Genomic DNA, 144,179 nt, shown 5'->3' with positions numbered 1-144,179 from the left:
ATCTGTGCATTTGTCCTGGTTTGAGGTAAAACAGAACCAATTTTGTTCAGTAACTTCACTTCTTAGCTGGGCCTCTTCTAACTGCATATTGTGCAGACAATGTTCACTCTCTCAGAGTGATAACACCAATTGTTTATAGCTGATGCCCAGGCATGGGATGCAGAGAGGCTCTTGCTTGTACTTATTGCTATAACCCCCAAGGCCGACCAACTTTGTTATTTGCCCCGTTGGAGGGTCGGAAGTGGAAAAGCATAGTGGGGTCCCACCTGCAGGGAGGAGCAGACAGGACAGGTGACCCAAAACTGACCAACAGGGTATTCCATCCCATCTGCCTCATGCTCAGTATAAAAGCTGAGGGATCAAAGGGTCAGCTCTCTTCCTTCAATGGCCGACGTCTGAGGAAGACTCTGTTCGTCTGCCTGTGAGCCCGATCCGGAATCCAGATCCGGAATCCAGTTCCTGTCCATCACTGAGTCCAGCCTGGGACTGCCCCAGTGCCAGTCGGTGACGTGATTGTCATCTCGGGAGCTTGATACGGTTTTGTATATTTTTCATTATTTCTTTTTATTTTATTATTAATATTTCATTAAAGTAGTTCAGTTCCTTCTAAACTCATAAGTCTCTCTTTCCTCCTCTGCCTCTCTCTTTGAAGAGGGGTAGAGGGGAGCATCTGTTGGTCCCATCTGGGGTCCCTCAGGTCCCCAGTAGTGGATTTTGGCCTAAACCACGACAGCATTACAACATCATTTTTCTTTCTTGACTACGCACAGTGACAGTATTGCTGCGCTGAAGGTGAGTGTGCTGAGATGGTCATCGGTGCGATGGTATAACTGAGCCGCAGTAGCACTAGGGTAATGTTTGGAGACACCTCTGGCAAGAGCCTCCTCAATTTAGGATGTCTTTGCACTTTAGGGTTTGTGGCTTTGTCAAGAAACGTACTTGGGCTTAATTCTCATGCCAAACTGTGTGTGCTGCTTGTCTGTCTGCAGATCACGGATGAAGCTGCAGGTGACCCACTCTCCATCTGCAGTCCTACCAAAGGCATCGGTGCACAGAGGGACTGCTTCTCAGAAGATCAAATGAAAAGAAAAGTTGCCCATATCTAAACGTGGCACTTACCTGAGTCCAGAAGCCATTGTGGCCACAGTCCTGAAGTTAGCCGATAATAAATATAAACAGGCAGATGGACAAATGTATCTGTAAGAGCCACAAATGGCTTTAACGGACAACTCCTTCATAAAACTTTGAAAGGTATCAGGCAGATCCTTGCTGAAAAACTGGGCCAACCTCCTTGTACTCCTCACCGACATGTCTCTCCCCACCCCACGGAGGGTGAAATGATGTATTAGCTCTGCACTTGGATGTCTCAAATGTGTTGAACTCTGCAGTTACTCAGCCCGAGCTCAAGCCAGAAGTCACAGCAGGCAGAGAAGGAGACTGAAAATGTGAAACGGGAGGACGTTACATCATGGGCAGAAATTGTGCCAAGAATTCTGCCTCTGAAATGTTCTTTGTCCCTACGTCTGAGCTAAGGATGGTGAATTTCAAAGGGAAAAGCATGGCTACTATGAAATCAAATCAGAGTAAACTCCAAAGAAAGGAAATATGAGACCCGCGCTGATCCATTATAGACATATCTATTTTATTTCTCTGATGGAAAGCTGTATTCCCTGAATGAATAAAGTATTTTTTTAACTCTCTTACAGACAACTGATTTGGATTATACAGAGATCTCATGGGTATATGTATTGTTTTTCTTCTTTATTTTTGATGTTTATATCCTTATTTTCATCTGTGATATAGGAACTAATGTTCTGAGAAGCCAGATTTGCCACCGAGGGTCTATATATTTACTAGCTATATCCTAAGAAACCAGCATATATTCCCCCAGTCTCATATTTAAGAGTGATTGAGTACGTGTTGTAATTCATTGGTCCATTTTGATTTTTTCTTCTTTGCCTATTTTTATGACATTGTTTTGTTAAAAGAAAAAAAAAAAGGATACTACACTCTTCCAGCAGTAAATCATCTGTTACCATTTACGTATACATAGTATAGCTGCAAATATGTCTACCATTCCCTTCTGGGTTTCAGATGTTATCTTCATATAACATCTGTACGTTCTGAATTCAAGATACAACAGGAACTTCATTTTCTTAGTCTGCTGTGACCTCTGGGATAGAACCAATAGCCTTTATTTCATGAAAGCAAATTCTGATGTTAATTGAGCTGGATACAGCAATTGGCCGACTCATAAGTGAAGCAAAAAGACGTGGCTCTCAGTCAGGCTCATTTTATGAGTTTACAAAAGAAAAAAGCTATGGAAAAAAATTACACGTCATCTACTACTGCACTCAAGCAAATGAACACAATTAACAGATTGGATCCCAGGTTTAGGAAATGTCCAGATCCAGATCCACCAGACATGACAGTCTATCTGGAAGCTCTCACCACTGCCCCATGAAAAAAAATGACAGATGTTCATCAAAATCATTACAAAATTTTCTGGCTAATCCCTAACAATTTCAAAACAGATGCTAAAGTCCCTTCTTTAACTCACTCTGAATTCAACAACTGAGGACATAATAAAACTGGATCAGGTGGGTATTTTAAATTATAAATCATAAAATGGGATGTCAAAGTACTGTTTACCTAGTGATAAGAGAGTAGGAAAATATAATAGAGGATAAATGGGCTGTGCGGGAAGAAGATACGATGCATTGTAACCAGCTCCCCATAGATGTTAAAAATGAAGGGCATCAAATTTAAAGGAGAGGCAGCAGAATATACATCTTAGAGGATATAAATGGCACAGTCCAGAGACCATTTCATTAGCGGTTTTGAATTACCCACAGTTCCTTTTGCCAAAGTTTATGACTAAAAAAAAATCAAAATCATTTATGAAACCATTATTGAAACATTTCAGCTCCTGAAAACTGCTTTTCCAGGGTATCTTTTTTATTTTATTTTATTAGACCATAAATATGTCAATACAATTTCATTAAAAGCATAATGAAAGACATTACCAGCAACGGTGGGAAATGGGTTCATCTGACAATTTGCCAAATGAGAACTGTCAGTATTCCTCTAGCTTTTCCTGACGCCACTTCAGGCTTGGGACTACTTCCCCAGGGGAAAAAGCAGATAAAATGGATAAACGGCATGCCCCCAGTGACGTGAGAAGTCTATTAAACGGCTCCGTGACTGTGTGCTTTCTAGGAACGGGCGTTTGGCACAGAAGAAGGTGCCGACCTCTTCTGAAGGTATTCAGGCCAAAAAAGGGGCTCAGTTCCTGCCTCCTCCCTCGGTGCTGCCCTTCAAGGGAGAAGGATGGCAGCGCGTTTCCAAAGGCAGGAAAAGCTCCCGGGCAGAGGAAAGGGGGGTCGGTGAGGGACAGCAGACCCAAAGGGCAGGTCTGCGCTGGCAGAGGAGAGATGCTCCCCCTGCGCAGGCAGAGCCCCCCGGGAGCCAGACACCGGGAGCTGGGCGCTGGCAAGATTCTGTCGGGACTTACCCGGTTTCTCTCCCCAAGGACCCGCTGCCAGCCGTGAGCAGAGACAGGATATTTGGCGCTCTTTTTTTCTTACAGGAGCGTGGCTCGGGAAGGCAGACCGTATTTTTTCTGCCTCGGAATCCAGAAACCATAGGGTGCAGCAAAAAGCAGCGCAGAATTCCTAGACAACGTATTCGAAACCATCTCTATTGAATCTATTGCATTTCAGGGGTCTTGTTTTGATCCAAACTCTCTCTAATTCTTGATAAACTATCTCCTTTTCTAAACATACTCCTTCTCCCCACTTCCGCTATGTCCCGAGGGGGGAACCAGTCTAGGATATTAAACCACACAGACTGAAGCTACGGTATGGATATACATTTTACTACCATCAGAAGGAAATGAGAGGAACACATATTAATTCACAGTTCCCTTAGGAGAAACAGCTCCAGCCCCAGCCTCCCCCATATATACTGTTACTTCAAGGGTTGTCTTCATTAAAGAATATTCCCAGTCTAAACAAGGAAGTCTATATTTCCTCTGAACTGAAAAAACACATTTTGGCTTTGGTTTGGGTGAATTCTTCTGCCTGCTTCTAACCTAAGGAAAATCAAGCAAGAAAACAGCAAACAAACAACCAAATCATCCTTCTGCCACCTTTTACACTACACATTTTAAACTTTCGATCACCAAACTTTTGAAACCTGCCACATCATTAAACACTGCAAAAAGCCATGCAGAACAAAAATATTGTATCACTAGAGATACATGAAGAGCTGAAGCACAGGCTCACGGAGGAAAATGTTTTTACAGTGTTTCCTGAAAAAAATCCACATAACTGGATAGCCCTCTGCAGCGGGGCCGCCTCTTTCCCTGCTGGGACTGAACAAACCTCTTCCAGCAAGGAATTACTTAGTGCTTGGCAGCGGGACTAGCAATAGTCTCTCTCTGTGTCATTATGACTGAGATTGGACGCGGCACTCATGTTGACACACCTCGGGTTTGAACTCCCGCAGACCACAGGCAGGCAGTTTTGGTGTTCGAATTCATTCACGGAAAGCACAGTTTGGGATGGTTTAGGGTTTTCTTTATGAAAGTTTTCTATTACCACTTACTATGAAATACATAGGAGTTGCCTCAGTGCTGGTCAGATCGTTAAAGAATTGACTGTTCTTTCTCCATGACCTTAAAAGTGGACCTATTTTCGAGAGCTTTTCTGGTCACGTGCAGGCTGGATATTAAATGGAATTGGAGAGCCTATCTGAAGTGCCAGCAAAGAGGGAACGTGAGCACTTAGATTGTAGGAATTCTTGAGAGGGGCTTCAGAATTGTTTGAACGTGCTGTCAAAATAAAGATTAGTCAAAAAATACCACCCTCTGCAGCCTGAAATGTGCCAGTCAGTGCATCTCAAGCTTTTGCTTAATCCAAGACAGCCCTCTGAGATCAGTCGTCCTGACTGCTGGCACAGCTGCCCCAGGCTGGAGCTGCTGGAAGCTGTGTGGTCCCTCAGCTGGAGCCGCCGGTCTGCTGGTGGATCCCCCCCAGAGTCCCATTTGGTGGCAGGCGCCGGCAGCTGCTCGGGGAAATTGGCATCGCTGCCCGTTCGTGCTGGAGATGGCAGTAAAAGTGACAAGAACATCAGTCTCACTGAGCTGAAATGCCCTGTCCTGGGAGCTTGTCAGCTGGCAGAAATTTCGAAATCAGAAAAATGCTTCTGCCCCAAATAACACCGAGATCAAACCCAGAGAGGGAGGGAGAGGGAGGTTATTTCACATTATGGAAGCTTCTCTCTTAGGCTAGCTCTTCTTGAGGGTAACAAATAACTCCACAGTACCTGTGGTTCGACAACATATCCTTTGCCTCGCCCCAAAACTGCCACACCATCTTTCAGTTCCACCTTGCTTCCCTCCTCCGAGGACTCGGGAGTTTTCTAATATGTCATAAAGTCAGTCTTGGCTCTTCCTAATTAGTTTGGACACAATGCATTTCAATTAAACCAGGCTTCCAACGATGTATTTCAAACACTTCTGATTGAACACTACAATGAGTAAAAACGGTTGGGAGGAGTGACCGAGATCTATGTGGGGAATTTCCCCTGCAAAGGAAATAAATAGAAGGCTCTTAGATACTTCTGCACTGCATAATCAGTTTGCACTGTGAGCATCCCCAGACAGTGGCACGTGTACAGAGGGTGCTGCAGTTGGGATCATTACTCCTCGCCAGCAACAGCTGCAGCAGCATCTTTCTGACACCAGTTTCCCGCAAGAGACCCAGAGGAAAAAACAGCGGTAGATTATAAAATCGCTGTGAGCATAAAGTTACTGTCCTCTCCCCGGAGTCTGACCTCCGCAAGCAAAAGCTCCCTCCCCAGGCCCTGATGGTGCAGTTAATATACTTCAAGCCTCTGTCCCGCCAGTGAGAGCACTCTCCTGGGGATGAGGACTTGGATCCTACCCCAAATCTAAGGACCATCTGCAGATTTTACATGAAACAGTCATTGGGTAAAACACGGAAACAGCCGGTGGGCAGAACGAAGAGGTGCTGCCAGCAGTGAATCCCCAGCGGTCCTCTCCTCCTCACGCTACTCCCTCCTGCCCCGCAGAGCAACAGGGATGTCCCTGCTGCTCCCTCCCTATTTCAGTACCAGCTTTGAGCTTCCTCCTCCCTGGGGCCCTCTCCTGTGCCCTCCCTGGGGAGGCCCCTCCTGCTATGGTACCGGGCTCCTCCGGGAGCAGAAGGAGGCTCCCACGATGAACATGTGCATCCTGAGTCTGCAGGAGAAGTATCCATATGCTGCAGCACAGCCTGAGATTTCAGAGCAGAAGCTCTTTCTGCATCAGAGTTGAAGCACAGCTTCGGAGGCTTTTTAAGGTGCAAGATCCCCCACTAACTGGGAAGCGCAGAATGGGCAGGAGGCCAAGTCTTTCACCAACATGCAGCAAAACAAAACCTCCGCAAAAAATATTCCAGACCTATGATGTCGTTTACCTGCTCTTGAAAAGTACTCCCACTTCATGGCATTTGAACCACGTCTGTCTTCATAATAGAGACTTCCCATCTTCCACATCAATACATTTAGTTCTTTAGTGTTCTGGTGTCAGCAAGCACATTGTTTAAAACTGTTATGAAACACGTCAGTAAAACATATGCCCATTACGTAAACTTATATGAATGCAGTGGAACTAAAAGCTGTGCCGTTATGTTAATACTACTGAAAACACATATCTATATGTATAGATGTGTGTGAGTGAGTAGCTATATTGGTACAGTAAGTGCACGTGTGAAATCCAGCTCACCGCTCTCAGTAGCAAAACTCTCTGTGGATCCAAAATTATATAGAACTCCATCTTATATATAATAAACAGACTTACAGGTATTCCAGATGAGATTTTGAAGACTACCGGGAGGATTTGGCATCCAAATTCCATATGCAACTTCAGAAGTCTTTGACTTGCTTTGAAAATTTGTATCTGTGTAGTCAACTGCATTAATTGGTTGCCATGTACAACTGCAGGTTGCTATCAAATTATTGTTTATTAGCTGCAAATAATTGCACGTGCACATTTGTATGAACTTTATTTATGAACATGTTTTCCCAAGAAGCACACCTGTGGGTGCAAATGTACATATCCCATCCTGACAATTCAGTCCTTATCTTGTACCTGCTATTTACTCCCTAAAAAACCCCCAAACAAACATAAAAGAATTAAAAAGCTTCTCCACAGACTCACCCTGGAGCAATATCCAAAATATACTGTTGGTTTTATCCCCGCTGCAATCTTGAAATAAAACAAGCGAACCCCTCAGATGAACTCCCCCAGCCTGAGTGGATTTAGTTTAATTTGCCACAGTCCTTTGTGGAGCTGCTGTTCCAGGGAAAGCAGCAGGTCTTGATCTTGGGCTCTAACAGATGGCCCCAACAATATGACAGTAATAGCATCTGACATGTGTTGTTTCAATGATCTCTCTAACTCTCGGAGAAGTATGCAAGCGTTACATACCGTGTGCTGCTTCAGATTGTTATTTTTGGCATGCTTCTGCCGGCATATGTTACGATGAACCATTCACAACATCTTCCATTTCCACCATAAAATAAAGGGGAGCTCCGAGAGTAGGTCCGTAAGTCTATCATTTAACCTTGTTCCCAAGGTAACATTTCCTTCGCCTATGGGTCAGCTCCGCAGAAACCAAAACCCAAACAGCATTTTGAGGGATTAGCTGTATTGCGGGAAGCGGAGTCCTGGGGACGGTAGAGAGACAAGTTGATGGAAATATTTATGGCCTGGCTCTCAGAGTGTTTCGCAGTGACACGTAATCAGAGTTTTCTACAATATGCATTAAACGGCGGCAATCTACAATCTGAATGGCACCTGGCGATTAGGGAGCTGTGAGGAGGGGAATCAGAAGGGACCGAGTGCCCCATCAAGGTGGAGTTTTTCCTACTAATTGCAGGGGTAATGAACACGTCCTCTTTCAAGCCCAGAGGATTTTCTTAAGGAACTTGTGATTTTACTCACTGCCAGGTTTAACAAAATAGGATCTCAGGCAGTGAAATGCTTTCAACTGCAAGCAGCGAAATCTAGCTAAAGCAGAAACATCAACGATTTTCACTGAGTGCAAGTCATTGAAATGTCTTAGCATCATAAACTACTCTTGATTGCTTTTTTCACAAACGAGCTGCTGCCAAATAGAGGACAGACGGCAACAGGGAAACCCATCTCAGCTGCTTTCCTCCTCAATTTGCAGTTACACCCCCTACCATTTTTCCTCTTAAAAGCTTATCTAGCTCCTCATAAAATTATTTATTGTTATCGCTATGTGGGTTGTTTCTTCAGTTGATGAAGGACAGGCTCGGCAGCCCTCCCTCCCCTATCCCTGCAGGCCCTTACCTCCCCTTGACTTCAGCCGATACTGCCTTTTCCTCTGGCTTGGCTCAGCCTCGCTCAGCTCAGCTCCTGCAGCCCCATCTCCCCTTCACAGCCCCGTGACGTTTAACCACGTCTTCTCCAAAGCTGCAAGGACTCCTTTTAAGTGCATCTGAAGGGGCTCTTAAGCAGAGAGGTAGGAAATAGTGACAGCACAGACAGAGGTGAAAAAAAACATCATGGGGTTTGGTTGTCGGGTTTAAAAGAAGAAAGTCAAACATTTTGCAGCATAGCCTCGAATTTCCTTCTATATGAAGAGGAACATTACATGCATTTGTTACAAAGGTACCAAAGCTTGAGCACACAAAACTACAGTATTTGCACCAGAAGCATTAGAGAAGAGACGTTTCAGGAGTCATAGACCCCAAAAGTGGCCACTTCTCTCTCATTCTGGCTACAGACCGTAAGAGAGGCTTAGAAAAAATGGAAACTAAAAATGGAGAGTCCCATCCAAGTGACATGGAGAAGTGCGTCTGACTGCAGCATATTGAAAACTCAGTGGGACAAGGCAAGGGGAAAAGCAGGGAAGAGCGGGGAAGAGGAGCTCTTCTGCGAAAGCATCTGAGCAGGAAAGGAGCTACTGTGATGGAGATGAGGCCAAACACAGACTAGTGCTCTTTGGATACAGGGCAGACAGAAGATGACTTGAGCCTCCACGGAGCCTCTGGGGTTTCAGTGCCAATGCAGACATCTCCAGTTAAGTGCGCTCAGGATATTTACTCGCACCGGTCTCCATGAGGGTTTGGATTACTACCACAGAAAGAGTGGGACAAGGCAGAAGGACCAGAGGCAACCAGCCTGCTTTGCAGGAGGGACAATTTCAGCTGGCTTTGGGGACAGATTTCCACCTTTAGCAGCAGTGCAACACATGAAGAGGCTGCCTTCAGGGGAGGTTGCGATGGGTGAGCTGGTCAGAGCTCCAGCTCCCGATTGCTCTGCAGTCACCAGAGGGGCTCAGTCCATCACCCACGTGCAGCGGACAGCTGATGCCTTCTTCTTCCTTTCTGTACCATTCTTTCCTGTGCTTTCCCCTCCCCACGTGTCCCAGCATGCCCCTTCCAAACCTTCAGATAAAACACTCAGCAATAAAGCAAGTGGCACTGACGTTGAGTGAAACCAAGGAGTGTGAAGCTGGCACTTCACGGAGGTGCATGGGGTGGAAAGGTTCACGCTTTTCTGTTCAGGCTGTCTGCAGACTCAGACAGACAACATTATGTTAATTAGACTGTGGGAAGATTTTCTTGGCAAACAAAATGGTTAGAAATTCACTTGTCTTAGCAGAAGCTTAGATTTGGTGCTCTATGACGCAGTCACGGCAGCCTTGTTAACTCATCAAATAGCTGAGTCTTGGACACAAGGAAGTTATTTTACATGCAATTACAGAGAAGAAAACTGTAATTTCTCCCTAAACAAAAAGAACTTTTCCAGACAGCTCCAATCCGTGCTCTTGTCTTTACAGTTCAGTACTCATTTAAGAGCAGTTCTAGCCTGAGGATTATCTTTGCAGAAAATAGCACAGTCAGGCTCCATATTTACAATTTTTTCCAGAGACTTCCAGATCAACTCACCTTGTTAAAAGTAGAAAGAACATTCTTTCTTTTTCCTGGACTACTCGTCCTCCAAATTCAGCCTGGAACCTAAAATTCAAAACAGGCTATTGTAGCTTTGGTTTTCCACTATCCCAGGATTCATCAATAATAAGGACCAAAAACTTAGTCAGGAGTTTTAACCATCTTAGTCATTGCTGTGGTGCCACCAGGGTATACGGGAAGACTACAGCCAGCCTGTAGGTCCTTTCTGTACGGATGCAAGGGCACACGCGTGGTCCCACTGTTGCTGCGCCTGTCTGCTGCCCCTTGACTGTGAGCGCACATGGAGCCCGCCGGATTGACAGCCATGCTGGTTTTCCCTGATCCTCAAAATAAAAGGTTACCCTTTCCTCCTTCATTCCTGGCTCACAGGTGGTCTGTGACTTGGTGGTCTGACCACCTGGTCACAAGGTGGGCTCACTGGGATACCAAACTGCCAACATCTCCATGAAAAAGCATACAGAATTCACATATTTATTTACTTTTTTTTTTAATCAGGGTAATTCATGCTAATCAGTTTTCATGATAATTCAAATTCCCACTGTACCTCTGGGAGGAATACTCGCTCTAAGCAGTCGTAAATAAGCTAAAGAAAAAGAAGTAAAACCCAAGTAACTATGTCCCAACACCAGGCTTCATCGTGCCCCCTCCAGTTCTTGATGCACAGAGCCAGACTTCTTGGCAGAGAAGGACCATGCATCGGTGGCTGGGATGTCCAGCCCAGATGAGAGGTGCTGGGCTCTCTTCTTTTAGGCAGAAGACCTCTTAACGCCTTTGGTCAGTTCTGCTTCCAGTTGGCTAGTGTATTTTGACGGAGGATGGAGGGGACTTTCCCTGCCTGAGTTTTAAAAGGGAAAGATCACACAGTCCTAATTTTGTGAAATTGGTCCTCCTGGTTCCAATCAACTTGTTCATGACTTTTGGGAGACTTGCTCAGGGAAATGCCTGATTGGAAATCACAGTCGGACTCAGGCAGTTGTCTAGTTCTGACAATGGCACTTCTGGGTCTCTCCAGAGATTTTGGCACCGGGAAATGCCAGAGTCAAGCCTTGTGGCACTTAAGGAATTCAAGTACCTCTAGCGTGCAAGCGGGAAAGGAGTCGGCATTTTCCATGCTTTGTGACTTAGGTGTCTACGCTTTGCCCAAACTACACTTTCACACCGTCTATTTTGGCACTGACACCTCAATTCAGGAAAAGACTTGTTGAAGGCATGGATATTTTCCTACCAGCTGGCTACCACTTTAATCAACTCCTATATGAACAGAAAATTAACAGCCTGATGTCATACCTGATGTCAGTGCTGGTGACAGGAAGGTTGACATTAAGTGCGTCTCCACTCCGTAATGAGACCGATACTTTATTCAGTGCCTGGTGAAAGCTAGAGGACAGGCAAAATTAGGCTGGTGAAAGACAAAAGTGTTACCAAGAGAAGCAATCAAGGAACATTATGAACAACCTTTGTATAGAAGGAGCATTACTTTGGTTTGCAACTGAAAGGCCTGGTTAGATGCCCACCTGACAACCGTGTAGCAGCATTAGCTGGCATGTGGTCTCTCAACTCCAGCTGGTCAGGAGCTTGCAAAACTACTGTCCGTTACATTTATTACCTCCTGATTATTCTATTTACAACATGCTCTCCCCAGGCAGTCCCCCGGAGCCCCCCGGACAAGCTGCCGCAGACTCCCCGACTGCAGCAGTCATACTGTGGAGGCTCCTACCGTAAGCACACGCTCTGGGCACTCAAGAATCTGCACCGGCAAGCTGTTAGTTTTCACCTATAATTACGAAAATGGCTTGGGATCTGCCTGTCTGCGAGACACTTCTCTCCCCAGGTGATCAGACCGTCACAGTGGCACTCAGCGGATGCGCTCAAGCTGTCGCCTTGCCAATTTAAGAAAAAGCAGGACCTGCTTGCAATGATTTTGTGGAAGTGGGCTTCAAGCTTTGAGATATTTCCCCTCAGCTCGAACAGAAAGGTAAAATTCCCAGGAATCTCTTGACTTTTACAAATACCCCATAAAATCTAACAAAGCTTTGCAGTGATGACAGCAGTGGTAAAGAGGGGCGTGCAATCAGTATTTGTGAGATGAACAGATTATTGTTTATCTACGTTTCATTACTCAGCACTTAGTCTGTCAATAAAAAGGACACCACTGGCTTATACATCCAAATCGGCAAGAATGAAGGACTGTATCATTTTGGAAAACTTTAAGAAGAGTGGGGGAGGAAAGGAATGCAGGTCACTGACAGAAATAAATCAAATTACCAGTAAGATTTGCACTGGAAAAGAGCTTTTACACTTCAGAGTGAGAGACGAGAGCCCTCCGCATTTTCATTAACAAAAGATCTCACGACTTACTATTTCCAAACAATCCACCCACAGTGTTCAGATCGAACAACCAAACTATCAACACTGTGAGAACAAAAGATGTAGCTTGAGCTTAATTTGGCTCATTTTTTTCCTTTGTAAAGCACCACACATCTTAGCCCGACACTCATTTTGCCTACAACTCTCTACCTGATTTACATTCACATGCCAACATACTTGCTATCAAATTTGCTCACACCATTTCCTTGTAGACCACAGGAGCTGAGCATAGAAAGTTAATGTTGGTAGTTTAATGCCTTGAGAGGGAGAATTAAAAGCTGTTCTCCTGGCATCAAATTAACCCCAGCTTGTTTGAATATAAAGCATATAGCAAAGGGTGAGTCCCTTGATCCTTATCAGAGGGGTGAAATATGCCCACATGTACAGAGGTTGAGATTAGTATGAATTTACATAAAACAATACGGACCTATTTGGCAGAGTGGGCTGTAGGAGGGAATACAAGCACCCACACACTGCCCATGGGCAATCACTATTCAGCAGGAATGGTCACGTTTGTTCCTTGGGATGGATGAACAGCAGTTTAACTGACTGTGTTTTGACACTTATTTTGGAACAGATCCTTGAAATTAGCTGAAGTCTAGATAATGGGGTCAAAGAGATTGAGGATATGAACTTACTGACACCAGATAATAATTTTCTCAGTTTTTTCCCTATTCATAAAGCCGTATCATTGGTGTATGTCCTACTTCACCACCTCCAGCAGTTCAGGAGAATGAGGTCCCATCTGTGGCTTTCTGGAATCTCCCCCAACCCAAGAGATTTCCAACACCCTCAGAGCAGAACAAGGTGACCTGGCCTTTGGACTTTGGACTTTAACACCCAAAGCGCTAGGAAAATTCTTCTGATCTTAGTCCACAGTGGGAGGATCTTCGCAGGATTTCTTTGCTGAGCTGTAGGGGCTGTTAGACTCTTAAAGCTGCAGCTCACTCTCAGGAATGAGCCAGCATCAGGCTTACAAACTCAATGACCTACAAGTTGCTGCTGCCTTTTGCAAAATTTAATTCCTCCACACAAAAGTTTGGTTTACTTCACATACTTAAGTTTGCTTTAGCCCACCTATGGGAGATCAGAAGAGGCCTTACTCTGTCAGGAACAGAGCTTACTGGTTAATAATCAGTGATTAATGTCTCAGGCAAAAGCATGGAAGATAGTCATGGAAGATGAAATGTCCTGGTCACAGTGTCTCAGCTTGGCTGAGGCTGGAAGGGGTGCCTGGAGGTTGTCTAGTCCCACCTCCAGCCCAGAGCGGGATCAATCAGAGCAAGTTGCCAGGTTTTTAGTGCCTCTAAGGACACAGACCCCACAGCCTCTCAGGACAACCTGTGCAAGTGTTTGACCACCCTCACAGTAAAAATGTTTTTCTTCTGCTCAAGTTCCATTTCCTGGCCGGCAGCTTGTGCCCATTCTTGTCACTGGGCACCCCTGAGAGGAATCTGCTCCTTCTTCTTCATCCCCATCTCCCACCAGGCATGCATGCCTGTCAATAAATTCCCCCAGAGCCTTCTCTTCTTGAGCTCTCTCCACCTCTCCTCAGCCAACAGGTACTCCAGCCCATCACTGTGTACTGATCCCACAGCAGTGTCACCTCTGTGAACACGCACAGGACCATTTGGCAATGCCAGTGTCTCCGTTTATGTTACACTCGCCCTGCCTCCCCCTTTGCTCCGCTGTGTGCAGCTTCGGCCGGTCCATCCCTCAGTGCCCCGCTGTGCCCCTGCCCCGTGCGGGACCTCCCTGCTCCCCGAGATGGGATTCCTTCTGCCTTCTCCCTCTGGGACCGCACAGCTGCCAGCCAGCAAAGCAGGGCTGTCACCTCGACATGGTCGGTGAGTGCTTGGAGACACCCTGTGCTGGAGTACGAGGGCGTCCACATGAGAGGGAGGAGAGGAGAAGGAAGCCCTGGTGCCATGCTGTGGTGTGGCACCCACCATGGGTGCAAACCCTTCCCCCTACTGTCTGACCAGACCAGACCAGACCAGACCAGGTGGAGGAGCAGGAACTAAACCACCACCGATCCTCTGCATGGGCACGGCTGTATTTGATGGTTTCATGATACCAAAATACAGCCCGTGGCTCTGCCTCCTCAGGCTCCCACACACGCTTCAGCCTTGAGATGTCACTTGGGGAAATATTCTCCTGGCCCTGCCCCGGGCTGGCGACTGACCTCCAGGGACTCCCACCAGGAGCGCCCCCTGTGCGCAGCCCTAGGGCTAATTACCTGCCTCTAACATAGCAGCTGTAATTTTTTCAGGATTATATAAACAATGCCTGTCTCGTTATCTATTGAAGTTCCAATCCAGCTCCTCCTCATCATACTTTCTGGGCTGTAATTATAACATTATTAATGGTTATCCATCCTCTGTGAAGTAAAGTAATCTTGACTACACCAGTTAATCAATACTTGGACAAATGAACTGTGCTTTTCCCTGGGCTAGGACAAGTAATTGTAATTATGAGATGTGATCAGCTGGTGAAGTACGGTTACTAACACATGCATCTGGCAGAGAAGCGAAGTTTTAAATATCTACCAAAAGGCTCTGGTTTCACAGAGACAGTATTTCTTTAAGTCTAGTTAAGCACTTGTCAGAAACCATTAGCTTTAGCTAATCAGTTATCAGCCTTCTGAGGAATGACAAGCGAGAGTCTAGTGGACTGACTATTGAGATCCCTTGCTGGCACCATTGTCCATCTGTCCGTGCAAGCACTGAGCAGAAGGCATCGCATTCGCAGCAAGGTCACGGGGCATCAAAGGGAAAAGCATCAGAAGGCAGAGTGGGTACAGACCAAAGAAAACAGTAAATTACTGCAAGTCTTGAACACTTTGAGGCATCTGGTAGTCAATATGGGTTAGTTACGTTATGTTTGCTCTGCTTTCTGCCTGAGAACCGCACGAGCAACTTCGCAGAACCCTGGGCAGCAATTACGACATAGGAGACCATGGAAAAATCTGCTCGGAAAATAATCTGGCCTCTTTTTAATTTACACATACATACGTACACACACTGAAAAATAAAATTTCAACTGTATTGCCTAACTGAGGAGCCACACACAAGATTAATTAGGGCAAATGGTAAAACACAGAAGGGAAGGAGGGCAATAAAATATCAGTTTGCTTGTTTGCTTTACTCTTCTAAAAAGACTAGAATAGGTTAGGTTTTGGCTTGTGTTTTACAGATCCCAGTACTGGGAAATGTCCGACAGCGAAGGGCGTGTGCAGGCCGCAAGCACTTAGGTAAATGTGTGAAAGAAGATGTACTGTCTGTCATCTTACCACAAAACATATTTCAGCGTTCTGCAAGAAATAAAGGTCCTTTCTGCAGCAGCAAAGATGAAGCCATCTTCTGAAAGGGAAACATGAGTCACTTTTCACCATGCTGTAGCGCTCCAGGCAACTGAAAATAAGGTTGCAAGAGGGAATCACAGGGAACAAATGCTGTCTACAGCTTCTAGGGTGAGAGTGCCAGGGAGGCTGGAAGTGGTCACTCTCTTGAACTTGGTGATGCCGGACAGGGAAGGTTTCTGTTTGTACCACTTGCTTACCAACAGAGAGAAAACTTTTTTTTTTTTCCAGTTTGTGATTTCTTTCCTTTATGCTATGCCCAGTAGGAAGCAGAAACTCAGGAATCTAAGGGAATCCAGAGAAATGTGCCGTAGCCCCTTAGTCACAGCAATGGCTTTGTTCAAATTCTGCCTAGACTTAGATTAAGACAGCCCTGAGGCCACCATGATCTATGCTTCTTAGGTCAAAGCGTTACCTAACTGCCAAGGACAATCACAGCATGGTGACTCTTCAGGTAGATTCCTCCTGCTCCCCCAGATCTGTGATTTATTCCAGAGCCAAACAAAATGGCAGATTTCACTTAAATTCAGACCACTGCCAAGGTTTGCCTGGAACTTGCTAAGGTCAAAGTACAGGGTGAGAGCCATCCAGCTGAATGGAGACACCTACTGCTACCTTTGCAGTAACTACCCAAGGCTAACTTTACAGAGAAAAGCACTCACAGGTGACATTTCATTTCATCCTGAAGTAAACACCTCATAGAACAAATGTGCCCCTGTTGCCCCGTATTCACTCCTGCAATTCAAAGGGAATCATGGAATCATAGAATGGTTTAGGTTGAAAGGGACCTTGAAGATCATTGAGTTCCAACCCCCCGGGCCATGGGCAGGGACACCTCCCACTAGACCAGGTTGCTCAAAGCCCCATCCAGCCTGGCCTTGAACACCTCCAGGGATGGGGCCTCCACAACTTCCCTGGGCAACCTGTGCCAGTGCCTCACCACCCTCAGAGTGAAAATTTTCTTCCTGATATCTAATCTGAACCTGCCCTCTTCCAGTTTGAAGCCATTCCCTCTCATCCTACCACTACATGCCCCAGTAAAAAGTCCTTCCCCAGCTCTCCTGTAGGTCCCCTTTAGGTGCTGGAACGCAGCAATAAGGTCTCCCTGGAGCCTTCTCTTTTCCAGGCTGAACAACTCCAACTCTCTCAGCCTGCTTTTCTCCGTTTTACAGGGAGTGGATTAATTGTACCACTGCAAATCCCAGCCATGAAGCCAGTACTGCTGGCTTGCCCAGCAGACCCATACCCAGTGAACTGCTGCTAAAAAGGGCAGCAGTAAAATCACCCAGAGACTTGGCAGACATTTAACTGGGCATCTCTATCCCAGCATCATTGAGGGAGGTAGCCCTGGAACTAAGGATTCTCCTCCTGTGCATGGACAGAGGTCCTGATAGCTCAGGATTTGTAAGAAACTAACAAAAAAGGGCATTTTTTTTTCCTTAATATGATAAGATTAGGTAACCCCAACTCTTTTGCTATTGATAATCTTAGATCTCTCTCCCCAAACAATGTCATGCAGGCTGGTTTTTTTCTAACCTTCTGTCCCTTTTCCATTGTATCCGTAGGAAAAAAGCAGATGCTTTCCCTCTGCTGTGCAGAGCTCCCCCTTGGCTCTCCAGGAACAATGTGCAAAATAGGTGCTACGAAATTCACGCTCTTCAGTTGCTCAGAAGACACCACCGGGTGCCATTCCCAACAAGGCAGGTCCCCTCCACTGCCCACCCTACCTCCCCAGCGAGACCCTAGGTTCCAGCACCCACATTGACTGCCGCTGCTGTCATCAACTGAAGCGGCTCTCGGACTAAAAACATTTTTAGTATCGACTTTATACTCATCGCTTATGGTGAGCACAAGGGGTAGTCTCAGATTCTCCCCTGAAGTGACAGTCTCATCACCATTTAGCAGAAGGGGTTGCAACAAGTAATTGTTGCTACTGACTTCTAATTTTTTTGTATTTTAGCTGTGTAATTTGAAATAAGGCTCCTACATCCTCAACTATGCAGGCTGTTACCCTTATTAATAGCTTTCATAGCCATCTTTATAGCCATCGCCTTCTTCCACCCAACCCGTTGACACTCACTGGATTTTAAAAGCTCTACTGAATTCATACTTTGGGACAGGGATTGCCCTTTTACAATGTATGTGTCCAGAATCTCCTTCCAAATAGCCCTGATAAGTACTAATGTATAATAAATAATAGTCAATATTAACAAGTGACTAATTACACTCTTCTGGAAGGCTGTTCCTAGCTTTTCCCTCATTCAAACACTCTGATCCCACAAGCAAGAAATGTACGCAGTTGGGGCCGGCTCACAAACATTTCCAGATTAAAAACTGAAACTCCTTATAGTCTAAATGATTTCTATTCTCAATAAAACTGGGGTTAAAGGCAGAAAAATGTCATCCTGTCTTGTAAAGCAGCTTAGCACATTTACCAAACGCCTCTGGGAGAAGCATCCCTTTTCACCAGAGCTTTCCGTGGCCAATTCAGCCGTAACAGTTCTGGCTACCTTACTATTGACAATTTGACAAGTGGCCTCAAACAGGAAATGTTTTGTGATTTCCTTTCACAAACCTGGATGGGGAAAACATTAAATAGAAATTGAAAACCAAGTTCCATTGGCATTTTTCTTTTGGACAAACCTGGATGGGGAAAACATTAAATAGAAATTGAAAGCCAAGCTCCACTGGCATTTTTCTTTTGGGCCTATTTTCCCAGGGAATTTAACTTCATTTTTAGAGGAGTGTTCCAACAGACCGCTGGAAAGATAACACTTGCTTCATTTCCCTTCCCTCCAGCCTTAAACAACCAGGATTTATACAGTTATTTTTATTCTTTTCAGATACTGCAGCCTTGCCTGTTGATAAAATGTAAGAGGTAGACAGATAATTGTACTATTTCACTAGTAAACAGGGAGCTGAATGTGAAACTGAGCTCAGAATTGGAAACCTTGTCAGAGTGTTGGTGAATCATTGTATGAAACAAATTGTTCACTTTCTGTTCAGTCCATTAGCTGCAAGGATGGAAAGAATTACTCTCACAATGCATAATGCTGCAATTTCCTATATTCACTTAGCACTTCCCCTTTCCCTTCTGCAAATCAGAGGCATTACAGTTGAGATTTAATTCGCTCCCTCTAACCACGTTTTCATTCCCAACTCTGACAAACCAAGCTATCGCTCGGTGAAAGTGCAACGGCTTTTACATAGCATTCATGAATACAGCGCTCTTCCTCTCTTTTGGAAATAAGATAATGGCAGGAAAATGCTGAGAATTATATAGAGGGCCCTGTGCCTACCCAGCTGCAAACAGCCCCGCGTTTGATTCTCCTGAGATTTTTGAGAGATGCCGTATCAAAACTGAATTCCTATGAACCCCATGTCGTTTGAACGCCAGATTTTGTGCTGACGTTGTGATGAGAAGATGAATACTTGCCCACAGGTGCCACACGGTTGCCCACGCCCTTTCCTTGTAAGTCTGGGGGAGCTGCTGATATTTACAACAGTCCCCAAATGCTAGGCTTCCTAAGCAGGCTATTTGAAGCAATGCCGCCTCTGAAATGGGGCAAGGAAGATTGTATTGGTACAACTGAGAGCCCTGACTATCCTGGAGGGCTTCACTCCAGCAGCGAGGCCGGGCTCACCATCCCAGGCAGAACTCTCTGCTGCCACACTGTACTCAACCTCAGACCTGCACTCAGCTGCACACCTCTGTATGGCAATGTCCATGCAGAAAGAAAAGAAATTATTTGAAAGAAGAGCTATGAAACAAAATTCTGGGCACTTTTCAGCCTGTCTTGACAACCTTTCCTGCCCATATGACAGCATACGCTCATTGATCCCGTTACACAGACACCCCCAAAGCCTGAGGAGCTGCTTTGTAAAAGCAGGTCACCGAAGACAAACAGTGATCGTCTGAGGCCACAGGAACAAGTAGGAGTAGGAGCTCTTCTGGGACTTGGGTGGCTTTGTAACTCCTGCCCCTGTCAATTAGCACAGGCCAAGAGTCTTCCCTTGGATGCATTAACTGTGCTGACCATCATTGGGAGGAAGCAATGAGATCTTGGAAAAGATCAACCTCGTTGCCTCTGCATCTTCTGCGCACTGCATTTTTATTCTGGAGATAACACTGCAAAAGAGGCTTTTAAAAAATGCCTGCAAATGAGATAAGGAACGGGCCTCGCTCGCCTGAGTTACGGCTCTAGCTCCTGCTCCAGCAGACACAGACCTATCTCAGAAAACTGGGGCTGGATTGAGACCTGAAAGTAAAATGTAGCCTTTCAGTCCAGCAACTGTGAAATCTATTTTGAGCTACTTCTAATCGAACCGACTGGTACTGGCACTAAAATGCCTCTTGGAACATGTGCTGTGGTTTTGCAGGAGTTGAGATTTTGACTCCCTGGTTCCCATCTGATGTGAGACACTTGCTTTTTCATAACTTTACCTGCAAGTGATCTATCAGGAATCATCATTAAAAGGGAATTCAAGCAAATTGACCCTCCAGATAAATTCTGCTAGAGTGGCAAATCCACTGTGTGCATAACCTTAAACTCTTTTACCATTAACTGGCCATATTATCATCTCTGAGGTTAGCAATTCACTACCAGGAGGGATGGTGAGGGAGGGTATCATTTCAGGTGTACCCATCAGTTGTCATGCTCTGGGAAATGACAGCATCACATCTTCAGCATTACTCTACTTCCATGTAAAGCAGCAAGACTGGGTAGGGAGCTTGCTGGCAACAAGAAAAGCTAAGAAAGTGCTAAGAACATCAACCATTCCATAATTAACATCTCTCTTTATAATCCTTACGGAAAAATAAAATAGTAATGCATTTCAAAAGGTGTTTTGTTTTTTTTTTTTTTCCCAAAAGAGAAAACCAAGCTGATTTAATAGGAAACAAAAGTTATTTTATTTGTGCTGTGCAAGTCTCAAATCACCCACTTTTGTCTCCTGTGGGGAAGCGGGGCTGTTTGGCTCTGGAGTGCTTTATTGCTGCTCTGTTATCAGAACTGCATTCACGCTGGAGCTCACGCAGAAGACAGCGATGTAGGTGTATTTGGGTTGTGTTTGAGGTCAAGTGCCAGTTAAACGTGGACTGAAATCCACCTCCTGCTGCTTTGCAAACTCAACTCTTCTCCAAAGGTGGAGTGTGGCAACAGCAGCCTCTTCTCCGTTATTTTTCCTGTACATCTGAAATTTCTGACTACATTAAAAAAATGTCCACCTGAATATCCATCACCCACTTGCATTTTAAAGCACATGACTATGTAACCCATTTCACACTTATTCCACCTGAATAGTCCACTCCAGGCCAAATTCCAAGACGATGACAATACTTATTTTTAGTCTTAACGTCTTAGCTGTTGGCAAAGACATATGAATTCTTACTCTAAGGTGTTGGAGGGCCTTTTTAAACTAAATGCAGTTGTTCCAAAACGTTTTGTACAGACATCACTGAATTCTGATTATTTTGTGTTTACTTACCCTTTCTCTAGGATCAGATCCACAATGAAACAATAGAGGTTTCATGCAGTATTTCAACTGAGGAGGACATTATTTAGCCTCCAAGCTCAATTAAGTTAAGGAAATTGCCAATAAGGATGCCAAGGACATCTCTACAGCCTTCACTATATCAACTAGAGGGCCTCATTACTAATAAATATTTGCTAGTATAACCAGAATCTCTCTCTTAGCTCAATATCTCGAATATACTTCAAAGCCCAAAGATGGATCTGTCACTGTTGTCCTATACTTCACTGAGAAGGCAAGAATTTGTCTGTGAAACATCTCCAGAGTTGGAGTGATTGACACCACAGAGCATAGCCATGATATAGCAATACCAGAACTACTCCCTTTGCAAATTATTTGGAAATATGATAATAGTTCCTACTGAGAGAGAAGGGAAGCTGTCCCATTTCTAAACAGGAATAGACTGTCCAGCTGAAGCAAGAAGAGAAGTTTCCAGGTTGGGGTAGAAAGCTGATTTCCTGGATGGAAGAGTATTGCGTTGTTCCTTACCCGGCCCTTAATGTGGCACTGGGCTGAGCAGCAGTTGTGGTCCCCAAGTTCCTTGGCCAGCTACATCAAAGGCCTGAATGAAAGCTCCTTTCTGGACTACACCAGGGGGTTTCTTTTGCTTGGAAACCAGGAGAGTTAGCGGGAATGGGCTGCTCTCTGCCCAGATTTCACCGAGACACAAGGTTGATGGAGCAATCAGGCTCAGGAGTTTGGACGAGCTCCAGGTTCTGCAGATCATTCAAGGGAGCACAGCCTTCCTGACAGCCCAAATGCAGGCACAGATAGGATGAAATATGCATTTCTATTTTGTTTATGAAGTTGAGCAGCTTTAAACCTTGTTTACAAAAAGGACAAACACTGTTTGCTCGCTATCAGTCTCCTGCCTCGCCTCTGGGTAGCTGTAACTAGCGGGTAACTTGCACACAGAGCTCTCTCCAATGGCCCATGAACTTGAAACAGAGCACTATGGTCAGCATTTAAGGCTACATTCTGACTATGGATCCTACTCATTCCCTAAGGGAAGACAGAAAGATCCACTCTTTAGGGTTGGTGAAAGACTGAAGGAGGAGGCAGAGGTGCAGGTGACGTACAAATGTTCCGCAGTGATGGCTGTTGACTATTACTGCTTTTGTGAGCCGACCGGAGCTCTTTCATGAGCAGGCTGGAGCCTCTTCCAGGCCGTCACCATATGGGACTTCAAGACGTCGTGTAGCCTCTCCCCTGGTCTCAAGACGGGACCAACTGCGCTAACATCATTCCCGAGACATAGCAGCCTGACCTGTTCTCTTTAAAAATGACGGAGGCTCTGCTGTCTCCCTAGGCAATCTGTCCCCCATGTTTCTCTGATACATAACTTAGTGCTCCTTTCCTGCAAGTTAAGCCCATTAGTCATCGAGGCTGGAGAACAGTTTGCCCCTTCTGTTTTGCAGCTATTTCTACGTGTTTGAAAAAGGTTATCACATCTCCCCCCAGTCTCCTCTGTTGCAAACCAAGCAATCCCAGCTTCCCAGTTCATCACACAGCAGCCAGGCCACTGCTGACTGGTGATAGCTTTCAGGATCTGCTGACTGGGCTGGATTTGTACCAGCAGCCTGTAGGTGAAAGCCTTCAGCAGCTTTAGCTTTCTGAGCCAGGCTGCCCTTTCAAAGACGTGAAACTTTCTTCTGTAATCCATTACAGAGCATCAGTAAATATACATTATGGTACAGTAAATTTCTGGAATTTTCCCCATCACATTAGGATATCATAACAAGAAGAAAGGAAAAGGCACCTTATTTCGTTACAGTGTACTGAAGGGCTAAGGTTAAAACAGGCTTCTAAACAGGTCTCAGAGTAGAGAGGGAAAATACAATATATTGCGTTAACACCTTCCCCACTCCATCCTCTCTACCGAACAAATGAAATGAAACGCATGAACCATGTCTTGGTTTGCAAATGAAACCTGGTATTTGTATTTGCTGCAATGTCTCGGTGTTGTTTTTCATTTTAGACTTTGCATGGTAGTAAACACTGCAATGCTTTACATTCATTAAGCTCGGGCCCATTTACTCCGTGCAGGCAAAGCAAGTACATATATCTCAGACCCATAAAGCATCAGTTCCGAATTACACAGGAAATAAATGAGCCTAAGCCAGAAGTCCAATTTCCAGAGTCCAGCTCACTAAAGCTAAACAACCACCTTAGATAAATACGGCCTATTTTAAATGAAACGTTAGTGTAATTTGATAACTGTCAATAATTCCCTCATTATGCCTAAATGAGCTTGTCATCCAAGGAGATTGCTGCATGGCTGATCTTAATTTGCTAATAAAAACCGCACACAAGAATTTCAGCTAAGCTGGAACTATTTGATTCATAAAAGTGCAATAGTGCACTTTTTAAAGCGTTCCTTCCCAGTCCTGGCTCCTCACTGGCTGAAGCCTAAAGCCAGTTTGCTCCGCAGCCTGTAAGAAGGCAGCTTTGCTATGCGAGAACAATGAGCAATAGTGTCTCTAAATCACTATTATTCCTTAGCCCATTATATTTAATTTATTTTTAATCATGTTGTATAATAGAAATAAAATCATTGGATTAAGCATATATCTAGCAGCAGGAGCCCATTATCCTTTGACAATGTTCTGTTTCATTGACACTATATCTTCATTGTAGACAGTTTCCTTGCCATCATTAGTCCTAAAATGACTATTGGATTTCAAGGGTTTCTCCCTAATCCATAATAAGATTTACTTGCTAACAGCACAAAACAAAACAAAGATATGCTTCTATTGTTTTACTACCGTGGAATTCTTATTTTAAGCTATTCAGAAAAGTCAAGAATAAATCCAGATATTGTAAGTATTTAAAGTTTTCCTGCCTAATTCTGATTCAAGGGAAAGCCTCAGTAACTTTGTAAGCTTTGGATCTTTGTTACTCATTGTGGCTTCATTTTACTTAAGCAAGCAGCAATATTTTGTCAGTTCTTGAACTAAGATCTACTATTCCTTGTGCAATGATTTTTTCAGACCAGTTAAAGCAAATCTCACTACAGTCCATTTTCACCAGCAAGGGCTATGAGAGGTTCATCAAATTCCACGGGAAGAAAGAGGGAGAAATTTCCATGCTGAGGTTGCCAGCAAGTCTTCTGTCATAAGTGCTAGCTAACAGAGTCAGGAAGTCAAAAAACTGATCCAGCATGCTGATCCCCATGGGATAATTCAACAGCAGTCACAGTTGAATCTAAAACTAAATTTTTCCACACCCTCTTAACAGCCAGATTAGAAGGCAGCAGGGACCATCCAAAGAAAAGAGCGTTTTCTGTTATCTCATAGTTATCTTTGAGGAGGTGGCAGATTTCCCTGTGAAAATTATCCTCATAGATTGCCACTTATTTAAAGATATGCTGGTACTATCAAGTGGTGCTCTTTTTATGCTGAAATTGCTAGCAACACTTAAGAGTATCTGCATGACTCTTTCAGCTGGGAGAGCAGCTTCAATAGATACCTATTTTCCATACGTGTAGACAAGCTATGACACTTTCACCCATACTGACATGATCCGCATAAGCCATGTGGTTTCCATTAAGAAAGGTCCATACAATATAGTCAACTCTCCATTATCTTGGCTAATAGGAGAATAGAATAATCCAGATAAAGGAAAGACATGCATAATTATTGCTTCCAGATAAGAGCCGGCTCAAATATTTCTGTACTGTGCTCCCCAGACAGAGCTTGCACTTCTGTCAGAGCTTTCTGACTTAGAGTTTATTAACTCAGGCATTACCTGCATCCATCTGGTACAAGCTAGGCAGCTTGGGTGTCTCTATGATTTAATCACCCCACAAGTAATTTACTAACTGATAATCGTCTTGGCTATAATTGAATAACAGCTTCCATATTCACCCTTTTGTAAGCGCTGATACTGATACAGCGTAGACCCATTCATGCATGGCCATGTCAAGGTTGAATGTGGCATAATGAGGAAAGGCAAATTATGCATGAAACGCAAGAGGAGTACATTCAAAAGACAAGGGAATGAGGAAGGCACACAATGATGTAGAAGGGCTTTATATTCACATCTAACAACCCAGAATTAACACAAACATTTCCTCTCTTATTCCCAGATAGCCCTCGCAGAGGAAGGATGGTCAGGACTGTCGCAGGTAACACATGCATGAACCAGAACTACCCTTCTGCATGAATTGTCAGAGGTGGTTTGCTTTTTTTTATTGTGTTGTAATTAGTCAGCCACATTGAACATTTGTCAGTTGTGAGTTCTCATAATCTGTAATCTCCACAGACCTTTTAGTACTGATACACAGCCTTCCTGATCTCAGCACTGGTATATAAATTGTATTGTTCAGTCACAAGAGACACTCGGTTCCATTACAGATACATGGGCAAAACATTGTCTTCACCACCAGAGAAAGAAATACAGATTCTCTTACAAAGAAAATGAAAATGTTGCAAATAACTTTTTCTGGATTCTTATGGGAGGAAAGGCATTATAAAGAAATAGACTCAAACTTAATGAAATCAGCAACACCATTTCTTATACATTGAACTGAATCATCTTATGGAAAACAAACCATTACTAGGCAAGTTTTTAATGGTGTACTTGTACATGACATCATGCTGAGGAATTGATGATTATATTCTGCCACATTCCACATTGTGTTTACAAATTAGCATTGCCTTGGTTTGTCTGCACATTACAATTAGAGCTACACAATGATGCAAGCCACAGGTCAAGCCGCAAAGGGAAAACTGATGGGTTTGAGAAGTTAGCCATATCATGTGATGTTACTACACTGGCTACAGAAAAAGCAGCTGACAGCAAATCACAGTGCCACACATATCAAATCCCTAAATATCTGTTCATTTTGCTTAAAGCATCGCATACAGTGTTTAGATCGCTGCGGAGGTCTTGGACGACATTTTCTATACTCCTGGTATCCTTCAGAATCTCAATGCTTTGCGTATATGGATTGAAATACACAGAGAAGGGACGATTGATCGATTTGGCAAAGTCCCTGAAAGAAAAAAAGAAAATTAACACCTCTTTTTTTTCAACCACTAAAGAAGAGAAAATTAGATTTTTGAGTCAAGGGAAATAATTTACCTCATCTTTTCTTTAGCTTCTTCAAAACTCTCTGAAACAAAGTAAGCTTCCTGGAAGGTAGTGATAAGGCATTCTTGCAAACAGGTTGTCTTTGGATCGAATGTTTTCACATTGGCCTTGTCAGATAGAGCATGCTGCAAAATACACCACGGGATCTGTTAAACCATACTTTGATACTGCTGTCTGTCTATGCAACTGTTCACATATACACCTTTTATATCACTGTGCTGTATGTTTTCCATTAGTTGGTAGCCTCTCTTGTTTTACATACGGTGGATTTTCAGTTTGAACAGAATAAATCATTTATTACTTATAAAAGCTCTTTTTATGAGAATAACTTTTTCCAAAAAAAATAATTTTTAAAATAATAACGAGGAGATTAGAAATACACCTGCCACGTAGGCATGCAGAGTTAAATCTTCAGCTGGAAATGGGAAAGTCATCTGACCAAACCATTCGTATAATCTGTGCTTTACATTTTCAGGCCAAAATCATATACTATTTTCTTGACACTGAGTTCAAGAGTGAAACTACAGATCTGAAAACCCTTTAATAATGCCCATGCGTGCTGATGAAATGCATTAACATGTACACCTGAACAATAATGTTCCATATAGTACTGCAAGCAAAAAATAACTAAACAAACAGGCATAGATAAGTACAGAGCAGACAATGGGCAGATGAGGCATCAAACGCTGCTACCCAGAGATTTCTGACTAAACTTTCTCTTTATGTGACTGGCACCAGCCACTAGAAAGGACACAGAGGTTTCAAAACTGAAAACTGGGTACTGAGACATGTTCTGACACAATCTTTTTCTAGCTCCTCTTTCCACTTGAATACTTGTGTTACCCTTTTGGATCTACCCAAACTTTTACAGCACCCGTTATTTTCATTCTCAGTGCTCTACACAGAAGTACAAGGTAAGGAAGGAGAGCATTTTTAGGTCAACTTTCAACCTCCTTTAGTTCCCTAATATCTATCCATAGTGAAGACGTGCATGAAAAGCACAGAGAAATGACAGGGAGGGAACAGATCCCTGAGGTCTGAAGGTGTCTCATTTCTATACTTTCTTTCTGCAGGGACATTTTTTATAGCAGAGTAAGGTATTAACCTTAAGGTATTCACCACACCTTTTATCCGAGCTCTTGCTTACGCTTATTCCTAAATCCCTGTGAAAGGCTCTGAAAATACCACACTAGCTCTCAACCTGCAGTCTCCAAATAACAGGACATAAAACTAGAACAAGAACCTCTTCCTCCCACCTTCTCTCTCTCCAAAAATAAATACATGAAAAATTAATGCATGGAATCTTAAAATGTCAGGGAATTAACTTTCTTTAGTACATATATTTTTTCCTTCTCACAAGGTTTGCTGTTTCTAGCCAGCCATCAGTTAAACAGCTTTGAAAACAAAAATAAAAAATGGTCTGTCTTAACCAGCATCCTCTTCTAAATGGATTGCAGGAACAGGCTCACCTTATTTGGCCCCTGTCTATATCCCTGTTGTCACTTTCTCCTCGCAGAGCATGATGTGGTTGAGTGCCTGTGAATTTAGGCCTTTACTTCCTTCTATTGAAATGAATTTGTTTTTCTTGACTGGGAATTGTAATAGGCTCCCTGGGAGGTTAACTATAGATAAAAACATCTCCTCTTAAGGTGCCTTTGTACTTCCAGGTGAGACTCGATGCCTCAAAGATCTAAAGCACAAAATTTTAAAACTCTGAATGGACTGAGTGAAGCCCCATGCAGGGAATCAAAAGAGTGACACAGGCCACATTTACTTAGGATCTGAATCAGTAGGTGACCACTTCTGGCTCACTGATTCTTTCCTGTACTGTTACAGCTTCAACAGAAAGGGTGACAGTGTTGTCCTCTCCTCTTCTCCTCCACTCACTAATGACCTCTGCTGGGCAAGGCCTACTCCTTGTGATCAAAGCCATCAGAGACAAGAAGAGATTCAGCCCATGGCTTCTACATCATGAACAACTGCTCTAATCGCTGAGCCTTAATTTCATAAAAGGGGCAAGTTTAAATAGAAGCAAAAGCTAATTCTTTATCACAGTGGATGTCCTCTGAGAAAGCCTTTCTGGTTACTCTCCTCAGATTATCTATACAAAATGACTCCTACTTTCTGGATTCCAGTTTAGTTTATCATGAGCAGAGCTTCTGCTGCTGCTTCACAAAGCAACTCAGCAGAGACTGGAACATGCAGATACCAAGAAACACACAACCTGGAAACAGACGGTAAAGAATTCAGACATGCCTTCAAAGTTAGGTGACAGCTGATCAGTTATTCTTAGGATTGCAGTTTGAGAATTAAGTACCTAAATTCTAATGAATTTCCATCCAAGATATCTATCTCCCTTCTAGGATATGGTCTTTTGGCTCTTGGATCAAGTAGGCATTGTCACGGGAAACATCTCTGCAAATCTGGATGGCATTTTCAAATTCTGTAGCCTGGCATCTGTAACGTCTGCTATTGGGTTGATATGCTGACACCAGCAATGCCAGAGTTCAGCAACTGAATTGAGCCTGTAGACAAATTTTCAGACAGATCATAAACTGTCTAGTGTGAACTAGGATGGTCAGGACACTGACTCAAAGCCGAACTAGTTTTTTTCAGAAACATTACAGTGCTCTCAAATGTTGGTCCTTGGCACTCTCAACATTATAAAGTACAGAATCTCAATGAAAAACTTCATCTGGTAAGTCCAAAAGCTTTCAAGCTCAGGCCTGGTTTTTTTTGTTTGTTTTGTTTTTTTTTTTTTAATGAATGCTATTCACTTATGTTTTGGCTGGACATTTAGTTCTTCAGTGAAGTCAAATGAGTAAGTATCCAATACGGATTTCTCCATCAGAAACCTCTTCAGTTATCCACCTCCAATGAGATGTCAAAGCTAACAATCAGATGGAAAATTGCTCTTGGTCAAATAGAGCATCTTACCATCTTGTGGATTTGTGATAACTCTCTAATGCGCATTCATACAAATTGCACTGCTTACGCTCATACAGCTATTGGTGATACTCCTTCAGTTCAAGCAATAAGAGTCTGGAGTGAAACTTCCAAATGAATCATCACTGACTCCCAGGAAAATCAGCAGTATCAGACAGCTGGACAGCTTAAGAATTAGGCAACTACCCATACTGGAAATAAACATAACACTAAAGAAATGCTTCCACTCCCTGCTAGATCATAGGTTAAGAGAGTGATTGAGCTACCTAACCACAGGTCTCTAGGGCCTAGGATGTCTGATGCATATGTACAGGGATGGAAGATATAGCACAGGGCCTAAAGATGACTTACACCTTTCTGGAGTGGCAACTGGGGAGTTGGTCAGATATACTAGGGCATAGAATCATGGAACCATAGAACAGTTTGGATTGGAAGGGACCTTTAAAGGTCACCTAGTCCAACCCCCCTTCAATAAGCAGGGACATCTTCAACTAGATCAGGTTGCTCAGAGCCCCGTCCAACCTGACGTTGAGTGTTTCCAGGGATGGGGCATCTACCACCCCCCTGGGCAACCTGTTCCAGTGTTTCACTACCCTCATTGTAAAAAAATTCTTCCTTATATCTAGTCTAAATCTACCTTCTTTTAGTATAAGACCATTACCCTTTTGTCCTATCACAACAGGCCCTGCTAAAAAGTTTGTCCACATCTATCTGATAAGCACCTTTTAAGTACTGAAAGGCCACAATAAGGTCTCCCTGGAGCCTCCTCTTCTCCAGGCTGAATAACTCTCTCAGCCTTTCTTCACAAGAGAGGCACACCATCCCTCTGATCATTTTTGCGGCCCTCATCTAGACCCGCTGCAACAGGTCCATGTCTTTGCTGTGCTGAGGGCCCCAGAGCTGGATGCAGTACTCCAGGTGGGGTCTCAGCAGAGCAGAGTAGAGGGGCAGAATCACCTCCGTTGACCTTCTGGCCATGCTTTTCTTGATGTAGACCAGGGTACAGTTGGCCTTCTGGGCTGCAAGAGCACATTGTCGGCTCATGTTGAGCTTTTCATCCACCAGTACCCCCAAGCCCTTCTCGGCAGGGCTGCTCTCAATCCCTTTGTCCCCCAGCCTGAATTGATTACCATGGGTTGCCCTGACCCAGGTGCAGGACCCTGCACTTGGCCTCGTTGAACCTGATCAGGTTCACACAGGCCCGCTTCTTGAGCTTGTCCAAGTCCCTCTGGATGGCACCTCGTCTGTCAGGCACATTAACCCCACCACTCAGCTTGGTGTCTTCTGCAAACTTGCTGAGCATGCATCTCAAATGGCACCAGGCATTTACACTGAGCAACCATGAATCATTTCTTAAGTGACCACTATCACTGACACATGAAAAAAGAGCTTGGTCTTGTAATTTCTCCCTCGAGTATAAAAAATGGAGTGTAATAATACAACTTGGAACTTTTCAGTTTCACAAAAAAAAAAAACCAAACAACCCAAAAAAACAAACCAAAAAGCAAAATCTTCAGCAAGCAAGGGGAAAACTTGAGATGAGTTATAAATATTGCACTGTCTGAGGAGTATGGGACAGCAGAATAAGAACAGAGGTGAGAAGTTGCCTGTGTGCTGGTACTTATTTTATAGCCTTGTTATTCTGTGAGAGAACACAAAGTCTTGGAAAACCTGTTCTTAAACGTTTTTCTGCTTATCTATAACATATGACACTTTCAGATTTGTGACCTGATTTTACCATAAATTTTTGATGTTATCAGTATAATTTTCTATATTGGAAAAGCCACTCTATTTAAAAAAGGCATTAAAATGAGCATCTGGGATCTAGGAGTTGTTTTCTCCATCATCTTCATCCTCTTCAAAAAACAGAACCAAAAACTGTATTTGAATCTTTTGGTTATAAAGGCTAGTGTTGCCTCTTCTATACATAAACTATCATTAAAAAAACACATGACTGGATATTGTATTTGACTTAAAAAAATCTATACAGAAAGATTTGAAGTCTACCTCTGTTAAATATAGAAGCATATAACAAAGATATAAGACTTGATCTACAGCCAACTGAAGTTGATACGAAACTCCTTTAATGAAAGAGTTCAAGAGAGCATGATACAAAGTAAATGGATTAAAGTTTCCAGAGACATTTGGACTGCCTTTTAGAAATAGTTTTAATAATTGAAATGTACATTATTTCTGCCTTATCTCTAAGCCCCAAATATATACTGTGTAATAGCGTTAGCTAGAGTTAACCTGACTATATTAGGCAGAACATTTTATAACTACTTACTGTATTATTCGCTTCCCCCCAGGCTTCATTTTTAATCTTCTCTTTCTCCTTATTTGTTGTGCTTTTAATTTTTTTTTTTGCTTGATGCTTTCATAGCATGCACATCAGGAGTTTCATTTTTCAGTATCCAAAATTCAAATTCTAAATACTGAATGGGGGAAAAAAAAAACTTGAAGGGAATCCTATGTTGATAGGCTGATGCCCAATTTCTCTAGCTTTTATAGTTCTTTTTTTGCTAAAGCTGTTGACCAGATTTGCAGAGTGGAGCACTGTAATATAGAAATAGGGATGACAGAACAAGCCATTCACTCATCTGAAAGGCCCAAATACTGCTGTCCACTTCTACCCTGCAAATAGTACGACTCACTTATTTCTAGAAATTTCTAGAAATTATACATAAAATTGGCCATCGTTTTGTTTTCTGTGAATACAGTTGCATTGAAAAGAGAGCTGACAAGGAGGGCAACTGCAGAAAGACTTTTCTTCTTGCTGACAAAAGCATATTAATATCAAATGCCTGAAAAGTCAAGGTAGAAAAAACAACATTGAAACAAGATCTACTTTCCTAGTGATAAGGATAAATAACTATTTGAACTTCTTCACAGAAGGGCCTACGGGCCCACAATAGCTGCTGTCTTAAGAACAGCAGTAGTTATTTCTGAAAGGACTTCTTCACTCTGACTCCTATGAGAAGTATGGGGGTTGCACACATGAGGGTCAGACTTCATGGCCATGCAATCTGAGTCTCCTATTCATCCCCACTCACCACAGAAATAGCCAGTATTGTTCTCAGAATTTTCAGAGAAATTGCTGCCATCCATTAGGATTTCAGTTACAATCAGGATATTGATATCATCCAGATCTCAACTACAATCTATTATATTAGCTTTATCTTTCAGACACCTTCAGGTCAAGGAAGAAATTTTCCCTCCCAATAGGTGCTAGGAGATAAGGGTGGAGGTAAGGCAGGCTGCTTTCCCAGGAAACATCAGAGACTGGCAATGGCTTGATGCAAGGAACCAATGCCATGGGTGCCCAGACATCCTCCTTCCTAAGCACCTGCCTGATGTATCCTGTTGACAAGAGGCACACTCACTGCCATGTTTCTGGTCTAGAAAGAGCTTCTCCCATGGTCACATTATCAGAAAACTTAGCAGGTTTTTTTTTCCTTAATTTTACTTTCTTTTCTACCCTGGAGCACAGTCCCACAAAGACTTTCCGGACATTTTTCACCTAATCAGTTCCTTCATGGAGACTATGGCTATTAGTGGTATGGTGCTGTTCTGTGCCTGCAGCACACAAGTGCTTAGTCTCTCAATAACTGAAATGTCTAACTATGCTTGGTATATGCAAGATCTGGTGAAATTTAATAGCTTGTGATACACAAGAGGTCAAACCAGACGATCTAATAGTCCCTTCTGGCTTCACATCTATGAAATATATATGTAGTGTAATAGAAAAGTGTATAATATTATTGATTTATGGCAAAATTATTATGATATATGGCCATACCTTTGAAGCAGATCAATATAGTCCATTAATGTGCACATTATTTAATTTTTACTGTTGCTTTTCAAAAGGACTATTCTTTGCATTTATACTCTGAGATTACTGTTGAGTGAAGAACACAGACTTAGGATCACAAACGTGTGGTAACAAAATATGCACACTTGACAAGAATAATGTGTTTGTTTATGACAATGATGGCAGAAGATTTATTATGTTCTTGACTATTCATTTCCCTGCTTTTATGCCCTTAGATTTTGTAAATTATGTGATAGGTATTTTCAGGGTCATCACCTAATGACCGTAACTGTTAGTTTAAATAAAAGGCCTGACTCTCTGCGGAACCCTGCACAGAGTTTAGGGCTCAGCACTGCATGTTGTTGAGCCAGAGGAAAACAAGTGGGACAGGTTCATCTCTTTGCGTTCAACCACTTTTTGAACTGTGGGTATAAAACATTGCCAGGCTGATACAGGATGCTTCTGTGGCTGAAGTATACACTGAACTTAGAGCATCGGTAATGCAGTCAAAGAAAACATATTGGAGAAAGTAATTTTCTTCGACCTTTCTTTCTATTAATGAAAGAATAGCAATTTGACTAACGAGATGCACCATGAACACTCTCAGTTACAGGTGAAACAAACTACAAAAAAGAGACTGAGATGCTTCTATTAAACTGCCAGGTAGCTCACTGAAAGCCAGCCCAGGAGGGTGGGAAGATGTTTAAACAAAATAAACAGCAGATATATTGCAAAACAGTTTGTAAATACTATTCTGTATACGCTTTCTAAAACCAAATGTTTACCTGAAAAGCCAGAAAGAGTTCATTTGGGTCCCAGAACATAGTACTCCTCGCTCTCCTTCCCCTTCCCTCCCATCTTCCCAACAGAGAAAAGTATTATGTCCCAAAATACTACACTTGTAACAAAATAATACCTTTTGCTTGTTCCTGTTTTCATTACAGGCGTTCCTGTTTACATTACAGGCGTAAAAAGAGGCAATAAATGATCTGCTACAGCTACTCACATCGTGCAAGGTTAAACACTTACACCTTTACAAGAATAGGGCTCTGTGTACTGTCACATAGGCATGTACTTCAAGTCTAGCATTCAAACAGAAAAAACTTTTGTCGTTTATAGTTGCTTTGGTACTTCAATCCTTACAAATCCATTTCATGCTTCAAGTGCCAGCTGATATGTCAAACAAAGCTTTTAGGTCAATATCACATTTTTAAAGTAAGCTTTGTATCTTGTGAACTTTAACTGTTATTTGAAAGTCAACATATTTACATACAACTATTATTTTGTTAAGATTAAAAGAAAGTTGATTCTGCTTTAAGGGTACATACCTTTAATTCGCCAATAGAAGACAGAAGTCCTGCTCCATAAGCACGTAGTTGTCCTTCTTGCTTGCAAAGGCCAAATTCAATCGTAAAAAAATAGCACTGTAAAAATATACAGATACATATAGTGCAGTTGCAAACAGGCACTTCAGCCATGACAGTTGGTAGCATATCCACTTGATTGCCCCTCTTCTTCAGAATTTCATGTCTTTAATATAAATTCAGATAAAGTATGTTAGTACTTCTAAGTACTTTAAATGTCATGTTCTGCAGTAAGGGAGCTTTGCACAAAAATGTGAGATTCTGCTTTTTTTCTGGGCACCGAAGCAGTTCACAGGAATGGCCAGTTAGGAACAGAGAAGCAAGTTCATTTAGATATCAAAGGACCCGATAGTAATTTGCAGAGATTTTTGAAACTTTCTGAAATGAATGAGGTGCCTTAAAATAAAATCCTACAAGGTAGTTGGTCTGCCTGTCTAGGAACCTCTGAAGATCTCTGAGATCTAGTTCAGAGCACTCAGCTGTAAACTCAAGCTCATGCCACTTTAAAGTCTGACACGTATTTAAGTGCTGTCTTGAGTTAGAATTAACTTACTTTTATGTATGTGCTTAAGAGCCTTCTTGACCCAAGGCCCTAGTCTTCACTAGATCTTACTCTGTCACACATGAAGAACCAATATGTCACTTGGCTTCTTAAATTACAGAAAGAAAATTACAGTCAACTGAGTTCACTTGACCAATCCATTACAATTGTTCTTTAGGCCAGGTAACATATCTGAGCTGTAAAACCGATGAGAAGCTGTGAAATAGATGTGCTAAATCAGCATAATAGCATAACTATATCTAACTTTGCTGTATCCACCCAACAAAGTTGTACATTAGGAAGCACAGATAGCCAGCCCACTGTCCACTAAATGCAAAATACGACAGTCACTTCTGCTCCTATGGTACTGTGTTTTAGTTTGGTTTTGTTATGACACATCAAGATTGCTTTTTGATGTTAGATCAAACAGATGAGATTAAGCTAATAACTATGTCTAATAGTTATTATAACTACATATATATAACTGTCTAATAATTATGAAGTTTTTAAGAAGTTGATTTCTAACTTATACAAAAATACTGCGTACGTATATATACACACACATACCTATATATGTGTGTTTATTACATTATCTGCCAATTTCAGGTTTTGTGCAAAAGGACACAACTCCACTGAACCTGCCTATGATTTACATGTTTTTGCAGGAAATAGGAATTTAGAATAAGAAACAACTCCATATTTAGTACTAAACCTTAAGTTTTTCTGAGTGACTTGAGAATGGATCCTAACACAATGGGTTTTTTTGTCCATTTCCTCCTTAAAATCCTGACTCTTCCAGGTTGAGTACCATACTAAATGCACAAAAGCAGAAATTAACAGCTCTTTTAAGTTCAACAAATGTTTAGAAATTGAGAAATGACTCATTTCTCTGCCTCTCATAAAAGTTCCTTGTAGAGCTAGTGATTCATGCAGCATGGCACTATGTAGAAGGGTGTAATAAAAAAGAATAAAAACATGAGCCCTGTGTCTGATCCAAACCTGCTAAGTCAGCTGGGAAGAAGGAAAGGTTGTAGTGACTTCAAACGTCTTCAGTCAGATTCCATCACAGCAGTGAAAGGCACAGATATCCACAAGAGGAGGTAAAAGCACAACATAGTCAAACAAACAAACAAAAAATTCGAAGTTCCACCTCTGGCTTTGCTATTGACTTGGATAAACCAAGCTGGCATACAATTTTTCATTAGATGCAATGAGCTGATGTCACCACTTAGAGGAAGGCCAAGACAACTGCTTTCCAAAAGAGACATCTCAGGAACAAACAGTCAAATACACAAAATGACAAAGGCATCACTGTAGGAACAATGAGTGAAGCTGAGACCTACCACCAAGAAGAGTACAAACTCAGCTTCCCTGCCTAAATATTTTGCTAGAAAAACCTTCAGGAGGCTACAGTCCTGGTTCTGTCCCTGCTGCCACTGTCAGCAATGAACCACTCAGCTTCACACTTAAATACCACCAACATCTTTGAATTTGCCCCCTCAACTCTCTTAAGACAATCCATATGTTAGTAGTTCTTATGCTCTTGAACATGAACATCCCAACAGATACACAGCAGGACTGGGCTCCCGAAAAAACACAGCTATCACAATAATTTTCACTCTTAAAACCAACAACAGCTAAAATGGGGGGTCTGGTGTTTGCTTGTTACAGATCTGTAACAGCAGCCATGACTCTGTCCCCATATGTGGGACACCTTTACTATAGACCTTCTGCAGGCTGAGGAAGACCAAACCAATGTCATGCTGCTCCCAGGAGAATGCCCACCCAGCAATCTATAAGGCCAGTGGAGGGAAGGAAGAGAAACGCTCTCCACTTCCTTGAGGATGTGCACCCACAGCGAAGGAAGGGGCAGAAGGCAGAGAGCTAACACTGGCATGGGAGAGAGCAATCCCTGCTGCCCAGCAGGTACGGATTTCAGAAGACAGAGGGAGACCTCGATTTCACTTCCTCCTTGGTGGACAGACAACGCACAAAGAGGGAGCTCTTTTACTTAAGTTGAAAAATAATAATAATTATTATTATTATTGTTGTTGTTGTTTTGTTGTTGTTGTTGTTGTTGTTGTTGTTATTATTATTATAATAAAAGGGAGCCATGTTGACGAGCCAACACTTGCTGGTGAAAGCCTGTCTTCAGTGTTGATAAGACTTACACTCTCAGTGTAACTAACTCAAATAAAATGCATACCAAAATGACCAGATGATAAAATATGTCTGCCTACTACTAACTTGTGGCATTAAGCTATCACATTAAGAAAAGCCCTTCAAATGAAAAGCTGATTTTTTGATAAATTTGCCAGATGCAACAACTACAACTTCTGCATTTAAGAGAGCTCTGCCTAGCTAAGAAAATGAGATAGCTCACCCAATGCTGCCATCTTCAGATCATTATTCAGCAATACGCGACTCCCCGCACCCTCCCACTCAGACAGACACGCAGAGGCAGCTCCATGCATTACCAGACTCCCCAGGCTTTGGCAAGCTGTGCTCTCAAGTCTACAAGCAGGGAGGCATACAGATAAGGAGGTTAAATATTAACTATACAGAGACACTTTTTATAGACCAGACACATAAATACACACTATACGCCTCTCTTTGTAACCTGCACTGACTGTGGTACTCTATATTATCCAGCATAATTGCACTGGAGTGGGAATGACTGAACAAAGAGATAGCTGTTGAGATGAATAAATTTTTTAAACTCTCACGTGAAGGCAAACAGCTGATTATTACATTGTTGTTACATGTAGGCTGGTGAATGCAAGCACAAATGGGGTCACACAGGCTCTCGCGTTCTGATTTCACATCTTGGACCTGTCCCTGGCATACTCCCCAGCCTGCGGCCCCAGACACTTGCAATTGTTACTTCCAGTTCCACCTCATCTTTGGGGTGAAGTGTGGCTTTGCTACAACCTATAGGTAGGCTCTTGAAGTAGGCAAGGTCCCTTTCCACGTTGTATAAATTTTGTAGTTCTTGGAAGAGTCTCCACTAAAATGACACTCCATTAGCCAAATTAGCAAAATAAAATGAAGAATCAAAGGGCCAAATGAAGGATTAAAAATAATTTTTAAACCAAGAGACATCAATGTAATAATCAAGACTGTGCCAGGAACACAAGACAGTGTACAATATGATTTTAACTTATCTCTCCTATTTAACCAAAGTATATGAAAGACACTTTACAGTCACACTAATGAAACACCGTCTACATGGGTTTGAAATTACTAATAGATCCATGGAAGAAAATCCTATTAAGGGCTATTAAATACTAATATATCAGATCTCTTCCTTCAGAGTCCCTGAATCAAAAGTCAATGGCAACTAAAGCAGTATATCAGGAAAATGTCACCACCATATGGCTTTAGACCTACACTGTTCTTCAGATGTCTGCAATTTGCTAGGGTCAGAGACATATACTGGCCTGGCTCAGTATATGTGTGACTGTAAGACTCAGATCAGTTGTCCTACTATTGACAGGAAAGATCAAGCCCTGGCAAACTCCAAGCCTAGTTTCCAAGGTAAACGCAACATCTATTCTTCATGTTCAGGTACTGTACTGCCTTATAAACTGGACTACCAAAAAAAAAAAAGAAAAAAATCAGTGACAACTATGACAGCTAATAATAAAAAAAAAAACAAACAAAACAAAACAAAACAAAAAACTGTTAGTCAAGGGTGTTTAAAAATTTGCAAAGGCAGGAAAAAAGGTCTGATAAGCTCAACTCTCCTGATCTGGCTGGTTTCTAAGGCTTTGAAAATCACTCTTCAAATCACATCATTTTGCATTTGGGAATCTCCCTCCCGGGACCTGTGTCGGGTGCTAACGTCACAGAGTCAGTACTTCAAAACCTGACTTGTTCATAAAAAGGCCTTTCAAGCCATTCCACTTCACTTAGTTTTCTTATGGTATAGCTTAGAGACCGATATTTGTGTTCACTTGGCAATTTTGAGCATGATGTAGAACCTCAGATTTTATCAGTTCTCTAAAAGTACCTTGTAAAGATGTCAGGATGAGCCCTGAGAACACCAACCGTGTCACTTGCACTCCCTGTTGCAAGGGGGAAGAAGGAAGGATAGAGCAACTGCATGACTGCAACCCTAGCACATGGACAGGAATATACAGGTATTGCTAATGGGATGGGGCTACAGCCCCAGGCTGACACACAGTAGCACAAACAATTACTTCATATACATATATAAAATTAGTTGCAATGAAGACAATAGAACTACTAATGTGTGTACATACTTGCAAGACTAGTGACAAATAAATAACCTTAAGAAAACATCCTGACAACCTTTGAACTGGATTTATTATTTCAAAGGATATTTGAATGGACCACTCATAATTATGATGTCTGTGATATGTTCACAATATGCAAAGATTAATTCCTTTTTCTTTAGAAGAGAAGGAAACCTTTGATATTTTAACTCTAAAATAATTCACCTAGAGATTAAATCTCTCATATAGTTTTAATTACCTTGTAAGAAGATAGTTATATACAACTGTAAGACTTTCAAAAATCCCATTGTTTGAAATTAATCCTAAGAATTAATGAAGTAAAGGTGTGGCTTTACCCCCTGTAAAAAGTTGCTCAAATTGCAAGCAAATATTGATTCAGGGATATCAGTGACTCCGTTTGTGCTTTCTTTCTTCATTCTGAACTGGTGCAAACAAATTTGTGAATAGTTGCTTATTTTTCAGTCTCAGAGATATCAATAGTCACCAAAAAAAAAAAAAAACAGCTGGCATTTCACATTTGACTGAATTATTCAAAATTCACAGTCTGTTGAGTAGTATCAAGAATGCTCCACTACAAGAAACAGACAGATATAACACAGGTAACCCAGGCAACTAGCCAGTACAGCCCAATGCTGGAGTCCAAACATCAAGCAATCCCAGCTATTTGACAGCTATTCATGTGAGAACATTATTGAGTAGAAATGCAGGGAGATTTCTGAACAATAAATAAATCTCATGATGAGCTTAGGAATAGATCAAAAGCAGAAAAGATGTAAAATTCAATGGCTAAGTCTTTCATTATAGATGATTCACCTACCTCCAACAAAAGTAGTGACCCTATTCACAGCCAACAGCATTTCTAAATAAGAAAACAAATTTTAATTTTTCAGAGTTACCTTCCTGAAGTATTTTGTTTAGTCTGCCACTTTGAAATATATTTAGGCTCACTGAAATGAGGTTCCCTTCGGGGATTTCAAAGTGTATATATTCAACAATACTCTCCTTTTTCCCCCCTCTGACTGCTTTGCATTCAGACTTTTCACTAAGGGTGAAAGCTTGGAACAATCTCTTTATAAGCAGAAGTTTGAGTAGATGTGGTGCCGCTCATTAGAGCACTCGGGGATAGACGAACACCAGCCTTTGCATTTCTGTTGACAGTCGTTAGCACACAGTATCACTACATGCAAATTCCTCTAATGAAGAGGCTTGGCATGCTCGGAGGAAGCACGCACTATAGTGAGCACAGTGGGGCTTAACCCCTTGTGAATACTTTGAAATTATATGTTTCTTTTTCAGGAGTTTCTGGAGAAAAACCTCATAATGGTAGCCAAAACAAAATTATCATCCTGAGTTTGTGAGGAAGCAGAAAATGTAGCTCAAGCAATGCAACGCTACAGTGGTATCAGCAAGGAGGTAATTCTGTAACTCCAACACTGGGGAGCCCAGCCCAGTCAAGACAACATGTATGGCAGTTGCCTAACTTGCAGATACAATCCATTTTCTGGAATAAGATCTGGAGGACAGTCCTACTAACACCTTTGTGACTCTTGAGAGGATGTGTCATTCTCATATGAAGGAGGCCCTCTTGCTACTCTAAAGAGCGGGCAGACAGAATAGATGACGAAACAATTCTGGGATCTTTTTGCTGCTGCCACTCCAAAAGAAGTTATTTCCCACAGAGTTGGAACCACTGGATATCCCACTCCATGTCTGAATTACTCTTAAATAATCTGAATCTAGGCTTGTTCTGCACAAAGATGATGTCTGTCCACCTCTCTCATTTTATCTCAAGTCCTTGGAGACCCTTGGAGCTGCAGAATCAGGAACCTCAACACTTAAGCAGAAAGCCTTTCTGTGTAAAAGGCCGGTGTTTCTTGGCAAGGCAGCAATTCCTCTCCACCAAAGCTAGTGGTCATGGAGACGATGAGAAAAATCAGTCCCACAAAAGCACGCTTGCCTCAACTTGCTCAACACTGTCAGGGAAACAACTCCTAGTTTTTTCAACATAATTAACTAATAGTGATGAAGCTTAATATGCAGCTAAGGAGATGAGACCATTGAAACTACGAACTGCTGCTTAGATCATTTGTTAAACATAAGGCACTGAAGCCCCAATGCTTTACCCTTCCTATTTCCCCTTCCCTATCATTTGACTCTTATCTTGAACAACTTCTAAAACCAGGGGTTTTAAGGTTTATTAATTTCATATGGAGTTATTAAGAACAAATGATGTGCAATAATGAGCCATTCCCTTTCCACTTTACTTTACAACATGTAATGTGAATTCATGTTCAGCGGTCCCTGTGGTAGCTGAAATGAGTATTTGCTCATTTCTTTTGCAAGCTGTTGCTTCAAATTTAAGCCACCTAGAGACTTCACACAGTTAACAGAAGAGGCAAAGTCCAGTCTTTCGACATGTTAGCTGGGACTCTGAGAGTCCTCTGACAGTCAAACTAAAAAGAAAAAAAAAAAGCTGACTAAACATACATCACTGCTGTCCAACCACAGTCTTCAATCTATGCTGCTTCATGTGACACACTTGATCCACCACGATCCTTCACAATTCACAGGCTGCAAGCAGGGACTGTCTTTAGGGCTCTGGCATTCCTGTTTCCCAGATCTTTGTCCTGCTATTCTTTCAAATGAGGACTTTGTGTTAAAAAAAAAACTATCAAAGCAAGAAGAGTCCTGATGTTACACATTACACAGGCAAGGCCTGGCACCCCAGAAGTGCTCCCTCAGCACTGTGGCTTATGCTACAGCTTGGAGGGTATGACTCCTCTAGCAAAGGGCCAGGGACTTGAACATTGACAGGTTGGCATGACCCAAGCAAGAGCAGAATTTGGAACAAATACACATTCAAGAGATCGTTTAGCTGTGCTTCACCTGACAGCATTCCTGTTTCATGGGTAGTCATCGATGCTAGGACTGTTGCTTCAACTGTGAACTGCATTGCGTAGAAGAATACCCAGAGAACAGACAAGAACAATCATCTCAGACACCTTTTTTCCCCTGGCATTCAGAGCTGGCATCTCTACAAAAGCCTAGCCCAGCCCTCAGGACTCATTTCCCACAGTTGCCTGTAGATCTCAGCACTGGTCCAACATAGTTTCCCCTTCTCTAAAAAGACCAACTTCCACTTCTCAGCAAGCATGCTAAGAAGGAGAGTCAGAAGAGAAGGCATAAAGTTGCAATGCTCCCTGAAATACCAAGAAAACCTCTTCAGGCTGGGGAGGTGGAGTCTGTCCTTTTTAACGTGCTACAATGTTCTAAAGAAACTGCATAAGGGGAAAACTGGCACCTGAGCCTCTTCCACTTATCCGGGAGAAGCTTCTGACAGACTAGTAAATTCACAGATTAACAAGAAGCAAAGGTGCAGCAACAAATCACAGCGCAGGCAATCCTCATTTTCTAAGCAGAGTTTAGTGAATCACCACCCTATGCCAGTCCACTGTCAGAATTAATTACTATGGGCTACAAGGCCCCTTTAATAACTATCCTTGGCCAGCCCAGAGACAGACCCCAAAATGTTCTGCCTGACAGGCATTCCCTGGGGAAGGCACCAGGCACATGTGGTGCTTCTCATGATGCCATTTCCTGGAGATGGCTGTGTCCCACCTAATTGCCAGGTCAATTACTGCATATGGCAATTGCACTGCAGGGAGGGATGCAGAAGAGTCACTGAGCCTCCCATGACATTTTAGCCGAGGAAGGGTATGAGGTTGTTGTGTACATGATCAGCAGCGAAGGTTCTAATGTATCTGCTAATGAGGGCAAGTCATATCTTAAGGAATGGGAGCAGCCTCCTGGGGCTCGAAGGATCTTGGAACTTTTGCAAGCCCTGAAATTGGAGAGGAAGAAACACACTAAAGAGGAAGCGACAACTGGCCAGCTAAGTTTCTATGTTCTCATTTCAAGGAACAAATGCACTATTTCTTCACAGTCGTATCGACTTCAAATTTATTTTTGAGAGCAAAAAAGGGTAGGACTTAATTCCAAAAATAACAGCATCCACAGTAATTTTCTAAACATTTAAAAAAGAAAATTAACTTCTTGCATCTATTTACTGAAAACTGATTTAACAGCTAAGACTTGTTTTCAAACATCACAGTTTCCAACAGCAACACTGCACTTAAACTCAATGTTCTTTTAATCACATAAATGCAAAGGGACTCCCAGAAGCTTCTGTGGCTGTTAATGCATTTGCTTAACCTGCCTTGCAAAAAAACCCAATAGTAGGCATCAGCACAAAAATGTAAGTTCTATTCATGTCAAGCTGACAGACAGATCAAAGAAGAAAAGTAGCTCAGGGAATTTTAAATATCTATTAATTTTGCTACTAAAAATATATCCAAATGGAAGATGTTTTTCACAGCCCCAAACAAAATCTTTTTCAAGTACAGTTGAGCATCTCCTTGTGTAGCTCCCTGCTTTTCAGCAGTGAGGGCATGTAAAATGAATCTATCGTAACCACAGAGTAGTCAACTGAGTCGTCAATGAGTTACCTGCCAGAAGTCTGTAAACACAAAGCAAATCACATGAACATGGATTCAGCAAGGTGGAAAAAAGTTATACTGAGCGAGCACCTGTGAGCAGGGAGATCACAGTTCTTCACTGTACTTAAATCCAAGGAATTTACAGTGGCTGTAGTCTAGGAGTGACTTACCAAACGTGAAGATCACTCTGAAATGGTCACTAGTGATCAGGCTCCCACTGATATGCAAGATTTCTGTGCACGTACAGGTCCTAAATTCATTGCAGATGTATAATATGGATCTGTTCATAAGATAATATGTTTATTTGAAGTTGAAAAATTAATCCTATAAAGGTGTTTACATTCCAGAAATTTAAAATGTCTTGTTGAACTATAATTTTAGCCACTTTTATATAGTCACACTATATAATTATAACAAGCACAGCCTACTGATTCAAGGGAGCGAAGAAAAACCTTTAGAAAAAGAATAATATGTTTTATGGGCAAAAAAGGATAATCTGGGAGAATCCACTCTTTCCAGTGTGTCTTGAAAAAGCTCTGAGTTCAAACTGTTTTATCTAGCACTATTAGTAGACACTGTCTTTATCAATGCCACAATGATGATCTATAGAAAGTTCTCTATAAGGTACAGAAAACACCAATCTTACAGTCGCTAACCGAAACAAGGTTATCTTGTCAAAACTAATCCTTTGTCTGTTGCAAAAACAAAATCCCAAACCAAGCTTGAATCTAACAAACAGATTGAGGGAGTGGAGGAGTTGTTCAAAGCATCCCTGAAACAGCACCATGATGTTCTATTGACCTTGCACTGCAACAGCTTCAGCCACAGCTAAAATCAGACCAAAACAACCAAAATTAACAGACACAAGGCCCTTCTCTGCAAACTTTTCTTTGGCTTCAACAATGCTCTAAGCTTTAGATTATTTGCTTTAACTTTCCAAAATCAACAACAAATAAAAAAACCCTTTATACAATAACATCAGGTGGACTGCCAGCTCTAAGAAGTAGCTAACAGAATTTGTTGCATGCTGTACCATGTGAGCTTGCTTTGGACAGGGAAAGAGACGCAACTGCAAAATCACGTGTCTTCTGGAGTTGATTCTTTCCCTGAAGAATCCCATATTCCTAAACAACAGGTTTTGGCAAGTGAATGATTAACAATTTTACAGCAACAAATCCTACTTTCATTTGCATGCGTACAACTCCATTGACTTTTAGGATACTGTATACATGGAAATGAAGGTAGTATTTAGCCCACAGACCTAAACTTATTGAAAGCAATGGCAAACCTCCCCTTGGTCTTCTGTGGTGTCAGAGCTGGACCTATAAATATACAATTAAGCTATACTTACAAAATCATTATGGTAGATCACCCAAAAATATCTCATTTAAAAATGTATGGGACTATATTCCATCCAGCACTTTGATGCCATTTGATAGAAAGATGATGACAGGCACAAGAACCACTTCCAAAGCTGCAGCATTAAGTAATTAAGCCGTAGGCATAGTTAGCTCTTTATGGATACCAGCCATATTTTGTCTTACTTCCATACTTTTATCTGTGCATGCAAAGAAAATACCCAGCAACACGATGGGTGAGAGAATTAGACTGAACACATGTGGTACGCTTAGTTCTTGAGCCAGTATTTAAAACAATTCAGATTAGTGCATAGTTGTGAATATTAAATTAGGATCTTTGCAGCTCTGTACAGATATGAATTTTAAGACTCTTTCCATAAGATGGTATTTGGGTTATGCATAGTAGCCACATGTACGAATGTCCCTTCTGGAAGCAAAATTATTCACTGAAATATTCCAGACAATAAAAAGATAAGTGCATGGTTTGAGGACTTTCTTCAATACTCAGTTTGGTTTCCACCTGAAAACAAAATCTCATGGCTTTCTTCTCCAGATTGGCCCACCAATCCCCAAAAGGAGGGCTGGGTGTGCAGGGTTGCAGCGGTGGGTGCACTGCCCAGTGCAGGAGGGTGCACAGGTCCCTGAGTGAGGGCAACCTGGAGCTGGCCCAACCCAACAGCACCGCAGGTCCCAGCCAGATAACTGGGCAGCTGCATTCAGGGAGCTGCTCCCAAGAGAACCCCACCTGTAGTCACAAAAACTTTTTTTGCACAGCACTCCTCAGCTGCTCTGGCTCCATGGAAAGCATGGATAAAGCCAGCTCCTCCACCTGTGCACCCACAGCACAGACATTCCCTCCATCCAAGTGAGACCTAGACATGGCTGAAATGAGTTGCCACCTGCTGAACTCCTTCACTTCCCCATATACCCCTGCGCTGCTGCTGGAGGATCTCCATGTCTCATACAAATGACTCAAATAGTTACCACTCTATGTTACAGAATCTTACAGATTTAAGTATGTAAACAAACACAACAGAAAAAGCAAGGAGCATTATAAAATTTACTTTGTTAGTTTCCTTTGACACCTATATATTCCTCTGAGAATACTTCTTAGCACAGTATGGGACGTACAGTGGTACAGAAATAAAGCTTTAGCAGCATGAGACCCTCACAGTTCTGGACTGTATATGAATGCATTTTACAAGCGAGTTTCACATGTATGTGCTACAACCAAAGAAAAATAAGTGTAGATGTGTCAGTATGAATGATATCTACACAGAGCCTAGGATTATCTCTTTCCTTCAACATATCAGTGAAAGCACAGGGGCAGTCAGGAACAGCAGTAGCAATATATTCCAAACCTTTCCTCTACTGTTTTTTTCCCCCATTTTCTTTATTTAAGCCTTTATTCCTGTAACTTATGTGCTCTGTTTGTGGTTGTTACCCAAAATGCTTGTGCTATTGCTCACTAGAAGCTTATGCTGGGTCCTTTCTTTTATCCCAGTTACATATGTTCTGAAAAAGACACTTTATGCCTTTTTGCTAATACATTTCCTACTCTAGGTCAAAAGAGAAAACAAATATGCCAAAAAAAACTATAAAAATCCACAGACTCCTTCCATCTATTCCTCAACCTACCTCAACTGGATCCGACACCGAAATGGTAGATGCTTGCCACTTGCGTGCACTCCTAAATTCCACAAATTCTTTCCAAGAAGCTCTTTTTTTGAGGCTCACTTCCATTACTGTTGTAGCAGAGCACATGCTCAGAGTGTGAGCTATTGAACTACCAGCAAGGATTACTATTGCAGAATCTGCAACTTCTTAATGAAAATGAAGTTTCTTCTGAAAATAAACAAACGTAATTAGCAAGCCAGTGCTGTGTGAAATTTGCACTGTTCTCTTGTTAACCTATATGTCAAAATGTATTACTTGTGTGCATGTAAATTTGCGTTTGCAGTTCAGTAACCTCACAGATTATGATCTAACCACTTCCGGAAACATAATGCTACAAGAACTAAAAACAAATCCAGTGTCTGGCTGCAATTTGTTACTTTATTAGAGGCTTTTGCTTTAGCACTTCTAACTGCTTAGGGCTTGATCTTCACAAACTGCATCCTGTCTAAAAGGAGCTATATTATTTCTACAGCAAAATTTCTACCTCCTTCCCTGCTCCAAATTAAACGGAATTAGTTCTCTCTTGCATCTAGCTTCCTCATTACAGGGTTGGGCCGAAGCATACAGACATACAAGCATGTTATAGAACAACACTATTCCTAGTTACTTGTGACTGCAAAATCTTGTCTGTTAGGACAACTTGAGATCCTCTCACAAAGGTCACTGACCTGACCAACTGGGCATCCTCATAGCAACAGGTGAACCCTCCTTCAGGTTCTTACGTTTGAATGATACAGTATAAAGCACAAAACGTTTAATTTCCTGATGTAACACACTCTACTTAGCCCAGAAACTAGTTAAAGCAGGAGATCTGTATTTTAAAATGTTTTGCAAACAAGTATTTTACACTACCCTCTACAAATAAAGAAAAAAACAAACACAATTCCAATATCTGTAGTCCCGCTCCCCACCTTCACTGCAGTAACTGACACGGTTTCTACACCATCTAAATTACTTCTTCCGTCCCCTCACAACAGCAGAATCACCCCTTTGTACATTCTGCTGATCAGAAACTTCAGGGACTCGTATCCTTGGATTGCAATGCTGGTTGATAAACATGGATCTGCTGAATCCTACTTCCCTCCTGCATGCAGCCCATTTCTCCCGCCCCTAAGCACCAAACCATGTCAGCTGTACATCAGGTCCACTCTTCCTGCCATACAAAAGGCTCCCACTTCTATAGCAAGCACATCCCAAACCAGCTTAACTCCACAGTGCTGCTCTTAACCAAAACTCAGATTAGGGTTCAAACTGCTCATTTACCCCACTCCCCAGCCTGGTGATTGAGAAATCCTCTCTTTCCTTTCCAGTTCTAGCTGGAAAGGTGGGAAGGAATAACATGCTCAAAGTTACAGAGCATCTTCCACATGATGAATAACTAAACAAACAATTGCTTTTCAATCCAGAAAAGGTGACAACTAAGGGAGAAAATTAAACAGTTCTGTAAAGTCATGATGGCACAGAGACATCATACAGGGATGATTTGACCGTTCTCTCTTCAAATAAAAAAAAGCTAGTAGGAATCAGGTTAAAAAATCAGAGGGAGACAGTTCACTGGACAGTGAATAGTTAAACCATAGAACTCTTTGCCCAAGTTACTGCAGGTACTAAAAATATACATCTTCAAAGATAAACAGCTGTCCCTGGACAGAAATCCATTCAGGATAATTAAATACACAGAAACCACATTTGGCTCAAGAGTTCCCCAAGTTTCTGAGTGGTCAGAAACTTGGAAAACATTTGAAAAGAATCAAAGGTGCTCATCCTGTTGTTACATCCCTTCTAAGCAGCTATTTATGCACTTGCGCATAAGGCACCAGCCACGTGGCCTGACCAGCATAGCAGTTCTTACAGCTCCAAACCTGTAAAGAGACTCTCTCCAAATCCAGAACAAAGGCCTCAACTAACTGTCACAATTCCTGCAGAAAACATTGAACATTTGCTCCCATTTTAGCAAGAGAACTCTTCAAATTCTCCCTGCAGTAACTTCTCTGGAGTGCCAGCTTATTTTTATGTAGTACAGAGCCATTTGGTTTTGAGCTACAGAGCTAGTTAGGTACCACTGCTGAGATTTTGTTCTTGTACCATGAATCTCTGACGTGATGACCGTGAAAATGCACTGCAGGGGAACACTGCAGTATTCTAAAATATTAAATATTGATCCCTGGAATCTACAAGTTTTTTTCCCCCTTAGCCCTGTTCTGTGATATATGTACTATCTTTTCCACTTACCTATTTGATTACGCATACTGTAGGAAGGACTTGACATCAGTGCTTCATCTACTTTACCAAAAAGCATTGCTGAATGAAATCCTTAAAAAATTGAGACCATTACCTGTTATTAATTCCTTTAGAACATTACGCAGAGCAAACCCACAAATTAGGGCATGCTTTTAGAGTAGCAGCCAGCATGCCCAGCAACACCTCAACATTCAACAGAAAGTAATCCATCAGTAAGTCATCCTTCTCTCACGATTCAAACAGACCGGTATGATTAAGAAAGCCACAAGGTTTCATCAGCTTTCTCTTCTGCTTCTGGTATCTGTTTCAGGTTTTGCACTTGGGCAATTTCCAAATACATATGCATATGGGTGTTTTTGCTTGGTCCAAGTCAGAAACAGAAACATAGCCCAGGCCATCTACTGATGAACAATATGGATCACAGTATTTCCAGTCTCATGCTGTTTGGCAGGACAACGTCTGGCTATAGTGATACATCATATCTGATTTCAGCTTTATAGTCCTAGCTTTTACCCTGGGAATTGATTCATCTTCCGTAAGTTACACACATCCCAAATCAGAGTCATTTCATATGTCTCCCATCAGTTCATCAAAATCTACTCAAGCAGTTTTTAAATCCTATTCACTCCCAGCTCTTCATACTGCAGCTCCTTTATTCATGAGCTACAGGTGTAGCTGGAAGACACTCCTTTGCAAGAAACTCCATTATGTCATCACTGGACTTAGGGCACTCACCATGCTTGCTCTTGGCATTTGTCACACAATCATGGCATGCGACTGGGATACAGGAAAAAGACCAAGCAGAGATTTGAATGTTCAACTTCAATATGCTCATGGAATGCCATAGCTCTTGTGCTATAACACCAGGTTTCAGTTGGCCGATACATAATTATTTTTATATGGCAGAATAGCTTCAGCAGGGGAGCTGATCACAAACTTACTACAGTGCTTAGTTCACTGTCTATCATTTTGCAACTATAAATGAAAACCATTCAAGCAGTGATTTTTCAGAGGCACAGTGGCAATGTTCAAAATCTCAAATATTTTCATAGTTTTCTTCTCAGCTGCATTTGTTCATTCATGGAGGAAAACGGTAATCCAGTTCACAAGCTGTACTTACAGCCTAGCACTATCAATAGCCCCTCTGGGAAACCTAATCTGTTGTTTGTGAAGATGAGAGACTGCAAGAGTCTGCTCTGTATAGTGAGACCATGAAGGCTGCGTCTACCTGAAGTTACCAAATGCAACTCAGTCTTTATCTGCAATGCTCCTGTTTCTTCAATTCTGGTTATCTCCTCATCAAACATAACGTGTAATTGTTCTGAACTATGTGACAGTTGTTTAACATGGGAGAAGAACTAGAATGAAGCCAACAAGACCAGATCATGTAGATCCTGAGAGACCACAAGCAAGTAAGCTCGTTTGAATTACCACTGTCTTCTCTCAGAGAAGCGGTTCTGAAGGTTATTTTTATCCCAGCGTATGTATCTAAAATATTTTGTTTGTGATACATATACAGATAAATTCAAATCAGCTTTAGAAATAAACCATTGGCCTCAGTCATCACCCAGGCAAGGTAAAACATTTAGATTCATAACAAGCCTGAAATGCATTTACAAGACCACATCACACACAATTCCTTCAAATCCAGAAGCAACTCACTACTGTGGTTTTCTGCATAAAGGCTAGCAAAAACAAGAGAAATTTCTTGATTTCTACTGTCCCACACTGTTAAAATACCAGAACAAATATCAAGAAAGCTTAAAAGGTGACAATTTCACAGTTCTAAGGAACTGAAGCTTTAAACGTAATTTCCAGTAAGCAACCACAGGAAAAAAAAACAATGTGAGTAATTACTCCCTAACGGCCAAATTCTTGAGTGGAAAGATTTGATGATAAACTACGTACAAACCATAGATACTCTGATAAATTCCTCTTTTCTGAACCACCAGCAGTTAACGCACCCCCTGAATTTTATATATACAAACACATCCTATACGTACTATATCAGGAAAGGGCAACCTGAGCTGCACTGAAACAACTCATCAGGAGCTGGGAGTCATTTCTGCCATTAGCAAGAGAGACAGGATCCTGCTTACAAGTATCCTTCAGCTTTACAAAGACAGCTGCTCTCTGGCTCCCAGGTCCACAAATTACAAGGTAATACTGAAATGTAAACCAACGTATATTTTTTTGTACAATTTTCCTGACAAAACCTTACGTTATGTGCTGTTAAATGTGTTGTAAATGATATATTATATAAATTAGTTGAAACACCTCATGTCAAATTGTCCTTATGGTTTGATAGGTAAGCAGAAAAGACAGCCTTTGTTTATTTTTGTACTATGTGAAAGCAGAAAGACCAGGCATGCTTGAAAAATCAACTCAAAAGCATTTTTAGAAAGTCACACAGAGTAGCACAAGACAGTGATGATGATGATAATAATTAGCACCCAGACATGCATGGGCAATATTTTATTTCCTCAACTAGTAACCACATTATACCACACTACAAGAAAAAATGTGGATTGTGCAAATATTTTATTTTGTTTCAGTAACGTATCTCTCGGTGACTTGTTTTTTATGTCTTCCCTCATTCTCAGTCTCTTAAAGACATTGTAAAGGAAACTGCACCTCTCAAAAAAACACTGCAAAGACAGTTGCTTTGTTCCTTCAATATTCCACTTCTCAAGGTAAGAATGCTTAAGTTTAAAAAGGAGCAGAAGCCATTCCTTGCTCCTTGCCCCAATCTGACTACCAGACTCAAACAAGAGGATGAGGGGAGCTCACAACCTTCCTTTTCAACCCTCTTACCCTGCAGCTGTCCTTCCCCCTCCAACTGGCCAGCACCAGGGACTCTGCAATGCTCCCCTATTTAATCCCTGCCCTCAATGGGGCTGCACAGCTGTGACTAATCACAATTTAGCAAACACTTCTAGTCTTCCCAGGGACCAGGCTCCAGCTTGCTCTACATCCACTGTGTCAGCTCTGCAGGGACAAAAACATCACCACATTTCCTTTGCAGCTCAGGACTGATGTGGTGCAAAGAGCAGATTTATCAAGGCTGATACATGGTGGCTTTTGAAAGCAGAATGGAGCAAAAGATGACGAAATCACCTGTAATAATTCTTCCATTTCTGATCTGAATTCCTAAGAGGACTTTTCCTCTCTCCCAAAAGCCATTGTCCTCCCTGTAATGGCTCAGCTGTTAATGTCACTATCTTTTGAAACAGGTCATGCTAATGGCAAGCTTGCTTTGGGCATAGTGCTTCAAGCTTATTAATATGCATGTTCTCTCTCCGTTCATTTGTTTCTCCATTTACTTTGAAGTTGCCTTGCTGGAACCTGCACTGCTTTTCTGTGTTAAGACTCTTGGCTGGCATTTCTCAGCTCACTGCAGTCTCTGGTTGTTATCTAGGATGGAAATGGGACCGAATGTTGCTAAAGTCAGCTAATAGCACCTCAGGTGACATTTGGTACTTAGTTGAATGAATTTCTTGGCCTCCTCACCCTCACTGCTGAGAGACGTTCTTTCTACTTTCTCTTGACTGTTTACATTGCAAATTTTAGGGCAAGTAAAAACTCTGTATTTGCCAAGCACCTGCTCTGGGGGAGTACAGCCCCTCATTGTGCTTCTACAAAAAATAACACCACCTGGGTTACCTTAAGTCTCTCTCTAAATGCCTCTTCTACCTGAAAGAGCTATTTCCAGCCTGGGAGGAGAAATCAACTTTGACTCAGATATCAGCTTCTCAGTGTGATAAGGGAAAGTGATTCAGCTGTCTTCTTTTATTTTTGGCTTTGTGATTCAGGAGCAGCTCATTGTTTGGATGACACAGTCAGTCATAACTGGGAACTTGCGTGAAGGGGGGGAGTAAAAGCATTTATGTAATATTCAGAGGTCACTTTATATTAATATCTCTCCCCAAACAGATCAGCCCAAACATTGTCCTCTGCAACCAGCCCATGTCATCCAAGTTTATTTTGGGGTGAAAGACTTGGACATGCTCTTTTCCTCAAGATGCCTACAGGGACAGCCAGTTAGCCAGTTTCTCTTGAAGCTGCAGGTTGTGACAAGGTAGGTCTGCTTCCTACTAAGTCCCTTCCTCGCAAATGTGCAAACAGATACACAACTGTCATGACTCTTCCATACAAACAACAGTTCCTTCCCAGTAGACATCCATTAGAAAACCAAGGAACACACTCTGAAGCACGTGAGAGGAACTGGCCATGAGGAAGACATCAAGCCTGTCTAACTAAGGAGTGAGGCCCATTTGATTAAATAAATTTGGTGGCAGCTTCTGGAGGGCTCCAGGAGAAAAGGCTAACAAATGGGTACAGACTCCTTGTTCACTAGATGGGACTCCAAGCCACTACTAAGCCAGTGCATCAAAATTATTGCAGTTTAATTGAACCTGGTTTTAATCTGCCTTCAACACTGTGTCCAAATTATTTCCAACCCTTTAAATCCCCACTGCACTTCTCGTTTAGAAAATCAGTAGTATGCTGGATAAGATTTGAAGCAACCAATTCTTTTGCTTGTCACAGAGTTTTTCATGAGATAAAATATTTAAATATGGAGCTGTTTTTTAATACAATATAGTTCATTAAATTATCTCCAGCGTTAGTTTTAACAGGATCCACAAAAGGAAGCATACAGTAAGTTAAAACAACTAAACAGAGCAAGTGGTATAGACCAGGGGTCACCAACCTATGTCATGATCCATAAGAGTCATTTGGAAACAGCAATACAGCAGAGCTGACAGGTGGACAGGAGCTTAGTCCTGGCAACTGGACAGGGCCCTTCAGTGCAACCTGAGGGTCCCTCACACAAGGGCCAAGAAGGCTCCAGTTGGGTGGTCAGTAGCATCTAACATGTAGCCCCTTCCAGTTCACACTGTCTACTGGCATGTGCCTCATTTGATGGAACATAAAATTCATCTCACAGCCACTGACTGAGGCACTTGACCTAGGTCTCGATCTACTGCTGCACAGCCTTGGCTTAGTAACTACATATTCTAAGACAGGAGCAGCAGCAAGGATGCAACATCATCTCAAAATCCATCACAGACTACAATACAGTGAACAGCTGCAAAACAGAACAGTGAATACAGAAATAGCAGTGGTAAGAGCCAAAGTGGCCACCTGTGGAGGAGCTAATAGTGTAGAGCTGAGAGCACACACCAAAATGTTGGGGGTTTGCATTCTGGTGTTTTGTTTTTTTTTTTTTTTCAAAATTACCTTGCTTACTTGTTTTAGCACCTTAAAGCAGCCAAAATGCATCTTAGCTAGGCCTAAAAATTGGCAGTTATTGCACATAAAAAGTAAAACTGACTACCTGAAGACAAGCGTGTTCAGCTTTGCTCTTATTAAAAACAATGGAAAAAACACCTAAAGCCCTGTCAATGTCACATCATAGTCATCTGCAAGCTGAAAATGCAGTCAGCTCTAATAAGACAATGCACGTCACTTCATCAACCAAAGAGGAGGACAGATGAGAGAGCATGCCACAAAAAGATTTTGACTCACAGTGGCTAATTTCTGAACATCTTCATCAGATGCTCCCAGTGAAGCAAGTCCTATCTCTTGTGAAAACTGTGCAAACTTAGGATCAGCAAGCAGAGGCACGTGTCCCAAGAGTTCATGGCACGTATCCCTAAGGGAATGGAAATGAAAAGAGAGTCATTACAGAAATTAATTCCATAATCATTCCATAATTAATTTCACAGAAGCTATTTTACATGGGTCTGACCTCTACTTTAAAAGTCTTACCATGAAACTTTTTTTTTTACAGAACAGCTGTTCTTCCCTGCATATGGTTCTGTAGAAACATACAGGTTTGCTTCTATTCAATGGGTTACATGTCATTTAACCCTGTTTGTTCTGTGATTTCTCCATTATTCCCAGATTGAGTAGGAGGGCCTGATCACTCCTGTCTTCCAGGCTTAGTACCATGAAGACTGAACTGCCCAAAGGAAAGCCAGATGTCTTGCAAGTACAGTTTTCAGCATTTGTCTCCACATGAATCAAGTTCAAAATCCAACACATTCCCTCTTCCTCCTCTCCATTCCCCTTTCTGCATCTGGGTACAGCTCCACAACCAAACATTTGCCACTTGCCACTAGACATTCAGAACAATATTTACAGACATTTCTGTGTGCTTAATTCCTCATTTAGTCCTGACTTCCTACTGCAATTACTGAGTGCTTTTGTTACACGGTCCACTTTTCACCAAACAGATTACAGAAAAAGCAGGGAACCCGAATCATTTTAGAAAGAACTACTGTCCACACCTGTAAGTGCATTATTAGTCACAACAAAGTGCAGATATAAGTGTACAAAAAACTACTAACCAAACTAACGAAAGTGCACATGCATCATCTACAAAAGCTCTCAAACAATTCTGAAAGTTTTGGAGCATTTACTCACAGAAAATAACGGACTTGGTAGTAAAGCTCACTTTAAAAAATCAGATCTGACATTTCCTTTGCTTTTGTCTCTTCAAAGACATTTCTCTCTTTTTTTTTTCTAAGCTGTAAACAAATGTTTTAAAGGCAGGGAGAAAACATCAAGTTTTCTGCCTTCTATCCAAAATCATCCAATTTGTCTTTTATAAACTATTTTTGTTTGAAAAGACACAGAACCTGACACTTCAGATAAATCATGAAAAGAAAAACAACCCTCTATATAATTTAAAGTCTCCTTACTCAGTACTCTTCACCAAGAAGTCTGTGCCAACTGTGCCTAGGTAAATAGGAGTAGTTTCTAAATGCATGCAAATGAAGATTAGCACTTTTGGCATTCCTAGTTTGCCTCACCAAAAGCTTACCAAATATCATTCCAGTATTGGAGGGTTACATACAAGTCTCTCTTCTCAGCCCAGATGGCTTCACTGACAGACGCTTACCAACATGTGCTCATGTTATATTCACATTTTTTGGTGAGACGAACACTGCTCTAAAGTTGGGCATAAAAAGTTTGAGCCAACCTCATATATGAGTAATTCACTCAACAGTACAGAGGAATTACCAAATCTCATTTCTCTTCCTTCCTAGACACACATATTTCCCAGAGAAGCAAGGGAGGTAAACAGATACTCTTGTGCCTGACATGATAAAATGAACATGGTCCAAGGACATTGACTGGAGATTCAGTTGTAGCAATACAGGCTGAGTGCTCAAATTTAGTATGCACCAATATTTTTAGTCAACACCCATGAAACATGTTTGATATGTACAGCTGGCTAGGAACAGTATCAGACATCGTACTTACATAAGCAAAATGGTTTGCATTTGTTTCCCACTGCCTGGTAAAGCTTGTCCTTCCTCCTGAAAGTCAGATCTTTCCTCCCTTGTTTCTACATCATTGCATGCCCTTTCAGAGCTTGGGAAATTCCCAATTTCTTCAAAAGCAGATGGTAAGAAGGCTTTTCTTTTATGATCTCCACACCCCTTTGGCGATGCTCTGTGTCCTGCAAGATGATCAAAGTTCCCTACCACAAGATCCATAGCTTAGATGCTACTCCGTTCCTCACTGGAGCTCAGACTTGAAAAATTGGCTGGCTCTGCATGGTATCCATCTCTTTGTTCAGGCGATGGTTTGAATCACTTAAGTGGTAATCATAAAGGTTAACAACCCTTCTTTATTTATTCAGCTCCAGTGACAACAATTTCTTCTCTCATCTCCTGAAAAGTTTAGCTTGCTAACAATAGGAAGGGCAGCAGAGAAATGGAGTTTGCAGTCCGATAGATACACCCAGAGAATTCCCAGTACCAAACAACTCACTGGAGGAACCTGGCTCCTCCAAACATCATCACCTTCCAACAACAGAAATGGGCCGCAAAGCCCATTCTCTGGCAGTCCAGAGCTCTAACTCCACTTTCCATCTTCACTAGTGAAATCAACATTGATTGCTGAGCACTTCACCTATGCTGCGCTGCATCAGTCCCCGTATGTTTCAGGTAACTTCATATCAGTACTTCAAATAACGAGAGCAAAGAAGATATAGTGGGACTGGCTTCAAGTTCCTGGCTTCAGGTACACACGCTTGTCTCCAGGAGGGCTTCTACAGCAGCATCACCACTACTAGTAGCTGAGTGTCTACATCTCTGTTTTCCTGTGCTGAGGTAACAACTCCCAGAACCAAATAAGTAAAGATGTGTTATTTGTAGTTCTGCATTGGGGCACAGGCTCTTTGTGTCACTTCCATCCTTGCAGACAAAATAAGCACAGGCAAAGCCTACGCCCATTAACTTGTCCCTCCTGGCAAGGGGAAGAGGATGAGGAGGCAGAAGATATTTCTCTCAAGCCTTTAGCTTGTAGATTCTTCCACTAAAACTATGCAAAGTAGTATTTTGAATGTGGAATTATAAAGAGGGGAGCTTGAAACAAAAACATATGAACCAAAAAACCAAAAGTCAAATCTTCCAAGCAGAACCATGATCCAGCATTTGGGATTGTCATTGGAGTCTCTCAGATTTCCCTGCCAGTCTGGCCCTTTATAGATAGTCTAAACAATATAATTCTTCGCTTAACTACCAAGGCTTGATTCTTTTTTGTTTTGTTTTATTCAGAAAATAATTAAGTTCCTTTAATTTATTCACACACATTGCTCAGAGAAAATAAGATTTTCGTAATGCACTTTTCACAGCAAAAGATTTTTCTTGGAGTAAATTAGTTAGCAGAGCAGAGGAAATCTATATAGCTCTGTGAATGTAGTAGAAACATAATGAAACTCAAGAAGAAATGTTTTAAAATGCATATAGTAGTGATACAGATCAAACCAAATGAACTCTCTAATTTGTATCTGGCTCTATAGCCTGGGTGTTAAATCTGATGGAAAGCCCACTGAAGTCAAAGGGAGTCTTTTTACCAGGTTTATATCATTGAAATGCAACATTCAGCAAGGCAGGGACCCGCAGCAAACCTCATTATGGCACCATATATCAACCAGCAGATCTCAGGGCATTGCAGCTACTGTGGAAGATGAAGAGCTGTCCCCACTCAAGTCAGCTTAGTTTTACTGCTGATTACAAAAAAGCCAGGATTTCGTGCTACATTTCTGATAGAGCATATCATACGTGTTAGCGTATAAAAAAATTTAAACACATTTTAAAAGGGATTTTCAAAATTTTCGTATGGAGTTCCTAATAGTACAGATTAAATAATTTCTGTGGTTACTGAATAAGTAGGCCTGCAGGAAGAGAGTAACATCATTAGAAAATGACAACTTAATTCCTCTGTTAGTCATATTTAGAGCTGTTAAGACCATAACCTGGATTTTTAAGTTCAGCCCAAATAAGGGATCAAAATCTTCATTCTAATTGAACTAGTATTAGTACATAGTGACTTTCCAGACACAATGGCAGGGAAGGTTACAAAAAAGTAGTTGCCATTACTACTAAAGATTAGCTATTATATACTCCATAATTCTGAATGTAAGCAGCATCCTGAAAACTACAGGGGTCTCAAACGTACAAATCAACGAACCAAAGTACATCAGAAAAAACCTAGGCTCAATTGTTTCCTGGAAGATGTTCCTTCCTATGATCCTGTTGGAGTTATGTATCTAAATCCCCTATCAATAGATGAAAATGTTCTCCTAGTTTGTATAAGTTAATAAATGTCATTATTCTTTTGCTGAGCATTGGCAGGTGCTGCAGTCTGAGACACTGGATTCCCACAGAAGACAAAATCATTGGTGCAAACCCTGGTACTTCCTAAGTATAATTTCTTTTGAAATATCTACAGATATTTTCAGATAGACCAGAAGAGGTCCAGCATCATATATTGAAGCCCTTCTTCCAGGATTTTACATTGTAGTAATTTGCCTACAAATTTAAGAGATTAAAGTTCTAATTAAAGAGGTTACAGAAGCGAGTGAATCGCTTCAGGGATTACTACCTCTTACCCAATAAAAACATGCACACAAAACTAGCCTCAGCATTTTAGCAAATATGTTGCTCTGTTCACATGCAGAGGAAAAGAGTAAGTAGATATGTGTATAACAGCACCACCTGGTGACTCCTTGAGAATAATGTTAGAGCATTTTTAGAGACCGCTTACTATGCCGTTCCATTAATCCTATTATATCCAAAAATATTATTCCATGGTTTTAGCAGTCTATTCATGAAATCAAAGTTAGGCATGGGGCCAAGTGTTTACACGACTGGAGCTGAATATATATATATGTGAACCCTTTGTGTAAATTTTAGCAAAAATAAAACACACCAAAATAGTACAAGCTGAACAAACAACAGTTACAATTTCATGCTAACCATCTGATGACTGATACACTGCAAAAATGTCATTCCTGTGGTTACAAGATCAGTGGATGCCTTTTGTGAAACTACCTCCATATTATCTAACTGACATGTATTGTGCTGTTATTACTGCACAGAGCACACCATATATAATACAAGACAAGAACTACAATCAATCGCTTAGATCTTTCTTTTCCCCACTTTTCATCAAGAGACCAAATGCCAAAATATTTCATCCAAACTCACAATATTCTGTTTTGGAAAAGCTGCAATGCTGTCCCATGGAAGTCATAATTAAAGTGTCTCTTATTTCTATCATGTTCCCTGTAACAGACTTCATATCTAGTATCTTCACTGGGTAAGAGAAGAGTGCCTCATGACTGGCTTGCACTGTGTTATAGGAGACAAATGAAGTTCAGCTGTGGAGTCTGGCCAAAGAAAACATAAATGAGCACACAAGATGACCAATTTATAATTGTAAAATCAATTTCAAGAGATTCAGGGCTTTTTTTCCAAGTCCTTTCTTTAGTTGCCCTCAAGAAAATAAAATTTTAGATACTTTTTCAAAATGTTTAGTTGAAAACTCCATTCTCCACTGAAAAATAATCTCAATAGATAGACTTTTTTGACCCACCATATAAATTGCCTAGTTATTTAAGGAAAGTAAAAGGCCCAAAAGAAGCCTTTGAATTAAATTCTAGCTCACCAATGTGAAGGGTTTTGTCATCAACAGTGTAACTAGATTTTTATCTTTGTGGGAAGGTTCCTCTTGGCAAATTCAATTAGGTCTTTTAAGAATCCAACAATCGTATTTCTTCAGCACTAAAGCAAATGTAGCAACTTACGGTTCTGGTGTGTAGAGAGGATCTGAGCCATGTCGTATGTACTGAGTACAGTGAAAAACTCTATATGCTAAGCCAGCTAAAAAATCTCGGGGAGATAGGTATCCAGCAACTGGTCTCACTGTGAAGCCAGACCTTTCTGAAAGTGAAGGAGATGATAAAAAAAAACATATTTTATATCCCTATATCCATTTCTGAGGGCAGGTAATGATCTGTAATTAATTATTCTACCATAAGCATGACACACAGAATATCTTGGCTGAAGATCACCACACATCATTTTTACCTATTATGTACAAGAACTCTTTTTGCATTACTAGCATATGTTTAATGAAAACAGTTTGAGGTATTTCAAAGGTTTTTTTAATACCTTTCTCTAGGAAGGGTAGTAAAGTACTATAAGTGATATTGTTAAATCACTAAGTATCTGGTTTTCATGTCTAGTACCAAACAGGAGAAAAGTTTCCAAAACAGAAGATGATTTCTGTAAAATATATTAAAAACTAACAGAACAGAATAGGATTAAATCAAATCTTTCCTTATTTTTACAGATAAAATACTATTTGTGACAGTACAATACCGACCTTTCACAGCTGAGGTCCTCATTTATTTAACAAAGTATTTGTTTGTCAGAGTAGCCCCAGTGGGGAATTATTTCAGACTCAGTTACTTTGAAAAGGACATTTCTCTCCCAAATTCATTCTTTACTTTTTCCAAGTGTTTACAAGAGAATGTTCCAAGTTTTTCTTCAACAGACACTACTGTTGTTGTATTTAGTCTGAAAACATATTTCTGGAAGAAGCACGAGGTTTTGAGTTCCTAGTTAGGGAGAAAGAACCTGTACACTTTGGCAGCATTCCTTAGAGACCATAACACAATAGATGAGAGACCCAGAAGGACACAATCAAATTCAGAGAGTGACGAGTCAGTAAATGCAGGTGTTTCACAAACAAGAGTTACAGATGAAGCGGGGACTGGGGAAAGTAAGCCTTTCATTACAAATTTTTTATTTCTCTTAGTTAATAATTTTCAATGTTCACTTGGGACAAAACACTTTGCTATTTTTTCTCATAACACTTAACATAACATTTTTTCCCAAACAGCTGTCTTTATAATGTTTTAGTTCCTGAGTTCCAGAAGCTCCTGAGCAAGAGGATTAAGGAAAAAGTATCTGTATCTGAAGGGACCTCTGAGGAGAAGAGAAAATCTTAACTGAACTCTTTGGCAGCTTTTCCTCTACAGTTAAAAACTGCAGGTTCACGTTTGCCACTTCTCCCTCCATATGGGATACACTTCCATTACAGATGAAAAAGAAGGGTATTTTCAAACTTAAATATGTAATATCCTGACCCCATAAAAATAACATGAAATAACACGACTAGCTTCATGAGGTCCTGGGCATTCAGGAAAGCCTCATACTCATCAGGCTGTACAACAATGTACCAAACCTACAGTCCTCTTTAAATTCAGTTATCTTGGCATTTTATTCCCTCTTTTACCTGCCTGGATATTTGGGGGATACCCACTGCAGTTACCAGAACACCCACCCTGTAGCAATGAGAAGGACTTTTCTCCCTGTGCAAAATAACATCATGTGATAGGTGTTCAGATATTTAATTCCTCTCAGCTTCATGCCTGCAGGTACATATATACAGCTGTGTTGACTCAACAAACTCTCTGCCATGGGGAATGTCAAAAACAGAATGATACTTCAGACTAAACCAAAATCCACTGACAAAGCTGGGAGTATTTCGAACTAACAGAAAAAAGTGTTTTCATGAAACTGTATCTACTGACAAACCAAATATGAATCTTACCTTTAAGAAAAACAGAAACATCTTCCAACTGAGGCACATTATCCTCTCTGTATCCACAGTACTTGGTCAGCAGAGGAAAGTTTTTTAAATATTCACGACAAGCATGGGTGGGATACAGTTTACTGAGTTCCCTAAATACCACCCCCCATGTTTTAATTTCTTCAGCTGTGTACTCCACTCTGGGAATGGGTTGACCACTGTAAAAAATAAGGTAATACAAAATACATTTGAATACAATCAGATTCTAGACAGACTGTGGATGATAAAGTTTCTGTGAAAAGTATTATTTAAATAAATAAAGGCATAAAGAGACTACTACATCTATTAAAAACTATTTTTAAATGACAGCTAGATGCTTTTTTCTTAGAATTACTTCTTGATGTTATGTTGTAAATATTGCATTCATTTCTTAAGATCTGTATTTCTTCTTAAGCAATGAGATTATTTCTTAATCTTTGTACATATCGTAGTAGAAAGATGGATTTCTTATACGCCATATTCCTATACCAGAGTAATATTTCTCCGTTTACTGCCACTGATGCCCTTGCAAGTGGTTAGCTGAAGAGCCTGATTCAGTCTTAACTTGTAGATTCAGCAAGACCATCATCAGACTCCATGCTCTACGCATTCTTTAAAATACATAATGTTCACGCAGTATCATTACCTAGCATTTTAGGAGGTGAAGCTTAGGCTATTACATAGATGTTTAGAAAAGTGTGGATCCAATTAAAATATATACATATATATACATTGTTTAGACTGTTGCTTCCATGTGAAGGTATGTTTGGAACCCCGAATAAAGGCAGGACTACATGATGAGGAAGCTCACCTCAGAGCTCACAGCTCAGCCTAGATAAAACTAAGCCTCTAAATACATCTCTCTCCTTTTATTTTCTCGTCTGTCCTGTTCCCCTGCCTCCTCCCCCTTACACATATGTACAGAAATTCCAAAGCAGGAGCCTCCCAGGGTACCTGGTAATCTGTCTCCAACATCCAAGACTTGCCTTGAGTCATTACAGCTAATTCAAAACTGACTGACCGTCTGAAGAGTAGGAAGGGCTCCTTCCAATTTGCACTGCCTTGTATTTAGCTGTAAGGAATTGCCCATGCCATGATCACAGGCCACCATCTCAGGTTATGAATTCCCCCTAGAAAGTTTATAATCTTTCTCTGGATTCAATGTTCACAATCTATAGTATGTAGTCTGTGCAATCTGCCTTCTCCTCAGGCTTCCTCTGCCCGCGCTGTAACGAAGTACAGATTGACAAAGGGTACAGGACCCCCTTCCACCCCATCAGCCCAAATCTCCCACACCCCTGCTACAGTGCTGGCAAAATGGGCACTCCCAGCCCAGTGCTGCAGCTTCCCTAGTGCCGCAGACAGCAGCTGAACAGGCGTATCAAGCACAGGGAATCCCACTGCAGCAGGAGAATTGCAGCACTGGGATTTTGCTGGGGGTTGGTCTCCATCTCGACTCTCGCAGGGTTCATAATCCTGCCTCCACCATACGAGGTAACAAGGAACGAGCCCTCATGTCACATGCAATTGCTGCTATGCAGTTCCTACATGCACAAGAGCATCCACCCTTCATGCATTGTGGTCGTCCTCTCAACTTTACTGAAAACTCGCTATTTCATCCCCTTGCCTTTCACTATATCAAAGTATTTTGATCCACGGCAGTTATCTGTCAGTCAAAGGCCACTTTGTATAAGGTACTCATAGTTGTTTAAGGACTCACTGAACATCCAATACATGTGCTATTTCCCCTTCAGCCACTCTTTTGCAGACATGACAAGAATTGCAACACAGTGAAGTATTTCTCATCAACACAAGCTGCACTGGGTTCGTGGCCATTCTGCAGCAGGAGTCAGTCCTTCAGGCCTAGTATCTGTCTCCACCTTTACGCTTTATCAGCCTTAAGCTGCCTGCCAGCTCATGGAAAGCATAACACAGCTATTCTAAATGGTACCATACACGACAGATACAAGCAGGTTGCTACTCCATCCCCCTAGGGCTGCCAGAATACTGTGCAGTAGCCTCCTGCTTCTGTCCGTAGACCTGACCTCTACTACGGGTACTGCCGGTACGGGTCAGCACTGGCCCAGCAAAGCTGAAGAAATCTATGCACCAGTGGAAAAACTCAGGTTTCTGTTTCGCCTGTCACTAGAGAGGTATAAACACAATCGGATCTGAAGCTTGTTCACTGCTCACTAAAAGGTTTATAACTTAGTTATTGTTTCAATTAATTCATTAGTACTGAAGTAAGGTTCAGTGAACATTAATTCCTTAATAGGATTTATGCGTAAGAGAGCTGATCTTATTTCCAGCTGATCACGATACTGCTTGCTTTATCAAGAGGATCAAGGCAGCCAGACTTGAGGGAGGACCTAAGCCTATCTCACTCAGCTCTGCAAATCACATTTTTCTCATCCTCTTATTTCAACACGCAGGACCCACCCTGGCTAAAACTTTTCCACAGATCACGGGAATGGGCAGCCTGCCTAGCCAATTTTCTTGTGGCTGAGTAAGAAGGCTCTACAAGCTAACCTGTCCTGAATTTTTATTTCCCCTTATTAAAATAGGATCTTTCCATTTTGCCATGGTCATGAGCTATCAACTCATATTATGAATTCCCTCTTAAACCTCATATTTTTCCTCCAGATTTAATTTTCTTGACATATTATGAATTTCCTCTTAAACCTTGTATTTTTCCTCCAGATTTAATTTTCTCAAGACTTTTGCAATCCCTTATCAGTCTCGAAGGACTAATTAGCAAGATTAACACATTTTCACTATCTTTAGGATAGAAGCTAAGTGAAGGAGGGAGGAATGTTTTTTTTTTGGTCCATTTATTTCATACAGCTGATTTTCACTGCTGTGCTCTATTAACATCTTTAACATTCAGCACCAGCAAATGTCTTCTCCTCCAAGTTCACTTCTTAGTGGTTTTCTCTCTCTCTCTCACCACTGCAGAGGCCTCTTTATGTTCAAGCAAAGTAGAACACCTACCACTATAGAACAGCAGCACTTCATAACGAAAATGCTGATCCAGGATTTTCAACTCAACGATTTTTCTACAGAGTCAATTCCTTGCAGCCAATTCTTTGCAGCCAAATTTCTTAGTTATTTTTTTAAGGAAACAAGTATGGTTTGTTTTGTTTTGTTTTTTTTTACACTGGAAAATGAAAAGTAGAAATGCATCAAGCCTCAGTAAATGATTAAGAAGGTCATTTGCCTGGAAGGCACTGAGAGGTTCAAGACAACGGTCTGAATTTATCCCTGAGGGGAGTGGTCCATACACCAGAGTGTTCTTTTTGTATAAATAAGTAAAAAGTTATTAGACCACAGAACAGGGTGTGACGAGACTGCAATGTAGTGACAAGACACCTATATTAACTGTGAGCTCCCCAGCATGGGTAGCAGAAACAGCTTAGTGTAGCAGCACAGAGTTCTCCCTGAGCTGATTTGCCTTTCCTAAGCGTGGCTTAGGCTGAGCTGCAGGATGCTGAGAGTAAATGTCTGCCTGGGTTGTCTCTGCAGGCATAACTGGAGACAGACTGACTGTACAGCCCAGTAGATACAGCACATCCCTGGGGTTAAGAGAACCACTGCAGGAGACCTGAGGAGGATGAACAAGATTTTACCACATCTTAGGTAACTGCCCTAATCACTGGCTTCCCAGCCATTTTGTGGTCCCTAGCTAAAAACAGGCGAAGCATCTTGTTTTCCCTCTGCTGATAATAATAGGAAGAGTTTGAAATCTTTTAAAGGTTTGAAAAGATCAGTGGGATGGAACAGTACTTCTGAGCAGTTTGCTGAAGTTCAAGATCTGGCCCCCAAATAACCTCCGGGTTGTTTGATTTTTGTAATGTGCCTGCAGAAATGGTTCTTGAGCCTTCAAAATCTAGAGAAAGAAAAGATTTTTCCTTTCTTTTATCTGTTTTTCTGGGAATATGCAGGATTACTCTATTTGATTTTTGTGAAAAGACATTTCTCACTACTTTCAGCGACCAAAAAAAAACCTTTGTAGCAGAAGACCAACCACTGCTTAGTGAGCCAGCTGCGTGATCTTTCTAGCACTTAGGCAGCTGAGAGGGAGAAGGGAGGAAGGTATTTCCAGCAACTTAGCAGCTGTGAAATGCATGGCACTACTGCTAACATCATGGGTAAATGAAAAACTATCCCACTTACTGAAAGACCTCTAGGAGTACACACAGCCTGCCCTCATCCCCGGGTACCTGCTTGACATTTCACACTGCAATATCTGCTAGGCAAGAAGCACTCACTCTACTGCAAGCATTAGACTGGAAAAAAAGGTAATAAATCAATCAGCTGTAAAAAAAAACAAACAAAAAAACCTGTCTCAATTTACATTTGAAAGCTGGCTAAATTCGGGACTTACCTGGTCAACCTAGGAAGCTTCTCTACCGACCAGCACCCTGCCCCCAGCAGGCAGCAGCTCAGTGTGCTGGATGAACATCAAGAGCACCCAGCTAAACAAATACCATCATGGGTAGAAAAAAGGGGAACCAACACTACCACTTACACGTTTATTAGATGGTAATAGCTTAATGACAGGAATGGGACAAAAGTGAAGAAATATAATCATACATTATATGGTCACAAAGCAGAGTTAATCCTCCTGACTCCCCAGCCTTCTGCAGCCAGTATACTAGCCTTATATTAAAAACAACAACAACAACAACAAAAAAGAACAGAAAAACCTTTAAAAAATCCAGTTTTGAATTGCTTCCTGACAGGATGTACCTTCTACAAAGGGAGAAAAAATTGTTGTGTTTTATATTCTTTCAACAATGTAGGTAGAAATCTCAAAGGAGAAAAATGAAAAACCTGAAGCAGCGTGGTAAAATGGAAAAGAACATGAAATTAGTATGTTCTTTCTCTTGAGAATGAGGGTTTAGGCCTGTTGCAAATAAAACCTAGAGTATGATTACAATTAGTTGTTTCTGTGACAAGAAAATTGCAACACAGTAGGTATTTGTAGGTTGCACAGAAAGTTTCTTAACTTCCAGTGATGGTAGCAAAGTGTAAATACTGAATTGACATGAGGAAAAAAAAATCAAAAATGAGAAAACACATGCAGTGTACTTCTGCAGAGGCACCAGCTCCACCAACTATAGAGAAATCTACTGACTGAATTCTGAGAAATTTAGAGCTGTGTTGGCAAGATTGATAAATGGCATTTTGCAGCATCCAGTACAGTAAGCGCATGAAAAGAAAATAATAATTTCAGGTTTTAGTAAGCTTGTCCAACTTTGTACGGATGCTAGATATGTGCGATTCAGTATTGCATCAATTTGTCATGAAGACATGCAAGCATTTGTAAAAGAGTTTCTTAAGTTTAAGCAACCATGAATAAAATGCTGAAGAGAGAATGCTTACCTTTCAAATCCTTTACTTGCCTGTATCTGTACCAAAAATGTAATGCGATTTCAAGCATCAGGTTTGTCATTTATAGCCTACACTAAACTAGTCAAAGTTTAATGGACGACTTTGTCTACTGTTAAACTTCATCCTACAGAATTAAGTAGAGCATGAATTCTAACTAGTCAGCAGCATGGGGAAGAATTATGCCAGTACTTACTATTTATAGCTCATGGCAACATCCACAAAGTACTTTCTTCTCTGTCGATAGACATTGTCTTTAAATCCCTTAAGCAAGGAAGAAGAGAGTAATTTACAATAAGGACAGAAAATTAGCTGCAAGAATTATAAAATACATCATTAAAGTGTTTATTTAGTACCTAATTATATTGTATTTTGATTAACGCTATCTACTGGACTGCAAGAGAAGATAAGGATTTCTTAATTTTTTTCCCCACCAAAGTTCCACAGGAGTTTGTTCAAGACAAGTTTGTGCATAGGTATAGTGACTCATCCAAGATGCTGGAAAAGGGAAACTTTTACCTTGTCATTGTCTCACTTAGGTTTTCCTTAATCTGAATGGAGATCTACACACAGACACAAAGTGCAGTAATTTACCTATCCTTAACACATCTTTCTTCACAAGAAGAATCAAGTGTTCATAAGCAACTCATTTTGAAGACGTTACTTCAGCAGTTGCCATCTTAACCAACACATTAGGGAATGAACCATCAGCCTCCAGCAGCAAATATGCATATTGCTCCAATTTGACTTACAGAGGAAGGGCTCTACCTTGTAGGCTACAGTAGGCTCATACCTTTTCCATAGTAAGCACACAAGAGCTGTGTAACACATACACACCAACCAGTTACAGCCCTCTGAGCTATTCAAAACTAAAACAAGATCTCTTCTATGCCTATAAAAGATGTAGACACTTCAGCTTTTGGACTACAAAAAGTGTTATCTATTTTCAAGGCAGAACTGCAAACCTCTTGAAGATGAAAAAGGGTAAAGAGTTATCTAAGTTCCCCAGTTAGCAGCACAGAAAGCATTCAAGTTTCAAGAGCTGAAAAGCAAAAAGCATTTTTTCCTTACTGCTCACATACACAAATCACTGAAGGGAAGGAAGAGATAATGTCGTTTGATTTGAAATATTTGTATGAACTTCCAGAAAACTCAGAAGGCATTTTACTGCCCCATAACCAAACCTGTGCTGCTGGGGCAGAGTAAGGGAGGATGTCAGAGGACTACCAAAAAACCTTCAAGCCTACCCTCCAACAAAGAGCAGCTTTTTGACTGGCAAAAAGTTGCTGTAATTTGGGGGAGCCTCCTTGTCTGCTTAATATCTTTTGACATAGGTGTTGAGTTACTCAGCTGCAGACTGTTCACAAGCTGAAAAGTGATGGAAGACAGCACAGGGGATTTAAAAGCCTGTCACATGTAGTGAAACTGAGACTTACACCATTAGCCAATATGGAGTGTGTTAGGGCTATGCTGCTGAAGTGGTGCTATACTGGTTCTGTAATAGGGTAATTCTCTTTGGTCCTCTGGCACCTACGTGTCACTGCTAAGGAATAGGGCAGGCACCAGAAGTGGCCTTTGAAAGGCCAGTCGCAGATTTTATATTTCCCTCCCCCCATCTCTAATACCTAGCATGCTGCATAGGCTAACAAATGGTGTGTAAATTATGTTTATAAGAGTTCCCCCAAGTGTGAAATATATATTCATATAATGTAAATGTCTTTTTTCATTGTCTGTAAAACTGAAGGCAGATTTTCAGCAGAGCACTCAAGTATTTAATGAAGGCACCAGATCAGAACATAAAACAGTATCAAATGGCCCATCACAGTCATTGACTCAAGGCTAGAATGAGCTGCCACTACAGCCTCTGTTTGAACCAAATTATTGTTAATGGTTGAAGGTAATCAACAGGCTCTCCATTCTAAGAAAATGTGAGGTAAATCCTAGTGTGTCATCAAGAAGTACATGGCAGAAACCAGGATCAAGGAACATGCTCCCCAGCTCCGGGCCCACAGTGTGGGAAGGGCTCACACATGTTAGAGAAGGCTGGGAACCAAGCGAGGCAATGATGATTATCGTGGCTGATACGCAGGCAGGTGACACCAGAGATAGGGAAGTGGTGCTGCCATGGGACAGCGTGATGACGTCCGTTTGCATGTGTGCACAGGCTGAGGGTCTGTGCCTGAGCCCCCACCACAGTACAGCCACTGCAGGAGCTGCAGAGCAGACAGGACAGAAAGCAGCAGTCCGAGTGCCATTTCTGCAGTAATGTAGAGCCCCAAACCCAAGGCCACCAGGAGTACCTGCCCCTCCTCAGCCAAGGCAGTCACCAGGGAGGACTCCACACAGGCACTGTAGTACCACGGTATACAGATGCATCACTAGAAAGTCCCCTACACCAAACTGATCTTTCTGCGGTCACTTACAAACTCTTTGGGGCCATTTTTCACCATCTTGGAAAACACCAACAAAAATGTGTGTGACAAAACACAAAGACGACTATCGCCTACAGCTAGGGTTTAATCTGATGCTATTACAAGACAGTCATATGGTCAGATATCTTAGTTCATTACCTACTTCCTTTCAGCTGGAAGTTTCCTAAATACCCATTTAATTCAGCCTATTTTAGGAATGAATACAACTAGCTACCACCAGCATCTTTCAGCCAAATGGTCCAAAGGTAGAAACCTGGGATTTATAACAAGTGAAAATGTAGTAAGACAAATGCTTGCAATCATCTGCCATCTAAAGACTCAGAGGTTAAGCATTTATGGACATCAGCCAAAAGAAATAAAACAATAAAAAACCCCTATTTTTCTGCCTTTTGCATTGAGCATTTGGCACTACTGCAGATACAGCTTGTGTGAAATGCAGGCTTGCCTCCTGTCACGAAAGTCAGGAAACAATGTGAGACACCTTCCCATCTGCTACATTCATGCAGAAACAGGAACACGTTGCTCTGTTTTATTTTGCAGTTATCTCTTGAGTGCCCAAGGAAGTCTTCATCATAATTCTTTCTTCTCTGACATGTAGGTTAATATCAATTCTTACATAAGAGCTGTGACAGAACTGAAGGTCTCGTTATCTAAACTTTCCAGAGCCTGAAAGCTTCTATCAACTAGTTAAATAAATAAATAAAAGCAGTACAAAAGGGGACATAGTTGTTCTAGAGTGAATAAGTTTTCTGGAGGACCTCCTTTTTGGGTGTCCTACTACAGAAAAGGAAAATTAATTCACTGAAACCACTGCAGAGAACTAAATCCCCATCTTCTGAAAACCATATGCTCAAAAAAGTACTCAGAATCAGCAGACGACAAGCTTTTTATTTCACTGGCAAATAACCTGAACAAATTGCCTACAATACAATTTTATGTTACACTTACAGGGTGATCTGCATCCAGCTCAGATCCATACATCAAAACTCTCTGTGAGCATTTGTCTAATTCAGATATCTTCCTGGGGAACCAAGGGACACAGTCAAGATCTGTAGAAGACAGAATGTGAGTTGAATGTACTGGAGTGTAAGACTATGGAGACACCTGTGCAAAACATTTGTCAGTGTCTAAACCAAGTGATACAAAAGCAGCCTTGCCTTCTTCATCAGTCCAGATGTTTTCTGGTGGATTGAGAGATACAATATTAGTTTGAAACTTGAGCAACTGGATTAGTTCATTAAATTCTTTCTTGCTGCAGTCACAGTCCACAAAAATTTCCACCTCCGAGTTCCTTCTCTTCGATTTTCGCGATTCAATATGAACCATGCTGACATGTTTCTCCTGTGGAAAAATGAAATAGCCTATGAAACGCAGACATACCAGCTAGAAGGAGAATACTGATGGCGTGTTCCTCAGGAAAGTTTTTGCCAGTTATTAAAAGGTGTTTTCACTGAAAGTACTCATTTGGGACCTACGTAACTGGTTAGTGATGCTTAATAAATAACAAGGACAAAAAAAAAAATGTATATCAAATATAAAAATAATACTATTTGTGTTATGAAGAAAGTTAATGATTTAATTTTATCTAACAAGGCAATCTGTTATAAAGGACAATATTACTTTATAATTTTTAAAAAGAAAAAAATTGTAATGCAATTGTATATTTACCTTTATTAAACACAAAATGCAATTTTACTAGGCAACGTGCACAATAATACTGTTAATTTAACTGGATTTGAGTGTGTTTAATTAGACACTATCAAATGTGAACTACTTCAGCATCTCATGAACATGAAGGAGAAAATATTTTTCAAGGATAACTCTTTATCAGTCCTCATCCATCTTTCTTGCAGTAGTTATGAATTACCTGAAGTGTTATTAGAAATAAAATTAACGAGCATGTAAATAGTTCTAGCATTAACATTTTCCTATGGGCTATCTCTCCCACCACAGCTACTGGTATGCCAAGGGTGTCGCACAATGACAGACCACCATAAAGTCTTATGGCTGACCTGATCTAGTGTTGTGACAGCCTTCCTTCAAAACAGGAGGTTGGACTAGATTATTACTTTCAACCAGCATTTCTATTGACTTTTTGATTTTTCCTTTTATTGCCAGACACAAACTATCTGTTACTTTTCACAACTATCCTTTCACTTACTCAGTGAAGCCAATAAAATATTTTTTTACTTCCAAATGAGAACTCTGCGCTTGTACTTCCACCTGCCTGCTGTATTTTGCAGAAATGTCCGTTTCAGGTGAAAGTCCCCTCTGGTACAGCCAACCAGCAGTCTCTGCTTTTACACCTCTGGATATACGGACATAATTCTTTACCTGGCATGCTCCATAAGCTATGTATACAGTGTATCTCCTTAGCTAACCCATTCACGTAATAAATTCACAGAAGGAAAACCCTCCATCTGCTGAGGGTTTTCAATCTGCTATTTGTAAACTGGCAGATTACAAAGCCAAGCAGGATCATTTTGATGATCTACTCCTAAATAACACAGGCCACAGGACTCCCCTGCATGTTTCCAGCTGACACAGAGCTACCAGTTTTAGACATTCTCTTGGGAAGTCAGATCTATCCTAGGTTGAGAAGAGAACAAAACCCTGCACTCCCCCTCACTGCACTCAAATCGTTAAGTGACTCCATGAATGGGGGTGATATCTCTGCAACATCTTCCAGCCATGTTTTAAGAGACCAGAGTGAGTTCTATGCCCATTCCCAGGAAGGGGAAGTTGATGTATAAACCCAGGATTTCAGGTATGAACCCGTTGAAGCATTTAAGCCAGAGCTTCAGTTAAGACACTTAACCCTCGGGGAGATTCCTGCAGTTCCTATCAGCTTTCTGTCAAACACGATGGTTCCTGGCAGCCTCCCTCCCCGGGATCTAACTCACCCCCTTTTCCTTGGCTGGGGAGTCTGCTCCCAGAGCCAGCCCCTGTGAGTTAGCATCGGTAATGCCCAGCGCTCCCACACGTACACCCCTCTGATGGTTTGGCCTTAGAAGCAGACCCCAAGCCACTTCCTAACTTTCTCTTCACTGCACTGCACAGACTGAACAACCTAAGACTTTTATTGTACTGCTTTGCTTTAACTATCCTCAGACATGCCTCCAAAGCCCTTCTTCAATTTACTAATAAGGCAAGCAGAATATGTGCAATACGAGCAGTCTGACTGAAACCCACCGATTGCATGGGGATCCATATGGGAACTGATACTTCACAATTTACGTTCGAGTTAGACACATAAAGCCCTGACCCTGCAAGCACTTAAAGCTGCATTTAACTTCAGGACCAAACATTGTCCTCCAGCAAGGCTGCCACCACCACCTGATTGTATTTAATTCAGATTCTGAACTGCTCTCTGAAAGTGCCTCCTTTCATTGTGGCCTGCACAGACAACTTCCAATCTAATTTATGGTGTTGAGAATCACGTCGGAAATCTAAAGCGAATGGTGTAAACATCAGCATCACTGTTAAACTTTATTCCAGAAAACCTTTCACAAGCCCAAAATGTCGAATGGTCCATAACATTTTAAGTTACTTTTATTCAATTCTGCAGAGTGTAACTGCACGCTATTCCTGCCACCACAGTCCATTAGGTTTATACCAACAAACAACCTGACCTCAGTAGCCTTTCTCAGTCCAGTCAGCATAATGATTTGTAAGCTTTACCTGGAAGAGTCGGAGAGCCTTCACCAATCCACCTACTTCATTCTTCAAGGAAAACACCACAGCTGTCTTTCCACCTTCAGAAACAGATTCACCTTTCCCGTTTCCCTTATTCCCTTTCTTTTCCTCATTTTTCCCAGAACTCGATCTGTTTAGCTACAAGTGGACAAAGAACAGCATCATCTCAGATGTAAAAAGGCATTTCCCAAAATTAAGTCTTCTTACGCAAAGAGAAATCTTTGTTAGAAAATAGCTGAATGGAACTCATCCCGACAATTAACGCATTTACTTGAAATCAGAATCACAGGTCAAAGGCAGCTATTAGAGATGATTGTGTAAGAGGCCAGTCAATTAAAAAAAAGCTTAAGGAAAAGCATATCAATGTTTGGGATACAAATACGATGCTATTATTAGGGCAACGCTATCATTAGTAACAAATATGAAGCAAACGGAGATGGTCTGAATTACTGCAAAGCTTGCAGTGATGCTATTCTAACCAGTACAAGACAATTTACGATGATTTACACTGGTCTGTATTTTTGTATTAACCATTAAATTTAAAACAAACTTTTAAGTTCTGTGTTGTAGTACAACTAATGTTGTCATGTAACATCATTTTTCCTGAGAAAACAAAACCTCTGTTGCTTATAAAAACTGGCACAGAAATACAAGCTTACACTGTACCGCCCGTAGAAGATGAGCTGGCTGAGGAATTCAAGAAAATACAGAAAATCATACCATCCTTACCCACTCCTACATTATTCTCTCAACTTGGCAGTCAAAGACTGCTTTAAGCCAGATTTCAGGTAGCATTTTCCACAAAATGTAATTTTATCAGTTTAAATCTTGTTGAGATGCCAACAGCACAGGCTTTATAGACAATTTTTCTAAGATTGACCATCATTAAAAAAAAAAAAGCCTACATTTTCCAATACCCAGGTTGTGACTCCTGGAGAAACTAAATCTCCATGAGATGCTGACTGCTTTTTTATCATCCCTAATATAGTCATTAAAAAAAAAAAAAAAAACTGAAACAGAAATTGAGAATCATATACAACTATTCCACATGGATTAATTTGCCCTTTGGTTAATCGTTAAACAGCTTACTGAAAATAACCTGAAAATGAATGCAGTTTTTCAACAGGTTTCCTAGCACTTGACAAAAGCCAAGTTAGATCTCTATTCTTATTTTTTCCTTACAGGTAAGTTATCCCACTTGCAAAATGTCTGCGGACCCGCAATGATGGACTTTAGCAAAGGGTCTCCCCTGTGCTTCTAAAAGATTTTACAGGATTTTATCAAGTGCATTGTGACCCAGCAAAAAAATTAGTAAACTTCAGCCTGATTCTTTTTCAAAACAGATTATATAAAATCCTTTTCTTAAAAATTGATATCGCTAACAGTAACAAGGTATTTGCATCACATCCATCTTAATGCATTCACATGGTTCATGTCAAATTGGTTTACTTATTTACCCAAACCTAGTCCACTCTGAAATATCCCCCTCTACTGAATAGAGAGCCCACAGCTCTTAAGTCAGCTCCCACTGGATCTTCTGAGATTTTTTTTTTTAAGGTACAAGAATGCACTGGATTAGAGAGAGGTCTATTTAAAATGCATAATCTTACCAAAACCCACACTTTAAATGGCACAGGTTAAACCAGCCACATTTAAACTAGTTACTGGACATACTAAAAAGTCTCTGTGATCTTTCCTCATCATTTATTACACTACAGAAACATTCTGGAAAAGTAATTATGTTTGTAGAATGATATGTGAAGGGTTTCAATCATGTGTATTTTTTAGTAATTGAGCTTATATGATTCTGCTTGGTAGGAAGTTTGCTCGGGGAGAAGGTCGCTTTTGTTTTAGGAGGTCACCTTTTTTTTTTTTAACATCAATAATATTTGGGATTTGGCTGAGTCCTTTTCACGTACATCAAGCACACAACCTCCGCATGAAGTGACAAAGATGCTATTTTTGTAGCATCTGTGATTTTTCACTGTACAGTGCTTTCTGAAAGCTACGTAGTCAATTGAGTGCCTGAGAATCTCAGTACCATCAATCCCTCTGGGAAACAAGAGCACTCGGCACCTTCCAAGACTGCCACAGGTTCCCTAATACTCTCAAGCAAGTATTACCTGAAGTGATGACTGAAAACCTCTCTCAAGTACCTGAAAACTAGATTAGCAAATTGCTATGAGCCCAGCAGAAGTGGCTGTGATATTGCAGGAACGCAAATCTTATCAGACATCCTCATTAGTACACTTCATAATTAAGTAATGACTAGTAGATCAACTTTCCTAACGAAAATTAATTATCTGGAGCAAAAAAAGTACTCAGGAATAGAAGTGATCTACAGCAGTACCCAGTGAAGAAAGTAACTCAAATATAAGACAGTAAAACAAGTTTATCCCATTTAATTCAGTATTTCCAGTAGAAATAAAGCAGGTACAAATAAGGATATTGCACATTTTACTATAAAGACAATAGGCCAGTTCACAACTGGAACAAACTGGTGCATTCTGTTGGTTCTACTCAAGTGATCTGAAACTTCATGCATTGCAGAGCTGGCACAAGATTTTACAGGCAGTAAAGTCTTTTTAATCCTAAATATTTCACATACTCAGAGCAGATTACACTATTGGTACCTACTAATATTCTTTATTCTCATTAAAGCAAACCTATTCAAATACGTTTACCTGTAAGCATGCAGAAGTTCATCCCATGCTTGACATCACCCGAGCACCTGCTGCATCCCTACCATCACCGTACGGAGAACCGTTTCCATCTCCTTAGCGGGGTTTTCAACAGGGAAACTGCACATCCTCTACATGATGCTGCCGGATGCTCTGGCACCCCTGCTTGTCGGCAGGGAGACCTCACAGCTCCGCAGCGACGGTGCCACGGGCAAAAAATTGCCAAAAATATGATCTGCGTACCACGCTGCCGGGTTGGCAAGTGCCTCGATAAGGCCGGTTCTGCCAACATAGCACCGCCGCACGCCGCCGGCTGGGCTAGTCACAGACTTTCAAAACTCAAGCGTTTGAAAATACCTGAACTGCACCCCAGTGCTTTTATGTTATCCCACTGGCCACCCGGTTAATTTCTGCGGTGAGGTTTGTACTCCTAACGGAACTTTTACCGTTGTTTGAAGCCGCGTTTTAAGGCAGCGCTTTGACAGAGGGCGAAGTCCGTTTCATCGGTCGCCTCAAACCGCTGAAAAAAACCCCACCGGACTTTACAGCGGGGAGGGAAAGGGACGCCCCCCCCCAGCACCGGGCCCCGCGGCGGGCCCGGCCCAGCCCGGCCCGACCCACCCCACCTGGCAGCTCCCCTGAGCAGCGGCTCCCCCCTCCCTCCGACCCCCGCCGCCGCCGGGGTGGGCCCGGCGGAGGAGCCCCGCTCCCAGCCCCGCCACTTACGGTGAGGCTGCCGACAGCGGGGCGCTCCTCCGGCAGGGCCGAGTCCAGCGAGAAGCCCCTCCGCGCCCAGTACTTACTGGAGAACATCATCATGGCGGGCTGCATGGGGCCGGCCGGGCGGGCGGGGGGCAGCACCGCGCTCTGCCCGCCTCGCCCCGCCGCCGCTCCTTTTATACGCCCCCGCGGAGACTGATGGAAACCCGATTAGGGGAGACCCGTCTCCGGGTGACGAGAGCCGCCGGCAGACACACAGACAGACGCCCACGGTCCCCCGCTTACCTCAGCCGCAACCGCCAGCGCCGCCGGGGCGGCACGGGGAGCGGTGTCCAGCCTCGCCGCCCCCGCCACAAGGGGGGACACCCCCCTCCCCTCATAGGGCCAGGAGGGCGGCGGGCGTCCTGGGGGAGCTGTGCCGATCGTAACCCCGGAGGCCCCCGCCGCGGGGCGGCCCCCCCACCTCCCTCCCGGGGCTGCCGTCGGGCGACGCCCTCACCTTCCCCTCACGCCGCTTCCTGCCTCAGGCGGCCCCGCTCTGGGGCACGGCGGGGCCCGGGCGGCGGCGGTCAGCGGGCCCGGGTGGCTGCCTCGGGCGGGGGGACACCGCTTTGAACGCAAGCCGGGAAGCCAAAGCAGCCTCCCCTCTCCCTCCACCCTGGGCAGGGCAGGGCTACAGGCCGGGGGTGGGCGGCCACCGCGACCCCCGGGGCTCTGGGTCGCCCTGGGGAGGAATGGGCCCCGCGGGGACAGCAAAGGGGAAGCGGGGACTCAGTTTCTCCACGCAAAAGTTGTGGCGAGGTTTTGATGTGAGAAATTCTTTGATGTAGAAACCCATCTTTCTGCCTTCTGTAGAGTACTGCTTTGAAAAAGATAGGTGTATTAAGGGAGAAGAATTATATCTTGTCATGAAAGACTTAACATACCTTATATTTCGAAGGGTGAATGGCGACATGCAAAGCATACTTACCGTGAAAGAGAATTCTGGCTGAACTGGAGAAAGCTTTTTAGTCAAGAGAGCAATGGCTGTGGTTTCTGCCCCATCATAAGACTCTCTTCTAACCACAACATCAATAAAGCAATTAATCACCTAAGAAGATAAAACAATCCCAATACAGATCCTGGAGGTCTTTTATATTTATATGTATATGAGAACTTCACTTGTCTCTGAAATACATCTCTGGCGTAAAGATTTTTTTTTTTAAAGAATTTGTTTACTATTAATTTCAGACTACTATTAGCTCAGAAATTTTAAGTGAGCAGAAGGCAACAGCTGAAACAATAAATTGACAGCAGCGTTAAGGTGCTGTCTCAGTCTCAAGTCTACTTGTGCAATTGCTTTAGGATTTTTAATTTCTCTTACAGTAACGTTCTGAGGTCAAATGCTCATTTTGTCACCTACCATTGCCACTTGCTCTCCCTATAATTTTCCTCCCAGCTTCTCCCATTTTCCAAAATTTTTTCATGACCTGCTTTGAGTAAATGGGTTACTTTACAGAGTGTAGGACTGAACAGCACATCTGGATTGGGCGCACCATTTCAGTGAGTTTCCTTCAAACACATGCAGCATTTTCTCTGTTCCAACACACCAGGCAGGGGAAATGATCATCGCTTGCCCTTGCGAGTCGTCAATGGTGCCTTCCCCTGCAGCGTCCCCAAACAGGGGCAACCTAGCTGAGTGTGATGGCTGGCATCACTTGGCCTTAACTCGGTACACATACAGATCACCCAGATCATACAGATTGAGCGGGAAAAGTTCAGATGGGCTGAAGCTGAGACACTGAGTGGGGAGCCGCACAATATCGCTCATAGTACTAAGCTTCATGTCCCATCTAACTCAGCTGCAGATTGCCTCCTGTCACAACCCCAATGCCTTTAGCCTTGCTAGACTTAGTGTCTTATAACTAGCATTTATGTATCTGCATCATTGCAGAATTCGTTTTGCTCTTAAGAGGAAACCAACGCAGAAGCACAACAGAAGATTTGAGACAGTTTCATAGCTCCCATGAAGTATTGTGAAATCTTACCATTTATCACAACTAACGAAAACCAGCACAAGCTTCTAGTCTGAACTGGCGGTTGCAAGTCAGATGACCCCCTTCTTAAAATCAATGGTCATGGTCGATGTTCTGTGTCCTGTCTGCGACATTTAGGACCAGGACAGGTTCACAGCTACCTCAGACCTGGTGGGAGGCCTGAAGCAAACCCTTTTAGCCTCACTTTTCCAGAGTTTCCCATGTATGAAATGTAACAAGGATCCTTTCTTCTGCTTGACAATAAGATGGTAATAATATTTGGTTCCTCTCCCTGCTCCTGTAATGCAAATCAAACATTTTCATTATGCTAACCCACAAAGTTTTACTGTGTTTTCCCAGTTAGGGGAAAGCGTGTCTATGTGTGATAGCTCAGTCTCATATCCTAAGTTATCAAGAGATATTCTCTGTCAGGTTTATTCATTATTTTTAACAATGGGAAAGCAAGTCGGAGTCTTTGGACTTTGATATTCCTACCTGCTCTGCCTGAGATACCTAGACACAGTTCCTGCAGCTGAACAATTCGTGAGAGTGAGATCACTTAGCACTCTCCAAATGCTCCAGTGACGAAAGCAAGATCTGCTGGGCAGGTTTTGCTCCTACCAGCGTGACAGAGCACAATTTTATCTACTGTTAGATGCTAGCTCTGCTGCTGGGACATCGCACAAATCAATGACCCGCCACTCAGTAGCATTGCTGCCCGTCACAGCTCTGTGTGGTAACTAGAGCATGGCAAAGATTTTCTGTCTCTCATAACCTCTTCAGGATGACTGATGAATGCAAAACAAACACAGGTACATTATGGCAGCCAGTACTTATTACAGGCAGGGAAAACTAAAATTCAACTATTTTAACCATGCTGCCTGCCTGTGAATCCCACAGAGACACGGACTCTCCCTGGAGAGGAAATTCTTCTTTTGCAACTTGTATTTTGTAGGTGGACTTTCCCCTATCAATGTCAGATTGAAGGACCTACATTCGTGGACTGAAAATGTTTATTATTTCTTCTTTGTTCTAGCTATAGTACAACAGAGCTGGTATTTGGCTCTAAACAAAGTCTGTAGTTCAGCAGTATCGCCAGAGTTCAACTAATTTTTCTATAGATCACAATGCTGTATACGTAATACAAGCAAACACTTAAAAATTGCTGGCCAAAAAATTGAAAGTTCATTGAAGCAGCCATCAAAAAATATCTGTTCTAGAACATATTTCAGTGTGCCACACAGCAGTCTTATTTCATTTTAGGAGATGGGGTTAGTGTTGATAGTAAGAAATAAAGCTCTGTCTAGCACACAGAGATAAACTTACTTTTATTTCTAAAAGGCATCTTATTGCCTAAAATCAGAAATGCCAAGATCTTTAGTTTACACACACGTATTTTCCTCCCCTCTTAAGAGAACAGTCACTATTGCCTGAACTCCTAAACTGCACTTTTTAAGCTTAAGAATACAGAATTCTCAAGTGAAAATTTACCTCTAAATCCAAAGCAAGTTTGTGAGTTTTTTTCAATGTTTGAGTCATTTTTCCTCCTTAGAGATACTGACTGTCCATTTCAGCATAGTTTTCCTTAAAACTATTTGTAACATTTACCATCGTTTGATGATATATACTAGCAGTCTTTCATTTGATTTTAACAGAAGGATAAAATTCACAGTGCAGAGGTAGCTAGTATACACCAATCTGAATTTACCTCTGGCTCTCCCAGATCACCACCAAGTCTTTGTCTTGGCACAATGGGGAAAGAAATGAAGCTATGAAAAAGTATCCAAAATGCATGAAGAAAGGTGGACTTCACAAGGATCTAAAAATGAAAAGAACATTATTCAATGTAAAGTCAAAAAGGCAAGGAGGAGAACAGATACGCTTATTGGAGATGCTGTCATAAGCAGAAAATAGAAGTCTCGATACCTAACAAAATCATCATTTATTTGGTAAAACAAGTACTTTGTGAAATAATTGACAAGTGGACTTGCCAAAGCAACTTCTTACAACAAGGAAAGAAAGATGTACAATCTGTTCCCAGATTATCAAAGATACACCCACCAAATGCAAAGTCCATTTCTCTGAGTGAGATAGGTCTGCTGAAAAATCTGTGATGAGAACATAGACCTAAGTCATGAAGATATGAGAAGCACAGGTTTTCAAGCAGCCAGCAAAATCCTCCCCAGTTCTAGTAGCACTAAGAGGATTTTAATCAACCAACAGCTGTTGGGAAAGGATATCTCCCAAATGATAGACTGGCTAGGAAGACCTGGGAATACAAATGATAAATTTTGATCCAGGATTTGGAAGAAAACAATGAGAGGAGAGGCTCTGGTAGATTTTGAGCCAACAGGGAGGATATGGTTGAAAATATTATGCAGAAGGTGGTCTGTGTGAAGAATGAACATAAAATGAATTCACAATCTTCAGCCAATAAGGGTCAGAGAAGAAAGCAGAAACTGACAATTTCCAAAAAAAGGACTTCAGTAAATTCAGTTATTACAACATCCAAGGGGAGGAAACCTAGTGCAGAAAGACAATTCTTTCCCTGCTTCAGGAAAAAAGTAGAGTTTCATCGGGAAACTGTTTCACTGTAGAGGAAGTGTAGTCTTCTATTACACTTTTACTAGTAGCACCGTAAGTCATTAGTTTGTCATTACCTTCAAAAAAGTAGCTTACAGGAGATAAAAATTAGGATCACACTAAATACAGGCAGCATAACATGTCAACGCATAGACAAAGGCTGTGGTACAAAATTCAAAGTAATTAGTATAAGACAGAAAAACTAATTTTTTCCAGCAGCCAGAAGAATTGAAATATTAGATCACTTCTGAACACAAGGAAAGGACAAAACAAAAAACTTAAAATTATCTAAGTATTTAATGCTTTTTTTTTTTTTTTTTTTAGATCACTCTTTGCTAAAAGATTCAACTGTGACCAGGAGTCTTATCATTATTAATAGCAAAGGCAGAGAGGTGCACTCTTAGCTTTTAAGAAGATGAAACAATGTTGGAGAATACTTGGGATAGTTCTGATCATAGCAAATAATTTGGCACAATTCTGATTGTAGCAAAGGATTTGGCACAGAAGCCACCCTTACAGAGCAGGCTCATTAATCTTTGTCATCAGTAGTATTTTAAGAACTCAGGGGACAGACAAGTGACAAAAGTCTGGGAAAAGGCCAATATTATGTCATTTTTCAAGAAGATATTGGGGAGGAGGAAGGGCTGAAGAATTATGGACCGGTGTAATTCCATTTGTTTGAGAAAACAGAAATTATTTGTAAAGACCTAGAAGATAACAGATGATTAAACAGTCAAGATGGATTTGCTGAGAACAAATTGAGTCAAGCAAATCTCATTTCCTCTTATGACAGTCCTGTGGACCAAGGCAAAACAATACATGTCATTTATCTTGATGGTAGTGAAGCATTTGGCATGGTCCCTCATAACAGTCTCACAAGACAGATAAGGAAACCAAGTCCCGATGAAACTAGTATATTGGACAAAGGGATGGGTTCGCTACTAAATGGAAGGGTGCCGAGAGCGGGAGAGCCACAAGTACCTGCTCTCACTCCTATACTAGATAATAATACCCTAAATGACCATGTAGAGACCACTGGTAATTTCCTAGACTGTACCTACCTCAGAGACCATAGAATCATAGAATGGTTGCTCAAAGACCCATCCAGCCTGGCCTTGACCACCTCCAGGGGTGGGGCGTCAACAACTCTGGGCAACCTGTTCCAGTGCCTCACCACCCTCAGAGTGAAAAATTTCCTCCAAATAATTAATCTAAATCTACCCTCTTCCAGTTTAAAGTTGTTCCCCCTCATCCTACCACTAAATGCCCTTGTAAAAAGTCCCTCCCCATCTTTCCTGTAGGCCCCCTTTAGGTACTGGAAGGCTGCTGTAAGATCTCCCCGGAGCCTTCTCTAGGCTGAACCACCCCAACTTTCTCAGTCTGTCCTCATAGGAGGAGTAACAGTTACAAAATTTAAACAGATCTCGGCACAGGGAGGGCTACTTATAGATGACCAGCTGCACAATTAAAAGAGAAGGCAGAGTTCATGTTGAAGGGAGTCAGAAGTTACAGAAAGTCACCAGCTGCCTGTGATCATTCAGTCTACCCTGGAAGTCTACAAACACCTGAAAAGTGCTTGTCTAATAGACTGCAGGATCTGCAAAGGTATCCTCCAAACGGATTAGACAAGCATCTGGCAGAAGACAGACATGCCTTCTGACAGGAGATAGTCCAGCTAGTCTATTAATTCACAAGCTTTTAAAAGTGCCTTTGAATATTGCAAATTATGATTCTAACAAACTTGCTGTGTGTATGTACTCAGGTATATTCGTCATGGTGAAAAAAAAAATGTGTGGTGTGATTGATTTGGCCAAAAGAACTGGTTAAGTCTTAAATTTATCGGCTTCTTCATGTGGTTCACCACGCACTGCACAAATTCATCATACCAGCATAAAAGATGTAGTGGCACAGGGCAGAGAACAAGGAACTGGGACTGCCGCTTTTGGTAGCAATAGTTGTACTGTTTTGCTGCTTGAGGAATTATCAAGTCCTGGAACCCAAATATCTGTACTTTAAAGACCTACTTGGTCTCCTGCATCAGTTACTTTAACAGTAAAACCAGCAGTGTGTGGAAGCTCTCGAAGGCCCATGCCCAAAGGTGGCATGCACCTGTGTAACCTAAAGGACATCGGGACCAGTTCATACACCAAGAGGAACTTTTTGAAAAAGTTTCTGATGTTGCATCTCATTGAATTATGACAAGCAACAGAACAGCTGAATGCAAGTTCCTTATACGTAATACAACTATTTTCGGCATCAAGTCCAAATGGGCACTTAAAAGTGTGTCATCTTCAATAGGAAGGATTGATTTACTTCTAGCATGAGCTCAGAGACCATCAAGACTGGCTGTCATCACATCATGCAGGGTCAGCCTGGGACAGAGCTAACTTTTCTCCTTGCAGCCCGTCCAGTGCTGTGCTTTGGGTTTGTGCCTAAAACTGCGCTGATGACATAGCAGTGTTTCGGCTGTTGCAGAACCCTGCCTGGACTACAGTGAGGCTTTCTCACTTCTTCCCCCCGGGGTGGGCAAGAGGTTGAGAGCGGCCACAACCAGGACAGCGGACCCAAACTGACCAGAGGGATATTCCATACCACGTGCCACTGTGCTCAGCAATAAAAGTTCAGGGAAAGGAGGAGGAAGCAGGGACATTCACACAATGGGGCTCTACATTTAGTTTGTTAATAAAAAGATACGTATGTAGAAACAGTCCAAGAACTAATGTTAAGGTAGGGTACACGTAGCCTGTGTAATCAAAATACATACTATAATTGAATTATTTCAAAATATAACCCATCTAGAAGACTTCATTTATTTGAATTACATGGACAGTTTGAAATATATATTTGATTCAATTGTGAAATTCATTTCGGATGAGGCAAAAAGTGACAACCTACAATATATTTTTTTGTTTGCAATTCATCAGAAAATTCAATTTGTGCCAAAGATAGTGATTTACCATGAAAAAATAGCACACAGTTCTCTAAAAAACGCTTAAGATTAAAATCCCCACTTGAATGAAAAATGAAGTTCAAGCTTAATTTATACAAGGCCTGCACTGCAATAACATCACTTAATTGAATAGCATTTTCAAGTCCCAATACATGAAGCACAATTCATCTTTTAACACCATAAAAAAAGCATTTGAAAGCATCTTTAAATCAAATGTAATAGCACATATATATGAAATGTCTGCTAAGTGCTCAGTTATGTGTCTCATCACCTTATCAATGCTTATATACAGTCATGTCAACTATTGAGCTAGATATAGGTACATAATTGCACAGAGAGAACCAAGGGTTAAGATTTCCAGCTTTAATCCCAGCCACCCTAGAGCAGCTCATGGAAATTCTGCCATAAGAACAAGCACAGACCCCTCTGCCACGGTTCTTTCACAGATGGAGATGGCACCAACCACTGACTAGAAGCATTCAGAAAACAGCAGGTTTGAAAAATATTTCAAAATATTTAGCCAGCCACAAACAAAATCATGTTACCAGCAACTTTTCTACAGCCCATGGACCAAACTTCAGTTTTAAGGTGCACCTATGCAGTAATATTGACTGAGTCTGAGGAACAGACAAATAATTACTCCTGCACACGGCCCACTTAATTACCATTTTCCAATCATATTTGTAATGTGAATCAATTCTCAGATACACTTTTAAAATTTCACTAACGTCTTCAGCACTGTCATTTCTATTGTCTAACAAGGAACAGTTTGAGGAGAATGTGGATTTTACCTACAGAAGTTCAATCCCAAACTTGGTAAGGCTTCATTTGCATCACACTAGGATGCATGGTTCGTGCTAGCGGCACCAAAACTTATGTATGGTCCAGATTCTGAATGCCAAATCATTTACAATAAAGTCTTTTTTCAAATTAGGCAAGAGTCTTGTAACAGAAAATTCTTTAGAAAAGTAAGGAAAAAGTGCCTCATTATTTTGAACTAAAACTTTATCACAAAAAGTGAAAGCTAGAATACTTTTTACAGCTTTCTGAAAAGTTTTCAGCAATGAAGCTTTGATTCAGTGCTCAAGAATATATTTGAAAGATGTGAGGAATCTGATTCCTTACTGCTTTGGCTGACTGGGGCCAAAGAAATTTAGAGAGCAATATGTGAGGAAAAACTAGAAAGAATAACTGAAGAGACACCATCGGCATCTTAAATTTGTCCGCTGGAAAAATGCAAAGATTTTAAGAACTCGTCAGCAACAAAACTGGGCTGGTAGAACATTAACACCTTAGTTTTAATTGAACTACAGATCAAAACCAAAATGTTGCTAATACAATCAATATCACAGTATTTCCACATCTGGTTCTTTAAAGCAATCAGGACCTGTTATAACATAAATGTAGCCTTTATATTCTTTAGGGAGATTGCCCACAGCAACGAATACAAAACCTCCATGCCTGACAGGGGTTTGAAGGCAACAATGTTCTCTGGGAGCAAACACGGGCATTATAGATGAACAGGACAGGCACACGTTTGCTAAATGTATTCAATACAGCTGAAGTGTTAAATGATTACTATGGACAACTGAGTATCGAATCATTCTTTTATAGTTTTCTTTAACCTCCCAGTACCAAAACCATTCTATAAATGTTCATGTTGGTCCAAACTTCCAAGAAGCTTCAGCCACTTCCTTTTGTAAGCTATCCTCTTGCCCTCAGAAGAAAAAGCCCTCAAGAATCTACTTTCGAAACAAACAAAATTGTCCAAGCAAGGCAAAATAAAAGTCTCTCTTAAGGAGAGACCTACATAAATGCAATTTTTACCTTGGAACAGGTAATACTGGAATACTGCTATGACTGAGAATTATGACATTTTAAATACTCACCACCAGGAGATAATTATCCTCAACTCAAGCCTTAAAAAAACCAAAACAGGTGTGCAGTAACTCAAACAGGTATTGCCTCTTTTATGGCCTGACAACTGTAACCAAAAATGTATTCCAAGTTAATTCATATATGTTGATTCCAAGCAACCTAAATCATTCACATACAAAAAAAAAAATTACACATCCAGAACCTCCAACCCACGGCATTTTTTCAGCCATTGTGATCCTGATCAAGTCCTCTCTCAGTGCAGCCTCAGCTTAGAATAAATCCATCCCTAACGATGAGGAATAGTTTGGTGGAAGATGAGGTTCCTCTTGATTGCAACTCTTGGCAAAGCTGCCTGTCAGCCAGAAGGAAACTACAGCTAGGGAACACTGCAAGGGACATTTGATCCTCTTGTTGGGAAGCAGAGCAGTCTACCTACTCCAAGCCTCCCACAGCAGCTGCTCACTGCTACTTCAGGAGCAACCTTCTCATCCTTGACATCTGAAGGCTTAATAATTGTTGATCTTCTCCCTTTGTATATCCAAAAAGGAAAGGCAAACTTTAAGGGCTAGTAGTAGTTCTTAGCAGCCATAGCTGTAATTCTAAGAAATTACACAACTCCACTTAAATGTGTTTTTCCTAAACATTTGAATATTCATGTTCAGTCAGCTAGGATTTTCTTCAAGAACTTAATATGTTGCACATAATTTTTTGTGGCTACATATCCTGAATAACTAAGAACTATGCATAGTTAATTGACAGACTTGCCCACTGCATTTCTCAGTTTTGGACATTTCCTTCCCCCCCCCCCCCCCCCCCTTCCGTAATTTCATTTTAACATAATTTTTGACAAAAACATTTTGCAAATACACTTCAAAGCAAACTAGGTGCTCCAAAAACACTGAAACTAAACTTGCTTAGTATATTTGAACCAAAGTGTTGATTATACAAGTTCTAATGCCTTTATGTATTCTATGCCATGTTAAATGAACTGCCAAGCAGCACAATGCTCAACAGTGAACAAACGCGTGATGCTTCACAGTAATTTCCTGGACAGGAAATGAAAGGCTATAGATACGCTGAGCTGTGAATACTTGACTTTCACCACGTAAGACTCTTCTTATTAACTGATGAGAGATAGCACATTGACGATATTAAAAACAAAATCTACACTGATTCAGCTCTCTGGTGTTTGTTCAAACTCGTGAGAGAAGTTTAATCAGGTCTCAAATTATTGTTAACAACTTGATTTATCTATTAAAGCCTTTTTGTATTACTTGTATTTGCTTTAGATGGCACAAATAACATTTGTAAAAGTAAACTGCTCCAGAAGAAGAAAAAGCTCTGCCATATCCCACACATCAACTGCCTTGGGATGAAAGGCATGATCCACTCATTAATAAGCAGATATTCCCACTGCTCTTCATTACTCACAAAATATACAATATTGATGAACTAACCGTTGTTAGCTATCCCCCTCTATCTCACATTATATCAACAACCAGACAACTAGATTTTTTCTCTAAATATTATTTAATTAAAAACACTAAATCAGCTTTGATTTTTATTTTATATATGTACAATAGTTACCAAATAATCAATACACTGAATCAGTTATGTTAAATTTCACATAACGTCAAAGGACATCAGCATGGCATGGAATAAACTCACCCTGCCTTTTGCATATACAAAAAAAATGCATTAACATTAATTCTGATTACTGTTTTGGTTTGTGGGTGTGTTTTTTTTTTTTATAATCTGCTTATTAATTCTCCAAATAATCTTGTCATAAAAAGTGTAAGTAGTTAATTGATCAGTTAATATATTAGCAAAGATAAACATTAGTAAAGTTTGCAAGAAATCAGTTGCAAAATTACCTCAAGTGTAGGACTGAATGTATTCACATGAAAGTTACCTTCAGTTAGAAAAGTTTTGAAAAAGAGCCCGAGTTGGAGCTGTGCATTAATTTGGTCAAACTGATTCATATGAATGAACAGTCAAGTTTATTCAGATATTGAAAATATGACTATCCTTTTTAGTATTCACAAACATTTGTGTATATAGTGTATGTATGTGTGTAAATATATATATGCATATATAAAGTGAAGATACGTTAATGTAAAAATATACTGTTCATCCACTCCCAGTTACACAAAATTCAGTACTTGGACATTAAACTGTGGAAGTATAAATGTCCATTTCAAATCTACATTCAACCAGCAACAAATACTTAGAAGTATTTTTGTAAACATTTGAGATAGGGAAAACCCATTCATTTACAAAACAATCCTTCTTTAACACATCAGCATCTCTTCAGCTTGAAAATTTTGTACAGCAGCTTCAGCTGGCCTATTGTGAACCTGCTCAAATCAGAGAGCTCACACTGTCTTAGATCCATACGTGTGAAAGCTCCACAAATGCAGAATTTTCAAATTCATTCTTAATCACCATCCATTTCCAGTTCACCAGCAAAAATAAAATGCACTTGGCTACAAAAATATTAAGGAATGTTATTGAAAACAAAAGGCTATTTTGGTAGAAGAAACTACAAAAATAGTTAAGTTGAGTCATGTTGTAAAGCTTTAATGCAAGAGCATTACAGTACAGATTTTCTTTCCAACCTTAAAGCTTAATCAACACCAAATTTAAATATCCATCTCTCAAGTGCTTGAAAAAAACGTGCTCAGTAAAGTCTTTCTTCAATTAAACCAACTGTAATTACGCAGGTGTCAGGCTCTGCGTGTCAGACATCTGTTGAGTGCTGTCTCTTGTTCCATTGGCAGCAATTACAGGTGGTGAGATACTCTGATATAATGATGTCGGACAGCTCAACACAGCTCCACTTTCATCCTCTCCAGTATCTGAATCTGGTGTTACAGAACTGCTTTCTATTCCCAGGATCTCACTAACTGCTTGAGGCAATTCCTAGAAAGGAGAAGGGGGGGAGAGGGGGACAGAAAATAAAAACCACTGTAGTGAAATGAAAAAAGTTAACAACAAGGTCCCCCCTGGTCTGTCCCCCACTCCCAATAAGTAATCATTCATCTGAATTTAGCTGTACTGAAAGCATCTCTCTTGGCATTAGTTCCATTACAATTACCATTTTCTGTATCTGCTTTTTGAAAAGATGGCAAAGGGGACAGGCTCAGGAATCAATTCCTGATTAATAACAATCTTCGTTACAAAAATAAAAGTCTAAACAACTATTATAATTACACTTCATGCTACTGAAATTAGTTTGAATGAACCATTAGTTTCTGCCTAATAAGTCTGGTGTGCTTTCAGTGCAATGTACCTCTCACCTCGTATTTCTCGAGCACACTGAACCTCAAATTACTTGTACTGAAGTCATCTAGTAAGGGTTAAGAAATTGCAATCAAAAGGCACAATCCAGCTTTACCCCAGTAAACAATATTACTCTATAAAATGAATCTCTTGCTTACAGACTTTTAGAATATAGGTGCTGTACAGATACAGCACATCCTTTATCATACACAGGCATTAGTTATTTCACAAGTCATACATGTACACTTACAGACAAATACAAACTTTTACTCTTTATAAACGCTCACAGTAAATATATTCAAAATATCTTTACCTTGCAATTCATCATCTGCATAGAAATTGCTTCTGCTTTGCAGAGTATATATTCCACATCAATTTTCATAGACAGTTCATTGATATGCTAAAAATATATTCACAAAGAATAGTAAGTGTGATAAATGGTAAAAATGCTTTATGGTAAAATACACTAATACTGTATTGCACTGCTAATAAGTATCACCTTGTAAGCTTGCTTCTAAAGCTATGAAATGCTAAACATACTCTATTTGCTTTGACAAAAGGTACTAAAAGATGTAGTATGCAACAGCTGGCTTTCACCAGTATCCAAGATTTGCAAGAAGAATCCATGGTATTTCTAAATGTGACAAACTATCTAGCCCTGCTGGGTACACCCCCAGCTCACATTTTCAAAATAAGATTATAGAAGAAAATGCAAAAAGTAAGATTAAATATACTAAGCAGTAGTCTAAGGGGCAGAACTGTTTTCCATCTGTTAATAATCTTATCACTAAACACAGGCATCAAATAAACCATTTTGGAAGCACAGAAGATAGACATTCAGTTCACATTTAGCCTTTCAGAAGGTAGTACACACCTTTGCCTCTCCCCAGCATGAAATACAAACATATTGCATTACTTCCAAAAACTTAATTACCTTTAATATTTCATTAAAGCCATAGTGCTTGTCCATTATTTGCTGTTTTTCAGATTCTAAGATAGCACAACAAAGGAGAAGATGAAAATTCTGGCAAGGCAATTCTGTCCACATGACCTGTTAAAATATGAAAACCATTTTTGAAATGTTTATGCTTTTCCTCTGAAAAGAAGAGCAGTTTTTGGAAAAGAAATAAGGTCTCAAGCCAAGTGGCTTAACTACAATTACGCTATATTTGAAGGCAACTAAGTACTTGTACAATGATTTGAAATTTTTCTTTTGGCCAATTAGTGACAACTGCAAATCTGAGTCACCAAATGCTTATCTGGTTCTTTAAGACTTCTGTGTCTACCAGGTTGTCCACTATAATGCTATTAAGCTGCCCGAGCTTGCGGTCTTGGGAATGTGTGTGTGTGTTCTGCCTCAGCTCATGTGAAATTCTCCTACTCAACTACTGACGACAAAGAAGTAATTAAAACCGACACAGAAGTAATTAAAACTAATAAATTATTTGTGTGGCTTAGTGTGTCTGCATTAAGTGCACACTGATAGAAGTGTGTCATAGTCAGCTATCCCTCCAAAAGGTTCTAACAGTTATAATTAAGGTGCTGAAGTTGTTCCCAATCCTCCAAATACATGTACACGCAGGTGTTGGGGGTATGTGGATGTTACTTTCTGACTGGAGATACATTGGCTTTCGGTCCCACAGAGGCCATAGATAATCACTCTTGCGGTCACTGGGACCGAAATGTGCAATCTCGGTATTAATATCCTATTTTAGAATGTTCATGAGAGTAGAATCTTAAAAATACCCCACCACTATTTGGAAAATGTGTGTGGTGGGCAGAAAGCTGGAGAACAGTTTTGACAAAAAAAAAGGAAGGAAACAAGAAATTGCATAAATTACTCTGACAAACAGATAAAGGGATTTAAATCAATGGATTTACTTTTTAAAAAAGGCAGGTGAAAAAAAAGCAGGCTCATGAAGAGTCTTACTTCACCAGTAAAAATTTTCTTGCTTCATTATTGATAGAACACAGCCTTAAAGCTCAACAAGAGCTTGCTTACACTTGAACTTTTATCACTAGTACATGTAACCCATAAACAAAATTGCATAAATCTGAAAGATATCCAAACCAAGTTCACACAAAATAAAATGCAATTAATCCTGAATGTTTCAATTGAGATTCAATTCACTCAGTCCAGAATTAAATTTCATCTTTTTCAGGTTTCCAATATTCTTTTAAAGCACTCTCTCACTCCAGGAAAAGGGCTGGAATATAAACAGGCTGGTAAACAATAACAATCATACAAAAGTGCCTATAGTCTACCAAATAGTCTGTCTACACACTACTGGTTGTTTTGTTTTGTTTGGGTTTTTTTTCACTTCATAAGAAGGAAATGTTAACAGATGTTGAAAGAAATCCATGTTCAGCAGGTCTCCAAATAAAGAGAGCAAACTACTGCCTACACATTTCCAGTACATTCAGCTTCTCATGGTACACATATCATGAATAATCTACAACAATCAATAATGAAGCATATCAGACAACAGGCTGCCTCTTGGCATTAAATCTAAACCAGAACATGGATGATGGAAACATGACAATGCAGGATATGGGGAAAATCAAACCAAAATACCTATCTGTGTAACAGTTACCTTCTTATAGACATTAACAGAATATTTAACTTTTATGTCTACAATTTAATGCTATCCTACTGGAGTATTTCCTTGAAGAAGTGTTTGCCTGAAGCTGTAACTTTAGTGGAAGCTAGATCCAACTTGAAAAGTGGAAAACCACCCAAAATACTAACAAGGATGTTTACAGACATTCTCTCCTCTGTAAGGAAAATTAGCAGCTGTCACCAGCTGTTAATAACAGCTGCAAAAAAAATCCATACTTTTTGCTACACCTTTCCAAGTCTGGAGCAGAGCATGCACTTCAGCTTATGTATGTAAATGCATAACAGCATCATCATGAAGTGCTTGGAAAAGGATGAAAGAAAAACAGCATTTAAATTAAGAGTATAAAAATATACCACTTAAGTGCGATAATTCTTTTCCTCCTATTTCTTTTGGATAAAGCTATGCAAGTAAGGACTCATTTGTTCTAGCACTACCTCAGCATACATGAACCTCTGTAACAAATATTAGCATATATGTAAAGTAACTTATCACTAGGTCATCCTGGTTTTATACAACGCGAGCTGTACTAACATAATATTGGAGATAAGTATGAGCTATCTGTGTAATTGTTACAGAATTTTTCTTTTGGGATTCTTCTTTTTCCACCCAGTCTTCCTGCACCATCTCAAGGATGAAGCAGCTCAGTGTGCAAAGGAAAGGTTACAAGCTGGCTGGAATTACCAGGTAATATTGTCTGTCCCTCAGTGTGAAGGAGGACTGAGCTGCTCTCAATTTTGGGACATCAAAGCAGTGGCCCAGTATGGTGTCTATCTGGGCTGAGTCTGAGAGACGCTGATAAAATGTACTGCAAATAATCCCACCCACAGACAGAGCAGTTTAACCTGCATTCATGTTTCTGCAAAAAGGTGTTGCATATAGCATTACAAATGACTGCAATCACACAATGTGTCTCAAGTTATCCACACAAGCGCTTGCACTGCCTAGCACACCCTGCTGCACCATGATATAACCACCCACATCTTCTACCACAATCTGATTATTATGGCTCTTGCTCAGCAAGTGAGAGAGCTTGGTTTTAGCTTCTACTCTGGCTGATGGAGACTGATATCTCCCATCTCTAAGGTGAATGTCTAATAACCTATCTAGTGAAGAATCTTCATTCCTTTTTTTGGGATAAAACACTGGAAGTCATGAAGCCAGTAGGAACAGGGAAAAAGTATCTGATGCTACCTTAGTGGTTCAAGCAACTCACAGAGCAGAAATGGAGGTCCAAAGGAACACCCTGAAATTCATAGATTAGACAGAAGAACTTGGGACTGGAATCTCAGATGGTACCTCCCCTTCTTCTCATTCTACCCTCTGCAAGTGGGGCAAGTCACAAGGTATTGTCACCTTCAAATGGGCTCCTTCAATTCACGCACTATTACAAAATAGCACATGAAATTTGCTCAGACTAAAATACCCTAAAAGCAGTTAATTTCTCTCTACTGATTACAAAGGGGAAAATGGTCTCCTGTGCCTATAGTTTGCCTTTGTAAATCCCACATATACACACCACTGATACCAATGAAGCTGCATAGCTATGAACAGGAAAAACTGTTGTAAACTGGACTTTAACTGTGACAAAAGCAACACTAGCTTTCAGATAAAAACATCAACTTAATGCCTTAATTAGTTTGTTTTAAAAAGGAAAAGCACAATATCTCCTTTCCCATTCCATATCTCCTAGCTAAGAAATCGAATACTTGTAGTAAACGTAGATTATGATTTGCTAGAAGGAACCTACAAGAATATCAATAGATTTCCACCATCCTCCTAGGACAGGAAAAAAATACTCAAGAGTTAGAAATGTAGTGTTTCTCTTCTGTATGCACACATATACACGTATTAAGGCAGAGGTGATAAAAACATGCTAGCCTGGGACTATAAACGATAAATAAAAATACTGTTGCCATCAATTTAAAAAGACAAATTAGTCCTTAAAAAACTACTGAGAAGACAACATAACACTGAGGGGGGGAAAACCAGATGATAGGTGAAATTTCTTCCCCAAAATCATTATCATTTTATCCCTTGGAGTAAGAGAATTCTTTCGGTTTTGTACATTTTGGTTCCCTTATTTATGAGTGTTATTACTAAACTTTTTAGTCCTCTTCAGTTAAAATACCATCTCAATACTCTATGATAGTAAATTCTACCAATGGATGATAAAAAGCTAAAAAAGATTTACTTTAGACAGTTTTAAATACTGGTCCTCCTCTTTATGTGACTCCTTTTTCATTAGCAGAAAAAGTGAATAAAAGCATCAACATTATTTTTCATTATACCTGAAACAACATTATTTTTCATTATAGTACAAATTTTATGCAGCTCAGTCCTGTTTTTTTCATTACCCTTCTGTTCCCCAGCACAACTCAACGTGGTATTATGTCCTAGTAAATACTTCTTCCATTCATCTGAACATTTATGCTCTTGTTTGGGAGATTTCAGTGGATAATGTGCTCTTGTTAAATGTATCTTAGACAAGAAACCTGTACTGTTGACACACTTCTCAATTTTCTGGGAACAAAGAATTAAAAAACGTTCAACAAAAGTGTTAGCTCATCTTAATTACTCCATCTGATTCCAAGACCACCTAAATAAAAAAAAGATATCATTAAACTGGAATTATTAGAACATCCACATTTTGATGTTTTACATTAAGTTATCTGGCATCATGAGGCCTTACCATCAAGATTAACTGGAACTTCTGACATCATCATCTTTATGGTTTTGGCAAATATGAAAACTACCCTGCCAGTGCTTCATTCCACTTAATCTATAAAGTACTACCAATATCAAAGAACTAATCACAGACACACAAATGCTATTTCTTCTAGCATAAGCTGTTTTCCATTAAAAGTTAACTGGTACTCTCTACTTACTACTTTCACTTAATAGCCTCATCTGAAGGATCCTGTCCAAACTTTTTTGAAAAAGCCAATTTATCCCCACCAGCTCTTATAAGTACTTTTTCATTAACTTCCTAGTTTGTTGTTTTGGCTAAACAGACATAATATATGCTAATATGTCCTCACCTCATTGCAATGAAACAGTTTGTTGTTCTTTTGGTTGTTTTTTTTTTTTTGTTTTTTTTTTTTTTTAAATCTATTAGAATATTAATCATTTCGAAGAATTATCCATGTTTTTTATTCGAAAGTCCAAAGACTGCTGGAGTTTGTGTGATGAAGTATCTTCTTACCTCCCAGAGTCGAAGAATATCTTGAAAGCTAAATTCCCTTTTAAATCTGATAAGAAGCCATCGGAAGCAAAAATAAAGGTAGCCTGAGTCTTGAGATTCTAGGAATAAGAGTGTTACATTTCATAAACACCAAATTTGGTTAAGACAACAGGGGAAAAAAAACACAACACTTTTTACAGGTATACAATCGTACCACTGATTTTTAAGATGGCAGCCCCTTTTCAGAATAAAAGATATTTGCCAGAGGATGGCGTATTTTTAAAATCAGTAACAAGATGACCCTGTTTTTCAATAGGCATGGAGCAATTACTGAAATCTGTTAAGCGTTATTAATTTACAAGTCCTGCATTCATCAAATATTACTATGGGAATTATGCTTAAAGATTGGCAAGGGTATCAATGCACACAGAATGCAGTAATTTGTTTTAGTTATTGTGCATGAATAGTACACCTACCTAAATAACTGCAAAATCCACTGTCTAGTAAACGAAGCAAAGCACTCAGCTGAATTAGTTGTGTCTTCATACCCTGCATCTGTTCTTCAAAATTCTGATGCTAGATGGAATAAAATGTTAGCACTGTCATTTTTATTAACTCAATCATAATTTTGAGATTTACAGCTACTTTTAATTTTAAAAAAAAGTTTTGTTATTGCAACAGTGGTTCTTATCCTTTAGGTATTTAATGTGTGGATATTCAACTGTACTTTTCTCTAATGAAATGTCTGCCTTCTACTGAAAGGTTTAACAAAGCAGTGAACTGTGTTTCTTCGATAACACTTGTGTATAATAAATGATATTTTAAATTAGCTTATGCTTTGTACCTCCAAGCAGCACCACTGCACTCAAACCAAAAAGATAAAACTTTTTTTTTATTCTCATACCAGTTACATATTGTTTCACCACACGCACAATTCATAAAAGCTTCAGTTTGTGGAAAGTCTAAATTGCATTTAACAAGTGTCAGAAGGTAGGTATGACAGGGAACATTATCCTGAACAAAACCCTGCTAGAGGACTCCTGATTAATACATATTTGGCTGTGATAGCTCCAAGTTACTTCCAAATTTCCAAGGAGCCAAATTTGTCAGTGTTGCACAGTAATGGTATCACAAACCCAACATAACCTGGGTCAGAGAAAAACATTGACTTCAAACTTTAAATGATTGCTTTAAAAGAATTTTAAAAATAATGACATTTGTAAAATAACATCAACCCCAAATGTTATCCATTGATTAACTGTTTATGTGGGCTAAAAAAAGCATTTTACCATTTGATCCATATATGATACAAAGCACCAAAAGGCATCTACTTCATTCTCCATAACATACAAGACAGGTGAAAGCAAGTCGCTCATCCCCTGGACATAACCTTGATGGAGGAAAAGGAAGAAAAAAGCAAATAGGAATTTACTTAAACTCAGAAGTTAAACAGTAATTTTTCAAGTGTTGAATGACTGAGTGAAACAAATGCTTGCATTCCCAGTTTGTACAGATACTATAATTTTCCAACTCAACCAGCAGTAAAGACATTTTTATATTAATAACCACCAACATCCCGCAGATCTAACAAGATTTAGCTGTGTTTTTTGCCAATTTTAAGAGAACATAAAACAAACACATTGGTTTTGTAGTAGTTAAAATACGTACAAACTGAGCTGAGACCAGAATGGATTTTTAGTAATAAAGTTCCCATTTAGCGCTCAGAAGCATATATTGATATTTTTCAGAAGATTAAATATATATCTTGCACCATCATAAATACAGACTCATATTTATTCTCTCCATCTGTAATTGGTTGCTTTCTTTCATACATTTAAAATCTTTTTATATCTTCCCACTTTTTTCCCCTCCAACTGAAGATTTTCTTTTCAAATGGATTTGGAGAAGAGATGCTGAGTTTCAATCACAGGAAAACATACGGTGCAATAGCTTTTATGGAGAAAATTTTGCACTTAACATTTCTTTTTTCTAGTACTGAATATGCTTTAAGGATTCCTGTGTTTAGGGAAGTAGGAAGTGTTCTGCTTGGATGGTATTTTAAATACACCAAAGCCTAAGATCATCTATGTAACCAAGCAGACAACAACAAATAAAGACTACTATCTATCAAAATGAGGACGGGAATCATGAGCTAAGTATTGCTTGTGAGAAGTGTGAAAGAAACATACATATCCAGGCCTGATTCAAGGAAGTGACTTTAGGTTTCTGTGTCCAGAACTGGTGAATCAAGTTCATATGCCCTAAAAAGCACTCACATGCCTTACAAGAAAACCTTACATTTGAGTGCAGAGTAAAATGCCCATTTTTAGAACATGATTTTTACATATAGCTAGAAAATTTTAGTTCTATGCAAAACATTTTCTAAATTTTATAGCTTTTTAATGCTTCTTCCAGCTTCCTTGTTTGTAATTAAGAGCCCAATGAAGAAGCGTAGAGGACAAGGATTTTTAGAGCTCATTTTTCCCCTTCTTCCTGGCTCTTCCAACTACCTTACCACTGATGCTCAAGTCAGCTTATCTACTGGCCTATTGCTGCTGACCTCCCTACACAACAGAGAACATGATTTATGTCTATATCTATCATCAGCGATTGGTTCAACGTGACATTTCTCGGTTAGACTCAAGCTTGGGTGATTCCATTTTTAACCATGTAATTAATTGTAACTGAATAAGTGAAAAGATCCAAATCTTTTTAAAACTTGAAAAGCAAACTTGCTTCAAGTCTTAAAAAAAAAAAAAAAAAACAAACACAACCCCACAACGGTAGAGCTACGGTGAAGACAAACAGCCACTTAATTTCCAATCCCACCTCAGCTAATGAATTCAGATGCCTGTGATAAGCATCATATAGAAGACAGGAAGAAGCAAGATGGGGAACAGAACAAAGTTATCTAGATTATTAAGATATAAATATAGACATTTACAAAAAGAATTGTAATCAATACAAGTTCAATTGTATTAACAGGCCTTAACATAAGCAAAGCTGCATACGTGAAACTAAAAAGGCTTTTATGTTCAGATGAACACAACTTACCTAAGTCAAAATCATACATGCAATAGGTCATCAAAATATCATGAAGTAAAATCAATCCTGGATTATCTTCACCTTCATAGAATTTGTTTGTTCGATCTGTCCTGTTTACATCTTTTTCTAAGAAAATAGTTCAGATTTAAAAACGTTTCCAAAACAAGTTCTATAAAGCCAGCATCAAATGAATTCAGAATGTTTTTAAGCTGCTGATTGTTTCCTCAAACACTGCTGCAAAGCTTTGAAGTGTTTAAGACAACTGCATAACTGAATGTCATTTCAAAATAAAGAATATATTTTAGAAGAAAGAAAATCCTTCCTGTCTGGAATAAAAGATTTGCTTATAAACAGATTTTAAAGCTTTTTGCCTTTTCTTTTGTTAATGCTTTTTATGGAAAAATTCCTGACTATAATTCAGTGAAAAAGTGTTCTACGCTTACAGAGATTAAGAACAATTTTATATGTTAGCTATGCAGTGCCATTTGTGAATACTTATGCAATGCCACATAAGCCATAGTAAGAAAGTTACCACATGATCATATCAAAGATGCTGCGATAGGTCATGAAGGCATGTTTAAAAGTTCTAATAACAGCTTCCTATAACTCAGTGAGCTGAAACTGCCTGCTTCATCAGGCAGTTTTCATGTCTCAAACATATCAAGCACACAGCATACTCTTTAATAATGTGAAATTCATGATTGATGTATTGAAATGAGCAAAATTGAGTGCACTTTAATAAAAGGAGTATTTAGTAGTTTTGGATCCACTTTACAACATAAGCCTAATATTGTTGTTTACATTTCAAACACTTAAAAAGGAACAGAACTACTTTAACAGAAACAAAACTTCAGCCTTTTTTGAACTCCAAATATTTTTTTTCCTGTTAACACACACACTCTTTCTAAAAAGGTAGTTTAGTAAACTACTAAGATTAAACTTTCCCAACCCTTTCAGCTTGCCTGTTGAACAACTGGCTGAAATAATTTTAGTTCATTTCTCAGAATAACACAAAAATATCATCCTGTCTCCTGAAATAACTATTTAGTATTCCTAAATATTGGTGCCCAAATCTCATCACCAAAAAGAACTGAGCATACAAACTGCTAATAGTCAGCAGAACTTGATGAAATTTTTAATAGTGGGTGTAAACCCCACAAGTCAGAATGCACATATACAAATCCCTGTAAGAAATTTTAAAATGTAAACAAACACATTTTCATATTCTTATTGTATGTCATTATTTTAATGACCTTCCCAGTAAAATTATATCATGCAATAACACAAAATAAATAGCCTTTTGTTAATAAGTAAAGGAAGTTAAGATCGAGCCATTCTGTAACACTAATGTGTACAGCTCTGAATTACTCTGGTTAAGAAAGTTTTAGTATTAAGTATATAATAAAGTTTAGACACCTCTGAGATCCGCAACATGTTCATTTTTAGTGCCTCTTCATACAGGTTACTCAAAAGGTTACGTTTTTTCAATTTCACATTGAATCGTACAAGTGTGCGAATCTGTGAAGTTAGGTATTTCTAAATCTAAATTTACCTATAAGACTCCGGTAATCTCTTAATCTTGAATTTCGTTTTTCCTGTTCATCACTGACAGATTTCCACTGCAGTTTCATCCTGAAATATTCGTCCCTGAAGAAGAAAGAAAATTTTGAAACCAAAACATGCTCAATTATTACATTTCTTTTTTTTTTTATCTAAGCATTCATTTATTCATTCCTTTTTTTCTTTGGCATAAATAGGATAACAACACCCTGTTTATATCATATTTTCACTTTAGTACAACAATCATTTTAAAGAAAGTTTCACGCACTTCTCTGCATTCAACAATCTTCAGCAGCTGTCTTTCAAGCAAAGCTGTCTACATCACTATATGCCTTAAGAAAAAAGCAGCTTTTTAATTTATTTAGTAACAAAACCCCCACTGTACTCACGTTTTCTCTTTTTGCAGATTTGCTCTCTCTTCTTTAGTGCTATTCCAAGGAAAATATCCCAAAAGAAATTTCCACGCCTCTTTTCTTAAAGTATGGCAGAGACCCTAGGGAAAAATGGATATGAAACATTAACAAAAAGACTATTTCAATTTTGTGAGGAAACATTCCTACAGTGATACAACACTTTTTAAAGTAACAACTTAAGAGAACTGTTATAAGTAAGCTTCTTTTTACATTGTAGCCAAATTTTATCTGCTAACTCGGTATCGCACTTGGAAGAAATGGGAAGAAGAGAATAAGATTAAGCAGAAAACTGTAGAAGCACAGGGCTCATCCTTAGAAGATAAAAAAAAACTTGACAAAAGATTTTTCTTCCTATATTTTTGCTTCACTGCTGGCAATAAAGACCTTACGGGCATCAGAGACTGAGAAGCAAAACACATACCTTATAAATTTATATATTTAAACATTATGCTGCCTAACTGCCAAACTTCTGGTCTCACCACAAATTGATCTTCAGGACTAGACTTCCATTTATTTAATTTTTTAAATAAATATTTTCATCTTACAAGACATGGTCAACATGCAGATGAATCTTCCAAACAATCAAAAATACTAGTGCCCACTCAAGGACACTATTTGTCAGAAATCTTTCCAAGTAACACTCATGATTTGTAGATGACAAAAATGTATTAGCTGAATCATATTCCACTCTCATCAAAAGAGTATTCCTGCAGAAAAGTCATGAGAATGATGCACTTCTGCTATCAGACTCCTCAGTTTACCAGTCCAAGGCCAGCTTGATTCCTCACTGTATTTCTTTATCTACCATTAGAATAAGGGAAGGAAGATGGTGCAACAAATAGTAGCAAATGGAACTTTTACAGTAACTGGCAAACAGTTTAAGAGAGACATTTCAACTTTTTTTTTTTTTCTTTTTTTCTTTTTTTAAAAGAGGAACAGCACTTAATGAACTGCAAGTTATTGGGATCTGGAGTCACGAAGAAAATCAAGCACTCACTCCTCTGGCAATGGACAACAGAGATGACAGGGAAATGGGCTAAAGGAAGAAAAGGTTTGTAATGATTCCCACGGTTGCAGAAGAGTCCTTAATTGGGCACCTCAGAAACAGGTATATTAAAGAACAGTCACAAACTGAGAAGGGCCTCAGTTTCACTCTACCGCCTTCACAGTATATTACTTAATACATACAAGTCTTTAAAAAACTGTAATATCAATGTTATCATTCTCTGCTTCTACTCAAACTCCCAAGAACGCAAGACTGTATACTTGCAAACATGCATCAACAGGTACACAAAGAATGCATTAAGGCAGTTGGATTCCCATCAAAAAAGAAATACTAAAGTAATATTAGGTAGAATAGCTATGGGACATCACTACAGTATTCAAAATTTCCACCAATGAGACTGAATTCACATTCACATTGCAAAACCCCTCAGTTCAATAACAAATAATGGCAAAAGTGTTTAGGACTGCTCATATGATGAGGACCAAATAAAGGCAAACTGCTGGGCAAAGAAAAGCAGCTTTTGTTGGAGAAGGAAAAGAAAACACCCTCAAAAAGAAAAGAATAAATCCAGTATCTTAACATTGAGGTACTGGTCTTTTCTTGAAAGGCACTTTGATTTCTCTTCTTTATTGATTAAGCCTTTGTGTTTTCAACACATTCACTTAGCCAGGCACCACAAGATGTCTCTCCTTGTAGAGCACTTTGTATGGTTGAAAGACTGTCAAGGTATTTGATTAGCATGAAATCGTGCTGTATGAAGTCTCTCCAGCAGTACTGACTGGCCCATGCTCAAGGTCCTGCACGAAGCGTTATAAGTATAATTAAAACAGCAGAATCATGGTTTGGGAAGGAAAGAAAAAAGGGGCCAGAAGCAAGCAATAAGTCTCGTTGACTTTAGAAAAACAAGTTACCCCTTTGAATATCAATCGCTTCATGTAGTTGACATTTAAAATTCTTCCTTCAGAATCCATATTCTTAGCCCACTCTTCAGTTGACACAGGCTCTCTTCTACTAACTTCAGGCTGTTTTCCTAGATCGATCTGAAACACATGCAAATACATTATATGAATCCCACTGAAGTGCTTCAGTAGTTTTAAACAGCTGCACAAATAGTACTAAGCTTGCCACTTGCTTATATTCAGTGCAACTACATTGTCACGTGTGCATACCTCAGTTAGCAACTCTAAGGAACGAAGGCTGTGTCCACAGTAGCAAGTAGTATGGACCAATACAAGCAGATCTTTAGAGCAAGACACTCTGTGCTGAGAACCTGGTTATACGTGTTAGTATTTCAGATTTTGGAGGAGGATGTAGTATGTGTTTTAAATAGCCTTCTACCCCCACAAACACCTCTGAACTGCCTTCCCATGGACTAAAAGCCTCTATGCAATTGGAAATGTATTAGGTATGTGCAACAGAGCAGACAAGGGCAATAGGGAGCTTCAAAAGCACATTCCTAGTACACATTAGCACATCTTAAAAGAAACCGAAAAACTACTTGGGTTCAGAGATCAATTTAAGTAAACCGCCCCTTAAAAAAAAACAACCCAAAACCAAGACTATATGTGCTTTCAGAACTCCTAACACCCAACAAAGTTTCACAGTTTATGGTTAGTCTCTCTCAGTTCCCAAATTGCATGTTTAAGCACAGCAGAATTCAATGGACTAACTCCTTACTTTCTAAAAATATTTTGATGATGACAACCACCAAGTCAATTTGTGTTTCAAATCTTTACAAGTCTAAGGCATTTGCCAGATTAAGACACATAGGTCAGTATAATTTTAAATATGTAGCATTCATTATACTTTTTCTCATTAGTAAATTAACTAATTAAGTGCTAGGCAGCAAGTTCATGGAATTACATAGTTCATACAACTACTGCTAAGTTATTAACACTATTTTGAACTCAACAAAAAAAAACCATTCAAAGTAGTTTAACACTCTAAAAATGTGTTAGCTGCTTAAATAGTAATCACAAGCATTTCAAAATAAACCTTTTCCACCAATCTGTAAAAGACACCAACAGGAGCCCACACAAAGTGATTCATGATCCAATTACAAGCTCATTCTAGCTTTAGTTCAAGCCATACATAAATCTGTACACTTATACACCCTAGACATTAATCATCCCATTAAATACTTTGTTTTAATCTTCTTAGCCCTCTTAAAGCAAACTGAAATGTTACAGTGATTAGCCAAGAAAGTTGGTTATTAACCTGTATACCCCAATTTTACTTAACATAGTTCCATCTGACCACAGAGGAAACATTAAAGATGAAATGGGTGACTTTTCAGGGTACTGACTCTAAGATAACATTAATCCTCATTTCAGTAATGACAAGCTTTCTTTCACAGCAAAAGTTGTATTTGCAGCCATTAAAATGATATATTCTAGAAATAGCTGATAATGATTTTACTCTTGTGAATAAATGGTAGGGCAGCATAAACAGTGTAACTCACCAAGCTTCAAGTTCTACCACTCCTTTAAAAGAAAAGAATCAATGCATGCGTATCATTCATTTACACACTCACTCGTGTAATGACTTCAAATCCTGGTTCTTCCTGCTGATTTATCTTTAGCCCTGGAATAGCATCATTGAGAAAGTCTGCCATTTCTGATGGTGGTCGCCTCTGAGTTGAAGTGTCACTTAAACGAAAACTGTCAAAAATATAGTTTGTGACTTTGGAAAATTGTCCCATTGTTACTGTGTATGGATCTTTCTTCAATTTCTGTGTTATAACAAGGAAAACAAGTAAAATACAAAAAGCCTCAGATTATTTGGAATTCTTGAACTCAAAGAAAGCAAAACAACCAGAAGAGTATTGTAGGTCCCAAAGTTACTGAAGTTTCATGTATCTGTAGTTTCATGTAGTACATTCGTTACATGATTAAAAAAAGATATCTTAAGTATTAAGGTAATACTACTGATTGATTTGAAAGACTAGATAGCAGTGTGCTCAGTAAGCCTGACCTACAAATAAAAGTGGACCAGATCTACTGTTTACTTTCCAGTGATTAATGCCAGAAAACATCTTCCTTAGGCCTAGCTTCTCTACTTTCATAGAGAAAACATCTTGAATCATTATGTACCCTGCTAGTAATCTCACACAAAACTTGATTTGACAACTTGACTGGCCTCATTCAAGTCACTGGAAATTTTGCTGCTGACTTTCATGAGTCCACAAACCCCGCCAAATGATAAGCGGTTTTAACATTAAAAAACAAAACAAAAAAACCCAAACAAACAAACAAAAAAACAAACAAAAACTTTCAGACAACATTCTGCTCTTTGCTACTGTATTTCCAGCATCTCTTCAAAACTGTCAGAAAATATGAAGGAAAAGAACATTTAGTTAAGGAAAATTTAGAAAATTCTAATTAATACATTTTGATAACTCCTAAATATTTTTTTCCTTCTTCCCCTTTCTAAAGCTATCTGTACCCAAATGTACAGAATCACAGACAACACTAACTTGAATAGGTTTGAAGTACCACCACAGGGAAGTTAAGAAATTATTAGAACACAGAAAATAACTTTAAGTAAGCATACCTTCTATAGGCATTTGTTTGTTTTAAGATACAATCAATGTTTCTACAATGGCAATCATTCAGGGAATATTTGTGTGACATGGTAGGGTGAGGGTTTTTAATAAATGTCTTCAGAATAAAAAGTTCAAAGATAATACATACTTGTAATAAGCCATATGATGGTTCATCAAAGAGATTTTCAAAAGACTGAGACAGAGACTTGTTCTGAGAATTCACAAGAAGAATCCGTTTATCCTGTGGCGATCTGAAAAAAAACAAAAATTAAAAAGGGTTTCTATAAATACCATCAAAAAACATTTTCAGGAAGAACTGAACATTTACAGTTTTTCAAGTCACATTTCAGGTTTTGTGCACAGAAAACAGGTTTGATGCAAGATCACTCTTAGTTCTTGGCACAAGTTCACAAGCTAACACACTACAAAACAGGACTTTCGTTTTTTACAAAATTAGTCATCATCATATTAATTCTGAATTGTAAACTTTCGTTCTTTGAAAAATCATGATGATTTTGCGAAATTATTCTGGAAGATAACTTTTGTCACCCACATGTAAACAAAGTTTCCTTCAACTATAGTTTTCTATATTTGGCAATGGACAAAAAAAAAAAAAAAGAGATAACACAGGAAAGGAAATTGTGAGACACAGTCAGCCTCAAACACCCATATGCTGAAACTCCTTTAACATAATCGAGGATGTGAAAAGAGCCCATGTCACCATACACAGTTAAGGAACTCTTTCTACCAACTAGCAAATCTTACATGAAGGCACCCTATAAAACATTACATTAAGGAATACAAACTGCTTTTCAATGTATGAAAGCACATCAACAAATTTCTAACCAACAGTATTACAACAGCTACTGTCAGAATAATTTTAAGATTCATACTGAAAAGAGAGTAAAAACCACCACAGCCATTGTATTGTGAAATTGAACCACCTCAGTACAGCCCTGCAAATGCGTTTCTGTGTAGACTCCAAAAGCTAAATGAATACAAACCAAATTTGGCCTAACTTACTGTTTTGTACACTCTTCTTCTTCAATAACATTTGCTTTTCTGACAGGCTTGCACAGGCAGATGAAAAAGATAATAACAAAGACAGTGGAATCATGCTGCTCCTAGTATTTCACAGAATCACAGAATCACAGAATTATCAGAGTTGGAAGGGACCTCTAGAGATCATCTAGTCCAACTCCCCTGCTAAAGCAGGATTGCCTAGAGCACATTACTCAGGACTGCATCCAGGCGGGTCTTGAAAATCTCCAGGGAAGGGGACTCCACAACCTCCCTGGGCAGCCTGTTCCAGTGCTCTGTCACCCGAACCGTAAAGAACTGTTTCCGTGTATTTGAACGGAACTTCCTGTGTTCTAACTTGTGCCCATTGCCCCTCGTCCTGTCACTTGGAACCAATGAAAATCTCTTAATCTCTTCTTTTGCTCTCACACTCCCAGCCCCATAAACACCCCTCCTTCTCCCCTCCTTTGGCACAGATACCCCATCAATTCACTAACCAGCTCTCAAATTTACAATTTACAGCTCAATGTGTGACAGAAGAGAGAACACCTCAGAAGCCAGACTGACATTCAAGCCTCGGAGTTGGTAGCCAGGCAGAGGAAAGCCGAGCACTTTGCCATCTGACTCTAATTCATCACACAGACTTACATTTATAAAATACCTCTCTATTGCTCTCTCCCAAAGTTTAAATCCACTATTTCTAGTCTTTGAAAGAAAAATTACTTTTATTTTTATTAGTATCTGCATCATCTACCGTGTTATTAAAGTCAAAGATAAGAACTTTAATAAGCCTTATCTCTCTCCCGTTCCAACAGGACAGGACACTGTTAACACTGACGGATATGAAATGCAACAAGAGATGTCATTTTGAGACAGCCAGACACCACAGTCATCGTCCTGAGGCAGCAACAGTTAATGAAGCTCAACTGGCTTTTGCTAACGCACAGCACAGGGGCCAAGGCTGAGTCACGTACTATGTCTTCCTTAACTAAAAGAACAAAAACTTTGTACTGTATCTCCATTTTAATTAAACATTCTTTCTGGAGAGCCAGTTGGGTATCAACAGCTACTTGGGTAATGTTCAAAACAAATTTGTGAGCTAGACACTTTAATAAACACTTACTCATAATACTGCAAGTTAGAAAGTGTCATCCGTACATGCACTGTTTTCTCAATAGGACCAAACTAGGAAGCACACAATCTTTATTACTCACATCACACACACTCATCTCAGCAATGATGTGACATTTTATAAGGAATGATGTTAGAGAATGGCAAAAATTTTTGAGGTAACAGGAACAGAGGAAGAAAATACCCATGACAAAGGTATTTTAGAGAAAAGCTAAACTTTCTGCCTTAACATCAATATCCATATATTATAAGCTAGAAGTTGGCATAACAAGTAATTATGCTGCCACATATTTCCTTATGACATCCAGAAAGCTGAGTAAACATCTTTTCCCAAAAGAGGTTGTAAGCTTAGGTATATCATGTATTGAAGCATAAATACCATTAGGAAGCAACAGAAACATATATAGACTGAAACCTACCATTTCCACAACTTTTTGTGGCATACTTGCTCTTTTTGCTTTCCTTAACAAAACAAGCAAAAAAAACCACATCGTAATTCATTACTAGAACACAGAAAATAAATTTGGTGGTAGAAGCAGAACTTAACTGGAAGAGAGGAATCTAAGTAAGAAAACTAAAACTGGCAGTTCCTGCTCAGCTCAATGCCTAACTTCATTCCAATTTAATTTCCATAGCTGTCTCAGCTTTTTGCTTTAAAGTTCCCAAAGTATCTGCTGTTGCATTTATCAATGCTTAGAACTGTTCGAGGTGGCAATAATATGCAGCTCAGCATGTCCTGAATGCTTGAACATCACCTGAAGTTTTCCCTGTCTTATCTTCGCAGGAAACTCTGATAAGCATTCCTGGACCCTGCAGAGCACAGCTGCTGGGTCAGACTGCAAAAACCCAGTGCCACTGCCTTCTTTTAAAATCAGACATGCGAGGACATAACTGCCTCTCTTCAAACTCTTTCTTCCCCACCTGACAGCTACTGTTTTGCACTGTCCCAAGAGGAATGTCCATATCACGTGGCAAGAGGCTAGAAAGGACAAGAACTAAAAAACCACCTCGTCAAAGGTAGAATGGTAAGCACCCACTCTCTCACCTCAGACTATCTGAAAGAGACAGGGTTTGAAACAGGACCCAAAATCACCACCCATTTTATTTTCATTCAGTGACTCACCAATAAGCATTGATTTTACATAGCAATGTGGAATATAATTTTTTGCAGCACATGACTCAATGAAACTACAAATAATGGTTGTTAATAACACAAACTGCCTAACATTATGTGCAAACAAACTGACAACCAAACACTGGACAGAACCTAGATGTCTGACTTATAGGAGCTTAGGTGTCCAACTTCATAAAATGGTTGAAGGTATTCTGGTATGTTAGTTTAGATTCCTGGGGCTTTTTTTCCAAAATTTTCAACCATAAGGTCAAAAGATACAAAAAACTTCCTGAATACAAAAAGACAGAACAACTTGTTACATAGCAGAGCAGTATCTTCTTGTAAATGTTTTATGCCTTAGAACAAAAAATATTAAATATAAAATATGCTTAGTCCATGTGTCTCAACATTAAATACATGGAACTCCACCAAAATTAGTGGAACTGTAACTACAGATCTGTAGATGCAGTACCACATTTTAATTATCAACTTTTCTGTTGCTTATTGCTTTCCATGTGTGTATATACACACACACATATATATTCAAATAAGCAGCATGAACTCATTAGTTCTAAATTGCTTTTGTTAAAGCCTCAAATGGACTAACTGGAAAAACAATATGAGAAAATCTTCATCTAAAATTTTAAAGTTTCTAGTTGATAGTCAATCACCATAACAAAGTTTTGATTAAGTCAATGCAAATCAGTACGCTGCACTGTCAAATGTACTCACTAAGCCTACTTAGAACTTGGTCCTGTTCATTAAATACATGTTACAAGAATTAGAAAATTTGAAATACATTGCTGCAGTACACAGGCAACAGATTACATAGATAGGGTATAAAGCTTTTAGCAACTCACCATGCAACACAGATGTTTTTCCAGTGTTTGATACTCAAAAACCTGCCCTAGCCTACCAGCAACTAGTCGGAAGATACCAACAAATAGGTAAACACAGAACAGGATGCTTAAAAAAGAAAAATTTCCTTGGGGAGAAGCAAAGCGAGACAGGGGGATGGCGGGATAGCATTATTCCCCTGCACCTGCAGAAGTAGTGAAATTAGGGAACAAAATGAAAGGAGGTTTAAGGAAGAACTCAAAGGGAACCTAGAAGAAAAAAACCTCAGCATTTAAGATGAAGTTGCCATCCAGTATTTCCTAATCTACAGTTGTACAGAGAATATTCGTACTTACACCTTTATCTCATCCCCCTAATAGCCTCTTCCTTTGGTTTTCTTGAATTTTCCCCTTAAAAAGCTCGCATACAATGCTACCGCCAGTACCATTTCACCAACTGGTCACACTGCCCATGCTACCTTCTCCAAGCAGTTGAAAACTTGTGATTATCACCAGCTCCAACACCACAGCTTGACACTGTCACTTGCCTTTCACAAATCAGTACAATGAATACACAACCCTCATGTCCTGTTGGCTTGCTCTCCAGCCCAACAGTATTACTCAGCAACAGCCCTCCTTACTTGTCAAAGGCAACTCTGACCTTGTTGATGCTACCAACATAAGAGCCCTCTATAAGGATTTGCACATACATTTCACTATCCACCTTCAAATCTGTCATCAGAATATTACGTTGCAAGGGATAATAGAATACTTTTGAAAAGAGAATACCTGTTACGCTGATGTTACACCTGTTACAGGTGTACCCGTTACACTTCATTGTTTCTTCATGCTCCACCTACTTTTATTTACCCTGTTGCCTTCTTAAATTATACTTATGCCTACATGGTGAGAGCAGAACATTTTATTTTTATTCTGCATTTATGCTGTGCCAATCAAGAAGGCTTTTATCCAAGTGAAAAACTTGGAGGTAACACAACAAAACCCAAGTATTTAACACCATGATAGGGTCTAACTATGTTTACATTCAGAAAGTTGATCTGAAAAGTAAAGACCGAGTGTGAAGCATTCCCCACAGCAAGAAATTACAGGGGAACAGAATTCCAGATGAAAAAACTTTTGTATGCAAATTGATTTAGTTGACAGTACTATAAGTTACATCACAAACTGATGTCAATACTCAGATATTTCACATAAAGCAGAAGACCTCAAATTTTAACACAAATTATCCCATTTAATAGAAGTGGTTCATGAACAAGGGTTTAACTTTACACTGAGTGTTTATGAGAAGCTTATGTGCCCACTAGAGGGAGCTACTGAGGTATTATGGAGCTAATAACACTTTACCAGATTCTATACTAGTTCATAAATTGATCCAACAATTTTAAAAATTCAGCCTACATTCCAAATGCATATGTGAAATTACCATTTTGCTCACCTTGAAAATTGATTCTACTAATAAAAATGGGAAGAGAAAAAACACATCAGGAAGCGTTAATCTGAAGTTCATTACAAAATTTAAAAAAAAAAGTAAACCACTAATCCATATTTAAATCAGAACGAAGACTTGTCTGATACTTACTCATTCAGCACAACATGCTTTTCAAGGCATTTAATCAATAGCTTGCTATCTCCACGATGAAAGTGAAGAGCTGGAAGCTTTACATCATCCTTCAGACAGAACACCACATAAGACCATCCCATGCCTTCTTTGTTTTGTTTGATTGATTTCAGATCTGTCAAACTGAACAGGAACGACCACTTGCTTTCTCCATTTGCATGAGTTGTAGCATCTTAAAAACAAAATTACCACATGATTTTAGTTTGACTTCCAGTGTTGGCAATTACAAATGCATCATATCTGTCACTGTTCAAAAAACCCAAACCCCAGAATTGGTTCTGATAATAAAATGTGTACCATAACTACTGTAACTGTTATTTCTGGATTTCTCTTTGTGCCTCCTCTTCTTCTACAGACTTCTAAAATAACAAGCAAGTCCCTCAGACTGCTTCCCTAAAGCTGTGCCTACAGTTTATAAAAGTGATCCAGCAGTTAAAGTTAAAACTGCTGTACCAAATTCCAGCAGCAAGCAGAATCCCACCATCATCTCCACCAGGAAGTACTACTTAAACTAAACGTGAGATACGTTACAATATTGTATGCAATATATTGCACACAGTATTATCCACGTCTTGTAAGACTACTACCAAAGTAAGGGAGAAGGAATTGAAAATCTCCCCACGCATCCCTCTCTCCCATACTGTGCAAGCATGTATACACTCTGTACAAGACTGTACACACTTAAAGAGAAGGGATTAAATTTTACTTTACCAGAGGACACAAAATTTCCAGCACGCCTGGAGGGAAATCTGGCAACCCCCCTGGCCTGCCCCCATCAAATTACAGCAACTGGAAATAAGCAAGAAGTGGTGAAAGCACAATCCAAGTCAGTAGTGCTCACGTACACTCACTCGGATGAGGATGTACTCTAACACCTGAAGATGAAAAATCAATACAAACCAGTGATGTAATAGACCATCCTATGCCTGACAGAGATGCTGGTTTTAGCTTTATATCGTGCCAGTGCTAAAAGCTCCTCTCAAACACATCATTCTAGGAGCAAGGACTGTGCTTTACCCAAAAAAAACATTCATAACCTTAAGTCCAAACCCTGCACTCATACATAACATAGATGACACTTAAAACCATCACAGATATGGTGAAACAAGCCCAGTTATAGGTTGAGAAATAATATAGGGAAAACAAGTATTATAAAGAAAAATACTACGGGAGAATCAGAGAGAAAAAAAAAAAAAAAAAAGAGTACTTGAAAGTCACTGTCCTTTCTCCCCCACTCTTTTTTTTTTTTTTTTACAACGTATCTACTGAGACACTGTAACAAAAATGATGTAGCTACAAAATTATTTTGCTAAAGTAAAAAAGACTCTATAAAAAAAGACCCATGTACCGCATAACTGTACATTCAATCTCCCCCTGCTGTTGCAGTAGCGAAAGGCACTTGAGTAGTAAACCATTTATTTTTTCATTTTCCTTTCTGACACGACACCTAGTTCCAATTCCATTTGTTTGAAACAATGCAAGATCCCAAAGCCACTACATCATCTAATGATCGTCACAGCAAGAAGTTAGATTTAACATTTATTTTCAATACAATTCTCTAGCAATTTAAAGAAAAAAAATCAGATTGGAGGCAGATGGCAGCTATTCCATTGTGATTTTTTTTTTTTTCTTTTCACACCCAGAGATTCACCTCTTACCACAAACGATTCCCAGCTTTTCAATTCCTAATAAAATCCATTTTACTGTATGTGAAAGGCAATTCTTCAGTTACAAGTTCACACACGCAAAAAATAAAACATCAACCCCACACACACACTTATTTTTTAAGTACCTCCATTTGAATGAGGTTTCTTTTTAAAAGAGACCGTGGTGACCATGTCCCATTCTGCTTCATAACTACTTGGACGGTCTGCTCCTCGGGAACATTTTTCTTTAGGAGGTTGAGTCCACTCCACAACAGAACTGGAATCCTGAGGGGGGGAAAAAAAAAAAAAAAAAAAAAAAAAAAAAGAGTGACTATCAAAAAGCAAGGCATGAAAGTTGAGTTAGTTTCTCAGATTCAAGAAGAACGAGCATCTTCATTTTCACAGATTGAAAGAATCTGTAGTATTAAAATCTTAGGAAACATGGTACAGTTCAACCCAGGAAATTTTGACTTAAGACTAACAAAAGAGGTTTTACTTAATAAATTCAACATGGTACTAAAACATCCTAGCCTCTCTTGCAGACTCTACCAATATAACAAGCTTTTTATTTAAATGTAAAACGTAAATATTTCTTCTTTAGTCGCATCCTTTTAATACTGCTTAAACACCACATCCCAATGGATCTTGGAACCTCCATAGACTTCTATTTTTATTTTGCATTAGAATAGTACATCTCTGTTTTGAGTCTAATTATGAGGAGTGAATCACCAGACTACAACATAGTAAACACAGGGGGACTGGTGACCATGATACACTCACTTGGTGTTTACTATTCATACAGATAGTTCCCTTCTATTTTATCTATGAACCAAAGGGAGACCTTATAGCAGCTTTCTGATATCTGAAGGGTGCCTACAAGAAAGCTGGAGAGGGACATTTTACAAAGACATGTAGTGATAGGACAAGGGGGAATGGCTTCAAACTGGAAGAAGGTAGATTTAGAATAGATATTAGGAAGAAATTTTTCACTATGAGGGTGATGAGGCACTGGAACAGGTTGCTCAGGGAAGTTGTGGAAGCCCCACCCCTGGACATGTTCAAGACACTGGATGGGGCTTTAAGCAACCTGGTCTAGTGGGAGGTGTCTCTGCCCATGGCAGGGAGGTTGGAACTAGATGATCTTTAAGGTCCCTTCCAACCCAAACCATTCTATGATTCAAGTAAAAACTAAATACAGTCACCTACACATGTATCCCAATAATCAGAACTGGACTGCAGTCCACAAATATGATTCCTACATGTAGCTATTAATACCAATGATAATCACATAAATAGATTTTGCTCCCAATTATGAGATCATCTATACATAAGTTAACACAAAACAAAGTCTTTGAAGGAACAGAATAACGAACACTGATAACTAACAAACTTACCTTTCCAGCACAGAGGATATTAGAAGTATCCAAAGTATCATCCAGCGGCCTCCAATCTACTATTACTTCATTTTCCTACAATACAATCAATCATAAAAAAATTCAATACTACACAACAAAGTACATATACCTGTTTACTTATGGTATGATTATGGTGCAACTTACATGTATATATAAAAAATTATGCAGATGATGTCAAACGTTATGTGATGTTTGTTCATTTATGAAATCCTATACTTCAAAAGACATTTAGATTTGCCAAACATGTTACATGCTTCAACAACAAATATACGAAGTTTCCATAACTATATTATGCAAATACCTTTTCTATGAGACGTAATACTCCTCGTATTAAGCTGTCCTGGTCATCATTTTTTCCGCAGGATGAATGAATGAAAACTCCTTCTTGCTCATATACAACCTATAACAAAGTGAGTAATGAAATAAAAACCAAGATTTTAAGGTTGTTTCTCCTGTGGTACTCATTATCATTTTGACTCAACTGCATAAGTTGAAGCGAACACCTCTAGCCTGTTAGGGGGTTTGTTACCCTTCCTTCCTCCCCATCCCCAAGACCCGAGTCTTTCACTTAAATCAAGAAACAACGGAAAATGGAACTTTTAAAATTTACTCTCTAAGTAATACACCGACTACTATTACTTCACCAGTAAATCAAAAAACGCATTCAATACCTACTGTTTTTTAAATCAGCCGGCAGAGGTTCACATGGAAATACTACACAGCTTTTAAAACATTAAAAAGCTTTCTTACAGAGTCCACCTTTCCCCCACTAGCCATTTAAGCATGTTGAAATTATAAGCTTCATTTAAATTAAAAATGGACTGTCTAGCATACAAAATTGAACTCCACCAAAATTGCAGCCTTCGATTAAATAATGATCCAATCCTAGATTCAGGGTGAATGGTAAAGGTTCCATTTCAAAGGTATAATATGTGACAGTCAGATAAGAGAGACTTGTGGGAGTACACACTGCCAACGTAACTTTTGCATTTAAGCATTCACAAAAACTGTTCACAGTATTCTGCTCTTAAAAAAAAAAAATAAAAAAAAGAGAATTCTTGCCTGTCAAAATTCAACAGACTCTACAAAGCTACATGCTATACATACTCATAAAAGCTCTATAAACAATATAAACGGCTTCTGTTTTAAACAACTCCCTAAAAGAGGCATGAAAAGTCCCTAACATACCAAACTTTGATTTTTTTGAAAGTGAAATACATCAAATAGTAACAGTAATTTTTTTATAACCATGTTAATTTTCAAAGCGAGCTGTGAACACTGCCTTAAAAATAAGTATTTTTAAAGGCAAAACCTAATAATTCTTAGCTAATCAGAGCAATACTAATATTTCAGTACTAAAGAAATATAATATCTCTTTTTCTCAACTTACTCATTTGTCAGATTTTTAAAATCATCGCGTCTACTGTCAGGTCAGTAAACTAGAAGTTTAGGTATGTAAGCCTAACTAGACAGACAAGAATACAGAGCTCAAAAATAGCAATCAAATTCAGTTAACTTGTCCTTTCTGTTGTAGATTTACTTCTTAAATTTCTCTTCACTTTACACAAGCAAGGAATTTCTGAAGTGTCCTGTCTGATCACAGAAATATCATTTGGAAGAGACCTCTAGAGGTCAGTTAGTATAACCTCCCTCTTGAAGGATTATTAACATCAAGTTTCAAACATTCCTTCCTCTTCTCTATTACAGCTTTTTCTCTTTTCTATCAAAAAAGATCCTCCCTCTATTTCTATCAAATACCTGTTTTTAAGTTCATTCCCTGGTTAAGCAAGGCAACTTTAGAATTTAGACTTTAACTTCTAGTTAGGTGAACCTGATCTATCACCACAACTAGTCAGAAGTATGAACTAAAGTGAACAATCACTGGGACAGCTGTTCCAGAAAAAAAATATTGGTATCACAGTGATACTGGCAGAAGTGGATTACTGCCAATAATGTTGGTCAGTATCATAAAGCATACCTTCTCCCTCTATAAGGTACACAAATAATTGTTTTTATTATTTCCCATCTATTAATCTCTCAGAAAGACAAACATTTCCTTTCACAGGAAAAGAAAACATATTCGCAATGCTACAGTTGTCATGCAACTGAAAAACGCTACATTGCTCCTCATAACAGTTCCAGCTCCCTGCCCCGTGTTCCACTGAAACAGGCAATGAAACCAAAGCAGCGAGAACATGCTCAGAAGTTTGGAGGGTATCTGTAAAACAGAGGACTTCTCACCACAGTGCCACTTATTTCCCTCCTACTGTTCCTCAAGAGAAAAACTTCTCAAAGTTCAAAAAGCCAGAAGGCTAAGCTATTAGGACTTATTCTTATCCAATAACAGGTGCGATCTCGTATATTTTTTTTTCTAAATGTTATCAAGTATTTAATATTAAAATATTGCACTTTAAAGCTCAGTTATGTCATTGAAGAAAAAAGCTGTGTCACACAGATGCGAATCTAGAAGATGCAATAATGTAACTAGTTTGAAGAAAGATATGGCATTCATCTTACAAAAGATTATCTAGGAAGTGCTTTAACAGCTTAATCCACTGCAAAACATTTTGGAAGTTACCATCTGTGAATTATCTGAAATACTGAGCTGCTCTGTTTAGCAGTACTTTGTAAGATAGCTACATAACTGAATTTGAATAAGCTGATTTTGGGAATATGGTGTTATAGTGGTAGCACCTGAAGATTAACTATACTGGGCGGCTGTATTTCACACAATGATCTTAACATGCTGAAAATTCAAAAATGCTACTAAGTATTCTTACAGTAACTTTTGTTTTCTGGTATTACAGCACTGGCAAGCTATTAATCAATTCAAAGAAGGAAAGTAACGTTAAATTACACATACTAGTAATAAGTACTAAGGAAAGTATCAAGTTGAAAGACAGTATACCAACAGTTAAATTTGAATTAAGAAAGAAAAAACAAAACAAAACAAAACAAAACCATCCATCAGTAGAGAACTACTATAACACCGTGTAGCTCAACCCCACACACCATGTGGCCCCCCCAGGTATTTGCTCCATGCCTCCACAGCCCAACAATCATGCAAACATCTGGTTCATCACCACACATGGAACTCTTAAGCAGCCAGGAAAACAGACATTTCAAAACCAGGGAATAGCAGAATACACTGCCTCTTGCCTAAACAGCAGGTTACAGCAGAACATGTCAGATAGGTATCTTGAAAAAAGATGGGGGGGAACAGACAGCAAATGTTGGAAGACCATCAGAAGCATCACTAAAATAGCAAGGACCTGTGTAAGGTGTGCACGCAAAATCTGTGTAGTGAGATCCTGGTATGTACGGAGACAGCAGAAGTAACTAGATATAAGCAGGGCAGGATAATGAGCCCATTGCCCCCATATTAGCAGTTAAAGTAACTACAACCACCCAAACCCTACTAAAACCTGCATCAGTATTACCTGTCAACACCCCCTGCATAAAAAAGCAACCCAATCTTCTTTAAATCTTAGTAACTTTTTGGCTTCAGTGACAGAGGTGTGTGATCTAGAAAGGCCTCATTATCCACTGTGTAAAAGAATTCAAGAGTTTTAAGAATGTCATCTGCTCAGTTAGTTGATTATGCTTCTTCTATTACGAGACAGAAAAGCAAGCTACTGGCTCATCTTGGTTTTGTACTATTCATTATTTTACATGTTTCATCACAGTCTCTTTTTCAAAGGTGAAAAGTAGGTGGAGTCAAGGTCAATCTTTCATTTTCTTTTCATATGATTAGAGTCATCACTCTTCCTCTAAGTCTACACAATATTAATAAGCCCATCATGAAAAAAAGCAGAGTTCACTTAAATAAGTGTACACCACAGGTGACTAGATAAGTCAACATGTCCCTAAGATTTTAATTAAAACCCAATGGTATTCCTCACACCAGTATTACAGCCCTTCCACCCAGTAAGAAACCTGTGCTCTGCACAGTCAACCAATTGGTCATGGAAACAGAACCCCAGGGAAGAAACGCATCATATGTCGCTTAGCTGCTTGAGGCCAAAAAAGCTGTCCAGCCATGAAAGGCCTAACTACAGATTTAAACAACGGTAGTTCTGTTTTCTTCCATTTCTATCTGCAAACATTTGTTGAACTTTCCACAGAGATGCATGTTCCTCAGGTTTAAATGTTATTACATGCATGAAAGCCAGACCTTGATAGGCCCACAATAACAAAAAAAAAAAAAAAAAAAGAAAAAAGAACAGAAGTGTTTGTCAAAAGTACATACCAACACAACTAAAGCAAATGAAGGTGTAATGTGACAGGAGCTAAACAACTTTGAAAACTACTTGATTTCAAACAAATTTTCACTCAGTCTTGAAGCTGTACATGTATCAGAATTACTCAAAGGTTTTCAGCTATCTTACTAGCTCAAAGCTCATTCTATGCAAAACAGTTTCCAGATTTATCCATCTATGGTATCGTTAAGATACTTGAATGTTTCAAATCATAAGCATGAGTACTTAAGGAAACTTATCACTATAAAAACACTCAGATGACAATTTTTTTTTCTACAAAATGATGGATAAAGTAGGAAAAAAAGAAGTTTGTATGATTTAAGTACTGCTTTTTAATAATCTCAAAATTTCAAGTTTGAAATAACACGTACCTGAGAAGCTCATGTTCATACGTCTTTCCTGCTTGTCAAGCAAGTCCATGCCTGCAGTCTGCAAGCATAACTTACACCACATTTATTTTTCCAGTTCTACAGAATGAAAATTAGACCCATTGTGTATTTGATTTAGAATCCTACCAAAAGCTAGGAATTGATTCAAGAGTTTACAAACGCTGCTAAGCCACTTTGACTTGTTTTTTCTTTTTTTTCCGTAGGCGCTACGGAAGTCAAAGGCAAATTCACAATTCATTCTAGTCAGTCACTGAAAGTGCTGTGCCGCACAGAGACCACAGCTATTCCACCTCATATATTAATGGAGGGTCTGTATAAACAGGGAACCACAGCACAAAATTCAGGAAAGCTGCACAAAGGAATAGTTGTCTAACCACCTACTATAAAAAAACAGAGGGAAGTAGTAGGATGCAGGCTTAGTTTACATGTCATGGCATATGCTAGTTAAGGCATTGGAAAACTGTTCAAGTACTTATATTCCATGTCTAGCAGAAAATAACTTTCTAAAATGAAAACAATGAGCAGTCAATAGGCAATGTTTGTAGCTTTTTGTTGCCAGGGCCATACACGAGCAGGCAGCCTTCAGCATACCACGTTGACAATTACAATACGTGCTAGAACACAAGCAAAGTTTTGGGATTAAATGCTTGCCATCTGATGGCAATTTACAGCCCTCTGCTACCAGCTAGTGAGAGATGACAACACAGCACCCAAAGACAATGAGGTGTAAGAAACAAAAAAGGGAGAGCTAGGACCTGGGCCTACCATGGAACAGGGTGGTCCTGCCCTCCTCACCCATGTATTTCCCACCCTGTCTGTACTGGGGACCTACGCACCAGCTGACGTCATGTGCACTGATCATTCATACCTTATACTCTTGCTCTTACCCCTGTCACACACCCAACAACCTGCCAAACGCAGGACATTTGAGAGAATGGAGAAGCACTGCAACTGTCCCAGCTGATTAGCTAGTCCCATCTTTCAGACACTACACACTCTCTCCCCATGTTCTTATCCAAGTCACTCTCCTTTTCTGCCACGGAGCACAGCTCGGGGCCAGCATCGCTCTGCCAAGATGCCCTCCAGCTTGCAGCACTTATACAGTGAATCAGCTACTGCTCTGGGGCCATTAAGCAATTACGGCACTGTTCAAATCCTGATTCTAACAACTTTTCAATAGGAGTTACTTCATTTTTCCCTCACATTAGAGAATCAGGTAAAGGATTCACTGTGGATTCAATAGTTGAAGCAGCAAGCAGGTGTGCTCATAAGAAAGTGACTGAGTAAAAGTCTGAATGCTCCACAGACTACAAATTAAGGGAAAATGGGTCTGTCTGCAAACATTAACAACAGATATAGCAGCTGCACAGCATCTTATTTTCTGATTCTGACAGAAGGTAAACAGAACAAGATGCAAAACAGTAAGGAAACAACTACATGCCAATAAAATAAATTGAATTTAGGCAACTGTTGTCCTGAGAGACCTTACATCCACAAAAGAAAGTACATTAGTTTAGAGCTGTGCTTTAAAGTTAGAAGAAACATAACTCAATTTAAAAATCTGCATTATATTGCTTTAATTTCCATCTCCCTCTTTGGAATAGCTGAGGTTTCCCCAGAGCTTATTCACACATTTACTGCTAAACTGTGACTGGGCACGTCAAAGTACCTACTACAACAACAGTCTGCTTTGAATGACCAGATACCAGCACATTTGAGTGCTCTGCAAAGCATCAAGCTAACGTTACTTGACCAACACGATCTTCTGCTCCATGGAAGATATCCTACAACTTCTAGCATTTGAATTTTAATAAATATATGTCATACCTTTTGTCTGCTGAGTCTATGGCTCAACCTTTTTTCTTAAGACAGTAAAATTTCAGCCCCTGCTAGTCTTAAAAGACTAAAAGTCTTCCAAACATTAAGTTTCTAAGCGGGGGAAAATTTATTGTTTATGTTGTGACAAATACGAGAAAGCTCGCAACATCGGGAATGACATATCATAAGAAAGGTTTCCTGCTTGACAACAGTAAGTTTTTCAAGTTCTGCCTTAGGTGCACTGAAGATTTCTTGAACTGTAATGCATTTCTTCTCCTTATGCAGCAACAGTGGGATATCAGTGAAAATACAAGTCTATTTGGGGCACTGAAAATAAGAGCTTTAGGTGGTAACATGCTATTTCTGCTGTGAACACTTCTGCAAGAGAAATCTAATGAACAGAAAACAGAAAGAATATATGGAAATTTCAGAATTATCAGTGAACTGCTTTATATTTAAGCATAATGAAACCTTAACTAAATTCAAAAGAGGCAAAGACAGGCAAAAGCCTCTGTTCACAAAGAAAACCTATGAAGTACAATATATTCAGAAAGGATTATGATTCTGTATATGGTAAATTATAAAGGCTGAAAAAGTTATAATGAAGATTTTAAATCAAGTGCTTAATAAAATGGCACAACAATGCATAGTATAGGAGTATCTGTGCCCCCAAATTTAACCAGTAGAAGGTGCAGCAAGACATTGCCTACAACACAGAATATATATACACCTAAATTAATCCACTATATCTGTGCCAACAAACTACCAGAAGGATGCAAAGCCAATTTTAACAGACTATTTTAAATCTCTTTGCTTGTCCTGGCTACAAAAATAAACCCCTCAACAAACACACACCCTACCCCCCAACATTACGTCACTTACAATATTGTTTAGTAGCAGCTACAGTGTTACTCAAACACTTCCAGTTGCCAAACTGGCCAAACATCTGAGCTTCAGGTCTAAGCTCAGATGTTTAGCCAGTTAAAGCTCTGAAGCTTTAACTTCAAGAGCAAGGGCACCAGCAAGTGAAAAATAACTTCTCTGACAGCCTATGTGCCAATTAGTAATTTGAGAAAGATCTCAACAGTCCACGTGCTGAAGATACTCTGAACTCCAAGTGCATAAAACAAAAATCATTACTGTCTTTAGACTTGCTGTAATAATAGCTGATATACCAAGAGACTAAAATTGAAGTTTTTACTTCTCCCCATACACAACTTTTTATCTCATTTTCTAATATAGTTTTCTGTTATAAGGGTGAGTCCAGAGTCAGTTCTCTGAAATAAGGAAAGCAGACTGCTATTTGTTAAGCAACAAAAAGAGAGAAAATATACCTGCTTTCATGCATAAATTTAAAAGCACTGAAAAAAAAAAAAAACACCTTATTGTCAAGTTACTTGCAGAAAAAAATGGCAACTCTATTAAAGGACAAAACACTGAAGCTCACACCTTTCTAGTGCAGATGGTCATTAATAAAGAATAAGTCAAGACTCCAGAACTCAACTCAAGTTTTCTGGAACAGAGTAAACCATATAGAGAAAAACACTGAAAAGAACTTTCCAGGATATGAAACTAAGAAAAAAACAAATAGGACAAAAATCCAAGTAAAGTAGTCTATACAGTTACATGAGGTAGCCAAATTTATAATTCATATCCCACTAATGTATGGAGCAGAAACCAGAGACAATATGAAATAGCTGAGCTGTGAGTCCACTGGTATTAACGATGTCTTGGAAATAAAAAAAAAAAAAAAAAAAGGTGATAGAGAAGGGGAAGGCAAACAGGGTAAAAATATAGTAGAAACCACAACCTTATATGGTTTGCTGAAACAAGATTTCATGAAAGTTGAAACAATGCAGGCTATCCCAGCGGCTTGATATATTGCCATGTGCATTCCATGGGAATTACTTTGTGTAATATTTTGCAGAAAAGAACGTATGCATTAATATACATTACTTTCATATGATAAGATCTGCCAAGCAAGACTAAAGCACCCCACAAACTAACGCCTACTACTCTCTGAGAAGTCTACCACCTGAAACACCTCATTACAACACTGCACACCCAGAAAGAAAAGTGCAATTAATTTAGGACACACATAGCTTGCAAAAACACCAAAGTGCTAAATGCCTTAACTGAGAATGTTGAGTCTGTACCAACTTACACTGTGTTTATTCCACCTGGAGTGAAATTTCACTAGTTTGTGAGCCCTTCTAAAATCCTGCTGCCATCTAAAGGAACAATTTGTGATCCAATGTGCTCCCTAGACCAACAGAAAACCATCCCAGCCAAAAATAAGCACACACAGTTTTCTGTAGTATTTTGGCTTGCTAAATCAAATCACCGAGAGATCAAATGAGTTCAGTATCCAAGAAGCAGAAGTGCAACACACAGGTGGGGAGACCTAGAGAAGGATGGAACTGCTCCTACTGAGAGCATTGAAACTTCAAACCAGCCCAGACACTTCATGAAGTTTGAGAAAACACAACTACCACTTTTTTCTCTGTATCAAGAGAAATGACAAAGAATGGTATTGAATTAGAACTTGCATTAACAAGTTGCATTAGTATTGTGGACATGGAATAAATGAAATGGAGTTTTGCAACGTCTTAGAGATTTAGTCTCAAGCTAGCAGACTTTTTTTTAAAGGAACAATGAATCCATAGCAAATTTACAAACAACTAATCCACAACAGTTTCAGCCTCTCATGTAAACTATGATAATATAGCTACTTTCAGGAAAAAAGTCCTGAAGAAGATCCTGATATAAACCTATGTGGAAAAAAAAACCCACTGCAAAATATTTACAATCATCCAAGAAACTACTGGAATGAGCTTAAAATGGGCAAAACCAGAAGAGTAACTTTTCTCTGTATACATGAAAACTGGATGTGTGTCGCTAGAAACAGATGGGAGGACAGTAGGTACATCCAGTTTTCATGCACGCAATCTTTACATTTACAGCACCTAACAGCAATAAAAAACTTCATCTTTAAGTTGTAACAAATCCAGCTAAACAAATTTCCTGCTCCACCAGTTCTGGTTGAAACAGATATGGTAAACTAGCACAAGTGAGATCTCTACTGAATTATCCTGCTAGCTAAATGCACCCCTCAGCTGAAACCGTCATTTGCTGCCATATACTGGAAATGTGAAACTGAAGACTATCACTCTCTAACCCTGGCTACATACAGTCAGACACTACACTGAGATTTTAAATCCTAGATAAAGGGTCCACATGTTCAGTAGCCCGGCACGGTGAAGTAACACTTTTAGAAAACGGAGTTATGGAGTAAAAATATTTCTACAATAAAGCCATATGGACACAACTCGAGTCTGCTGGTGGGGGAGGAGGGAGGCAGAGATGGTTCCCAATACCTCCCCTCCTGTGACCTCAAACCAGGACAGACATTTGAATCCTTGTCAAGCTCTACTGTTTCATTCGGGAACCCTCCACAAGGTTCGGCGGCATGTAAAAACCTTTACATTACCGAACGATCCGACTGGCAAGGCTTTGTACCCGCCCCGGGGCAGCCACCCGCGTGCCACCAGCGCGCAGGCCAGCAGAAAGGCCAGTAACGTCTGCGAGCCGCTCAGGGACAGGCGGCCACGTAACCGGGACAACTCTCGTCCCTCCGGCTCAGCCTCACAGCCTGCTCTGCGGAGGCCAGCTCCCGGCACCGGGGCTGCCCGCCTCCGGCGGACAGCGGCCTCTCGGCGCAGCCCGCAGGCGAGCCGGGCCGAGCCGGGCGGGAGGCGCTGGGAGGTACCGCCGCACCCGGCCCAGGCAAGGCCCGCGTCACACCCGCCGGCCGCGACCCCCCCTCCCGCGCAAGGCGGCGCAGAGGGCCAACGGCCTCCCGCCACCGCCAGGCCCGCCCGAGGGCGGGAGGGTCCGCGGCCGCAGGGCCCCGCGGCCCCGTCAGGAGACCCCGCACCCGCGCACCGCGGGGAGGAAAGGCCCCCGCCCGGCCACGCAGCGGCCCGGCCGTCCCCTCCCTTCCCAGAGCCGCACACAGCAGGGCAACCCCCCACGGGGAGAGGACGACAGCCACCGCCGCCGGCGCGGGACTCGGGCCCAGCCCACCCCCGTTACCTTGCCGCTCGGAGGCGCCGCCATGTTGCCTACGAGTGTTTATGATGACGTTGCGCTCTTCACGTGCTTCCCCACAGCTCCACAACAACCCCCGTCAGCCCCTCCGCGGCCGGCGGGGCGGCGCAGGCGCATTCGGGCCGACCCGCCCGGGAAGGGAACAGCAGGGCCCGGCTGGGGGGGGGCGGAGCTTCGGTCACGGGGGGGCGGGACTCGGAGCACGGGGGCGGGGCCAGACGGAAGAGCCCCGCTTCCCCGCCGCGCGGGGCCTCCGTGGGCAGCGGCTTTTCGTCAGGGAGCGCCGCCAGGAAAGAGGAGAAAAATGATGATGTTTATTCCTTTTTTTTTTTTTTCTTGGTCTTTTGGCTCATTTTGGGACCCCCCCGCACAGCTCCCTGCGAGACTGGCAGGTGCCAAGCGGCGGGGAAGCGGCTTGCCCCTGAGGCGGGCGGGCAGGCCCTGGCGGCCCGGCCCTGGCCCTGGCCCTGGCCCTGGCCTTGTCCCGCCCTTGGCGGGGCGTCGCGCTGCCCACGGTAACCCCGGGCGGGTTTTCAAAGCGGGTTGCGGAGGGGGGTAAAGGAGGCAGCGAAGGAGAAGGCAGCAGTGGAACGTGCGTCCAGCAGGGGCACTGCAGAACAGCCCACGCCCCTGTACCGGGGACGGGGACGGGCCTGCACTGCCGTGGGAACGATAGGAACCCTGCAAGTATGGCAGTAAGGAGAAAAGAGGATTTTTTTTTTCCTTCTCACCCTTAAAGCTTTTCCTGAGCCACCTGAGGTTGTCGTTACAATTTAAGGACTGTTGTAGTATTCTCTACAGTCGTTTTCTTTCTCTTCCCGCTGTTGCACAGCGTAAATATAGAAGAAATACTGGCTCATAGGCACCGTCAAGTTGCCCTAATACCCATGGACCAGATTTTTGCTATTAGTGAAAAATGCACCACTTTCAAGATGAGATTCCTTTGACTTCCAACACATAACACATTTATATTCATCAGGGGATAAAGCCAGATGTTAATTACAACCTTATCAATGGTAGCAAATGTTCAGCATCCATATGTGTGCAGATTTATAAACTGACAGAATTCTCCTGTGGATGTCAACAGGTTTTGATTAGTCTTCTTAACTGGAAAAGCATATAATGCTTTTAAGTATTACTTAAACAGGAAAAAAAATAGGTTTCACTTAATGCCTGCAACATTTGATCCTGCTGAGATGATTTTTAAGACATTTGTTATATTCCAACACCTTATCATTCAATATTTTGAGGAAATAGTATATCCTCAAATATTGTTTATTTATTTGAAGCAGATGAATGAGATGCTCATATGGAAGTGATTTGCTACTCTGAGGATGTTTAGTCTTTTTTGTCTCTGTCATAAAATGTCATCATAATTTGCTTCCGACTTCTCAAATTAAAAACTCATTTGACTAGATTAACACCCAGACTTTACTTTTTACTATGGAAAAACAGATTTGCTAGTCTCAAGACAAATACTGATTTGCTTCAAAGTTGGGAGAGCCTGTTGTGACACTGTATATGAACGTGAATAAAGATGAGAAAATAAAACTGCAGTCAGAACGCAAATCCTTGTAGTCATATCTGGGTCTGGAAAGCTGTATAGGCATAGCAGAAATGGACATCAAGGTGGTCTCTTTCTTTGAATTTAGTAAATTTAACACTGTGTTAAGGTGAATACAAGGAAGAAGGCTGCACATTAAAAATGCATCAGCATAAATGAATTGCTTCGAGAGGTGAAATTGTCAATTGCCACCTTCCACACCTGCACTGGCTTCATGTTGTTTGGTCCCTCATGTATTAATTTTCATCCTTTCCCTTTCTTATCACCTCCCTTTATTTCTTTCTCCTTGCAATATAATCATGCATTAGTTACACACCCATGTGTAATCCCGTTCCTCTCTTCACTTTCTTTTCATCTCTCAGCTCCCTGAAAAATGAGGGACACTGTGGAGTTCCTTCACTCAGCTCCATTGTATATTCTTATTCTGGCAGTCCACTGAAAGTGATTTGTCAAGGTTTCTTTCAAAATTTATTTCCTAGGAGAAGCTCAGAATTAAGATACCCATCCCAGCTTCATTAGCCTTTATCACAATCTACAAGGGACTCCCTGAAGTCTGCTCTCTTCACTAGCATGACTGCCATCTTCTAGTTCTCCTATCTCTTGAACTTGATCACTAGCATATTCAAGGAAAGACTCCCTCTCTTTATAGGTAATTGTGTCAACAAATATATATTTATCTCATGACTCACTGTTTTATTTCTACTGCAGCCATTAATCCTGATCCAAATTAAAACCTTATCATCTGCAGGCAGCTAACGGACAAGATGGTTTTATGCTCCTCCAGACTGTCTTGGCACCCATCTCTCTCTCTTCAATATCAATATCCATCTGCCTCCAAGAGCCACAGCTTGGTTGATGCCTTAGTCTTAGATATCTCTCTGGATTTTCTCTTTTACACAGCTAGCTGTCTTGCAGGCGACTTCTTGTACAGCACCTCCAAAGCATAGTTTTTGCTGTCTATCCACAAAGCTAAACATTTTTTTCTTGTAACATTCTGTTTCCTGACAGTGACCAACAACACCATTTTGATCTGTTCGGATTCCTGCACAATGCTTTTGCAAAGGTCATTCATCTACCCCATATCACTTTAACACTCTCATCTAGCTCCTTCTGTCCATCTACTAACACTCACCCTTCTCTGGGGTCCAACATAAAATGTCCTTCCTCATTTTGAGGAAAATTACCTCCCACTCTCACTCACTGCCAAAAGGCCACCTTCCACATCAGGTCAACTCAGTGCTAGACTCTCTATTATTTGTAAAATTTTCACATGAGAAGTTGTGTGGAAGGTTTCATCGAGTTGGCCTTCCTACAGGTCAAAAACTCCCTTAGAAGTGCACCAAGCTGTCTCATTATTATTCTTTAAATCCTGTCCTCCCTTTTGCTAGAAAATATACCCCCAAAATTGGTATTGAGTAGATGGTTGATGAACTAAAACCACCTCAGATGGTGCTGACCACCACTGTCTCATTGTTTCCTTGTCTATTCTATCTGCATCTGTGTGTTGTTTCTGACCAATTCTTTGATTGTCAGTGGGACTGAATAGGGTCCTTATTTTTCACATGATCATAAAATAGTTTAGGTTGGAAGGAACTTTTGTGCATCATCTGGTCCACCTTGCTACTCAAAGTAGGACTAATTTAGTAGTTGGGTCAGATTGCTCAGGGTCACTTTTACTCTTGGCAGACTCAGGAATACAACTGCAGAGGCACCCTGCAATCAGCTGAGAAGATCCTGCTGCGAGCAAGATGAGTGTTTTCCATTTTCTTCACTGAGGATGGTTGAAAAATCTTGTTTATTCCTGACGCAAATGAGGGTTAATGGCTGCTTTTCAACAAAACTGGTTATCTAAGGGGAAGCCAGCTCAAGAAACTGCCATTCAAATTTGCTAATTTATCTGAGTTGAGACCAAGCTAAGAAATCTAGCACAGAAGGATCTAGTTCCTTTATGAGATTCTTACTATGGCAATACTACTATTACTACAGCTTTCTTCTTTCAGTGTTTCCATTGCCAAAACCATGCTTTTTAACAGTTAATTACAGTGTATCTGTAAGCTCACTGAATGCTAACCTGTGCTCCTCTATGAATTTTCCCTTAAGCTTCCAGCATTCCTGTATTCGTTTGTACAGTCACTCAATGAGAATAGAAACATGGAATGGGAAGTGGGGAATACTAAGATGCAAATTCCACATACGATGTGAGCAGTGAGGAACAGCTACTGTACAGCCCTTATGAGAGAAGAAGGGTTTTACCACAATGGGTTTATGTATCTATACACAAAATTAGACTTGCTTTGCCAAACATGGAAGTACGACGCAAAATAATGGCAAAAGTGCTCTTCAGAAGAAGGATGGCAGAAAAGGATCACTTAGCAGGGGATAGGCTAACACAGAGAAACTCAGAATAAACTTTTGAAAGAGATGGAGCTGTGAAAATATCCAGGAAATTGTGTATTATTGCTAGACTAATTTTCTTAAACTTTTTAACCTAGATAAAGATCATGTAATTTGTTAGGACTGGTTATTGTTGCCAGACCTGCGCTAAGGTAATCAGTGTTTGTACTACGGAGTTGCAACTCAAAATTTGACCAAAGAGACAAAACTATTTTCCGTTATTTCCTAAAAAAAAGCAGCAGCTGGAGCTTTGGAGACTAGGCTTGGAAAAAAACACAAGGTATAAGTATAAGAAAGGTGCAATTTTTAAAATGAATCATTGACCAGCAAATACTTGAACATCCCTGAAGTTCAATGGAGCCTGAATACTTATAGAAGCATCATGGAATTCTGGATAATCCCTGAGTAAAAAAACATGGAAAAACAATGACCTAACTAAAACCGTATGTTTAAAACGATTCCTGATCTTTGGATCTAGAGTTGTGCCCAGCCCTACTCAACACGCAGTTCAAAAGGAAGAGGTTAGAATGGAGAAGTTCCTGCAGTCTTCAAACATAGACCTTAAAATGTACACGCAGATGGGGCCATCATTTTGCAAATATACATGTACCCTGCAAAAGCAACTTATAAGTTATTCTGAAAAATAGCTTTACAGAGAAACACTGCCCACAGAAGAACGGTTAGAAACATATTTATCTTCACTCAAAGATATTCTAAAGCTTTGATTCCCAAGAATTTCCCAAGCAGCAACATAACAGAGGAAAAGATAGCTTTCAAAGGCTGTAAAACAAACCCAAAATGAAAAGTTTTCACTCCTGTTGTGCAAACAGAACAGTGAGCAGCACAGCATTACCTGAAGGAGCTATCAACTAAATAAAGAATTAAAAGATAAATTCCAGTTGTATTACTGCTGGACATCAGTTAATGCCTGCATTTCCAAAGTCAATAAATTGTGTTGGAAAACATCACTGGAATATGCAGTACCAGAGTACGTGTGTAAAGTTATTGGAAGAGTGTCATTCATACAGGGCAAGGGACTAGTCTTCAACTTGTGAAGTATTTAAAGCATTAAAATTCAATACATTTGTTTCTTATCTGGCCTTAGGACCACCCCAATCCTTGGGAATCATCCATTACTCCCAAACACAGGTATCAGTCCCACTGAATTGCACTCCCAAGCTTGAAAATTATCCTCACTAAACGATAGTTCTCACACAACAACCAGGGTTCTTTTTGTTTCCCAGAGAAGCCTTCTCTCAGAGGTACCTTAAAGTCAAGCTCGAGACACTTCTCAGGCTTAGCATTTACTTCCCTTGGATGGAGATGTGTTCAGTGCAGCTCCCTCCTCCTTCCAACAGACACAGGAAAGGAGTTTCTGCTCTAAGTTTCTTTGGTGAATGATCGACAGGTCCCACAGAACTCTTCCTGGGTCTCCCATCTTATCATGCTGCTCTGAGCATCCCAGTCACCACTTGCCTCACTGCCAAGAGAGTGTTTCAGAGAGCTCAGTCCCACAGACTAATTTACTCCATGAGATACATGACCACCTTCTAGCTAGTTGCCCAGTCTACCAGACATCCCTCTTGGGACCTTCTCCCTTGTTCTTTTGCAAACTATCATTGCATAACAATGAGTATATTGTTATTCAAGATGGAGAGCAAAATGACTTTTTGCTATCAGGTTGCAATAGCACAGGATCACACAAAGGTTGAGGTTGGCAGGGACTTTTAGAAATTATCTAGTCCTGCCTGGAACAGATCACAGAGCAGATTGCAGAGCAGAGTACATTATTCAGGGATTTGTCCAGCTGAATTTTGAGTAGCTCCAAGGATAGAGACACCACAGCCTCCTTGGTCAAGCTCTGTCAGTGTTTGGCCACCCTTGGAATGAAAAAGATTTTTTCTTATGCCTAACTGGAATTTCTTGTATTTCAGTTTGTGTCCATTTTGTCTTGTCCTTTCCCTGGACACCACTAAGAAAAGTCCACCTTCTTTACTCCTTCTCATAATGCATTTTTAAACATAGACAAGATCTCTGAACCTTCTCAAGACCAAACAGTCCCAGCTCTTTCAGCCTCTCTTTATAGGACAAATGGTCCAGTCTCCTAAACATCTTTGATAGCCCTTCACAGGTCTCACTCCAGAATGTCCACATCTGTTGTACTGGGGAGCCCAGCACTAGACCCAGCACTCCAGAAGTCTCTCACCAGGGCTGAGGGGAAGGATCACCTCCCTCAACCTGTTGGCAGTTCTCTTCCTGATGCAGATCAGGATGCTTTTGGCCTTTGCTGCTGGTTCATAGCCAACTTGTTATGCACCACAACACTCATCCTTCTCTGCAAAGCTGCTTTCCAGCCAGTCAGTCCTCAGCCTATAATGGTGCTTTATGTTATTTCAGTTTACAAGCCTGGATGATCCACACCGCCAAGTCCCATAAGCTGACACAGTGCTAGCATGTTCCTCTCCCTTCTCCATAACCTCATTAAGAAAATGACGGGGCATGCCGCAGCTCTACACTGAAGTCTAAGCCTTTTCACACTACACCGATGGGAATCTAACAAGGAAAGTATCTTCATCTTGGTGGCCCACTCTGCTCTAATAAGGAATCTTCTGCCATGTAAAGGTAGTCACAGCACCCTGCCAGCACTGAGTGTGCAGCCAGCAAGTGGTCCTGGCTTTTCTCTGGTTTCTGTTGCTGTCATAGCTGCAAGTTTAGCTATTATTGCTATGCCAAGAGCTGCAGCAGCTGCTAGTGTTGTTCATGCTGCTATTTCAGCAGGGCTCCAAGACCCATTCCTGTATTCAGAAGTGTTAGCTGCCCACATGCCAACCGCATGAAAACCTGGCCTGCACAAGACAAGTGCAGATTCTGTCAAGTCCTTCCATCCCAGGCTTAATTTGTACAAACAAAAACCCCACAGCAGAGGGAAAAGGAAAAAAAAAAAAAAAAAAAAAAAAAAAAAAGAGAGAAATAGTGCCAAAAATCTCTTTCCCTTTGACCTTCTGCTTATAGGAAATGAATATATTCCAAGTCTTGCTTTAACAGATGAAACCCACGATTGTTCCAGGCTACTCAATTTGTCACAGATCGCAAACAGACAGTAAATGGGGTGGTGTCCTGGACTCAGTGCAGCAGGACACACAGGAGGAAGCTGCAGACCAGGCTTCTCTTGAATTCCTCATATTCTGAGAGGTATCAGTCCTTAGTGTGGACAATATTATAGGCAATAAAGGAGATATCCCAGAATTTAGCTGCCACATGCTCTTGTTTTCCACATACAAGACGACAAGGTAAAAAAAGAAACCTCCCCTTGTACTCCACAATTGGGAAAGCAGGAGAATGGATGTAGCCAGAGCCTGATCTCTCAAGCGAAGCTGGGGTACTGACCTACAATCAACCTTGCTGTTTAATCATTAGTGCGCTTTTTTATATGACTATAGCCCCTACCAGAGTAATACCTAGACATAGCATGGGGAACAGCACAGCCACTCCAAGCAGACAGCATGTAAATATGATTTAAAGGGCAGGAGAAGATTTAGTCACCTGGATGAAAGTTGCACTGTACTATTTGCTCTTGAGACCAGAGCTCCTTATGCACTCTGGCCTCATTTATTTGCCAGTAAAAATATAGCCTCTGGTACCAGCTGGTATTTTCTCCTTGCTAATTATCTCTACCTCAATGTAGAAATTAAGAAATGAAGGTATGATAGCCTTCCTGACCTGTTCCTCTAAGAAAACACAACAGAACCTGCACAAGCAGACCATGTGAGTATAGTAATGTTCCACGCTTAGCTGCCTTCTGCCACAAGGTTAGACAAGGATAGGGACAAAGAAATTAAGTACACACAGACTGAAATTAAAAGGAAGGAAATCCCATTCCCCAGCAGCATTTATTTGTATTTAGAGTGTGAAGGCATGGAGATGTAACAAGATGTGAAGGCAATACACTGGATGATGAGCTTTCTTCAAGTATTTGCACCGTGTCACATTTTGTATATCCATAACCACAGCTGTGAGGTCCTCTTTGTGAACTTGATATTCTTCTTTATAGAATCATATCATGTTTAGGTTGGAAGGGACCTTAAAGACCATACGCATATCAAGTATTAATAGAATTCCAGAATATGAAACAACCCAAAACATACACGATTTGTCATAAGAAAACATTACAGTTGGTACAACTGATCACAATTTTACAATGGCTTTGTTATCTCATGGGACAGGAAGCTTTTTTTAAAATATAAGAGCAGCAGAGCAGATACCAACATGAAATGCTCTGCATTTGTCATGCAAGGAGAGATTCATGATTGCATCAGCCTCCACAGAGACTAGTTGGAAGCTATCCGAGAGTGATGACTAAACAGAAACTGATCTGTTGTTTGCCGACTGGCACAGACTAGTATTGCCAGAGCTAGGAATGCAGAAAGCACAGACAAATAGTAGTAACCCCATTGGTTCTACATATGCATTACACCACCACCAGGCAACATTTCCTGGAAAGAGCAGGAAACTAATGGAACAATTGTTTTAGGGTGGGGATAGTCAATGCTGTATTTCAGCCCAACCATTCAAAAGGCAATGCTAAGCATGAGTCTGAGCTACTGACACAATACTTCCTTCCTCCTCTTAACTTGCCATCATAAGCCACTTCAGAGGTTGCTCTACTTCCCAAGCAGAAATCCCTAAGTTTCTGAAAAAGAATGAGTATGCCATGGTGCCAAGCCAAGTACACACATACTGAAAGGATGGTCAAGATTCCTTGAAGGCTCAAATCAAAGTACAATTTAGTATCATGTTAAGCCTCAAACCAACTTCTCTAATCAGTAGCGGCACATCTTATAGTTGAGGATTATTTGCAATTACTCTGTCACAGAACAATGGGAGAGTAGGCTGGCAATCAGGTGCATTGGATACTCCGCTGCCTCTTGCTGTTTGAAACATCCACCATATGACTCCGATTGCAGGGTGTAACTACAGGCAGCACCCTTGCTCTTCATCATTTAATACAGCCCCTTTAATGAGATACTTACAGTCTTTGGAAAGACTAAATCTATGAAGGAACTACATTTACCCTAAAAAAAGCTCTTAAGATTTTTGGTTTCTTGACCAAAAAATTCTCACCAAATAGAAAACAGACTTTCTGACATAAAAATAGAAAGATATAGTTACTGACTTTGAAAAAGTGCAAATGAAAGGGCTAAGAACAGCCAAAGCAGGAACTGTGCAAACTCCCATTATCTTGCCCCACTTTTCCTATTGCTTGCTGTTTTCGCTCACAATGTCCATCCAGTTCAAATCCACAGCATCAGCTGAACAGCAGCTTTCACTAAGGAAGTGTGCACAAACATTCATTACAGAGGTAAGACATCAGTAGTATTAACACATAATTGGTGGAAAATTCCCAGTCTTGAGCCTTGGTTCCATGTTTGACTTGGTTTTGCTGCTCCTTTAGCATACAGGCAGTGTGCCTGGGGCTATCATTAAATTGACAAATGTGGTTCAACAGTAACTGCTTCTGCCTCATGAACTGCTCTAGGCTGCCAAAGACCAATTTTGCAAATCAAAGCTGCATTTTGATGGGTCCCCGCTCACAATACAGTCTCCGGGGTATATGCTAGCATAATGTAAAGCAACATCACTAAGCCTGGTTTGGCATCTTAAAGCCATCTTTCATCACATCATATTCAGATAGGTTCAGAAATATGTTATTGTATTTCTAACATAAAAAACCTGTGGTCTCAGTTTTTACCAAATCTCTTTGTAAGTCAGGTCACTGGCCGCAGTGGGCACTACTCCAGTAATTTTCAGGGCCACTTTATTACAGACTGTTCATCAAGTTTCAAATTCTGTGACTTACCAAAATGTAGCATAACATTTTTCAGATATGACAGTAACAAAGAGTTCCCAGGTCTGTTTTCTTGTATTGATTTTCAGTACATATTTTTCCCCCCTTTTTCCATGTAAGTGGATCCATTTCCACTTACATGCATTTTCACTTTTAATATTAGGCACTGATAGAAGAGCAGTCATGCTAAAGAAGTTTTGTTTCCCTAGTTGATTGGAATTAATTTATCACAGAACTATCTTCATGTAAACACACTAGTATATGAAATACTCTAGGATGTATTTAAGAACTCCACCTGCAGCAATGTACTGGGAAAAGTAAGGTTTGTGAAGGCTCTGCTAGATACTATTTTTCAATGTGTATTTTTTTAAAAAATTCTTTTATCCATCAATGCCAAATAGCATATTCCTACAACACCTGACAATGTCAAGTTACCTGATATTAAAAATACAGTGTACTTTTCAGTGTTAGCTTTTGCCCTGCTAACAGCTTCTCTGGGTTCAAAGAAGAATTTCTATTGATTTAGCCCGATAAGCTCATTGAGCTTATCTGTTGAGAAAAATCCAATATAACGATCATTACAATGCCCATATGATCAAATAGTACTGATGGCACTTAAAGATTTAGGTACCAAGCACTCTCCTCTTTCCACTAAGTAAAGCCCAATTAGGCAGTTTAAGTTTCCTGTTCTGAAAAAGAGAAACTACTTGTTTTCTTCCACTGTGAGTCCCAAAATTGTTGATCTTTCAGAATGGAGTGATGGTTAACTTGAAGAGGGGTCTCTAATCTAACAGTTTCAACAGCTCAAGAGAGATCCATTGCCAACTACTTGGCAACAGATAAGAAAGAAGTCCTTGCTCTCTCCAATCCTCTGTACTTCGATTTCTTCGAAGTCACTTCCAGTGTCCAAGAACCAGGAGTCAGGTACCAGAGGTAGCAAGGACTTGCCATCAAACTTCAAATACTCTCTCCTCACTAGTTTGGGGGCAGGATACAACCAATTGCTGGGGAAGATTGCTGTAACACTGTTAGTCATTGTCCTTTGTCGTATTACTTTCAAATTGCATTGCTTCTAGGTGACCTACAATGAAGTCTTAAAGCCCTTGCAAGAGATCATTGAGACTAGATACACTGATAAAAATGACCTGTCAAGAAATATGAAAAGCTCTTCATGGGGGGGGGGGGAGTTCTCAAACTGGGAGGAACTGGGTATTACTGCTGTAGTACTTAGCACTGTATAGAAGAGCTAGAGCAGCAAGCAGAGAACTTTCTTGAACAGGGGGATCTCCAGCACAGAAAATTTCCTGTAAAATTAATTCATTAAAAGTGAGGATCAGTGCAGCCAACAAGCAGGACAAGAGGGACAGAAGCCCTCTTCATGTTCACTCTGCAGCTACATTGGGTCATGCTGCTTGCCTGCATGTGTAAAGCAGTGGAAATAGGTGGAAACAGTTATTTTTGCAGTCTTATCTTTCAATATCCTGGTATTGAATAAATACAAATCAAAGCTCCAAAATGTCCAGTGGAATATAAATGAGTACACAGCTCCTCCCTACTGTCATAGACATTATTTTAGAGTTGTAGAACACGCTAATCAATTGAAGGTTTTGGCCTTGTTTGGTAAACTTAAGTCTTGGAAAACATTAAGAACCAGAAGAGATCAGCTTCAAATAAATTTTCTTTTTGAAAGTAGAACAATTTGTAATTTTAATCAGATTACAGTAGAACTTTTTCCAAACCAAAATCTTTTATCTTGCACAGAATAATACCTTTGTCATAATGGTGACAGTTTCATAGATTCTCACTTTTCAAGCCAACTCAAGACAAGAAACATTTTGCATTCTCCACAACTCTCAAAACTGCTTCTCCAACTCATTCTGCTCAATATAGTGGCAAATAACAGCTCCAAAAATGCAAGAGGGAAGAATATACATTGTTATTATTTGATAGAAAAAGCCTAAATTCAGTAGAAGACTGTATCACCAAGATGCACATGTTGGTTCTAAATAGAGGAAAAACCCTGGTGTTGTGCAAAATCCCCCAAAGGGTAGCATGAGCAACAGCACCCAGCACAAAGCGAGCTAGTTTTGGGGCTCTTTGTTGAGCTTGTGCAGCAACTAGTGCCAAGGATCTCTCTCTTCATCTGCAACTCCTTAACACAACTGCAGTAAAAGTTAACTTCATGAAGAGATTTATTTCCTGACTCGTAAGGAAAAAAATTACCTAAGGTTTGATGCAAACTAAGGTTAACAAAGTCAGTTAACTATAACGCTTATAAATTAGCATATTCTAGTCAAGTTTTAAGTAGGTTAGCATTGTGTCTGAAAACCTGTTCAAAGCTAATTGCCTTTTCTTTAGTGAAGCAAAAATGGTATTTCACAGAAGGAAAAATAACCTAGCAAGTAATCTTAGAAAAGTCTTAAATTAGGCAACTACCATTGCTGATAATGACACACTAGCAACTCCACCAAGAAATGGTTAACTCAGCACCTCACTCAGCAGCCCACTACCAGTACCTTCAGGTTTTCCTACCTGCCTTTTTCTTTCTACTTCTTTTTCTTCCACAAAAGGCAGGAAAATAGAGGTGGCTGGCTCCAACTCTTATTCCCATACTCTATCATTCATACCACTTAACTGCTTTCAGCTTGTTGAGAATCTTGAGCTCCATTTGTCCTCAAGCAGGACTCCTGTTCCCCTTACCTTCTTTAAACTGTTTTTTCTGGCAGCATCCAACATTTTCAGAGAACTCCATTTGAGCTCTAACCACCTTCTGTGACCTCAAACCTTTCTGCAAAGCTTTTTTCATCTGGAATCTAAAGTAAAAGTTGAATTACTAGGTTTCTGCAACAGCGGTAGGCAGAGATACCAGCTAAACACCTAGAACAATAAAAAGTGGCAGGATAAAGAGGGCTAAGAAATACTTTTAATGTGGTAGTAAGCAAGAGTGCCTGTCCATAATGTGTGAGCACTGAAAAGCATGTATTAAAGGCAACACTCAATTACTTAATTGCCTCAAGAGACCAACCAATGCAGTTCATCTGAACATTGCACGTCCCCATCTTGGAACCATATGCGAGTTTACTGCAAATCAAAGTCATCATCTCCAACCTTTACAGCTAGTTACACTCATCTCTAAGTACTACACATCTGAATTTATGAGTTTCCTTGTCTGAATCAGTCTATCTGGTCTTTTATAACTTTTGAACTATAGCCTAAGTGCAATAACACAGTGTCCATGAAGAACTCCAAATATATACACACTGCTGCATTGAGGTTTTTGGACTTTGGCTTGTTAGATTTTATTTCAGCAGGTGATAGTTTCATAGGTAGCTTAAGTATTCATAGCAGCAGCATCAAATCTGTGAGCAAGTACTTAAAGTTGGTTTAGAAAGATATTTGTACTCATATACCATAATAGAAAAGGTCTAACTTACTGATGTTTGTCAAGATTTACTCTGAGGAAGCGCGCCCAACATTGACTTACATGCTGTAGCAGGTGTCTGCAGGGTAGAAAATACCAGTCAATAGAGGTACTTTCTAAAGACAGATGTAGTTGTTCTCTTGCACTGTTCTCAGAAGACTGAAAAAATAGCTTACTAGTTTTCAGCAACAGCAGTTAGCAACAAGAAAACAGTTTTCCTTAACACACAGAAACCAGACAATCTAAACAGATCCCAGCAAACACAAGGGTCCTGAAAACCAAACCACACAGTAGTAATACCAGGTTACTGAGTAAGATCCTGACCAAATACAGAAAATTAAGCTATCTGTGCTTTCCCATATATATTTAATGCAAAGAACACTCTAGATATCTTCAATACAGGTGATTTTTCCTCGAACTGTTGTATTTTGGCTGCTAACAGTGAATAGCTGAAGTCTTATGATAATCAGTCTAAGCAATCCATAATGTTTTTACTTGTGTCTTGGAAATCAACTTCCCTGACTTCATGAAGCTATAGTTCTTTTGAAAGGTAATATAATGATACCCTGCTAAGCACAGGTTTTAAGTTCCATAAATAAAGTCCAATCAAACTGCAGCTTAGACCGGAAGGTTTCCGGAGTGTTTTTCATGCTGTAGCTTAAGAAAAGTAACTTCTGAGAATTTTTTTTTTTTTTTTAAAGTATTTTGCCAACAGCAACCAGAACCTTTCTTAATCATACAAAATTGTCAGCTTCCTTACCCCACCTAGGTTTTCTGTAGTAATAGTTTCAGTTTTGTAAGAGACTTAAGAGTTAGTATCAACACAGCTTTGTTAGTTTTGTAATTGACAAGAGTCACACAGAATGCCCCTACCACAAAATACACTAAAGAAAAAATATCTTTAGCTGCAGGCAGAAAGATATATTCTACACACTGCTTCTATTTCAAAGTAGTCAAACATAACATTCTCCTGGGTAAACACCCAATATTAATTTCCAGACCAGAATTCCATTTGTCCACTTCAAGGAAGTGGAGAAAGCTCTGCTCTGGAGAGAACACATAGGATCTGGTGTAGGTAAGCCCTCATGACTCATCTACTTATCAAGTTTAGTTGAGGTTGGGTGGGTTGTTTGTCAGAGTTTGTTTTTTCCCCCCCATCTCTACAAAAAATGCAGAGATTCAAATGAAGTTTGAATAAAGAAGTCTGAAACTCTTATGAGGAGATTCTGGTCTTGAACATAGTCTCACCAGTTTCACTCCTCATATCAATATTGTACCACTTACAAGACTGACTTTCATCTAACTGTATGGATTTGAAGGTACTGGTTTTAAATCAAACTGACCTGTTTTTCAACTTTGGCAAGGCTCACTGTTAAGTTAGATATGAGAATGTTAACGGTGTTGCTACATATACAGACATATAATCATGAATTTTTGATTCACACCAAAGCTATGCGCAGTCAAGAAACTTTATCTTCACTAGCATGAAGAAGTCACCTTTGTTCAACACACAACAATGTCAGAAGAGCACAGCAATGGTAGTTTAAGAGAAAGCATCTACACCACAGTTTAGACAGAAAGGGAAAGAGTGCACCAGGACCAGTCTGTATCAAAGCCATCTATTATTTCAGAGAAAATAAAAATCATATTGAGACAGCACACTTCTCTTACGCGGACTGATTAGTTACTGTTACCCCTTTTCTGCATCAAAATATACCCACACCATTCAATGCATTCATATGCAATACTAATTCTACCCTTCAGAAAAAGGAAGGCCAAGGAATATTCTATTTTGTCATAGACATCACCTTTACTGTTTTTCCAAGCATGACAACTTAAAGTAAAAAAAAAAAAAAAAGTCAGAGCACAAAACATTTTGAAGTTTCAGCCACCACCATTTGTGTTCCTTTGTGATAGTAGTTTATACATGTTGTTTCTGAAAACCCTCCTCCCAAGACTTAAACGGGCTTCAAAACACTTTACAAGAGAAAGAGCAAGTCAGGAATAAGTTCAATTCTGTCTAGTATCCCAAAAGTTACAATTACATCTTGTAAGTTTCATGTCTTCCACTTCATCACTCCAAATTAGAAGCAGCTCTAGTTAATGCCAATTCATTTGTTCATTCAAGCCCTGCAATACCAGGGGAAAAAAAAAAGTTATGCTCATTAATAATTTATAATGCTGTCTTGGGACACAAATGTATTAACGCAGCTTAAGAGTTTCCCATGCATCTGGTTTACTGACTACCAGACAGACTTTCTGGGGATATTCTGAGAGGCCAAAGTAACTGCAGAGGCAAGATATATGCGTGCACCAACTGTTTTAGCTGGGAGTCAAACACCTCAACGTTAAACAGCAGTCAAATGAAGCATTCCCTTCCCACTAAGGAGGTACTCTAAATACTGTTACTTGACAGAAAAGGCTTAAAAAAATGCTGTAGCTATGAATGTACCAAAAAAGCTGTTTTCAAGGTAGGGGGAACAGAATGAACAATTCAACAATACACATGAAAAGCTTGCATCTTTCACTGACTTAGTCACTTCACAATCACTGACAAGACTGATGTACATATTTCTGCACCTGCAATTGTAGAAGCAGATAAAATATTTAATATGTAATTTACAATGTATTTTACCAGCTTGGGATACAGGATGAACAGAATATATCAAAGTAGTTGACAGTTATAGGCTTTTAGAGGCCCTGCAAAAATATTACTTCAGATATCTGCTAATTTAAAAAAAAAAAATCAATTTGCATTTTAGAAGTGATACAATTCAATCTACCACAAAATACAAAGAGCTGCAAAAACATATATCATTCCAACAACAATGTATATAAGTTATTAAATAATGATCTGATTTAAAAGAATATAAATGAAGCCTTTAAGTAGGTCTTTTCTACATGCATATTATTCCTCATTAAAGAAAAATATGTAAAAAGGCCATTGGTAATTGCTTTGTTAACCACTGTAGAAAATGCCAATTCTCTGGTCACAGACGCCACTAGTTTAGCACTTAAGGTCTCTGCAGTGTTACATGTGATTATTTTTAAATACTGTTAATTCTATTACTCCATTGGTAAAGAATGCGTGACTTGGAATATGGCAGTCTTCATATTGAGAGGGCAGTGATGCACAGTTTTATAGTTATCCAGAAGAACAGCACCCTCCAGTGCTCTGTACTTGTGGCTCATCATCAATGATCTGTACACCTCGCCTTGCTGCTCCTGACTGACTGGAACCATTGCCTCTTGCTCTTTCATCCACTTGAGCAGTTTCTATCATTCCTGTAAAGGAAGAAATGTATTAGATGACATTCCAGTGCATTTTCACACAAGACTTTGAGATCTGAATCTACTTGAGTTATAGGCACAGAGAGAAAGTTCAGCAAGACTGGTTCTCCTATTTATTATGCAGAACTAAGTACTCTGGTATCACACAGCATAGCTGCAAGAACATACTTAAATCTTCTTCCTAAAGCACCAAACATCCAGCAGCTCCTGTTGACTAAGGGAGACCTTAGACACACAGATGTTTTGGAGCTAGTGACTTCAAAAAGCTAGATTTACCCACCCATATCAAAAACATTCTGTTAAAGAAAAACAAAAACACACACACCACACATACTACCCCACCCTCACAAAAAAAAAAAAAACTAAAAAAACCAGCCTACCCTACAGATACACAGGTGAAGTTTTCCTGAAATTCTTCTAAGAACACAGCAATTAGTACAGCTTCCCTGTGTTACAACATTTTTATCCTACATTCCATCATCTTTACCATCTGCATAGACTGCTGTGTAAAATCTGCATCATTACAATCCTGAGTTTATGATTTGTAATAGACATCATTTGAGAAGATTTTTGAAAGAGGCCGAAACAGAGCATTTGAAGCAGCCAATAGCAAGACCAGTCACATGAAGTTTGATTTGAAGTTACTATTTGTGCATGCCGAGTGAAACGGCAGTGAGTGGCCCAACAGAGTGACAAAAAGACATTTTTGAAGTAGAGCATGAATTTGCAATATTGTAAGCATTCATACATCAAGTTTCCATAGCTGTTACAATACACAGGTGGTTTGAAGCAGACTCAGATGAAGTCAGTTCTTAGTAATAGTTTACATTAAAGCTTTTCTATATGGTTTTAGGCATCCTGAAGCCTTGAGCATTTTGTGAATGAGCTCTTTACCAAACTAGAGAATACCTACTTTTACAAAGGTCAAGAAACAGTTCTTCAATTCCTTTGTTCTGTTTAGCTGAAGTATGATAATGTTTTGCTCCAACAGATTCAGCATACCTGTAGGAATGCAGATACAGAACTTCATTGTACTGAAGGACTCAACCCTTCCAAGACACTTTACATGAAGAAAAAAGATGGTCACAAGAGTTCAGAGTTAATCTACGCATGCTGATTTAATGTAAAAAGGGAATTATGTGGTTAAAACTGCCACGATTCATGAAAAACACTAGATGAAATAATGAAAGTTTCATGTCTAGAAATTAATTTAAACTGCAAATGTTGACTTTAATTACGTACAACTCTCAAGTTACACACTTTGGTCAGTAAGGATATTCTGGGACTCATATCAACAGAACACGTAACACAGCAGCCAGCTAGGCACTGCTAGTTTATGCCTGCCATTTGTTAACAGCATCACAAGTTTATTACTCCAGCATAATTCTGCAATGACTGTTTCTAGTAATAATTAGTGTTACTTACGTTTCTGCTTCTTGCACTGAAACATGTCTCTCTTTTTCCAAGTCTATTTTGTTACCTGTTGGAAACAAGTTAATCTTTCAAGTCTTCGTACTCCAAAGTTAACCAAAAGAAAGCAGTCATGTAATCATTGTACCCCATTATTTTCTTACAAGCTGTCCCAGTAAAGAACAAGTCTTACACAGGTCTCAATTTGGAGCACAACAATATGATTTAAGAATCCCCTTTCACACAACAGGCAATGAAGATGAAGTTCTACTTTTGTAGAGATCAGGATAGCTAAAAACTTACATATAAGCCACTAATTCAGCCTTCTGCTTTTCTTTTGTAATTTATCAGGCAGCTTATCTGTGCTGCAGAAGTAGTTTTTGTAAATTATCCATACATGTATCCTCCTGAACATGTTCTAATCACTAGATACTATTTTAAATGTAAACCCAGTATTTCTGCTGCATTGTTTGCATTGAAATATCCAAGCCTTAAGACTCATTCCACCCCCCCAAGCACTTGATTATGAAAACAGACAAGCATCCAGTCTATGCCACTAACAACAGTAAAGAACATGATGTTTGAGTGCGTACAAGAAGGGTTTGACACATTTGAGATTTAGGTTTCATTTCTCTTTGTTAAACTACAGTCTGTGGGTATCTGTACCACACACATCTGACATGGAAAAACAAGTTGTTTAATGATACACCAAGCTAACTCTTATTTTCCTTAATGTGATCTCCTGGAAAATTCTAGCTCCAACTGAATTTTAAATATCAATTAAAAAATCAAAACGAATTAAATATCAATATCATTTACTCCTTCACATGTACAAGCTGTCCAAGCAGTGTTTGGAAGGTGCTATTAATCAAAAGAAGCATCTCTGATTCAGGTAGTCATTGGAATCACATGTCAAAAAAAGACTTACCTACTATACATAAACAGATTTCATTTCCCAACATTTTTCTTAATTCCTTAACCCAGTTTTTTACCTGCAAAAAGAACAGAGTAAGTTTATTTTCACTTGATCTACTACTAGCTCAAGCACTGTGGAACTGACTGATTTCTTTTATTAACTGTTTACTCTAAACTTGAAACAAACAGGTTTAGATCAACATAGACAAAGTATTCTTTAGATAACAACCCACAGCCCTTGTTCAGCAGGTTTTACTTTGCAGTTGAAATTAAGAGCCAATGATTTAAGTAAAATGGTTCAATTACTCCAGAAATACAACTCCCCATACTGGTGTTAGCCCCACTCCAAAGAACAAGTTCACTGCATTGGCCACTTTAGGTCAGGCAAGAGATCGTATCAACAGGCACTTACTGACAGATCACAAATGGTACTTCAAAGTTAGAGGTACATAAACTGAGTTGTTCAGGTTAGATTATAACAAATGTTTGTTTCCTGAGAGAACAGATGGGACAAGAACGTCAAGTTAGCTGATGGTAAGGTATCTGTTACCAACCGTCATGCTTTGAAGTTTTACGATCACTGCAGTGACTTAGGGACTGCTATTTTAAGGGAATTTATGTTGAGAAGAGAAGCAATCACTTCCAGAACCCCAAAATAGTTAAGATACATGACACAGAGGTAGTTATGCAGTAACTTCTGCAAATTAACCTTTCCTCTTTTTTTCCCCCTGAGAATTTAAGTGTTTTGACATCACAGAATTTACTAAGTAGGGCTCAGCATGAAAAGGCACAAGTTGAAGCGGTACTGACAAGCCATCACAATTCTGCAGGTAGGGGACAAGAGTTTAACTGCTAGCACAAGTGCTTTACTTGCCCTACATCAGGCTATTTAAATTACTTAAGCTGTTGTGGAACTACACCCTTACATTACTTCTATCACCGCTAACCCAAGCCTTGCCCATACAAT

General features: G+C 40.1%; 3 protein-coding genes across 3 annotated transcripts in view; all 3 read right to left on the bottom strand.

Moving 5' to 3' along the window:
- Positions 1 to 26,092: 26,092 nt before the first annotated feature.
- Positions 26,093 to 77,114, bottom strand: TPH2 (tryptophan hydroxylase 2; the record flags this gene model as incomplete). Its single annotated transcript, XM_082484305.1, has 11 exons — positions 76,924 to 77,114; positions 73,502 to 73,654; positions 70,978 to 71,161; positions 70,769 to 70,869; positions 67,585 to 67,652; positions 61,980 to 62,176; positions 60,166 to 60,301; positions 54,588 to 54,714; positions 34,451 to 34,546; positions 26,357 to 26,490; positions 26,093 to 26,267 (listed from the first exon to the last, which is right to left on the bottom strand). Exons 1-11 carry the CDS (start codon positions 77,026 to 77,028, stop codon positions 26,093 to 26,095), a joined length of 1,476 nt encoding a protein of 491 aa, XP_082340431.1. The 5' UTR covers positions 77,029 to 77,114.
- Positions 77,115 to 87,891: 10,777 nt separating this feature from the next.
- Positions 87,892 to 124,393, bottom strand: TBC1D15 (TBC1 domain family member 15). Its single transcript, XM_082498167.1, has 17 exons — positions 124,358 to 124,393; positions 114,098 to 114,196; positions 113,776 to 113,850; positions 112,528 to 112,666; positions 110,697 to 110,907; positions 105,144 to 105,246; positions 103,985 to 104,182; positions 102,363 to 102,491; positions 100,422 to 100,525; positions 100,025 to 100,119; positions 98,482 to 98,598; positions 96,717 to 96,817; positions 95,904 to 96,003; positions 95,449 to 95,546; positions 90,560 to 90,676; positions 89,939 to 90,025; positions 87,892 to 89,265 (listed from the first exon to the last, which is right to left on the bottom strand). The coding sequence occupies exons 1-17, from the start codon at positions 124,379 to 124,381 to the stop codon at positions 89,059 to 89,061; spliced, it is 2,004 nt and encodes a 667-aa protein (XP_082354293.1). The 5' UTR covers positions 124,382 to 124,393; the 3' UTR covers positions 87,892 to 89,058.
- Positions 124,394 to 138,674: 14,281 nt separating this feature from the next.
- Positions 138,675 to 144,179, bottom strand: part of RAB21 (RAB21, member RAS oncogene family) — a 13,996-nt gene continuing 8,491 nt past the window's right edge. The window contains exons 4-7 of the mRNA XM_082498214.1: positions 143,226 to 143,289; positions 142,313 to 142,367; positions 141,801 to 141,889; positions 138,675 to 140,881 (exon numbers count right to left, since the gene is read on the bottom strand). Of these exons, the coding sequence (XP_082354340.1) occupies positions 140,742 to 140,881; positions 141,801 to 141,889; positions 142,313 to 142,367; positions 143,226 to 143,289 (348 nt within the window). The 3' untranslated portion in view covers positions 138,675 to 140,741. The remainder of the gene's footprint in view (positions 140,882 to 141,800; positions 141,890 to 142,312; positions 142,368 to 143,225; positions 143,290 to 144,179) is intronic.

The sequence above is a fragment of the Vanellus vanellus genome, assembly GCF_965231255.1.
Source record: "Vanellus vanellus genome assembly, chromosome: 1".
Lineage (NCBI taxonomy): Eukaryota > Metazoa > Chordata > Aves > Charadriiformes > Charadriidae > Vanellus > Vanellus vanellus.
Note: the sequence above shows the minus strand (reverse complement) of the source record. Positions and strands in the feature narration are given on the sequence as shown.

Bases quoted from the DNA above. Each gene is read 5' to 3' on its own strand.
- TBC1D15 (XM_082498167.1), bottom strand. From the start codon at position 124,381: ATGGCGGCGCCTCCGAGCGGCAAG. The intron at 96,818-98,481 runs GTAAGTTGTGTT...TCCTCCATCAAG, and splicing joins CATGTATGATTTTGACTTAG to GTTATGTCCAGGGGATGAGC. The intron at 90,026-90,559 runs GTAATTAAGTTT...ATATATTTTTAG, and splicing joins GCTTTAATGAAATATTAAAG to CATATCAATGAACTGTCTAT.